The 144179-nt window shown below is 39.4% G+C and overlaps 1 protein-coding gene across 1 annotated transcript; it reads right to left on the bottom strand.

Annotated features, from left to right (window-relative positions):
- Positions 1-56007: 56007 nt before the first annotated feature.
- SLC36A4 (solute carrier family 36 member 4) lies at positions 56008-141223 on the bottom strand. The gene is made up of 11 exons (XM_084201353.1): positions 141165-141223; positions 132693-132816; positions 132087-132177; positions 130987-131075; positions 129641-129736; positions 128354-128438; positions 119599-119826; positions 118811-118909; positions 104664-104833; positions 98600-98769; positions 56008-56754 (listed from the first exon to the last, which is right to left on the bottom strand). Exons 1-11 carry the CDS (start codon positions 141190-141192, stop codon positions 56447-56449), a joined length of 1488 nt encoding a protein of 495 aa, XP_084057479.1. The 5' UTR covers positions 141193-141223; the 3' UTR covers positions 56008-56446.
- Positions 141224-144179: the final 2956 nt, after the last annotated feature.

Raw genomic sequence — 144179 nt, 5'->3', positions numbered from 1 at the left:
GTAGTGTAGCCAACCCTTCAGTGACTAATTCCCAATTTCCTGCAGAATTTTGTTTAGTTGATTAGTCTCCGCAGCCTGTTGTAATTCCTCAGGGAATTGTCTGGCTCACTGACTCAGAGATAGGTATACAGGTGGTGATATTACTCAAATTGCACATTTTGCCAAACCCTTGAACTAAATCTAGTATGAGGTTCTCAGTTTCTCCAGAAAAGCTATATCCCTTTCAGCTACTATTCTACAAAGTATAGAAATGTGATCTTCATTAACTGTTTCATTTCAGACAAACACTATCATGCACTCTACAACCATCAAAAAATTAACTTGCTCACAAGTACAATTTATTAAATATTTCATTTCAATCTTATCTGTAAAGGATTTGCTGTCTGGTGAACAGCCCAGTGAAGTGTTTCCTAGTTTGGGGCTGGCTTTGCCCAGGTGTAGTTAGTGAATGCAGGAGTCTCAGCCAACAGTTTTCACAGCCATGTGGGTAGCCAGGAGAACTTGGAATGGTGCTTTCCACTTTTCCTTAAGTGTTTCATCATTCCACGTGTGGACATATACCTAATCCCTGGGCTGATGAGGATGTGCCTAAATGTCTAAGGTTGTTGAGGAAGCTAAACAACAAACCTATGTGAAACTGAGAGCTCTTGTCTCAAAGATAACACAGACTCTTTTAAATTACTATTTCCTATTACATGGCTTTCTTCTGAGATAGCTAGTTTGATACAGCATGCCTTAAAAAATTTCATAAGGACTTAATCTTTCTTTAAATCTAGGCTGTTTTCTAATTCTTAATAAGGCTAAAGAAAAAGCGTGAGGCTATCTTAGTGAAGGTTTCTGACAAATCTTATATATTTGCCATTTCAAATTTCGATTCATTCTTTCTACTTTTTCATTGGACTGAGGTCTTTAGGGAGTGTGGAGATTCCATGTAACTCCCAAGCACTTTGCATAAATTTTGAACTGTTTCAGCCACAGAATGAAATTCTCTGTCTGAAGACAGACCCGGTGGTACCCGAAATCTGGGTATAATTTCCTTTAACAAAATTTCTGTTACTTCTAGAGTTTTGTTGGTGAGACAGACAAAGGCTTCTGGCCATCCAGAAAAGCTATCCATCAAGAACAGTACCAATAGCCATCTTCACAGGGTAGTTCTAAAAAATATGTCTTGGTTTAAGACAGCTTAAAGAGGTGAACTTTCTAAAATGAGTTACCTCCCCTTAGTCCCTTTCCACAAATAAGGAACAAACACAAGCAGACATAAGAGAATAGATAACAATTTATTGACAAGTGAAACAGCAACAGGCAAAAAACAACAGTAAGTAATCACTAGATAGTGACCACTAGATACAAAATTGCTAAATTTCACAAATTTCATGGGAACAGAGAGACACCCAAAAGGGTGGAAACACCTGCAGGGTGACCCGGCCCCAGGGATTGGCTCACTTTGCACACTTCACTCCAAAACAGTTTTTGATAGCGTGGGGAAAATCACAGTGCCAAAGACTGGTGTCCACAGAAGAGTCCTGCAAAAATCAACTTTATTTGAATAAAAGGAGAGTCTAGTGGACCATATCCTTGTGGGGTCTCTTGAGTTTTTGGAGGATCCAGCCTTCTTTTATCCTAAACTCCCAACCACATTTTGCCCTCCTCCTTTCCCCATTGGCTGAGGCACTAAGAATGTACAAATTTCCCAAACCACCTACTACATGTCTTCCTTCCAACATGTACCCCACCACACACATTCTTCTAGAATATGATTGGGTCTTTCAGGTTATCTAGTTAAATGATCTAGATATATATAGATCTAGATATATATATATCTAGATCTCTCCTAGACTCCTTCTAGGAAAACCTGAAAATTTTAAAATTTTCCCACATGAACATGGAACTAGGCTCTACAGGTCAAGAACAGGGAAGGCTCTGAGTAGCTTACTGAGGTAAGAGATTGCTGGATTGTCTCAAAGACTTCAATAATCTTGGCTTGTTGCTGGATTGTGGCTTCCAGCCTTACTGTTTGCATTTGAAGCCTGAAAAAAAGTACAGGCCTTATCACAGAAGTCCACAAGAGAACAAATCCCAAAAGAACAGCATTAAAGAACCTCATCTAAAACAAAAGCATGTTTGAAAATCATGTATTAGTATCTCACTGGGATGCAAGACGACAGCCCTGTTGTTTTCACAGAATCACACAAAGTGAAGCCTTGCTCCGCTGTCTTACCATTGAATGCGTTCTTCCAGCTGGGGGATAGCTGCAGCTGAAGAATCAAAAGAAGCAACCAGGATGTCTTGCATGTTCTTCAAAATTGTTATTACCTTCTCCTTTTGGGAATTCTTCCCTGAGTCAGCATAATATTCATTCCTGTTAAGAGGTTCTTTCGGGTCCTTGAGCTGTCAAACCACAAGAATAACCTCCAGTAGAAAGCTTTTATATATTAGAAAATAGTAGAGTGCTTTGATGTCTTAACTCTGATGCTAACTTTCAAAACCTCTGTTACTCCTTCATCTTTATAGTAGGCCATCTCCTACACTGATTTCCTGGAGTGTTTCCTAAAGACTGGCACAACACTTCTCCTCTCCTCTCTCAAGGACCCTAAACACACTTTGTAACCGTTTCTGGTGTCACGGTTTAGGAATGGTATTCCCCAAATTCGTGCTCCCACTGAGACTCTCCAAACCACACTGCTGTTCCCTTGCTCCCTCCTTCTCTTCCCCCTCACCCTGCACCAGGGAGGAGAGGAGAACTGGGAACACAAAAGTGAAGGTCATGGGTTCAGTTAAGAACAATTTACTGGAAACAGCAATGACATACGAAAACAGTAAGAGCAACAATATTCATAAGAAAAGTGTTTAAGAGAGAAGTAAGAGATTCACATACAAAATGCTCAGAACCAGTGTTACCCAACCACTCCCTCTGCCACACTTATTCAACCACAAGGGAATAGACTCCCTTTCCTTTTCCCTTCCCCATGCACCACATTCTCTCCTGCTCCCCCCACCCTGCCCTGCTTCCTCCATCCCCTGTCCTCAGCAATGACCTGAGGTGGTACAGAATAACCTCAGGGCCCTTGCCCTTTCCTGGCTACTGTGATTAGAAACTTCTCCTCTTCCTAAAGTGACTTTACAACTCCATAACAATGGTGATGGGGGGGGAGAAATACTACAAAACATCAGTGCAATCCTCCAACAGGCCTATTCTTCCTCTGCCAACACACAGTCTGCTTTGCAAAACCACGGAGGAGAAGCAAATACTGTGTGCTCCATGAAGCGTGGGAAGCAGCTTTTTGAAAGGAATACACATCCTTCTCCCCTTAAGGACAAGATGGCATCACAACTAGTGATTTTTTAAATTGTAGTTACCAGGCTTATAAAATCAGTCGGGTCAGTTATGTGTCACTCAACTTACTCCTGTTGCAAAGTTGTGTAGTCTACTAAGATCACCTCAGTGCAGCCCTTCACTGTTAATTCAAGTGGTGCCAACAGGCAAACATCAAAGGCAGCAGTGCTGTTCCTTCCCCTGAACAACCCCATGTTACACAAAAGCCTTAGGGAATGATCAGTTCTCTGCTCTGTTTACTACAAATAAGGCTTGAGACTCTGCCAAGAAATAGGCATTTCCCACACCCTAGTTTTGCACCTCTCCAGTTTCTCCAACAGCAGGTTCTGTTCCTTCCTGCTGTTGATCTTCACGGTTCTAAGAGGAGCTCCTTCCAGGGAGTCCTTTTTGAGAATTTTGTCAAGCTTCTGCCTGGCCAAAGGCTAAGGAAATGGTGTTTCATAAGCATGGCAAAATCAGTATGAACATGACAACAAAAGCGATGCTTTTACTGATGAAATTACATCATTGGATTGGTTGGGGGAGAGGTTGGCCAGCAGGTTGAGGGAGGCAATTCTCCCTTTTTACTCTGCTCTTGTGAGACCGCACCTCAAGTACTGTGTCACCCTCTGAGGCCCCCAGCACAAGGCAGACATGGACCTGATGAAAAGAGGCCAGAGGAGGGCCACAAAGACATTCATGGGCCTGGAACACCTCTCTCATGGAAAAAGGGTGAGGAACCTGGGATTTTCCAGTTTGGAGAAAAGCAGGCTCTGGGCAGATATTATTGCAGCCTTTTAACAATGCAGATATTATTGCAGCCTTTGAAAAGAAGGAGAGATATTTTTACCAAGGATTGTAGTGACAGGTCAAGGGGCAATGGTTTAAAATGAAAAGACAGTAGATCTGGATTAGATGTAAGGAAGAAAATTTTCCAAGTGTTGTGATGGAACACTGAACCAAGCTGTCCAGACGAGTTGTGCTCATCCCTGCATGTGTTCAAAATGAAGATGAATGGAACCTCAAGCAGCCTCTTTTTGCAGCCCTTCTGCTTCAAATACATATGAAATTAGGTCCAAAATACATCTCAGGTCCAGATTAATTACTTCCTCTCAGCACTATTCCAAAATACACTCACTAGCAAGAATACATGTGCTTACACTGATAGGTTCTATTTGGGAATATTTGCATCCATCTCTAAGAGTCACCTGTTTGTCCTGCTCAGAATTTGTTTGAGTTGAAGAATCAACCTTTAGCTGAAGACCTTCTCCCTGTAATGTAGGAAGCTAAGCAAACAAGAAAAAAGAGAAATAGCTGGGAAATGAATCCTCGGCAGTACTGCAGCATCACAGTGCCTGCAAGCAGAGAGCACGAAGAAACGTGACTTCTGCCAAGGGTAGTGCAAGAGCTCAGGAAGTACCTTATTCTCAGAAGAGGACATAAAATGTTCCTTCTGTTCTGCTCTTGCAGCTGATAATTGAGATGAAAAATAAGGTAAGAGTGTTGCTGCTGTGAGTGCTTCTTTCACTTTGCTTTTCCAGAACTGATCCACCCCAGGGAGGCCTACAAAGGTAGCCATGCAGACCCTCTGAAATTACCTTTTCCACGCTTCGCTGCAGCAGAGCGCACACCCACTCTGTTTTGGTCTGCAGCAGGAAGCTGCACATTGGCTGACGCTTTCCTTCGACCTTCAGAATCAGTCTGCATATTTTAAAAGAAACAAATGAGAACTGCCACAGGTTGCTTCCACACCCTCTTCCACCCTCAAAGCTTCTGCTTCAGCCAAGAGACCTAATGAGAGAGGGATCAAGTGATGGAAATAACAATAAGGGCAAACACAGTCAGAACATCACAACACAGTTTGGCATCTCTCTCTTGAGTAGATCTTTCAAAACAGGACAAAGTCCTCCCGCCCAGGCTTGAGAGAACCTAGAGAGAAGAAATAGGTCTCTAAATTGTGGGTCATCCACAACAATTTGACATTGGCTGGATGCACAGAAGAGATCTGTGAGGTGGGAAAAAAAGATTCTTACAATGCCAGCCTTCTAGGACTTCAGAGGACTGTAACCAGAAGAAAGTTTTACTTATTTGCCCTAGAAATCCTGCATGGACATCAGCTGTAAGGAGGCCCAGGACATTAGCTGGACCCCACTTTGTCCCAGTCTCATCTGAACAGCTTGTCTGAAGCAGCAGCATGTCAAGGTCCAAGTTATGAACGTGTGGCAGAAGCAGCAGCAAAGGGAAATGAGCCCTGAAGCAGGTCAGTCCAGAGGGACTCCCACTGTAAGGTACCTCAGAATCCCAGGGAAAATCATTATATTCCTGTTTAGCTTTCCCCCCTGCTGGCTGCAAGACTCTGTCTTCCTTTCTCACTTCTCTCCATGCTTGTTTTGAGACTCCTAAGAAAAGATAAGCACACAACAGCTATGAGTGTTTATTTTACTCTGCTTTTCTGCATCTGATTCACTCCAGAGAGTCTTAGAAAGGTAACCATTTAGTTCCTCTGAAACTACCTTTGCCAGGTTCCACTGCAGCAGAGCGCACACACGACCTGTTGCTGTTGGCAGCGGGAAGCTGGACAGCAGCCGACGCCTTCCCCTCACCTTGAGACTCAGTCTGCGAAATTTAAAAGACACACCTTTAAAAAGAGAACTGGCACACGCTGCTTCTACACCCATTTCCACACTCAAAGGCTGTGCTTCAGCCAAGAGGCCTAACAAGAGGGCTCAGGTGACAGAAAGAACAAAAAGAGCAAACACAGCAAGCGCATTCAGCCTCTCTATTGAGCATTGTTTTCAAAATGCGACCAAGTCCACCTCCCCATGCCACAGAGAATGTAGGCAAAGAAAATTGACTGTAGGTCATGTGGGAACCCAGTTGATGTTAACTGCATGTGCAGAAGAGAGATGTTTGATGGGAAAATGAATCCTCACAATGCCAGCCTTGCACAGTTTTCACAGGACTGTAACAAACATGGAGCTTTACTAAATTATCCTTACTGGAAATCTACATTGGACATCAGCCGCAAGGATGCCCAGGACATTAGCTTGACCTCACTTTGTCCTAGTCCTATCTGAACAGTGTGTCTGCAGCAGCAGAATGTCATCAAAGTCTAAGTTAGAGTAATACCACATGGACATCAGCTGTAGGAGGCCCAGGACATTAGCTGGACCCCATTTTGTCCCAGTCCCATCTGAACAGCTTGTCTGAAGCAGCAGCATGTCAAGGTCCAAGTTATGAACGTGTGGCAGAAGCAGCATCAAAGGAAATGAGCCCAGAAGCCAGTTATGTAGAGGGACCTCACTGTCACTCTCAGAAAAGGTACCTCAGAATCCCAAGAATTGTCATCGTTTCTGGATCTTCCTGCTGGTTGTAAGACCCCTGAGAACAGAGAAGAGACTTGTCACATCTCTGAGTGCTTGTGTCACTCTCCTTTTCCAAATCTGATTCTCTTCACTGAGGCTTACAAAGGTAACCAAGTAGTCCTTTTAAAATTACCTCTGCTGCACTCCGCCGGAGCAGAGCGCGCACCCACTCCTCTACGGCCTGCAGCAGGACGCTGCCCGCCGGCAAACACTTCTTCTACAATTGCAGAAAAAGGCTGTGTGATTTAAAAAACACACATGAGAAGTGGCACAGGTGGCTTCTGCCCCCACTTCCACGCTCGAGTCTTCCGATTCAGCCAACACGACTAAGGAGAAGGATAAGGTGAACAGGTGAAAGGAACAAAAAGGGCAAACACAGCCAGTGTTGAGCCTTCAGGGTTGTTGAGCAGGATTTTTAAAATGAGACAAAGTCCCCCTGCCCAAGCTAGAGAGGACCCAGGCAGAAGAAATAAATTGTGGGCCATACACAACCATTTGACATTGACAATTCACAGAAGAGATTTGCGAGGAGGGAAAAAGCAATTCTCACAATGCCGGTCTTCTAGGACTTCAGAGGACTATAAGCAGAAGGAAGAGTTACTTCTTTGTCCTAGAAATCCAGCTTGGCAATCAGCCAAAAGGAGGCCTCAGACTTCAGCTGGACCTCACTTTGTCCCAGTCCTAATGGAAAGGTTATCTGAAGGTTAAGGTCCAAGTACGGAGGGTGTGGCAGAAGCAGCATCGCAGTAGAAGGAGCTCAGAAGCAGGTGAGCCAGAGGAACCCCACTGCCTGCCTCAGAGAAAGTACCTCTGGACCCCAGGAGGAATCACCGCCTTCCTTTTCAGCTTCTACTGATGCTGCGCCTGGCAAGACCCCTAAGGAAAGATAAGTGTGTGTCATTTCTGTGGGTGCTTTTCTCCACCCGCTTGACTCCAGAGAGGCTTACAAAGGTCACCCTTTGGTCCCTCTGGAATTACCTTTGCCACGCTCCCCTGCAGCAGAGCGCACACGCGACCTGGTGCTGGCTGCAGCAGGAAGCCGCGCACGGCCCCGCGCCTTCCTTCGACCTTTAGGGTCAGTCTGGGTAATTGAAAAGACACACGTGAGAACTGGCACAGGCTGCTTCTACACCCACTTCCCTGCTCAAAGCCTCTCCTCCAGCCAGCCGGCCTAAGGAGAGGGATCAGGTGATGGAAAGGACAGAAAGGGCTAGCACAGCCAGTGTGTTTGAATCCCTGCTGAGCAGTGTCTTCAAAACAGGATCAAGTCCACCTGCTCAGTCTGGAGAGAACCTAGGCAGAAGAAATGAATCTCCAGACTGTAGATCATGTGGGAACCAGCTGATACTTCATGTATCTAGGGAAGCGAGCTGTGTAATGGAAAAACAGCAATCCTCACAATGCAAGCCTTTCAGTTTTCAGAGGACTGTAACCAGCAGGGAGCTGCACTGCTCTGTGCTATACTAGAAATCCCGCTTGAAGGACAGCTGCCAAGAGGCTCAGGGCATTAGCTGGACCCCACTTTTTCTCAGTCCCTACTGAACAGCTTGTTTGAAGCAGCAGCATGTCAAGGTCCAAGTTATGAATGAGTGACAGATGTAGCAAACAAAAAAAAAAACCACCCAGAATCCAGGTAGTGAGAGAAACCCCAGCAACTCCCTCAGAGAAGGTACCTCAGGATTGCAGAGGGCGCGTTTGTCTTCCTTTTTCTCTGCTCCTTCTCCTTTGTAGTCACCTAGCAAAAGACAAGAAGTGTGTCATTTCTGTGAGAGCTTATTTCACTCTGCTTTTCTCCACCTGCTTCACTCCAGGGAAGGCTTGCAAAGTTAACCATCTAGTCCCTCTGAAATTACCTCTGTAGGGCTGCACTCTAACAGAGCCCACAGACACTTTATTTTGGTCTACAGCTGGACCATTGTCTTTCTTTTCTGCTGCTTCTTCTTTTGGCACACCACCTAAGAAATAAGATAAGAAGCACGTTGTTGCCTTGAGTGTTTATTTTCCAGTCCTTTGGCCCATCCCTCTAGACTGGCTTCCCATTGATTTGGTATCATTCTGCTACAGGCCACAGGGATTTTCCTCATCAGCTCTTTGAATGCAAAGTATCTTACATGACTCTGCCAATGCAGGTGTTCCCAAGGGAATGACAGGAATTGTCCCATGGCAGGAGCTCCCAATTTTTTCATTAGCAATGCTAGATATAGAAAGGAAAAAGATGCATTAGGTAAAATCCCCCCAGATTTCCATGCACTCTGCAGGAAGAGCAAAAGCCATGCATGCTCCATTCTACCCATATTCATAGACAACTGCTAAAGGGTCACACACAGAGAGAACTTACTGCAGTCCCAGAGAAATGGAGACTGAAATCCTCATTACAGGCATGCTGACAGTACATGTGCCTAGTCTTTTCTGTGGAGTAACCTACCCCTGCTACAGTCTGGCTACAGTCTCATCTGATAAATCCCCTCTCCATTTCAAGAGCCAATGAATTTAGCCAGGCTCCTGGCAGACTGCCATCACCAAAGCCTCTACTTCATCTAGCTGTTATGCTAATGGTGCAGCTACTCTCCACATCGAGATGGTTTAAAATCTTTTAAGTCCTGGTCCTCACTTTGAAGGGCTTCAGAAATTCCCATGGTTATCCTGAGGACCTCGGAGTTTAGAGAGCTCTCAAGTGGGTTATCAAGAGACCCACAAATATTGTACTTGCATTCTAAGACCTGCGTTGTCTTCTAACAACCCTGAGTTGACTGGGGCTTGGGTTTGTTTAATAAGCAGAAAAACAACAACAACAAAAAAATCAAACAAGAAAAGAAATTAAACATCTTCTCCAGATAAGGTTGCTGTGCAGAATGGTGCATTATCACGACATTTATACAGGGCCAGAAGCCTAGAGGCAAGGAATGAGCACCACATATTGTAAAAGCAATCTTCAAACATGCTTTATTCCTCAAGGGGTTTTTACAGCACAGTTTACACAAGCTCCCTTCTCTCCTGCTTCCAATCAATACAGGTTGCCAGAAGGGGCGGAGGTAGAAGAAACGAAGTCAAGATCCAGAGTCATGAGTTCATGGGCAATAGTTGATAGCTAGAAAAGGCATGCTTATAGGAATAATGCACTACATTCACCCATCCCTTGGCTACCATCACTGTGAAAGAGGGCTTTTTTCCTCAGTCTAGTAAAGCACACAGGGGATATCAGTTAGATCCCCTCTGAAACAAAAGGCAAGTAGTTGCTGCCAACGCAATGTAACTTGGAAGCACACAGGTGAATTCTCAGAGACAGCTGGGGGAAAGGGACAAAGTTTTCCTCAACTTCTAAATCTACTCATAACATGGAAAGAGATACATCAGAAGACACCACTGAGCTTAGCTTCTACAAAGCTCTCAGTACCTCATTAAACCCTACTGCTGTTGCCAAAAAGTGAAGTACATCAGCACAGATATTAGGAGAGGAGAATGTAGTTGTTCTAACAATGATGTAAAACACTTACACATCATCTTGAACCATGTTGGTGAAAGGTTGGCATGGCTTGAGTTCCTTGTCTGACTCAGAAAAATCAGCACCATGTTGAAGAAGAAGCTGTATTATTTTCTCATTCCCAGAAAAAGTAGCAATTTGAAGAGGGGTCCTAGGGCATCCAAGAGATTAGAGTAAATACATCACCTTCTGCAAACATTGCCTAGCCAATACTTTAATTCCTCCTTGCTCCTTAAACAATTAATTTCCCTTCTCCTACAGGCAGAGTGAAGGCACAGCCAAATGCCTACAGATGTTGGAGAATTCAGGCATGTGGGACCTCAGGAGGTCTCCTGGACAACCACCTGCCCAGAGCAGACTCAGGGCCTGTGTGCCTGCATGTGCATGCACATGTGGGTGTTTTGTATGGCTAACAGTGCTTTCTTGCAGTCCTCAGTGTGGAAATCACCCCCTGAAGAAAGCAACACCTGAGCCCAGGCCTGCTTTCACAAGTCACGTGGGAGATCCTTCTGGGTGACTCCTGGTCCTTTTTCATTCTTATGTCTCCCACCAATCCAATTCAAACAGTGCTAAGGAGCCCCACATGCACTTTTGGCAAACCCATTACCTAAAAACTTTATCCTGAGCATTCACGTCAGCTCCTTTTTGAAGAAGAAACTTGACCATTTCTTCACGGTTTTCAGTGACTGCAAGAGTAAGCGGAGTGCATCCCCACTAAAAGGAGAAATCATCTCTCTTAGAATAACAGAGAGAAGTCGAGCAAGTTGACATGGGAAGAGCAGCTTTACCCAAAGTTCAAGCTTACTTTATTCTTAGCATCAATATCTGCACCATGCTCAAGTAACAGCTCCGCTAGAGACTTGCTAGAAACCATGACAGCCAAGTGAAGGGCGGTGTTACCATTTATACTTCTGTGGTCCTGGTTGGCACCGTGTTCCAGCAGAACAGCAGCACAGTCCCTGTGCTGGTGCTCTACTGCCTGGAATCAAGACACAAAGGAGGAATAACTTCCAACATCTCACTGTCAGAACTCCTGCACCTTCCCAACACTGGAAAGTAGGAGCGCCATCAAAGATTAGAGAACATATGCCCCTTCTGCATACCTTCATTAGTGGTGATTTATCCAATTTGTCACAAGGGTTTAGCTTGCACTTCTTTTCTACCAGAAACTGAACAACATCTGCATGGCCATTTACGCAAGCAAGATGCAGAGGAGTCCTAGAAATTAAACATACACAGTTGTCCTGGTTTAAGTCCAGATGGCAAATAAACACCATGCAGCCACTTGCTCACAGCCTCTCCCTCCCCACCCCAGTTGAACAGGGAGGACAATCAAAATTAAAACTTTAAATAACAATTAAATTATAACAGATTGATAAATAGAAAAAAGGAAATAAAATAAATATTATAATATTAATAGCAAATAAAAAATCCCAAGAAAAAACTGTGATGTACAATATAGTTGCCCACAACTCACTGACTGATGCCAAATCCTATTTCAGAATGTTGACCTTACTAAGCTCCCTCCAGCTTTTTTGTGTACTTTCTCACTGTCAGAGCATGAGACATTGAAAATGTCCTTGACTTAGGGTAAACACTGCTTAGCAATGGAGGCTGTGTAAATCTACAGAGAGTGCAGAAACAGTGCGTGAGCCCCTGAGAACCCCCCCTCCCCCTATCAGTCCTGCATCAGTTTTGTCCCAGAGACTGATGGGCAGCACTAGGTAGGAAGGCTGTGCTGGCTTTCTGCAAATCCATGCCCTGCTAAACCAAGCTGCTCAGTCTGGCACCTGGAAAGGAGCTGTCTCTGCTTGAATGAAGGACTGATGAGCTGCACGGAATCATCAAATCTTAATATGGTTTGGGTTGGAAGGGACCTTAAAGACAATCTAATTCCAATCCTTGCCATGAGCAGGGATACCTTCCACTGGACCAAGTTGGTCAGAGCCCCATCCAGCCTTGATCACTTGGATAAACAGGGATGGGACAAAAAGAAGATCAAGTACAGAGCCCAGGCTCCAGAGCAGGGCAGGGCAAGCCAGAGTGGAGTGGAGCTTTCACTGTCTCCTATTACAGCTCAGGCAGGGCTCCTGTAAGGCTGGTGCTCTGGGGCTGGCCCTGCTGCCAGGCACAATTCTGGGCTTTGCTGGCTCTTCCAGACAGGGTGGGTGTGTTCTCTGCAAAATTGGGTTTGTTACCTGGTGAGCAGCAAGCCAATAATTACACACTTGAGAGACACACTCATTATGTATTTCAGGGTTACACGTGCCTGGGTGCACAATGGTATTTAATAGATAAAACACAGCCCACCAGACTTTCCATGGTATTATTTATACATCCAAGCTCAGAATTAATAGCTTCCCAAGTACAGCCCCTCTACTATGACTGGTTAATAGTTTCCATACAAGTTATGTAACCACAGCTAACTTCTATGCATGCTTAGGGGAGGGGTCTTCATCCAGGCAGGGGTCTTTTTAACCTGTAGGTGTGATTTTCAGTGTTATAATGAAGAAAATACAGCTAGAGTATACATGGACCTTGAGTCTTTTGCCAAACTGGCAATGTATACACATAGGATACGTCAATATCTTGATTTATAACAACCTTTACAGATGTCCTTCACTAAGGGATGCTTCTGCTGTCTGTTCTACTGACACAACAATATCTTGATTTACTACATCCTTAATGCTTGGAAGTTCCAGGATGTCCTTGGCTAAGGGATGCTAGCTGCTGCTCTTCCACTGATTGTCTCCTTTCCTGCAGCTTAGGCTTGAAAGCAGGCAAAATACATCCATAAAAAAACCCACCCCGACTCAGATAACTTTAACAAATTCCGCATTTTGAACAGGCGGAGGGCCTGCCGTTCGTCCTTACTGCTTGTCCCGGTTGTAGCCATTGATGCGGCGCTTGTTCAGCCACCAGTGCTGCCGCAGCCGGGCCAGGTCGGCGCTGGCGGCCGCGCTGTGCAAGTCCACCAGCACCATACTCGGGGCTCGGCGCCCCGGGGCTGGGCTCAGCACACACAGCAGGGGCACGGCGGCCTCTGCCGAGCCCCGGGCCGGCAGGGGAGGCGGCCGTGGGCACGGGAATCGCGGATCCGAGAGGCGAGATCCGAGCGGCGGCTCGCAGCCCCGGCGCTGCCCATGCCGCCGGCACGGAGCCGGCACTGGGGGCTGGACCGAGCCCGGCGGGGACAGCGAGCCTGGGAGCCGGCACTGGGGGCAGGACAGAGCCCGGCGGGGACAGCGAGCCTGGGAGCCGGCACTGGGGGCAGGGCAGAGCCCGGCGGGGACAGCGAGCCTGGGAGCCGGCACTGGGGGCTGGACAGAGCCCGGCGGGGACAGCGACCGTGGAACGCGCCCCGGCGTCACACACGGGACACACCCGCGCCAGGCACGGCCGGCCCCGGCGGGAAGGCGGGGGCTGGGATAACACGGCCTGTAGCAGCAAAATCACAGCGTTTCAGTCAGCCTGAGACCTCCTCTTATCGAGAAGTGCTCATATATACTCATTATAGATCATGAAGAAGTATGAGCTATAATAATGAAGGATGTTAGCCCAGATGAAAAAAAAAAAAAAAATAACAGAACTGACATAGTGCTGGTTCCCAGGAGACTGTGTTCTCCCCTGGGCAGACAGCCTTCTGGAAATTATCTGTTCAAGCTCCCTCTAAGCCAAGGGCAGGCTTTTGAATAGGAGGCGGGCTGGAAGCCTCCCGTGGTTTACCATCTCCTAATCCCAGCGACCAATAGTTAATTGTATTTCTATCCTCTTCAATCCATTGATCATTTTATGTTAAAACATTAGCTAATTAATGACTACCTTTGAACACCAGAGTTAGACTCATTAAGTTCATTTGGAATAAATCAATAACTGAGACAAAATTCCTGGTGGTTTGGGCAGCCTTTAAAAGGGGTAATTTAGAAAATGAGTTTTCAATTACTCCATTCTAGCAGTTGGCAAGAGCTCAAAAAATAAGCTGAGTCTCAACTGAGGCCATAAACACTTTTATAGAAACACTAAAGTCAGATTTTCAAGGGAATTCAGCACCCCAAATTCCCAGCCTTTTTTAAAATTTGCCTACTCTCCTGGCTTTAAAATGCCTCACTTCAGAGGCAAAAACTCTGAGCCCTCTATCATGAACAGGATGGGGGCTGTTCACTACATATGCACAGACAAAGAGAAAACAAATTATTTCCTGAAAAAAAAGACATTTTAAGAAATGATTTTGCATTTCCTTTTCCATCTTTTAGGAAAAACGGTGGATGGCAGGTGGAAGAAAATTGCAAGGACAGAAAATAACTCTAGGGAAATGCTAATACCCAACACATACACTGATTCATTTTCTTCCTTTTTTTTTTTTTAACCTCAAAAGTCATTGTAAAGATTATAATAATATAAATGAAAGATTTAAGTCTTGATCGCTTTAATACCTAAGTGCTAAATCCTGCTAATAGGGAAAACATGTCTGACTGCTTTTTCTAATCCTTTTCATGCCTGATTTTCAAATTGTATGGTAAAAATTTACCAGAGCCAAATGCAAGGGCCCCACTGAGGGATGGGAATGAGTTAGGCCACTGGTTGTTCATAAAATTATTCCCAAGTAACTTACCATCAAGGAACAATTTGCATTCACAAAAAATCAGGAGCCAGATTTTGACTAGCTAGATAGAAGTCAGAGCCCTTAACTGTGAAGTATTCTTCTGAGCCTCAAAAGAAGGCACGGACTTTGGATGCTACCTTCTCAAAAGCTTGAAGAGGCAAGACCACAGGGTCTTTTGCTTGCATGGATTAATCCTTGCATGGTGTAAGCAGTTACACCAGCAGAAGTTGTTCTGGTGGATGCGATGGAATCACTCTCGGTGATTATACCAGCAAGCACTAGAGAGAAGTACCCCCCACTGCAAAGGCTGTTATTCTGTGTCCCCTAGAGATACCCTGCAGGAGCCAAAGTGTCACCCAAATATAACCTTGTTTCACTGAATGCCATAAACAGTGCTGCAGTAATTATCCAGACTGGAGGCAATTCCATTAATTCAGGCAGCCTTTGCAAATGTTGCACGTCTTTGCAAATGCTGTGTTTGGTGCTATCCCAGCACACTGTCCACCCAGCGTTCAGAACTAAGCAGGCTAACTGAAATAACAAGTGAAAACCCCAATTAATTCATAATGCCTCCTCATGATTTCTGTGAGTCACATGGCGGTTCTCTGCTGCAAGTAACTGGTTTCTTGCAGGGAAATAGACACCTGAAGTGGCACAGGCCATTCCACCTGACTGCTGGCACACTGGTCATTACCATGACTCAAAAAGCATTTAGATGTGCAAGTAACAGGATACTGCTATCAAACATCCACCATAGTCACTGGGTATTGTGAAAGAACATAGGAGCTTTCATATGTAGCACGTGGCAAAAAAAAACCTGCTCTAACAAACCTGCTGTATGTAAGGTTCCCTGATTGTAACAGTGCATCCCATCATCAGTGTTTGCCAGCCACCATTCGCTGGTGTAGCTCAAAAAAAGTAGCAGGATTTTTTCCCAGTCATCACCTGAATCTCTTAGTGATTGTTAGATTTCATCCTGCTTGATGAACAGATTAGTTCTGTGCATTGGAATTACTCTACCCTTTTGTTCAGAGAATTTACTTATTATTCTCAGAGCATCAGAAGAAATCAGTTCTATGATTTTTTGCCCTTTTATCCCTTATAATGCTTTTTCATCTCATTACAGAAATGCATTTTCTTCTGAAATTGGCACCCTAGGTTCTACTGGGACCATCCACAGAGTACCAAGTTTGTAAAGACAGCACAATATCAGCTGTGATATTTTTCTTCATTGTAGACAAAACTAAGATGACTGTTTAGTATTTTTCATCACTTACATACCAATAGAGTGTCTGTTCTTGTGTATTAGCCCTTTGGTGGTTTTTTTTATCTGCCCTCTTTATTCACATTTCTTCCCAGGCTTTTGAATTATGTGATCATAATAGCTGTGCAGGCTGGGATCCCTCTATTCCAGGCCTCCCTGAGGTGCACAGCCATTGGGAGATGCCTGCTCTCAGGACACAGCCTGTTGCACACTCCTTTAGGCAACTCCTTAGCTGCTAACTCCATCTTGTCTCCTCCAACAACTTCTGTTTATGAAGGAACTTCCACCATGGGCTTACCTCCATGGTTTGAAGCTTAAAGAACATCAGCACCCTAACGTTGCTGGTGAGATAAATACTGCAATTGCCTTTCAGCCAGAAACAGTCCCAAGAAGAAAAGCTCACAGAAGCTGGCAGAGAGGGAGATTACAAACCTCCTCTGGGCCAGGTCACAGTCTCATAGCACTTTCCTTCCACCTGTGTACAAGAAAAAGACATTTTGGAGAGGAAGTGTCACTACTACAAGACGCTTTCCTGATTTGGATCCCTTTCTTCCTATAGACAACCCTGTGCTTTTTTTTTAAACCATCTTTAAGAAAACACTCAGGAAAAGTTAGGACACGAGTTATTTAGGTAAAACTGGCAGTATGGAGCTGTTGCACAACACCAGAGGAATGGCTGGCTGGCTCCCAACATCCAGGTGGGGAAGAGTGGTGGGAGAACAGGGGCAGCTCTGAGTGTGTGTGTGTGTGTCTGTGTCTGTGTGTCTGTGTGTGTCTGTGTGTCTGTGTGTGTCTGTGTGTGTGTGTGCACAGCCAGCCCCAGAGCCCACCCTGCCAGGAACAGCCCAGCTCTGCTGGTAGGGCAGGAGCAAGATTCCAGGGCTGGAATTGGCATAGGCTTGCCTGACAGAGGACCATGGGCATAGTGAAATAATAAACTCAGGATAATTTTACAGTTAAACTTGACAATATTTTTTTCCGAATTAAACTATTCCATGAGAGACATTCTGCAATAAAGTTATGTTTATGAGGGTTTATCACATAAACCTGCTCAGTACTCACAGGCCTTTTGTGAGCTGTGCTCCCTTTCATCTGCATTTTGTCTTTCCTCTTCTTTGGGTGGGTGGTTGAGATGAAGTGACTCACCACTGGACACCTTGAAATACCTTCAACAGACAGAAAGAAAGCTAATTTAATTTAAAATGACAGGAACAGTAGGTTTACCTGTCTAATCTGATTTATTAGTGTTCCCCTGCCAGCTAGTTTGGATAAGGTTCCAACCACATGAGCACCTTCATTTGCTTGGTCTCCTACAGACACTTAAGAAGATTGTCCTTTCTATGGATTTTGTCATATGTGACAAACACAGTGAATTCCCTTTCTTCCTTTTTTTCCAGTTGGTCCTTAAGAGACAGAGCAGACAGTTAATTTGGGACAATTAAAGAACAAAGATAAAGACTGGTTTAAGTCCACTTTCTCTGAAAGACTTTTTTTCTTCCCTGGAATTATGTCTGATACAAAGGTTTCTTACAAAGGAATTCACAACAGAGCCGCAGGGGGACACTAAAAGGGTGGGCAGGATGTGCCTCCAAACATCCCTGATTCAACAACTGAATGCTGCACAAGGGAAATGGACTGCAGAAAATGGGCAGGTTATTACCATGCAAACCTGTAATACAGTATTGCCATTGCCACTAAGAAAGCAAAAGCTTTGTACTGAGCTCTTCAAGACTCAGAGGAAGGGCTTGCCCTAGACAAGCTTTCCCTGACCTGTACAACCTGCACAAGATAAACCAGCAGAAGCCAGCCAAACCTGGCTTTAGGGGTAATGGAGAGAACAAAGAGTGAGTACTTCTACACATGCAAAATGCATCATATAATGTATATTCACATGCAATGTGGAGCTGCAGAACAATCAAAAAAGAGAAAGGTGCAAATATATGTTAGCAAATACATAAATGTGGCCCCATGTGTGTCTTGAAATGGGGGAGAGGGAAACACCACCATGAAAATCCTGCACTTCCAGATGCTGGTAGTGGGCTAAAGCTCCCCCTTTCACCATCAACCAAAATAAAACCATCAACCTTAGGACTCAGAGTGGGGAAAGAGTGAGGCAGAAGGGGCCTAGAAACTAAACAGGGTGAGACTAATAATTGTAAATGTATAGTTATCATTATTATATTATTATTGAAGTTTTTCTGCACTGAAGCGTTTTTCTTTCTTCTGTAATTATTTGGTCTGAGCTATTATTTGCTTCTTGTATTAGACTGTTAATATTTCAATCACACCAGCAATAAATTCTTGTTTTATATAAATTTCTTCTGAAATTTCCTCTGTCCTACGCACTCCCTGTCCCTTCTTTATCCTTTGCTCCTCCCATTGCACCATCCAGAGTGGTGGCCACACAGAAAATGAACCAATGTGAAAGACAGTTTTTTTCCAGTGATTTGTTCTGGGAGGGTTGATCAACTTTGCAAGCACCATCAGAGTGAAGGGAAGATTACTACCTGCTTTAAAAAAGCTGGAGCTCTACACAGTTTTACTATCGGAGTGTCATTATAATTTCAAAACTATCTCATTCCAACAGCATGTAAAATGCAATAATAACTACCTGTGAAATTTCTATGGCTATGTCCTGACAGCAGTACAGCAGCAGCAGTTTTTCCCTACTCTTATTTATTCCTTCTTATTATATATATGCATTTTCCTGATTATTTTAACTATAAAACCAGCCACATTCCAGGAAACAAGAATTTTAAAGCCGATTATATCTGGAGCAGGACAGTGATTGAAATGAAAATTGTATTTTCAGTGTAGACTTTCTTAAAAATTACCATTCTTTGAGTTTTCATACCTCAATGCTTAGGGCAGGATGGAGAGTAAATACCACATATACAGAAACATAGAATTAATTCTTAAATATTTTTTCCCTTATCTAAAGCATATTTCTGCAGCATATCATACAAATTAATTCTAGCCCAAATATTCAGATATTCAGTACTATTTTTCTTGATGCATGTTCCCAGAAAGGAAAGCTGAAGGGTGTAGGAAATCTACCAAGATAAACTAATGTATGAGATGATTTGCAATAGATTAGTCATTTAAGCAGAAAGTTTAAGAGACATCTGAAATTCCTCTGCAGGGTAATTTTTAAAGACATCCACCTCACAATAAGTAAAGAATTAACGGTATGCAGGCAACAGCTGCCCACTCCTCTGGGAAGAGATAATATTTTTGTTCTTTGCTTATTCAGCAATTAAAGGGGTCTTAATCAATTAGTCTTCTTATAACCACAGTCACCACAGGATAAGCAGATATTTCATAGTTCTTTATGCTCTAAATCAGTCTTATCCTGAGCTTTTGGTTTATTCTGGACTAAAGAAGGCTGCAGCCCTGCACATGATGCCAGCAGTTATCCCAAAGCATATGGTCATGCTGAAGCTTCACATCTCTGTAGTGTTCCAGTTCCAGTTGAGGCTACAGAAACCTGGATCCAATGCAGATGAATGCTACACACAAGCCAAGATATTTATGTCCAGATTTCCTACAGTTTAAGGCATTAATTTCTTCCTTCTGTAATATTTAGAACATTTTCGTCCCCAGCCTGGGATTACATTTTCTGGAAAAAATACAATCCTAAACCTGCAACCCCAATTTTGGCTGCCCTTTCCTTTTTAATAACTTCTATATTGGCAAAGTGTAGGAATTGGGCCTTTAAGGCATCTTTTAAGGGTAGGTGTTGGATTTTCAGGACCAGAGCAAGTGATCATTTGTCAAAGTCATATGTTTTTATAAATATGTTTTGTTTCTGGCTCTCAGTGCTGTATTTTCTATGGCTCACCAGTACTTTATGCTCCTGAGCATACCCAAGAACTGCTCAAGACAGATGGAGTGCTGGGTTAGTGCAAATTCTTCATCTGACCCCAGTTCAGTCTCAGCAAAATTAGACATGGCCCTAGAGAAACAGAAAATCCAAACTGCTCTTCATATGTATGCTTTAAAAACAGCATCCTGGACATCCTGGGAATACCTGAGCCCATCAGGGCAATTCATCTCCCCTCATCACTATGTCTCCTGTTTTTTTCACCGTGATCTGCCAAAGGTGAGTTATTCTGACAATTTTTCTAGAGCATCCACCCCAGGAGCAGATAAGGATGCAGGCACAGAGCAGGCAAGGGATTAAACTCATCTTGTGGTCAGGAGCAGCTGTACAGAGAAGACAACACACCCTAAAGCTGTCAGGACTGTGGAACACATCCAAGATCACCTGAGAAGCCCTGGACATGAGGGTTTTCTGTGACAAGGAGACATGGTTTGACATATCACTCCTTTACACAAAGTTCCTAGGCTTAGTCTGGGCTTTGTCTCTTTGTTTTAGGAACAAGTATATTCTTATATAGGACCTGCTTCTGACAGTGTGGTGAAGGCCATAACAGAGAAGTCTTTATAAAATCACCTTCTCCAAACAAGAAGAGAAATAATTCCTTTAAACTGTTAAGTCAGGAACTGAATAAGTGTTTGTCATCTAATTTCAGCTCTCCCACACATCCTTACAGTGAAGTCAGTGAAAGTTTAGGCATCTAAAAGTTATTTTGGATTGACTTCAGTCTTCTAACCTGTCAAGAAGGACAAAATTCTGTACTTCTCCAGTAAGAAGTGATCTCATTGTAATCACTTATTTCTGCAATTACCTATAGCTCATTAGGAGGGAGTTATTTCACCTAATTTTTATCTCTTACCCAGAAAACCCCACTAGGCAGCCAGAGGCAAGAATCAGCGAAGAGACAGGCAAAATAAACTCCTGCTATAATAAATAATTTGCAGCTTGCTGAGTTTTAAGTTTGTTATTAATTTTCAGACTTTCTATTGGCAAGACACCACCTAAACTTGTAATTTCATCCATTTAAGCAAGCAGTAAAGTTTTTGGCAGTGTTGACAGTACAGAACTTGTTGATCTACTCTTTGGGACTTACTTTCAGCTTACTACTAACAAAACTACACTAATTCAACACTGCTTTCTAATTCTTGACCCACACCTGCTTGTCCTGCCAATGATAAGGCATTGTGAAAGATGACATTGTGAAACTACTGTTTAATCAATTCACAACAACCCTCCTCTGCAAACTATGAAGTCAGGAAGAATTGTGTCCAAGTGCTATGAGAAATTGCCCTCAAATGGATTTTGTCATATCCAAAGGATGTTTTTACTACTCATGGCATGAAATGATGTGATGACTTCTTTACACAGGAGTAAGAATGTTTAAAATACTACCAAAATATTAGTTATTAACTAACCCAAGGAAAAGCCCATCCACTTCTTCCATGAGGTTGTGCATGACTTGATACTGTAAAATTTCTCAGCTCCCCTAATCCAGAACAGGTCACTATTTTAGCCTCTGACAACTCAAAGCCTGCATGGGTATTACGGAAAGTTCATCTCAGACTTGCTGCCTGCAGCCTCCTGAATCCAGAAACTGACCTCTTTCAGCCCTGCATCCATGAGACCAAGCTCCAGTCAAGATGTTATCTCCACTGCTTTGTCCCCTCCATCCTCAAAAATGTTTCCAGGAAAATTCATTTTCCTTGTGACATACATGTGGAAAACCGCTATTATCTCAGTTTCATCTCTGCTTATCCCCTTTGTGCTCCTTTGTGCTGAATGAAGCACTGATCCATGAAACCCTCTGGCTGCTCAGCACTGCTGCAGTCCTCACTCCCTCCCTCCTCTCCTTGGGCTTTGAACATTTGGCACTGCAGTAATCTTATTGCCAACTCACCTGAAAAACATGAATCACCTCTCTTTCTCCCAAATCACTGTTAAAGAAAAAAAAGGGGTGTTGCAATTACAATAAACAAATGCTGGGGGATTTTTTTGGTTTTTAGTTTTTCATTTCACTTTTCCTCTCTGTGCCTGAAATGAACTTCTAACAAGCTGTCATCTAGAAGGACCCTCCGTTTTTTATTATGCAATATTATTTGTCCATTTAGTTTTTGTCCAACAACAAACACAGATGGCGATTATTTCTTTTCAGAAAAGGATGGGATTTTAAAAAATGCGTGAACAGAAAGAATACTTTGGGTATCACTGACAGATGGCCACAGCAAGAACGGTGAGTATTCAAAAGTGTTTGTGAGAGCAGGATAGGTCCCCACGCTTTCAGTGCTGAAAGCCAAGTGTCTGTCCCCTGCGATGTGTACAGTCAGCATCTGTCACAGAGAGGAGCAAAACACACAAAGATCTGAACGGTTTACGGAAATTCTGTCATTTTCACACGTGGTTTATAAAAACAAGACAAAGTTACCCTCTCTTTTTTTGTCAGTTTTTTTTGTCTGTGTGTTTGTGTGTGAGAGTGTTGGGGTTTTTTTGTTTCTCACTGAATGCATTTGGAAATGTTGACTTTTTATTTTGAGGCGCATCATCAAAATAAAAAATTATGAAATTCACAGTATTGGCACGTACTATTTGTTTGTTTCATAGGGCACAGGTAAATCATTGCTAGAATGATTGTTAGGAGTCTTTCCAATTTTAATAACACTGTTCTTTCAGCTATTGCAATGCATAAGCAGTTCATCTGTCTTCATTGCCTTGCCTGACCATATTCTCTGGACTACTGTCAAAACATCCCCAGTGTCCTTGAAAAACCTCATAGACAGACAATAATCAACACATTATCTGTGAGTCTCCAGGGACCCATATCCAGAAGCAAACAAAACAGAACCCTGGTAACAGAGATCCCCAGAGGAAATGTGCTACAGAGAAATGCACTCCATTGTCTGTGATTCAAAAGTCATGGCTTCAGAAAACAATACTACTGTTTTTAGCCATTAGAAGGACATTTTAGCTAAAAGCAATCTGAAAAGAAATTTATTTTTATTTCCTTTTGAAAAAAAATATTAAAAAAATTTTATTACAAATTTAAGGCAAAAAAAAATCTTATGGTGATCTGAATCTCTTGACTATTTATATCAGAGGACATGGATAACAAGGGGACAATTCTGATTGTATCCTGTGGAAGGCAGCAAGATATGTTCTAGCAAATCCTTTATGATGAAAATTTTCTGAGCACAAATGGCTGTAACACTTTCTTGCCCATCCCTGTACTTCTCAGAAGTCAAATGATTTCCAGAAGGAGAGAAGAAAAAAAAATAAAGTTCAGGATAAGACTGTGACATCTTAAACTTCAAAATATGCTCTCATTGAGACTGAGTTTAGAAAATAAACTTTTCCCCCCAAGCTGCACTATCCATTGCAATTTTATGCTTTAAAAAACACAGCAGCAAAATACTAACTGCAATGCTTTTGGCTGCGTACTCCTTCCCTCATTCATACATCATTTAGCTTCCTTTTAGGAGGTGAAAACATCAGCTAATCTGAGGAAGGAGACGACTGCTTTGAAGCAATTGTTCCATGTAATACTCTTTTTTTTGTATTCTCTCTTGTGCCATGATGGTACATCAATAATTTATAGAGCATTTAATTACTCAGTAAAGCACAAGTGGGCATATTTTCCATAGCTATTCCAAGCACATCAACAAGGCCTTTTTCCCCTTAAGGCCTTGAAGCGTGTTTGGTAATGGACTTATAAAACCTTCCCTAGAGTACCTTACTGCTCTTGCTTTATGTTCTTTTAATTTATTTTGGGGATGTTTTCTTTGTTTTGGTTTGGTTTTTATGAAAGGGGAATTTTTGGGCCAACCTAGACAATACTCGTACTGCTTTGACTTCATCCTTTCATAGGGTGAGTACATTAATAAATAATATAGAGCTGACCTGCACTGAATGGTTTTTTTTAAAAATCTCGCTCAGGCTTCACAGGAAACAGAACATGGGCTTTTCAGGGAAAAAGAATCAGATGGCATTAGGCTGCTTCCTTGCTGATTTGGGCGAGACACCCGTGGACAGTCCATTCTTGGTATGGTCCATTCTTCCTTTCAGCAGGACCCTTGGAATGTGACCCACTGTCACACTCATGCTCTGAATCACTCAAAATCTCAGGTTTTCCTTCCTGCAATGGTAGGTAGGACATTAGGTAAGGGTCAGAGCAACACCATTTCCATTTCTGCCTTCTGATTTGAAGGCTCTTGGAGTGGCAGGTTAACCCTCTGCGTTTCACTGTATTTTGTAAAATAAGCATGAAAAAAGCTTGCACCAACTACACAGAAGAGTGCCATGAGACTAATTATCAGTGTTTCTGAAGAACTGTTATGTCCTCAGGCCAAATGTCTTATTGGCAATGTTTCTTACTCTGTTAAGTGCCAATCTGAGCAGTAAGCACCAAATTCTTTCTTTCCTTAAGGCCACTGAAGGCAGCAGACCAAGTTCTGCTCTCCCACTTTTAACCCAAATCTCTTCAGGACTACTATTAAAAGCGAGACCTCTTTTACACCTGCAAAATCTTTAAGAAAAAGCAAAAGAAGCCTACCAGTGGCAAAAGTTGAGGTCCATTTGCCTAGCACAATGCTTGGCCTAGTTTCAAGTAATATCATACCCTACACCTGTGACACATTTTTTGTGTCTAAAAGTGACACAGTTAGAGATAATGGAGGAAAATGTACTTTATATATATACATTTATATATCTATATAAAATTTATATTCTGCAGAATGAAAGCTACCTGAAGCTGGAAGCAGAATGCCATAAATATGTGGAATAAGCACAGTGACAAAGAGAGACAGACAGCAAAATCACCACAGAAAAGATAGGTGTGTGCACCAGGGTTTTGGAGTGCTTGTCAGGGAGGGAAGATGGTTGCAAGAAGATTTTTGGCTTTATGAGTGACCAAGTTTTAAAAGAATAGGAAGACTCAGACATATTCAGGAAGGCATCCAAGTTTGGCCCATCATTCAGTGTACCAAGCTATGAGCCCAGCCTTATCTATGAGAGAAATTAGTGCAGAAGAATTCTGTATTTTCCATGTGCTTAGCAATCTAATGTTATGGAATTTTCATGCAGATTTTCCACAGCTGAGATTTCCAGAAAATAAAAAATCTGAACTTGTTTGGAAACAATGAGTTGTTTCCTAAGCTCTAAGTGTGATGGGCTGGTTAGCAAATGGAATCCCTGCTCTGCTCACACCTGTATGCGTGCCAATCTTCTTGCTACTTCTGTCTTCTCTCCAGTATTGTTTAATTACAAAAAAAAAAAAAAAAAATTGACACAATAGCACATTTTGGGTGGACAAAAAATAAATCCCCAAACCACCAAATCCTGCAGAGGGAGCTCCATAGATTTTGGAGTAAAGTTTACGATTTTTTAAATTTTCTGCAAGAAATTTCCCATATTATCGCTGTATACAGGATACATCCCAAGCAGATGACATTTGCAACACTTGTCAACATTTTAAGACTCTTATTCAGGGAAGTAAATTGGAAACTGCATTTTGTTTTCTATTGAAATACTCAGTAGGAAGCCTTTCCAAATTACCTTTGGAAGATGCAGGTCCCTGTAAACACAGAGCTTTCTTTGGGACCACTGTGTTCTAAGATGATTACTTGGCTTGTTCATCTTGTTCCTGTATTTGGCCAAACAATTAGCTTGGCAACGTGCCATAGCTAAACTTTTCCTTGGGAAACTTACTGTTGTCTAATTGAATGTGCAATGAAAATATGTGAAATTTTAAACTGTAGCAAGAAAGAAAGGAGGTTAATGATTTCCTATGTAGCATTTTAAAAAAGCCTCTCCTTGGCCTTGGTGTACAATGATATGCATTAATTGACTAAGTTGCTAAGTGAGCAAGATTTGAAAATGAAAAATGTAAATATAACCCCTGATGGTGATTGCAATGCAGGGGACAATTTAGAGAGGAGAAGCATCCATTAGGTTCACCATCCTCACATGAAGAGACATTGCAGGACATATACATTTTCAGCAATGTTATTAATAATAGTGAAGTAAATGTAAGTGTCTTCAGAAAATGCAATTGAAAGTTAAATTGACTTGCTTATCTATTTTTCACTTTCATGGCAACACTTATGGCTGCCTGGTAACTGTAGTGGAATCAAATGATTAATGCCCAATTTTCAGGGGTGTCCTCTTCACTGCAGATATGGAGATGACATTTAGATCTTAAAACATCCCTTGGGAATCCTCAGTACAGAACTATTAAATCTCATTGCAGTTCACTTTTCTGACCACCGAATCATCTTCCCTATCTCCTTTTTAAACACATGCCAGGCATTTGTCACCATGCTAAGCAGACACACAGGTTTTGTAATATACATCCTTTGCCTCCTCTGTGAAAACACAGTTTTTGAACCCAGTTTTCTAGAAATAAATGTTCAGTGAATTAGCCACTAATTTTTTCTCTTCTGAAATGATACACACACTTTCTGTATGTATTATGGGGAGTCATGATTATATTTAGCATGGTTGAAAACATCATTGATAAGTAATCATGTCTAAGGTGACAGCTTGGGTATAGATATCTGCACTGCCCATAAGGGAAAATAAGTGTCATACATTGCACCCTTCTGTGTGGTTGGGGATTTTAGTTTGTTTGTTTGCCCTGAAAACCCCTTTAAAATATTTTTCCTATTTAATAGTTCAGGTTTACGTGGCAAATTGATTTGATAAGGTGTAAATAAATCATTATGTATATCATCATGTATAATTACGTGCATGTTATGAAAGGCAACAAGAATTTACTGGAGACTCTTGAGCTTTCATGAGCTTGAGTGTCTCTTGATAGCTTCTGCAGTGGTAGCTGAATTGGAGCCCTGCTGCAAAAAAAAGGGACAGAGCAAAAAAGGAAGCAGCAAAGTGGAGAAAACGCACAGCGAAGGCAGGATGCTGGTGAAAGAACAGAGTAGTCAGCACTGCCTGCACTGGCACAAACAGCACAGCAGTGTGTCCCACCCACTGAAACCAGAGGGTTTCAGCACCTCCAGATGCCAGGGCATGCTGGAGTGGCAGCTGCAGCCCATGGGCAAAACCTACGGTGTCAGGTATCCTACAGAAAGGACCTCGGGGCTCAAAGAGTGGGGAGAAACTCACACAACCCCTACTTGCAACTCCCAATTCACAGCACAGAACAATGTCTCACCTCCACTTGTGTTTGTCCTCCACAAGTGAGCTTGGTCCCTCCCCCAGTGACAGCCTGAGGATGCCCAAGATGGGGCAGATCTCCGGGACACCACCTCAAAAAATCACAGTGGAAACACAAAGGTGCAGCTCATTTGAACAGACTTCCATACTTCAAGACAGTACTTGAATCTCCCCTCTGGCAATTGCTCCAGTTAATTACTTCAAAAGAGAAAAATCTCTGAGAATGCACAAATCAGATCTGAGATGTTCCAAAAAAAGACTGAAGATGATATCATGACCAATGAGATATAAAACCAATAGAGTTAAATGGATAGCTGCTGGTTGTTTAAAAATTATTATTACTCCTTTTTATTATATCCTTGTTTTCAATTTTGGGTGCAGTTAAATTAATTCTTATTGCGCATTAATTTATTTGAAATTTAAGAATAATTTATCGCAGGAATATTTATTGGACCTAACATAAGATTATCATAACAGCATAAGATTTCCTGTCCAATGATAACTAAAAATACTGTAATTATCACTTTGCAATGAGTACAGTACCATTTAATTTGAAAGCTGGAATTACCTAGGAGAAATGACTGCTACTTGAAGACATCAATAAACTCCCAGAAATAAAACATAAGATACCAGAGGTCCATGAAATAATGATGTTCAAACTTTTCCTATTACTGACTGGGATGATGATGATGATGATGAAGGCCATTGTGCTGACCATTGCAGAATGCCTACATCAGGAAGAAAGTTGTCCACAAGGACAGCTTAAATTTTATGGACCATGAGTTTAAATTAGCACACTCAGTTCACTCAATCCCACCAATCTACATCATTTAAAAATCCCAGTTCAGGTTTACCTGGTGTCTTCAGACAAAATCATAACAAATTTTGGCAGCAGTGGTAATTTGAGGCAGAATAAAAGAAGGGTGAGGTCAAAGGTGCAGAGAGGTTATTTTGGAGTATGTGCAATGCCTAACCTGGGATGGGAGGGTGTACAACATTTTATTTTAAGGCAATGGGAGGTTGGACAAGACTTGCAAAGTCTTGACTGCAAGCATTGGATGATAAGAATATTCCCCATATTAGAAAATGATGTTTTAAGAGTTTATTTAAAACTATCAAGAAACTGTTTTGCCCAGCCTGTGCTCAGCACATTTCCAAAATGTTAGATACTTTTGGGGAAGGAAGGTGAAGGTTCTTTCTTGTCTTCCTGCCTTTCCTTTAAGGAATAGTTCTTTTTCTTTCTAATCTTCATGACAAAGATGTCCTATATTTGTTTTTTATTGAGCTTTCCTCTTTGTCATGTTCTTCTCTCAGCAAAATATAACATTTTGAAGTTTTCTGGGCTGGAGAAGTGAAACTGCTTCTTGCCAGTGATTCTTTATCTAAAGAAATTTCTCAGCTTTTTGATAAACAACAAAACTATTGTGCACTATCCAGGACAAACCACATTCCCCAACAGAGGTAAGCCAAAGCTGTAAGATTAAATAATTTGGTATCTTGCTTTTGTTGAGCATGTCACCTGTATGCTTTCTGTGACTTCCTGACAGATGCACAGAAGCACAGGCAAGGAGGCAGAAAACAGCTTTAAAGTTCATATTGTGTTAATATGAATGGGGGTGGTTCACCAGAGCAGGGCTCTCATTGTGAGGGATTGTGCGCTCTAAGGCACAGGATGACTTCCAAGAAAGATTTTCTTTCCTATCTTGTATACATTTGTGATGTATTGTGTGAGATGTAGGGAAAAATTGAGAATGGAAACTTTTCCATTGAAGATAATAGGAATTTTGACTGGGACTTAGATTCTGGCCAGAGGATTTATAGGTCAGTATTTATCTAGGAGTCAGAAAATCTGGATTCAGCTCCTCAGTGGACTATTGATTTCTGGATAGATGTTAGTATGTCACTTAAAACCTAATTTTTAAGGCAGTTGGTTCTCAATAGGTTTAAATAGCCCTGCCACTTCCTTCAGGTCCTAAAGAGAGAATTTACAATCTTGGAAAATTTAGCCATTAATCTCTGCCCTCTGCTGCTGTATCTTTCTCAACTCTTCTGATTCCCACACTTTAAGTGGCCCATCTCTTCAAATTATAGTTTGGTGGTTTTTGGTGTTGGACCTTATTGGGATGCAAGAACAGTATTAAACATTTTTCCAGAACCTGACTCTATCAGGCCCAGGCTTTGTGCTATTAGGCCTAAAAGCAACACAAATAGAAAATAATGACATAGTTTGTATGGAGTTTTATTGAGGCCACTGAACACAGCAGCTGTCACATACTTCCAGAAAGTGTAGAAGTGAGCGAGTATAACTACTAAAAATGAAGATGCAATACCCAAAAGAGTCCTGCAGCAAAATCAGAGGTGAGAACAAAGACAGTCCAAGGAACTTTCCCAGACACTAATCAATGCACATATCTGTGTCTGTGTGGGCATACTGGGTTTGCATGGCAAGCTTTTGGTAGCAGAGGGTCTACAGAGGTGGCTTCTGTGAGAATCTGCCAGAAGCTTCCCCCATGTCCGACAGAGCCAATGCCAGCTGGCTCCAAGAGAGACCTGCCACTGAGCAAGCTGAGCAATGGTGGGGATAAAATGCCAGAGAAAAATTAATAAAAGCTGAACAGCAGCCAGAGGAGAGGAGTGAGAATATGGGCCAGGAACAGCCCCACAGACACCAAGGGCAGGGCAGAAGGAGGGGCAGGAGGTGCTGGATCCCCCTGCAGCCCCTGGTGCAGCCCATGGTGAGGCAGCTGTGCCCCTGCAGCCCATGGAGGTCTGCAATGGAACAGAGATCCACCTGCAGCCCATGGAGGTCTGCAATGGAACAGAGATCCACCTGCAGCCCATGGAGGTGTACAATGGAACAGAGATCCACCTGCAGCCCATGGAGGATCCCATGCCTGAGCAGGGGGATGCCTGAAGGAGGAGGTGACTCCATGGGAAGTTCATACTGAAGCAGGGACCCAGGCTGGAGCAGTTCATGAAGAACTGTGTCCCATGGGAAAGATTTAAGTTGGAGAAGTTTGTGGAGGACTTCCACCCATGAGAGGGACCCCACACTGGAGCAGGGGAAGGACTGAGGAATCCTGTGCCTGAAGAGAGAGGAGTGGCAGAGACAGGATGATGAAGAAGAGTGTGATGAACTGGCTAAAGCCCCCATTTCCCATCTCCCCGTGCCACTTTGGGGGAGGAGGTAAAGAAATCAGGAGTGGGGTTGAAGTGAAGTCTCCCTGGGATGAAGGGAGAGATAAGGTTTTTAAAGTTCTTTTTTCTCATTATCCTTCTCTTTTACTAACTAAATAAAACTAATTTTCCCACGTCCCAGTCTATTTTGGATGTGATGCTAATTGAGGAGTCATCTTCCTGGCCATATCATTACAGTGATTCTATGAATGGACAGGATTTTAGAAGATGGGATCCAATCATAGGACAGGGATTGTAACCAGTAATAACCAGCCAAGTACTTAACCAGCTACTGAGGCTGCCACTGCTTTGGGAGTGCTGATGCTTTTTTTCACAATTTACACCGATGTTCTGATCATGGGAAGGTCAAGGTGGGGTATGATCAGATAGTTCAGCTGATACTGATACTGTCCTTCCTACTCCATGTACACCCCTCTGCACTCTGCTATCAGCCCCTGTCAGCCCCTCAGCTCTTCACATACCCACAAGGCTGGTGTAAGGTGCCCTTTCCTTTGACTACATCCTTTAAATGCTATTGCTGTATAAATGCCACCACTTCCAGTGCTACCCACAATACTACCCACTGCAGAGCCTCATGCTGCTTTTTTACTCTGTGGCTCTTTTCCTTTTTTCTGCTCTCCTTCTGGCTCTGGACCAATTCCTTCTTTAAAATTCCTTTTGAAAGGTTCAGCTTGAGAACACTTCATTTAAGTACTGACAGTAAGTTCATACTTTCAGAAGGACTGCTGCAGAGCACAGGAACTCAACAACTTCCCTTGATGAAATGTCTCATAGGGGTTTTTTTAATGACTCAAGAAAAAAAACTGTCTTGGCTCCTTTCCTCTCTCCTCAATGATGATTCAGCCGCACGAACACGTAGCAAGATGTGTGAAAAGCCATTCTGTAAACAAAATTATTTAAGCAAAATGAATCCTATTGCTTTGGTTTTGTACAAGTCCTGTGTCAATCCTATGGGATAAGTTGAATTTAACCCTGGCTTAAGTTTGCATAAATGAAGACAACTCTTTGCTATCTGAGATGTTGCCACAAATTCTTCTTCCAGTACATGAACTTCCATCCTTCCAGAATGCTACCCCTGAATTTGCAACGTGGTCTGGCACACAGCATGTATCACCAACAGAAAATCTTTCAGAGAAAGATGGACAGGAGCTGGAGGGAGGCAAGCATCTGTTCAAACTATTCAAGGATTAAATTGATTGCCTCTAAATTAATTGGGCCAGAGAAAGGAGATAACAGGTTGGCAACTGAACACTGCTCAGAGGGATGTAAATTTCATAAAAAGGTTGGAGTAGAGTGCAAGATAATTTATAACAGCGAGGCGCCCTATTCCACTGGGCTACAGAACTGAAAAAGCTGAAGAACAAAGTCTGCAAACCTAATGCAGGGAATTCTTGGTAGCTCAGAAAGGTTGATAATAAAATAAAGGATCCAGCACCTCTTTCTGGTAAAGAAATCTTGGAAACACCTTTCCCCCATCTCTTCCTCCTTCCCAGGCTTAACTTTAGCCCCTATTCTCTGCCTCCTCCCTGGCAGCAGTGCAGGGGGCTGGAAATGGGGGTTCTGGTCAGTTCAGCACACCTGGTTTCTGCCACTGCTTCCTCCTCATGGGGAGAAGTCCTTCCCTTGCTCCAGCGTGGGTCCCTCCCATTGGCAACAGTCCCCCACAAACCTCCCCAACAGGAGTCCTGCCCACTGGCCGCAGTTCTTCACAAACTGCCCCTGTAGATCCCCTGCTACCAAAAGCTTGCCAAGCAAACCCACTACAGGGGGCTAACGAGAGAAAACGGATTTGGAATAATTTAAAGGTTCAGGAATGGTGACAGTGGCTGTTTCTGGAGGTTGTTCCTCTCTCAAAAGGCAGGTAAGAGCACCAGAATATTGGCATGAGTCAATGGCCTCTACACTGGATGGCTGGAGAAGCTTGCGCTGCTGACTGTTCATTAACAGTAAAGGAGGGCCCTTTCATCAGTGATTGCAGATTTTTTGCTAGAGGGAGAAGCAATTAGAGTTCTTTAAAATTGCCTGTTCCTGAAGTATTTCTCATTATAAAGGACTGCAGAGGGAATTACGAATCTGTTATTTTTTCACCATGCGAGCACAAAATGAAACAGTTCCTTAATGCATTAATGTGATACTTGCAAAGAAATGTGAGATAAGTTTTGGGACAAAACCAATGTTGTTTGAAAATCTGTGACACTCTAATGAGCAGATTAATAAAAAACCAGTAATTTGGTTCAAATACCAGAGATAGGCAAACACGATTTTCATTCCTATTTCTTTTTACTTCTTCCACCCTCCAGGGAATAGTTTATCCATTATAAAATGGGGGTTTGCCAGGACCAGGTGTTATTAAGTAAAAATTCCTCATGTCTGGTTATGTTTTACTCACTAAGATATTACATAAAAGGTTGGTAGTGCAAATACTGCCATCACCTTCCTGAAAGGGAGGAGATGGTGTACTATCCATAATTAAAAGGTTGGTAGTTTCTTAGATCTAGAGACATTACAGGATACATTCAGTCTCCCTGAAATACACTGATACATACAAGAAACCTGATGTTCAGGGTGTAAGTGGGATTGCAAGCACATTTTTCTTCTCTGCACCGTCTGTCCCTCAGCTCTGTAAATTCACCCCAGAGCCAGAGATGCTCAGTGGTTGGGAAACACTGCAGATCAGTCTCTGAAACTCTGAGAGAGGTTTCAAAGATCCTTTTCTACCAGGGTAGGGAGCTATTCAATGTAAGAGAGCATGGGCTAAACTTCTTTCATTTTAGGGTAGTATAGACTGATTTTGCTTTAAATCTTCTCTGTTCTGTTGGTAAGAACACTGCTTCCCACCTGTGCTTGGGCACAGCCTGGCTCTCAGAATGATCCAGGTTCATCAGTTCCTGTTACATTTAGCAATGGCCACTGGGGCACAATTATGGCATCAGCCACATTTTAAATTCAGTCTTAGGAGGAAACTGCAAATAGCAGCAGCATGCCTTCAGCTGGCTATTCAAAAATCAGTGACCATTAACAGTACTGAGTGCATGAGAAGGCATTTTTAAAAGTTTTGCTAATCACCCCCTGTTCCTGAAACTTGGATCACTGTAGGTCCCCTCACTGATGCCACTTTGCCCGCAGCCAGCAGCTGCTGACAGACATGAGCTGCTGAAGACAAGCTGAAAATACCTCTTTGAAAATACCTTTTTCACAGTACAGGACTCCTTACCCAGAGATTTTTATTTAAGTCTTCAACAGTCTTCACTGCCTGTCTGTGTTTTATTTGTTTGAAGTCAGGTAATAAATTATGAATGTAACTTCAGATGCAAAATGCAGTGCCCACCCAACAGGGTTTGACAGAAACTCTGGACACAGTTTGATGGCTGCCTCAAGTTATGCCTAAGGGTTTTGTCCAGCCTCTGAAAAGCAAAGTAATAGGGATAGCTAACCTGGGAAAGTTGCAAGTCAGCAGGCACACAGGGCCATGAAAACACAGAGCAAAGCAGAGTTAGCCCTGTGCTGCGCTGGAGTTAGCAACCCCTTGTTCTCATCCACACATCAGTTTATCATCCTCATAAGTCGGTTTTAGTAACGTGGGCTTGCCAACAATACCAGCTCCATAGTCAGCATGGACCAACTGGGGGAGTCTGCTTGCAGCCTCTGGCTTGCAGACATTCTTTGGAAGTGGCCAAGGAGCTTCTGAACCTACTGCTGTCAGAGGTCCATCTGCCTCCAGCAGATCTATCTCCAGATTTACAAGAAAGAACAAAGAAAAGAAGCCAACAACTTGATCGCACTAAAGAATTACAGAAAAGAAGAAATGGAAGAAAAAAACTCCCTCTTCCTCAGTATTTGCCAATGTGGACTGTGTCTCTCCTCAATGTTACCCAAAGTCTCCTAAGAAGTGCCAGTGGTCCTCTTAAGACAAGTCAGTGAAACAGAGCTTTGCACTTAATGGGAAAGCCATTTTGACTGAACAGGTGCATTTCCATTAGAAAAAAAATCTATTACAGAAATTGATTGCAATGCTCATACTGGGGCTTATGAGAAAAGAGACAGAGAATGTAAGCCATTCATCATTTCTTTACAGATGCCTGCTCCCCAAAGGCTTAATTGTGGTTTGATTATATGCAGTAGTAGCTCGTTTACACTAGCCCTGGCAGAAGGCAGTGGTGACTAACAATGCTTTCACAAAATGTCACACACAGCCTTTCCTTCAAACCATGCCAGGGCCTGCTGAAGTCAGGGTGATGAAGTTCACCCTTCCTATATCTAGATTTCCAGCCAGATGCCTTTGATATTATGACTCCTTGAGCCTGTTTTGGTCATCTGCTCTAGTTTGAGATGCATGTCTCCAACAGGCAGGACCCGTTCCTGTCGGTGGCATCCAGAGCCACCGTCCTGTGGCCAGACAGATGTGGTCAAATGTGTTCCACTCTTAGTCTCTGCATTGGCTCAGTGGGTTCTGGCTGAGAGGTCAGCAAGGAATTCTGGTGAAGTTAAACAGTTTTGGAGACTTCAGTCCTGAAATTACACATTGCATCACAGTATGTCATCTTTGAAATAAGCCATGTCCTGTAGTCAAGCCACAAGCCATTCTGCTGGAAGACATTTCCTCCTTGTTGTACTCCCTGCAATAGTATGAAGTACACTGCTAGTTTCTACATGTTATATTTTTCCTGAACTTTCACTTTTCTTTTTTTTTTTTCTCATTTCACTTCACCCTCTCATCATCTTTCTGTTTTCCCCTACATTTTTCAGTCTTATCTTCCTTGCCATCCTGTATTCTGTTTATCCTTTTTACCGCTTTTATACAATGCCATAATTTATTGTTTTTTATCAACAAATCATCTCTTCAATACAATTCTTACATTTATACTTTCCAAAAACTTTAGAAGAGAAAATAAATTCCATTCTGCTGCTTCTGCAAAACATCTGTTTAATGCGTTAATACACGTTGTATTTCTAAATAATGTAATACATGAAAGTAAAAACAAAAGAAAAAATTTACGTTCAGACTATTTTCACGTAAATGTAAAATCTTTCTGAAGACTACACACATTTATGGGATAATAAATTATTACCCTGTATCACTTCTCTCACTTAACTTTTGTTTCCTTAGTCATGTTCACACTTTCCTCAATTATTTTTGTGATACAGCTCAGCTCAGTCACTCAAAGCTCTTAGAAATCACACCCACCTTGTTTAGTCTCTATCCTGCATAAGGAATAGTTTCTATCCTGCATAAGGAACAGGAATTCAACTGAAGAAGCAGCCTCAAAAATTGCTTTTCAATCTTCAGAACCATCATATCAGCCCTAAATACAACCAGTACAAATCCATCTGGCATGTTAATTGTTGCTTACCTCTTATCTATGCTTGCAAACCAGCTGCAAGACCGTAACATTTGGAAATGTGTTTCATCTCCAGTGGGTTAAAAGCAATGCTTAGGTTTCTGTATGCAGTATAGAATGCAGGACAAGATTGCTCCTGGCTAATTAAAGCTAGGGACTGGGACATTAGGATGCTGGGGCGCTCTCCACATCCTACACTGCAGAAAACCCCTGAGAAAATTTCAGGAAGGTGTGTGAACAAGTCAGCAGAACACTTCTGCTTCTGGGAGAAATGCATACACTGGGTTTTTCCATGAAGATACAGGAGCTCACTCGTGCCAGCTCAGCTCTCTCTAACCAGCCCTTTAGCTCTTTCCTTTGCACTGTTGTGAAGACAGGCTGAGAGAGCTGGAGCTGTTCAGCCTGGAGATGAGAAAGCTCTGGGGAGGCATTCTAGGAGCCTTCCAGCCAGTACCTAAAGGGTCTTACAACAAAGCTGGAGAGGGACTTTTTACAAGGGTGTGTAGTGATGGTACAAGGGTGAATGGCTTTTAACTGAAAGAGGGCAGGATTAGATTAGATTAGATTAGATTAGATTAGATTAGATTAGATTAGATTAGATTAGATTAAGTTAGATGTGAGGAAGAAATTCTTTATCAGGAGGGCAGTGAGGCACAGGAGCAGGTTACCCAGAGAAGCCGTGAATGCTCCATCTCTGGAATTGTTCAAGGCCAAGACAGTGTTTGGAGCAACCTGTGGAAGGTGTCTCTGTCCATGGCAGGGGGTTGTACCTAGATGATCTTTAAGGTCTCTTCCAACCCTAACAATGCTATGGTTTTATATGTAGCAGAAGTAGCATTGTGGCACAGCAGTGATTTCATACATCCCTTATTCAGTCTGGCAGCCACAACCTGACTTCTTCTGAAAACTTTCCAGAGCAATAAATAAAAGAGTTTTTGCTTTCAATCCCTGCTGCTGTACGTTGGAAGGAGTATCTGGAACTTCCAGCAGCAGATGGCCCTTCCACATCTTCAGAGTTACTTGGTGGACCTTTGATCTTTCTGCAGTTGCTTCAATAAGACAGCTGAGTCTGAATCAGAAAAAAATCTAAGGCTCATGAAGAAGTTTAATCCCCCCTAACAACCCAATCTTATGACATTTACAATCCTCCTGTTGTTTTTATATCCAATAACAAGGTAGAAATCTTCTGCAACTTCATAATTGCTTGCAAGGCATTTCTGGGAGCATCAGAGCCATTTTCCAAGTGCTGCAAAGGACATGAATTAGAAGCATGCAGGAGCTACTCTTCTCTCCCATGCCTGCAATGTGTGCTCTTGAGTGCTGGTGTGACTGGTGTGGCTCCACAAAGCCATTGCTGACTTTTCTCAAAGACTGCTGCCTCCCACTGCACTAGTCTCCTATTCCAGAGAGGAAACATTGAGCTGTTTTTGAAGATAGTCATCTTCAAGTCAGTGAAAACAGCCTAAAACATGCATGCAGCACCTGTTTACCTGCCTTGCTTGCCAAATAAACAAGTGGTGGAAGACTTCTGGATGGTATGCAGGAATAGCTTAGTACAAGGCCACGGCAATAACAGGGAATGGAAACTCTTGACTTGCTCTTCTGATTTGACTGCCCTTCCACATTGTTATCTCAGTACAAAGGTCTTGGAATCACAAATTTAAATGCACTCTTAATTATTAATTTTTACATAGACCAATTAAATGTTCCTTTCCAACTCATCGTGAAGGCCTTCAGTCCATCTGTACATCTGTGTACATCTGGATCACTCAAAGCATTTGGCTGTTGCATAAAAAGCTTTGCACTGTGAGCTGCATATACTTCCCAGCTTTCGCTGTCTCCCATCAGTATTGGTTAAAAGGGAAAATTTAGGGGGATAGTGCTCTCCTCAGAGCTGCTGAAGCACACAAATTCATCCAGTTAGTGGAGCAAAGGTAGAGTGTTTACATAAACTATTCTCTGTCAGGACTGTGGGTCTAGAAATTCCCACAGATGTTTCTCACTTTAGTCCAGTGCAAAGCGAAATTCCTTTTGTCTACCTTTGTGCATATTCCCACAGCTGTCCACCCTGAAGGGAGATAGGTGGTCACCTCCACAGATGGTCTTACCCATTATTTGCTTTGACAACATTGACAACAAAGGGAGACCACTGGTTTATTTTTCTATGTCTGACATTGTATGAAGTGAAAATAGCCCATGAGTGGCTTCCATTTCCTTTGCCACAGTAACCACATGGCCAGCCTTCGTTGAACACACCTCAAATGTCTTTTCCTTGTGATCATCCCAGTCTTCTGCACCTCCTTGTTCCATGGAACATCCCTTTCATGTCCTGAGCTGTGGAGGAAGCTGACAATATACGTGCTGTGTCAGCTGGTAGGTTTCCTCACACTGCTTCTGCTACATGGGCAATATCACTTAAGAGGAGGAATGATGTTTACCTTGAAAGGGTGAGCACTTGCAATCTACTTTTACTAATGATGGACTAAAGGAAAGCACATACCTGAGATCCTGCTCAAGTATTAATGTCTGATCTGTATCTTTTTCCATTTTTTTACAAATTGAGCGTTACATTTCACAAGGGAAAAATCAGGATGCGTTGATCAGAGAACTGTTAACACCAGAGACTTATTAATAGTAACTACAGTACAAAAGCAGCTGTTTCCAGCTTTTATACAGCATTACATTTGCTTGATAAAGAGAAATTACTCATGAGGCAATGGAAAGAAAGGTGTAGGAGGGTGAATCATGTTGGAAGAATAGGAAAAAATGAAAGTGGGGGCAAAAATTTTTAAGCATGCTGTGTCATCCCCAGTAAAAAGTAATTTGCTATATCAGTGGAATGCTATTAACTCCTGCTTGGTTGGGCATAATGCATGGTGGAGGAGGGAATATTTCAGTCAAATTGAATGACAGTAATTTTGGGGGAAAGAGAATGACTCTCATTACTTTTTTTTTTTTTTTTCTAGAAGGAAACTCATTGGCATCTTCACATCTAATTCTGATTTGCAGGCAATTAGTGCACAGTTGCACAACTGGAGCCAAACTGTTGCTATTAGCAGGGCACAGCACAATTGTCTAAGGCTGAAAATAAGTGAACACAAAAAGACTGCAGATCTTCTTGAGAACAGGATGACAAACATTTAGTGAAAACATGGTTTATCTGTTAAAATTGCAGTTAATTTTAGTTACATTTCTTCTTTTGTTCCAATGTCCACCATCATAATTATCGAGATTGCTCTTTGAAACAGGACTAAGGAATGCACTGGAGCAATCTCTACTTCAGGGATAATAGGCTATGTCAAATTAGAACTAGCTAATCACTATAATCTGCATATTACACAGGATTGACTGTCACACTGGATTTTTATGCAAGTTTATAACAAGAAATACTGCATGTGTCACTCTGACTGCTTTTTTCAGGATGACATCTTCCATTGCCTCTGCCTAGAGAGACCTTTTATTCCATAAGCAGAGATTGGAAAACAAAGATACTCATGTCAAAGTCAGACAAAAAATACATTTAATATTGTGCCACAGAAGCCAAAATTAAGGGCTTAACCCAGACACAAAAAGTGACGTGACTTACAGGCACACTCTAGTTTTCATCTGCAGTTTGTTTCCCCTTTGTGCTGCCAAGATCTCTGCCACTTCTGGTGTCCAAAGAGCTGTTCCCAGCAGAGAGGGCAGTGATCTGGGCTCTCAGGGCTCCTTCATATTAACTCCTCCACCATTCCTTACGGAAACCTTTTCTAGCAGCCAGTCTGAGTCCATACACAAAATGAGGAGGCAAGTCGCAAAATTTATAATCATCCCATGAAACCCTTTGCTATTTCTTTTCCATTTATGGGGCACAGAAGAGTCATGTGGTGTATCTAAGGGAGAAAAACAATCCCCAAATTGTCCTGTTTTCTCAGTGTTCTGCAGCTTTGGGGTACATCACCCATGCCTATGTTGCAATTCAGGTATGTAAAACAGGCAGGGACCCCAGGCCCATTTCCCTTGGCACCAGGCTGGATCTCCAAGAGCAGAGCTGAGGGAAGCCCCAGCCTAGGTGCCTCCATCACAAGGCCAGAACTACGTTCCCACATCTTGTTTCCCCTCCTGAATTCCCCTCCTGAAATAGTGCCCAGCGCAGTAGTTCCGCAGCAGATCACTGCAGCAGTCCAAAGGAGATCCAAATCCTTTGCACAAATACTGGGAGGAGTTTGTTGGGGAGAATATTACTCACAAACCCTTTACACTCTCCAGCTGATAACGTGTGCCCTTCATTCCTTTCACTTACACTACAGAGGTCAGTATGGCCAGGTCACTCCAAGTCCCTGATCTGCTGCCTAGTGATCTATTTCTTTGAGTTTTTCTCTGCTCTTACTCTTCTCCCACTGCCTCTAGGGTTGTCTCAAAGTGCCACATCCCAGGCTGTGCTTTGGGACACAGATGGAATCTTTGCTCTGTCAGGAACACGTGCTGCCTGTGAGGAAGCTGTTCTCAATTTAGGCTCAGGATTGTGACTCCGAAGATTCTGCCGCTGACTGCCCCTTGAAAGCACCACATGTCCCACTGTACTTCTCCACGCCTTCTGATGGGTCTGGAGAGATGTGCTGAGGTGTTAATACCAAGTATGCAGTATTTCCTGCAGGATAACACTGAAGATATTTTATGCACAAACACCTTTGCAATGACAAGAAGGTTGCAGTGAGGAGAAAGGTGTAGGCAGTACTGGAAGGAGTGGGTCTGATCAGCTTCTCATTTCTCCCTGCTGCAGTGAATATCATCACACTTGAGAGTGAGACCAAAAGACTCCAGCTAGAAGGGATCTAAAGAGGAGGGACAGGAAATGATTAATTATTTTAGTTAAAAGAAACAATATTACTTGGCCACAAGCCCCCAGGTAATAAAGAATTACTTTTTCTTAGCTAATGAGAAATTGCACCTCTACAACATCTGAACAAGAATGCAGTCCAGAAAGTAATTCTTCAAGAAAGGATGTCAGAAAAGACCAAGAAAATGCACAAAACATTTGCACAACACTGCAAAAGGGCAGTTTAGCAGTGAAACCATTAGAACTGGATTTAGAGTAGTCCAAACTCATCCCAGAAATGGTCATGGAAGGTGCTCTGTATATCTCATGTAGCTTTTTCAGTGGCAAGACAGGGCTTTATTATTGCTTTTTAAAATTTGTTGTTGTTGTTGTTTGTTTTGCTTGGTTTTGTTTTTAATAACTAGCTATTATTCCAAGATCTATCTATAGCTACATTTATTAAAGGGCTGTATTTATGCCCAGTAGGATGGGAGGATCCAAATCTCTGTTATTTTTGAAAGACTTTGAGGGGCATTTCACTACATAAAGGCAGTGTAACCAGTTTCCCACCTGCATCAGAAAGTGGTATAAGAATCAGGTCCACACGAAACAAGCAAATTAGGAGCCCTTTCTCTAAACAATTGTCCTTTTCTTGAAGAACTGGATGGTGTCTTGAAACTATGAGAGAAAATTCTGACAGTGTTAAACTTCAAATTTTAAGGGTCTAGAAAAACAAGAAGGGGGAAAAAGGAAGAAATAAGAAAAAAATGAGGAAAAAGAAAGAGGGAATGCTTATAACAGCCTTTGTGGGTTTTTAGGAGAACCCTGTTCTTTTGCAAAATGGTAGAGGGCAGACTGGGGAACTTGTGCATGTACTTGCAGGGACTGGCACATGTCATGGCACCCTGTTTCTTTTTTCCTGTATTCAGATCACAGATCACTGACAGATTCAGAGATGACAGGTCAGAATTCATGCAGATAAGAGCTCATATTTAAAATACTTAAAATTCCCTTATGTAAGCATTAATTTTATTAAGATCTATCAAAAAAAACCCCTCCCAAACACTGAGAGCAAATGGGAATGATTCACAATTTACTAGATACTTCCGTTATAATTTGATTTGAGACTTAATTCTTTTTTAAAATGGTCCCACTATAAAATTATCTGTGGGTTATGAAGACCATTTTTAAAGTTTTACACCATATCATTACACATCTTCACTGGAGTTCTCTTTTTGAGATACCTCCTGTTAATACCTGGATTTTTACTGGATACTTCTCACCTGTAAATTCCAGAGAATTTCATTCCAGTATTCCTAAATTCTTATTTTCCCAATGGATTTTCCCAAAACACCAAAACTTGCTACTTTATGCCTCAAGGATAACCAAGAACTTCTCCAGACCGGCAGATGACCTCTGTAAGCTAGCAAATGTAAGCCAAATATTTGCTCTTTTAGTCTCTCTAGTTCCATTTTTTACGTTTCTTTATATTTTAGCAGTTAGATTTGGATGTCAGGGACCCAAACAACCTCACACTGGATTTTTAACGTTGAGTAGTTTTTATTTCCAGGGTTACTTTTCCTCCCTTTCCTCCTCCTCCACAATATGTCCCTAGTTTTCCTTCTGCTCTACTCCCACCCCCAACATCTCTGTCTTTGCCTGACTCCTCTCAGTGTAGGGCATTCAACTGCATTAACACACAATCTTTTTCTTCTGCGTCATTACTGAAGAAACTACTTGACAACAGTAATTACAAAGATCCCTGGTTTGCCACCTCACTCTGCCAAAAATATTACCCTTAGTGCTAACCTTATATGTTCTTAATTTCATTTTCAGTCCCAGGAGAGCTTGTATTCAGGCTCATCTGAATTCTTTCTGAGTGTGAGTTTTTCAACCACCGCAGTTCCTGCTCACTGCTTTAGGAAATGATGTCTTCTAATCCAAAAGCATAATAAACTAGATCAACTGCTTTGCTTTCAATGACTGTCTTAGCTATTCTATGAAAAAACATCTGGCAAGATTTATTTTATATAGACATAGTCATTTCTTTTCCTCATGCTTCTGAGGACCAAATCCTTTTCACCAGTAGGCTCGTTATCTATCTCTCTGCTAAGCTGGAAAACGTCCATAAAATTAAATAACATTATGCCACCTTCACACTAGGAATTTTATCAGAGTTTATTTCTCTTCTTTAAAGGCAAGGAGTTCTGAATATTGAGCTTAACAAAAATTTTCAAAAAGATCATGTAGACTTTTTCTTGGTTTGGAGCTGCCTGCTCATTTTGAGGCATCTTGGATCTCATTTGAAATCACACAGACACCTTTGTCTGTTAGACACCCAGAAGTATAAGCAAATTTAAAACCACTAACATTTCTCCATTACCACTGTCCATTAAATGCAAATACAGTTTCTCTATCTTGCAGGCATATTATGAGGAAAAATATGTCACTGTAACTTAAGACCTCAGATACTGTGAGCAAATAAGGAAAACAGCAAATAATGAAGCAAATAAAGGTAAACAGCTCCATAGGCATGAACTAATTTTTTCTTCCTTCTCCTTACATTATTGAAAAGTTCTACACTTCAGCTGTGGTTATATTACTTGTGCTGACACATAAAATAGCATTTTTTATCTTTCTGTACCTTGTCCTTCACAGACTCAGGATGAGTTGTTGTCCCAGGGGAAATCACTGAATTGAGGAACATGAGCAAGATCAAGTTTCTGCAATACAAACCTGACCCAAAATATGATCTACACTTTGGTGCCACGTAGGTCATGTAGAAGGGCCAAATGTACCCAGTAATAGCTGTGATTGTTAGCTTATACTCAATGGGATCAGAAGTTGAGATCATATCTAGTACTTTTTCTTCCATTTTAACCAGCCATCACAGGTCTTCTGAATCCTCCTCCTCAATTGCGAATGGCTTTTAGACTTCAAAACTACAAAGTCTTCCAAACTCAAATCAAATAAAATACAGTGTCCCCTGTGTAAACAAGTTCCTCCTTGAAGAATAAATCACACAGATCTCTGTTTAATGATGCTTACAGCCTCTTTTTTCCTTCTGTAGCAAAACTCCCCATCCATCTCCTAGGAAGTGAAGGACCAAAAGCTGATGCAATCTGTGGTTGCTCACAAGGGTTGCTGGAGCAGCAGCTCCGTGAGTAAATGTGATAATCAGAGGAGCTGACAGCTCCACAGGGTTCATTTCAATGCATTTCCCCAAGTCATAGTTTTGAGAAAACTTTAAAGAGTATCTTTGACAACATTTTCAAGGTGATATCTACGCCCTCTGCCAGACTGGTGAATAGCCCTGAATGGGTCAAGGTCATTAAAAGGTGATATGACAGGCAAAGATCCTAATATGCAACTACATAATTCACTGCCTTGGCATATCAGGCTAAAAATCTCAAATTTCCCAGAACAAAATGTCACCAAGGAGAAAACAGTGAGATCCATATGCAATCTGCTTTGCAGGGAGAGAACAGGAACTTGACATGTTTTTCTACCAAAGAGAAATGAAGTGATAATTCAGGTGTAATCGTATCACATCTCCTTGGGGAGTGGTTGAAAAGGATTCCCTCTGTAATAGATAAATGCCATAAAAAGGCACAAAGATTGTAGACTAAATCTAGGTCTATAAGGCTGGAAACAAAATGCAGCTTTTAAGAAGCCAGAAACAACTTAAAACCAGCAACTGATGCAGCAATCAGAGTAGATGAGGTGCTAAGAAAGTGAAGTCCCTATAAAAGCTCTGAAGCAGTAGTAAGTACTGTTACAAAGCTATTTTTCTGGTAGCAGTATTTCCAAATAACACTGCCACAGGCTGTCTCCCACCAGCATCCTCACATGCACGCCAAAAATCTCCTTGGCCTGGGCCTTCAGAGCTCACTGCCTTGTCAGCTTGAAAATGTTTTAGCTGTTGGAGCTGAGACCAATGAGATAAATGCAAGACCTGACACTGTTTAACATTTTCATCAATGAACTAGGAGTAAATATAAAATCACTGCAGATAAGTTTTGTAGAGCTGATGATGTAAAAAAGAGTGGAGAGAAAAATAGTACCAGAGACAGAACATTATTAAGAGCTGGCTGGTGTTGGGGAAATTATTTCATTGAAATAAGGGAAAATTCATATTCCTGGGGAAAAGAAATCTAATATTTATGCATCAAGGGATTTTATCAACAGTAAAATAAGGGTTATCTTGGGCAGTGAAAACTGTCAGAAAAGACTAGAAAAAGATGGCGAAAGATTATTTTTCAGTGAGAGAATTGAGTTGAATTCGTTTTCAAAGATAATCAACCATGTCATTCAAATGCTGGAATACTTTTAAGGGAGAAAACACAGTGTCCTATGTCTTGAATAGGGCTCTAATCTGGTGGGGAATAAAACCAAAAAATTTAACAAGATGTCTCGAAGCAAAAAGGAAATCTAAATTAGAAACTACAAACAAAATTCTAGCAACGAGAGAGACTAAACTCCTGAGCAAAACACCAGAGAAATGTTGGATTTTCAGCCTCTTGATGTTGCATAATGACCTGATGACTTTTTGTGTCAGGGTTGAGATTCTGGATGCAAAGTAACTGTCTGTAATGCATTTGACTCAGGTTTGGTGATCTCCTGATGCTCCTTTTCATTTGTAAGATCTAGGAATATACGTAAATATTGTCTTTATACTTCCACAGCTGTTCCTTTTTTTGTTTCAGTTTCTAGCCAAATTGAGAAGGAATATAAAATCTTTTGCCTAGCCTAACTAGAATCAGTCCATATTTTATTAATACATATCCAGTTCTGTTCCAACAGCTGGAAGAGGAGAGGAAGCTGAAGAAGGCCTTAGTCCCAGACTTATACTCCTGGGCTATATATGTTTTCATATTTTTTTTCCAAATGTCAGTTAAGCACTGTGAAGTATGAAATGAAACCAGCAATGCAGAAGTATTTTTTTGTGTATTTATACAGCATTTTGCAAAATATATTCTGCTAGTTTCTTCTTCTGTTGCCTGCGAGGCTTTTCAGCAGCATATCATTATCCCAAACTGCATGATTTCTTGTAGATATTTATTTTGTCTCTATGTATAGTATAGGTCAAATAAAAATCGATTTAATAGGAAAAAAAAATTGAATTCTCAGATTTGTGAGCTATAGACAATGCAGTTATTACAGGAAAGTTGGAACTCATTTACCTTTATCAGGGTCCAATTAAAAGTACCATTTAAAAGGCACGTGATAACTGCAGCGTTCAGTGAAGCTGCAGGAGATTCACAAGAATGTGAAGGGACAAAGAAAGTTCAGCTCAAAAGAGAAACACATTCCCAATGAACAATTAACCACCCTTAATCAGGATCTGCTGACAGAAAGAGGTATTGGACTGGGAAACAGCTTCCAAGCCTGGAGAAGAGAAGGCTCCAGGGAGACCTCATAGCACCTTCCAGTACCTAAAGGGGACTGATAGGATGGGGACAAACTCTTTTCAGCAGGGTGTCAAGTGATAGAACAAGGGGGGATGGCTTTAAACAGAAACAGGGCATTGTTCTCCATGAGGGTGGTGAGGCACTGGTAGCACAGGCTGCCCAGTGAGGCTGTGGATCCAGTATCTCAGGAGCAGAGCTGTGCAGATTTGTTGGAGGCACTGGATGATGTAGGGAAAAATGTAAAGGTGTTTGTGGCTTGCCAGGAGCAACCTCATGGAAAGCCAGACTCTGAGAACCTGGTGAGTGCATTTACACTGGTATTAATCATAGATAACTGCAAAATAAATGAAAATTAAACTCACCCCAAGGTAATAAATTTACCTTTCTCAAAATTAATAGCCAAGAATACCATAAATATTTATGAGAAAGGAGGAAGAAAATAGAAAAAAAGTCAGGTCGAAGTCATAATTTGTTCCTTTGTGTGTTGAATGTACACTACAACTGACTGTGAAATTTAGTCTTTTCTATCACTAGATCTCACCTTTCAGTTTCAGAGTCTTCTCCCCATGTCTCTTCAGAACAGAAAGGCAAAGAAATGAGACATTACAAAGTCTACATTTTAAAGTGTTTCAGCATTTGGCCAGTATATTAGGGTCTAGAGTGTCCTGAAATCTGCAAAAGGAGAAATTCTTTAAAATGTTTTGAAGCTTGTGTCATATAAAGTTGGTACCTACTTATTCACCTGCCCATAGCTAGAAACAAATAGATACCTTCTTCTATTATCTCCATTCAGTGCAATAAAACAAGAATGAAAATTCTGAGACTCATAGCTGGGTTATAAAAAGCAACAGAGCCATTGGAAGGGGATGTTTGAGACAAGCAAGCATGAGGTGATGGCTCCTCGAGATGCTCAGGCAGAAATATTGGTTTCCTAATGTGTATATGTGTGCCTGCCATGTTATTTTGGCAAGGAACAAAGAGGAAATGACAGGACAAGAGCTGTAGGTGTTTGTCCAACAGAGTTGAGGGCTGTGCATGGAGCCCTTTTTGTTGCATGGCACTGGTTTTGCTGCACAAATTGAAGCGTTCTTAGAAATCTCAAATCAGTTAATCCCAGAGCTCCTCACATGGCTGCAGGGAGTAGGGATTATTCATGAATTAAGCATAGGAAGAGTGAAACTAAACAGGTAGATGATAAAGACAGAGAGACATAGAGGTTTGAGATGCACACTGTTCTTTGCTAGTTATAAATCCTCCAGACTCCTAATGGCAGAGTGACCCCATAGCAGTAACAGAGTTCAGGAAAAAATTAGGATAGTCTTTCCAAAAGTTTCTATGATGTAATTTTCTATTAAAAGAGCCAAGCCAAAATAAACAAACAAACCAAAACAACAACAAAACAAAATTCAAACCAAAATAAACAAGCACACCCCCCCCCAAACAACTAAAGAGGAAGATAAAAATAAATGCTAGGGGGAGGTGTTTCATAATGCAGAGAAATGCTCATTACATTTGCTCATTACATGGATCAATCAAAAAGAAAATCCTGTTTTGTGCCAAACTTTGATGGAGCTAATTGAACATGAGATGACAATACCCTCCTAACTTCTTATATACTATTCTCTAGGGGAGCATGTGTTGCATGGGTAAGGCAGCAGCTAATAAATACCTGCAACTTTCAGCAAAAAAAGTGAGCCACCCATATCCACATCTATGTGTTAGAGCACTGAACATCTGCCATAACTCCCTGATGGATGGTGCCTTCCTAGGTATGGATTATATAAGCCAAGATTCTCTGAAGTAGCTATCAGACATGGGAATCTCACCTGCATGCCTGACTTGAGATATTGCAAAAAAATAACTTGTTTTGCAGTCAGTTCTGGGTAACTGCCCCTCCAGTTTTGATCTTTTGCTAGGAATACATTGTATCATTGTTCTTGAAGTGTCATCCTTCAGCAGCAAAGAAGAAGGGAAAGAAGAAAGCAAACAGGAAAACAGGTATCAGTTATTCTCACCTGCTTAATTACTATGGTGAGCTAAACCCTTGCTGATGCTGATACAAATCTGACTGGTTTCCTCAAAGCACTGCACCCTGGAGATTATTTTACACAGATGCTTCTGAGGCAATTCACAGTGAGCTAGAGCTGTCTGTAAGTGAGAACACTGCAGACTTCATGGCAGGTACATTCTTGAGGGAAATAGATTTATTTGCTATGTTTGCTTGTCAAGCCCAGCGCCCTGTCTTCAGTGCTAGTAAGAACTTTATTTTCTGTTTGATTTCAGAATACTGTGATGCTTTATGCATTTCTCTTTCGATTCATACTTTTTTTGTTGAACATCATTACTGCTATTGCCATATCACTTCAGCTAACTCTAAAATAACATGGGAAAGGAGAGATAAACCATACAGTCCCAACAAAAAATTTGAAACCCCCCAATTTCTCTCACAAATACAGAGATGTGAGAGTAAGGGCTGAAATATGGCAGCCAACAACCACTGCAAAGCCAGAAGTTATACAGTTTAAAGTAAAGTCTCCAGGCAAGCCAGAATTACTTGCTGCTGCAGGGTAGCTGAATTCAGTGCAGGACAAACTGCACACTTCTTCCCCTAAGCCCCAAAAAAAACAAACTACAGTGGGAAAATATTGCAGCAAATTTTGCTGGCATTGCAGTGTCTGTAAGGGATCATTTGTCATCGAACTGAACAACATGACTGTTGTAGGAGAATTGTGATGGCAGCCTGGCCTCTGGCAGTCACAAGATCCATAGCCCTGTTCTATATAGAAAGAGAGCATTATAATTTAGGACATTGAGAAGGGTCACTCTGCTCCATTTTAATTAAGAAATGTAGCACTTATGATTTAACAAAGGAAAAATGTTCTGTTATAAAATGTTTGACAAGCTTCTTACAAACTATAGCTTTGCCTCCAGAAGAAGATGCCAACATTTACAGGACAAAACCATAGAAAATGTGATAAATAACTGGCACTGCATGTGACAGTGCCAGGCAAGGCATGTTACTGAAATAAAATGTAACATGGCAGAAATGCCATTGCAAAGAGGAGAGATGATCAGCTGAGCTAAATGAATCTGATAGAAACAGAAACTGTCTGCTGAATAGAGGGGGAAGGAAATATCTGAAAGAACAAAGCTTGACTGGTGTGGATTTTTGTGAACAAAGCACACCTTCAGTGTGTACTCTGAGGCTGTAGAAGATGAGCAGGACCTATGGTGAGTCCCAGAGTAGCCTATAAAGGCCTGAGGAAAGAGCTGAGGCCATGGCTTGCTGCTGGTGGTTTTCTCCACAGTGGATCAGGTCTTGCTAGCTACGATCTCCCTGGGGTGTCCCTATGCACATGGACTATATCCAGAAGGGTGCCCCAGCTGCCAGCCTGGATCATCATCTCAGCTTTTTCAGCTGCATTTCTGCTCAGACATGGTCCACACCAGTGCTGCTCTCATCCCACCACCCCAGCCCAGAGGGTGTGTTTTCCAGAAGAGAGACAAGCCCCCCCTGGCCAGGTCTTTGAACTGAGTGACTGGAGACTGGAGACCACCTCCAGATATTTAATACAGCCCGAGTGCCCTCGTGAACAACCTCTGGAGCTTACCTGAGGGTCTGTGCTGCAGTCACAAGACCATGGCTATTTTAAGAAAATTTTATCAAGGCCAGACCTGAGAGGCTTCTTTCATGGAGCTGAATTGAATTGAATATACCGCATTTTGTTTCTTGGATAACTCCACTGGACACAGACACATTTGGTTATTAAAATCATTGTCAACTGAATCCTTGAACTTCTCCATATTCTCACCTTTTAAAATCAGCTGTGACATCTGGGTTCAATAAAACAAGCAGAAATTTGAGATTCACAATAAATATAATTCAGATATGCATTTATGATATACAGGTGTTTTGAATGAACAAGGCACAGCATAAACAACAGCTCACAGCACGATGATGAGTAGCATGACTTTGTCTAAAATTGAGAGCCAGGGACAGAGCTAGCCTTGCATTCTGAGCCAGGAAAGATCACTGGATGCAAGGCATAGCAGTGACATCCATGAAAATAGCTTAGGTAGGAAGAGAATGGGTAATTTTAATAAACATGTATATGAAATGTATTTATTTTTATACATAAAAAGATCATTTCAACCAAGCTGACATGAGTTCAGCAATTGACATCAAAATACAGAACTTTAAATGGAAGAGAATTCCCTAAAATAGAAAAGTAAGGAATCCCCCAGAGATAGATAGGGTGAAACATCAGGTTGGGAAGACACAAAATTATCCATGGACTGATCAGACTCAGGAGACAGAGCACTCAGATGCAATAACCCTGCAGAGGTAGCATATGCACCTGGGTTCTAACAGAAACTTGAAACAACAGAGTTGACAAATGAGGGGAAAGCAAGGAGATGAATGTGATCCAACTATCCATGCAAATAGTCTCAGCAAAGTTTTGGAGATTAAAGTAAAGTAGGACTTGTGTTGTAAAAGCTGCGCAGTCTTTGAAGGGTAGCTTGTAAGGCTGACCAGGTGAAAGTGTTAATTTCCCATTTACAGACTTATTCCTGTAGATAGTTGGGTCATATTTAGTAATAATAAGTTTGCTGAGCCTTAGGCTGACACCCTCTGGAGCCTACCCAGCAGTAGGAACAAATGGATTCTCAATCTTGTGGGCAAGAATTGCTCCAATAATTTATTATTCAATATGAATCCATTAACAGTAACAATGTCATAGGCTTTGGAGGAGATGCTGCAGCACAAATTATGCTGAAAGACTAACAAATCCTCACAATGATTTTATTAACCTTGGGGAAGTATGAAAAAAGAGCACTGGGCTTGGTTTCCCAGGACTTTGATCTCTGGGCTGGCAACTGAAACCAAGGAAAAAAAAAATGTTGTGTTCTACAAAGAGGTTATATTAGATATGAAGATGGTCCAAAAAAATCAATACACTCTGAAACTTCCAATGGCATTTATATGTCAACATTTAGAGGGCTGGATACATTAAAGGTTATTTAAATTTTGGAAAGTTGCTGAAAACAAAAATATAGACCAATCAATTCTCCCTAAGTATCTAAGATACAAATGGGAATGCTCCCAAAATGAAACTTTGTTTCTGAGTGCATATGTAAGAACAAAACTGAAAGGACTTCATTGGCTTCAGTAGTTTGAGCTCACACTAAATCAAATAAATCCATCAGGTCAAGAGACTGTACAGCATAAACTATCCAGACACATCACGAAAAACACCTCACAAAATGCCACATCCACAAATTCTAAGAAACAATTGAGCTGTTTAAAACCCACTAAAGAAACTATTACCTAAGGAAAAGGAGTGCTGGGGGGGCACAGGTACCTTTCACCTGCAAGATGACAGAAAGCCCAAAGCTCAGCAGTGCAGGCAATGGTGCTGAGCCCCAGAGGAACCAGTTTTCTCAGGAAATATGGGGGGGGAGGGGGGGTCTGTCAGGAGCTGCCAAAGCTGGTAGCTGGAAGGAAGCGAGGTTGTCACGGCTCCATGTCCAGCACACAGTGAGGCTGAGCACATATTCCTGATCAGCACATGACCATGTGTATAGACACCCAAGCAGGGTTTGAGCCAGGTAAGGGAAGAGGCCAATAAGAAGTGGATCCTGCAAGGTGGGATGATGCTTTTTATCATGCCAATGTTCTCCCTTACACAACTGGCTCAGGTGTGGAAACTCCCCTCCAGGGAGGGGATGGGGACATTGTCATAGGTGGAAGCAGAAGCTTCAGAAAAAGTTTACTAAAGAAGCCCTACCATTGAGTCACAAGGTGCAGAAAGGACTCCATTGCTTTCCAAACTCCTTCTCAGAGAGAGGAGCCCAGGCACAGCTGGATTCAGTCCTAGTTTAGTGAGAAGGCAAGAGAGACTGCACTGGTCAGGCACAGAGCATGGACAGACTGACACCTGTATTGACCACTCCCGCTCTCATGGGATTGACTGGACCCTTTTATCTCTACATTCACAGAATCATAAAATGCCTTTTTTCCCAATACACTGATTTACCACTTCTCCCACTTTTGGATGCTACTCCAAATTTCCATTACAAGTCCTGTACCTGCCCAAAATACACTTCCCATACGTCCTACAGGGTGTTCCCTTGCCCCTTTAAGCAGTAATGCTCTCAGTTTATAGAGTTATCCTGAGAGATGCTCCCCAGTCAACCCTCTTTGGTGATTTTCTCACCTGGACCATGGACTGATTGCTGTGCCGTGAAAACCCTAGAAGAAGCCAGGTTATGGCTCCATTTCCCTGATGAGGATATTTTGGTTCCCCCATTTCTGTGCATTGACAGAGATTGGTTTTTAGCCACACCAGCGGCCCCTCTTCCCTTTCTTTGCCATGCTACAAGACAGGCTCCTAATCATTTGGTGCAACCTGTGAAACTTCCTCCTTTGAAATTAACCCTTATTGTGTAAGAACAGAAAATAAGGTGAATTTATTTGAAGTGGGGTTTATACACTCACAGTTGAGCTTCTGTACTCCTTTGTGTCTGTGGAGATGAGTGCTTTGCTGCACAACCTCCCAGATTCTTTTTCTGTAATTTGAGAGGCAACTCCTATTGCATCCAGAGAAACTTTTGCTGAACTCAAACTGAAGGTCTACTTAGATGCAGCTTTCTACACCCCAGCTGCTGCCTGCTTGAAGTGAGTCTATGGAACTGTAAATTGAGATCAATTCTAAATTGTTAATAAAAACATTTTAGGAAAAAAAATTAAACTAAGAAGAAAAAAAATTACTGTTATCAGATGCTACTCATCCAAGCATTCTAGAACTTGGAGCTCTAGAACTGAGCTACTGAGTACAAACTAATATTTAGACCAGTCTCAGTATGTATGTCCAGGCATCCAGTCAGCTCACAGACCTACACTACACTAATCAGAACTATGTGGGAGTCTGGAGGATAACTCAGCTAACTGTGGGTAAGATTCAGACTTCTCATGTCATGTTAAGAAGGTCCAGGATGACCAAAACATCCATAGATAACACACAAAACCATGGAGAAGGTTCCCCTCTCTTCCTGAAACCCCACCAAGATGTTGCAGTCGTTTTTCCCATGGACAGCATGTGAAAAATGAACTTCAACTGCTGTTGGAGCTGTACTGCTTGTTTTCTGCTAGAGAACACTTTGTCACTTGAGAAATCAGAATTATTAAGTTAAGAAATCAGCAGCAGAAATTCTGATTAATACACACAGAACCAAATAAATTAAAGCAGAAGAATGGGAGGTCTGACAAGGCTCATAATACATTCCAGCAATTATAGAATGGTAGTGAGTGATGTATACAGCTTCTCTAGTCCTTCATCAGGAAACATTTTGATATAGAATTAATAAAATAATCACTTTTCTATTATGTCCCTCTTGCCTTTTACTGCTCCTGAGATGAACTGAGTGGAATCTCATAGGCTGTCCATCAACTAATCTCATTGCTCACTTCTAGTCAAAAGTTTTCCAAGTTAGCACTTTCCTTTCTCTGTCAACATATGTTGAGACAGCACTCTCAACAGGACTCCATCCTTAGAGATCAGGCCAAGTCCACAGCAAATGTATATAGGCATGTCCAATTTTAAAATGTCTGGATTTTTCTTTGCGGTTTTCTAAATAGGAACTGGAATTTCAGTAGAAACACCTGCATCTCTTTTTACATTTCTAAATTAACTTATTTACTACAGCACCTCTAAAAAGATGCTGAAGCCTAAATTTAAGTGTGCCCTCATGAAAATCCTTGGAGAGAGGGTGGGATTCTTCAGGACTGCCAATGTGACTTTAAAATGAGATTTGTTATCAATGAAAAATCAGCTCTAGAGCTTGCACGTGAGTCTCACATCAGTCACCATTCCTTGGACAACTTCAAAGGTAAATTCTGCATTGGGACAGCTCTTCTAGCAATGCAGTAGTGGAGATAGGCTGGATAACACTGAGTTTGCAGGGTAATTTGTAGTTTTATTGATACAGAAAATTAAAGTTTTACAGAACATCAGGCAAACCCATCCTCTTATTTGCCCAATACTTGAGAATGAACAGTTACAGACAAGAAAATTATCCAGTTACCTGTAGTGCAGCTAATGATTAAATTACATTAAAACTGTTAACAATATTATATTGTAAAATATAAGTTCATATACAGTATATAAATACAAAGGCTTTCTGCTCCTTGTCAGGAACATAAGCTAATTACACATTTTGCAGTTTAATTTAGCTTGTGCTAAAGTTCATTTCCATCTTAAATATATACCTTAATGTAAACCATACCTATGAAATCTCTCAGTTTCATTCCCTGCCTCTTAACTTGCAACGAGTATTACAGCACTTTAAAAGCTGAATGAACACTCTTATTCAGAAGAGGTTTCTGTCAGAATTTCCTCTCTCTTAAATCTTTGGCAATGCTTTACAGGACACTCTCATTTGTCAGACTTAGTTTTTTACCACATGACATTTTAATCTTATCCAAAGCAGGACACTCTGATTCCTGTCTCTTTCTGTCTGAAAGAGCAGGCCACGCAAATGTATGAGTGTTAAAATTATAAAAATCCTACACTGTAGGAGAAAATTGACATTGTGCAAAATACATTAAATAAACATTTTAAAGATTCAAAAGATACAACATTGTTAGACTTGGCTACACTGGCCAACTGCATAAAAACACTACTTCATATCTGGTCAGTCGGTGGCCATTCACTGCTCTGGAAACCTCTGCCTTGACAGGTTGCACTGCAGTCAGAGCAGGAAGATGTGCACGGCTTTGTACTTGGGCCAGCCTTTCCAAGGTCTGATGGCTAAGATTAGAACCCTCAAACCTATCAAGCTTCTGAACAAGTTATCTGAGTTTCACAAGGATATGTTACATTCACTGGGTACCAGGGCCACCTCTGTAGGCTGTAGGTTTCCAGCTCAGCAAATATTCATTGATAGAACTGCGGCAGTATTCACTTGCACCTGACAAAATCACCACCAAACTCTGAACTGGACCAGTCCTTCTGCACCCTGGTAGAAGCACCTTCTCAGACCTGCTCACCAGGACACAACTGAAGCAGAACAGATATGAATGGACTTCAAAGCCCTTTATTCTCCCAATACACAAGTAGAAAGATGAAAAACCAAGAGGAAAAGTAACTTGCATTTAAATCCTCTAAGTCCTACTAAAGATGTTTCTTGCAGAAGTATTTCATGTCAAGTAACATATGCTGCACAGAAATAGACTCCATAGGTGTGTAGTGTATGGGTTAGGTAAGTAACAGATTCACTATGAAACAGATGGAAACACTGAGATTTAATGCCTTTCAAAACAGCTTAAAGACTAAAAAACCCTCAAGATGAAAAGCTGAAGTTACCTTTATCTTCTCTACTAACTACCCGTGTTTGCTCCACTGTGGCACTTCCATAAGAAAGGTTGATCTGTGGTATCACACAGGCAGACTCATCCCTTCCAAGTGCCTACCAAGTATTTAACTTTGTCCATGCTAAAATCAAAATTAGAGCATTACTCAGAACTATTGCTTGAACAAATACGTGCAGTTTAGACTACATGCTGTAACAAATCCCTATCAGAAATGCCCTCATCCACATGGAGATAAAAGTGCACATTACAGTCACCAGATGGTAGATGACAGTGGAAATATTGAGAAGAGAAAATATAAATATAGATATATTTAGCAGTATCTTACTCTAGCACTGTGATGCCAAATGGTAGATTACCAAATGGTAAATTTCTGAGGAATATACTGAAGGCAGGCAAAATATTACATATATTTCTATCTTAATTTGTATGACTACAGTGGAAAGGTTTTGGCATAACGTATTTCTTGGGGGGAATGTTATGATTAAAAAGATTCTATAGAAGAATTTGTTTCTTCGTAACAGGAATGAGTATGATAAATAGTTATGTTATTGCACAAACGATAGGGTTTTTAGAAAACAAGACCAAAAATAGTGCTTCAACATTTGGAGTGAAAGTCATCTATGAAGTGTGAGACAGAAAGTCAAATATGAACCCTGAAAATCAGGATTGAACATAGGGACTCAGCATGCAGGCTTGCTTAACAAAACAAATTTCTACCCAGATACCAACTTATGAACTTACTATTTTTTTCTTCCAAAAAAGACAAAAGAAGCAAAAATACGTGAAGACGATATTAGGTACTACTTAAGGCAGAACATAAGAATGCAAAAATAATTACTATATGTTCCAATAGAAATATAGCTATGTAGTCTAAAGACTTCAAGCCACAGGCAATAAAAAATACAGCATTTCATACGTTTGTATAGTTGAAATCAAGGTTAAAGAAATTCTGTAAAAAATGGGTCAGGGTAAAAGTTTCTAAAATGTACAAAAATAAACTGCTTATCATGTGCGGTGTTGAATGTTTTTGCATGAAAGTAATATTGCTTTGATAACCAAAAAAAAAAAACTTGCAACTTTTCATTCAAAGTCCAGAAGAGATATATAATTACTTTCTAAAAAAATAATGTATTTTCACATGTATATCCTACATCTTACAAACTGTACCTCTTTACACAGTACCAGTAGTTGAAAGCAGGTCGTGAGTCAAGAATTTCTTGTTAAGGAACAAAATAGTTCACAGTGCCTGGTTAATTACTTTAACCCAACCACCAAGTCTGTAGCATTTACATCTGCAGGAAAGCTCCCTGTTGCATTAGCAAGAACTGTGGACGCAGGATAAATGATTTCTTCAACCGTCACGTATGTCCCTGTTAAGAATCCAACAAATCCAACAACAGCTATAAAACCATCTTTAAATATTGTCCATAAACTTAGGTTTTCCTTGTAGAAAGTGAGGATTTCAACCAGAGGTGGCAGAATCAGTCCCAGAGTGCTGCTGCTGACGGCTCCGACGAAAGAAATCACCAGGTCTAGGCGAGGGATCAGAACTGCTACAGCACCTAAAGCACAAAAGGAAAAATGGTGGATTCAGATTCAATGCCCTCAGGAGAAACAAAACTGCAACAAACACATAATCGAGTGATTCAGGCTTTTTAGAAAGCTCCATCATTCAGTATTTTTCCAGCTCCATGTGGTGTGCACTATACAGATGAATGCACATATTTGTCAGTAACCCACATCTTCGTGCTCATCTGAGAGACCCAGCTTCAATTCTGAATTTCTGCATGAGCTGGCAGAGAATCAAGTTAAAGTATTCTTGTACTTACAGGGTAAAGAGATTTGGCTTACAAATCATAAAGAAATGAATGATATGAAATTGCAAGGAAATGTTTTACTTTTTTTGGTTGTCGGTAGATTTTTAGGATGAAAGAATAAAAGCTTAGGAAGAGTAGAAGGGGCTGTTGCATACTGCTCAGGAGATGGGGCAAAAATATATTATTGTCTATTAATTTGTATAACTAATAATCTAAGAATCATATAAAATTATTCAAAATGAACAAACCTGTTGATGAACAAACCTGGGTGGCTTGGCAGTCAAATAGTCATTTAAATGACTTTTACCTACACACTTGAACAATCTTGGTTTGTGCAACTGCATTCAGTCTGTAAAATGTCGCTGTAATAGTTGCCTAGTTAACTAAATGAGAACTTGGCCCTGCCAAGAAGAGTCTGAACACAAGGCCCAGTAAGCTTTTTAAGCTTGGCCAGTGTCACCTCCTGAAACTACAACAGTTACAGAAACAGAATCCGTCATGTTGGACCAGAAACACTTCTGGTTTTAACTGCTTTGGCTGGCCACATCCCCTAGCATTAACTCAGATACACCAGTTGTGTCATGTTTTCAGTCCTGGATTAGAAAACAGCTTTCAAAAGCCTCCATATGACCCCTGTATGTGGTAGATATGTCTTTTTTCCCTTCCATGAATACACTGCCTTTTAACTATCAGACATTAGTGTAAACATCCACAGCATCAGCCTGTTTGCACCCTTCCACCACATCTCATCAAGACAAAGAAGCAATCATAAATAAAGGGGAAGGGGAAAGGAGGTGTAAATGCCACCAGCACACACAAAAATACCATGTAATATGTTTTGGTTTTTCCCTAACTCCCTTCTTCTCCCTGAGGCCAAAATAAAAACATGTTTGGCTTTAGAGCAATTTCACTGACCATATGTTATTTAGTGTTTATGGTAATGAACAAATGGAACAAGCAGGAAAGAGATCTCCACAAAATAGGTGAGGATGAAAACCAAAAGGTGTGTATCAGCTTTATAATGCATAAACATGAAGTTGTGCTTTCCATTTGTAGAGTGTCTTTGCCGTGGGCTGAATGGCACCAGCTGCACCAAATTCTGACACACTGTGACTATGAAAGGCAGCATACTCAAATGATGTTTCTGTTGATGTCCTCCATTGAGAATACCTTTGGGAAAACTGCACTGGAAAATACACTCAAAATTCACTTAACACAACAGTTGTCCACTGCTACCTGGCAACTCTTTGCTACACATCTTAATGAAACTTGTAACTATAGAGTTCTCACATATAAAGGAGTTAAGACTAAAAGGTATAAACCTGCAGAGGGAGAGTGGACTCAATAGCACAACCTATTTTAAAAGAACATATCATGCACAGATCTGCCAGAAAAAAAATCAATTAACTTGTTCCTGTTTGAGATTACTATAGTTTATCAACACTTTGGGATTCTACAGAGATATGAGAGGCACTGTTTAGTCAAAGAAAAACTGGGCAGAGACAGAAGTGGAAACCTTATAAACACCCTGGCACTCAAAAATAGGTAAGACAGGCTTTTTTTTATCCCTGTTAGAATGAACCTACTCAATGCCAAACAGTTCCTTCTGTTATATGATGTGACATTTGAAGACTGGAAATGTCACAGGTTTATGCATTATCCAGGACAAAGCTGAATGGAGTGCAAAAGGAATTATGCCAAAGTTAATAAAAGTCACTAAATACTCACCACTGTAACTTTTGCAGCCATAAATGTTCAAGCCACAAGAGAAGGCACCATTAATGTACAAACAATACAAGAGGGGCACTCAGAGCAGATTGCTAAGTGTGATACTTACACAGCCATACAGAGTCCAAAAGTAATTGAAAAGCGCAGCTGAAGTGTATTGCAGTGTCTGGTAAAACTCCCAGCTAATGACTATGTTGAATGTGTTGTTCTAAAGTAAAAGAGAGGGCTGCACACTTATTATCTTGCCAATTCAATAGATGCAGTGGGTGTATTCATTAAATATAGATTTTCAACTTCTGTAATAGACCTCTTTCAGTTCCACATGTGTCCAGAGTTTAGAAGGCACTCATTAATTTATAGTTCATAGTTTTGATTCCAACACTTATTAAAATAATGAGACTATGTTTCATATTTTTTAATTGGAAAAAATCCAACTCTAGTTTGTAATTGCTTCAAGTTACAGAAAAACAAAATGCAGTGTGTTGATTTGAATCTCATCAAACGTTTGTCTGACTCATACAAATTTGTATGAATCTGGATATTGCTGTGGGAGGAGGTTTGGAAAAGTGTTTCAAGGTTTTAATTAGTGTCTTATTTATTCCCTAACAAGCCAAGAGAAATACAATGCATGTTTATTACCTACCAAAGAATGTATTCAAAAGTTAAGAAAGGGCTCCTTTTTCCAGAAGCAAATAAGGGGCATTCCTACAGGTAGGAAGCCTGATTTTCCCAGCCATTTGTAGGTTTCAAAAATACAATGTAAAGAAGAAATTCTGATCCTTTATCAGCAATCATGAAACTGTCTGTTTTGGAAACTTAGTTGAAGAACTAAGTTCTGTATTAGTAATAAGACATTTTTTTGGTCAACAGTTAAATTGTCTTTAGGCTTGAATAAAAGAGTGTGGGCCATATGAACAAAGCATTCTGAAGAGATAACAAGAGGTATAATCATATTGTTTCTACCTTAAACTCTGCAGTCTAATCTCAAAAACTACAACTCATAGTTTCTCCAGCCTCTCTCAGCTATGTAGTTCCTCATTTGGGTCAGCTAAGACTTTTTGAGGGGAGGAATGCTGTAGTACAATGTTTAGGTTTTCTTAAGGGACATAACACCCCAGTGGGAAGATACTCTAATTTTATTTTCTTTATTTTGTAGCACAGCTTCTTTTACAACTTTTTCTCTTTGTTACAGAATCAGCATTTAACTCGCTAGACTTGCTTGTTGGGAGGCAATTCCAGTGAGATTGCTGGGAGAAACAAAGTTTTCCCATTTCCACCAAAGAATGCATTATACCTGCTGATGAACTCAAATAGGGGATTACCATATCCTAATACTTCCTCCAGTAATCAAATATTGAGCGACCTTATTTCTATCAGAAACCAATGCATATGCCATGCTAAATCCTTGAGCAGGATGGGCACAGCTGTAATTAGGATCTATGGATCTAAGTAAAGATATTGACTATAACTTTGGATCTACCCATAGATAGTTCAGAAGCAAAGCATATTATGACTTCATCAGGACACTTTAATCACAGATCTCACTTAAAAAGCCTTTATCTCCATATTTCTAGTAGGACTTAATTAATTTATAAGCATCTTTAGGAATCCAGAATCCAATTTTGAAATTTAAAATGCTAATATTGACAATTTATGTTATATTTTCCTTTTGCTCAATAATAAAGCTGTTTAATATTTCTTTACTACACTCATTAAAAGAAATTATTTTTCTGATAATACTAGATTTTAGATTTTATCTAGTTATTCAAAGATAATTCTGACAAAAAAAAAAACAAACAGGTCAGTGGTATTCAAACATTGCATCTGAAGAAAAGTAGTAGTACATACATTACCAGATCAGTAATATGGCCCAAGCAAACTGTCCTAACAGCAGGTTTTATAAACAGACATAGTCAAAAAGATTGGGGGCTTCTTAAGTACAAAAAATGTTGGATATTACTAGGGAGTGGTAACTTCACACAATTGAAAAGTAAAGTAATTGTCTCAAGTGACATACAACCAGTTCTCTTCAAAGAGAAGTGACAGTGCTGAGGAGGCCTCTGTCCTGCAGAAAGCCAGCATACACCAAACTTTCTATTTGTACCACTTTTCCAGGACCAGAGAGCAGACTACGACATTGATGTGTTAAAGATGGGTGTCTGACATCCATATGACCTTCCAAAAACACAAACCAAAACTGTATTCTTAGCACACAGACGTCTATGATATGGTAAGGAAAGAGTCCCTTCCAGGAATTAAAATTGCCAAGAATTCTGCCTGTAGGTGAAATAGCAATTCAAAACATCAGCCTGAATGCTCTTTCCTAATCTAATATCCCAGGCTGCCCTCTCTGTGCATCTTTCTTTACCGCAGTAGTGCTCAGCCACTCATCCTTTTCTTCCCTTCCCTCCTACTGCAGTGTTTCTTGGATCCCCTTCCTTAATGCAGCACCTGCATATTTTCTTCCAACTCCCTCCTCCTTTTCTGCAACACTTCCCTCCACATTGCCCAAGGTTTTTTCCTTTACCTCTTGTGAGAATGGAAAAACATTTCTCTGATACAGACTGCCCCAGAAGGCTCAGCCAGTTTGGCCGCCAGGAGCATACACGTGCAGGCTGGACAACCGGCAAGTCAAGGTAACATCATCTTCTCAAGCTCTACATCACAATTAAAACTATTCACCTTTTAAAAATAAATGTCAAAATCTAACAAAATCTAATGTTTCCATGAAAAGTTGCTCATGTAAATTAACAAAAAAGAATGCCTTCCATGAGAGAATGCCTACCACAGGGGACACCAAACTATTTTGATACATATGTACAAAGGAATACCAGATCAAACAGAAACTGTTACCTATCTGCAGATAAACCAATGCAAATAATAACTTAAGAACACTTGTGAATAATTTAGATGTTGATACCTGCAGTTTAAAGAAAGGATTTTTTGCTAAAAATTATAACTAACATAGGGTTAGGTGGTGTTTGTCTCAGCTGTTGAAACATTAAGATTATAAGATACATATAGAAGATAATTTTTTAAAATCTACTTAGATTGTCTTCATGAAAAGTAATTTTCTTAATCTAATTTTCTAAAAAGCATCCTTTTAAATTTGCTCAATCTCAAAACCAAAACTAAATGGGAAAAGGAACACAGCAGAAGACAGGTTGCAGTCATACTACGAGGTGACAAACTCTACTGACACATTGGAGAGAAAGAGGGACAGCTTGCACACAGGACAACCACACACATCATCTATTTTGGCTTTGTTCCCTTTGGAATGAAAAACTCCTTCATCATTATCTTCCTGCAACACACAGTATGAGAGACAGAAACATAAAGTACTTCACATCACTTGCCCTCACACTTCATCACCACATTTTTGATTGCTTTGTCCTGTGCTAGTAGGGAAGACCAGGCTCACACAGGAGAAGATGGTTTCAATATCCTAATCATTCTCAAGGAGAGGTGACACAGGACACTGCCCTGACACACAGCAGGGAATGGGCAGATCCATCCCTTCCTCAGAGCCCCCCTCTTTTCTCAAACACATAAATAAATTCAGTTTTTACAGCACTTTGCATCCAAGTTTTCAAAACTGTTATCAAAAGGGTTTTTATTATTTTTATTCTTTAAGTAGTAAGACACATGAAGAGTGACACCAGACCAAAGAGCAATTTACCAGCAGCACTGAGTCCAGTCTTCTTACCAGGCTACTTAAAACACCTACAGCCAAGGCAGAGGACTGGCACATACCACTGCTATGAGACACCTGTTTCAAGGCAGCATTCCCTCCTTGCTCCACTAATAAAATCACTCTCTGCAAGCTGTGTTATATATAACCCCAAAATTCAGTGTAGTTAGATCCGATTTCAGCTTCCACAACCTGCACCCATTTTAAGCAAAATCCACTGTCACAACAATCCAGTGCAGGAGGTGGCTGTGTGAGCAGGTGAGGCTTCACAGGGACAGGGATGAAGCAGCAGTGACACAGCTACGATGCAACTGTTCCCCCTACTTTCCTCCTTGGGAACATCCAGACCGCCTTCTTTCTCTGGGCCAAATGTCCAAGAGGTAGTTAATGGTAGCTTGGCCTCCTCATCCTGTTCTGCCTGTCCCCATCAGATCTTCAGAATTAATGTATTTTTACTAAGCAACCCCTTTGGATGGCGACACACCAAGAAAACCAGGCTGTGAGAGGCCAAGGAACATCCTCACGCTGCAGTTAGTCCAGAGCTGCAGTACCAAGTGATCTTCACAAAACCAGCAAGCACATGTGCTTGGCACAGCACACACCAGATTAGGTGTAAATGCATTTGACCATTTAGTTAACTACAATCCATGGGGTCAGAAATGGCACCTGTTTCAGGCTGTCAGATCTGAAGCATTTTATTTATTAATCTGTCTCTGCAATAAATTTATTCAAGCTTTGCTGCTGGTACTTTATCATAAAAAATCTTTTTAGACTTTCTCCAGTGAAATAATGCAGCCAGCTGTTAACATACATTTCTGGATTCAAGAAATGGATACAAAGCATACAGCAAAACTCAGTAATACTGAGCTCCAAATGGATGATCCTAGACCATAAAAGTACTGACACTTCCCACTGGCAGTCTCCTCATTCTACAGGCTCACCAGAAATGAGTCCACAATTGAACTTTTGTCCTCTTTGTCTCACTCTCTCAAAATAATTTCTGGCTCTGAGACAGCTGAAAGGTTTTGAACCACGCAAGCAAAAATTAATGTTTCCTTATCCAAGGACAAGACTGTTTTTGCTACAGAGAGCAGAGGTGAAGAAAAGAGTCAGGAGGAGTAGTTAAGCCTTGAAGAGCCAGCCATACTGTTTCCAATGATACTAAAGAATGGTATTTTCCAATATTCACCACCACCACTCCATACTCCCCAATCTTTCTCTTGGATGCACTGTATATATCAAGCTATCCCACATGAAAGTAAGCAGGGATACATGGTTGCTACTTTGTTGTTTCATAACAAAAGCAATAATAAATTCAAATAATTTTGTATTAAAATTTTTATATTAAAAAGTTTGTCTTGCCATTACCCTTGAAAATAAAATTTTCATTATATGCCTTTTGATTACTACATAAAGCAAGAAATAATGCGGTGAAGATGAAATTGAATATACTTAGCTTTAATCTCAAGCTAATATACTTTCCTCCATAAACACATAAATATGAAGGAGAAACATCACCAAAGACACCTTTAGGAATAGTAAAAATTACTTATCTTTATCCTTCAGGCTTCTTTTCCTGTTTCATAATAAAATTTTACATTTCTTTAATAAAGATAATTGAAGAAACAGATGATTAAGATGACAAGAAGCATCTGTTATTTTGGAATCCTTTTGTAGTAATAGAATCCATCAGGGTGCCATAAATTGTAACAATCATGCCAGGTAAATTATCTCCTCTAATCACCATCTAAGGACTAAACAATATATTAAGTAATAGAGTAAATTAGCCCTCTCTCCTCTCACCAAGTATTAAAAAAACCAACATAACAAGGAGATTATACTCTAAATAGCCTTTAAGAACTTCTGAGTCTCTAACCCATGTTTTTGGGGAGCAGGGATTGTTTATATGTGCTACAGCTTCCACCAGCAGGAACACATTAATTTGCAGAATTAAGGAAGTGTACCAGACCAGTTTGCTTAATAAGAGAATTCTTCACAGAGCTCTGTACTAAGAAAAAACACAAAGAAGAGATTTAAGCGAGGACATACCATAAAAGAGAAATTGGAAAAGTCTGGATGTTCAGGAAATTCTACTAAACAGACACATTTCAGGGATGCTACAGGCAGTAAGAAAAGCTTTTACAACCACACTGACAACAAAAGGCTGGAAGGAGGAAAGTGAGCCTGCTCCTGCATGGATTGTGGGATTTAGGGACAGCACACCCAGCAAAGGCTGAGGTATCCAGTGCTGCCTTGGTCTCAGTCAGCCTCCCAGTCCCTTGTGTCAGTGAAAGACCTTAACAAGAATTTCCTTTAGGAGATGAAGATTGAATCATGCTTGAGACAACTCAAACCATAAGGTTATAAAGAACATGAAGAGTTGCATTCAAGAGTGTGGAAGAGAAGTGGCCAATGTCCTTCTAACACCACTCTGTATTGTCTTTTACAAGTCATGGAATTTGGGGGAAATCCCTGGTGACAAGGGGAATTAAATGTTGTCAAGAAAGGCCAAAAGAATAATAGAAGGAAATACAGGCAAGTCATATTTACTTTGGTCCTTGGAAAAATCATGGAGCAAAGTCATCTTGGAGCATATTTCAGGGCACGTGAAGGAGAAAAGGTTATCTGGGAACAGAAAATTAATGGATTTATGTAGGAGAAATCATGTCTGACCATCCTGATAGCCTTCTTTGATACAATGTCTGGATTCATGGATGAGAGGAGAGCAGTAGATGTCATTTACTTCAATTTTAGGAAGGTCTTTGACACTGTCTGCCACAATATTCTGGTGTCTGAACAGAGGGAAAACAGGTAAGTAAAAAACCTCAATGGACCAAACAACAGTTGTTAATGGGTTGTGTTCTACCTGGAGGCTGGTAAAAATCCTGCAGCTAGTGGGGAAAGTAAAAGCCTCCTGTAACTGATAAAAACACGAAATAATCACTTAAGATGACATGAATTATGTTCTTTAAACCTAGAAAATGATAATGCACTCACCACAAAACTAATATCTAAATATGTCCCTCTATCACAAAGTACCAGTGTTGAAAGAGAGCTGACATCACATTTAAGTAAACACTAATTTACATCATTAATTTTTAATCCTGATTCAAAACTGGATTAAATTTGATATTTTAACAGTGATACTTCACAGTACCTTTATGCAAAATGGCCTAAAAATATATTAATTCCTGCTTATTGATAACTTCAGATTACACATCATGTTATTTAAATAACAGCAGTACTTTACAAGACAAAATGCTCTATTCCACAGAGAAATTTTAGCTGTTTTCAAATGGGAAGCCACACTCTGATTTCACACAATGTTAAAAGTTTTTCATAAAAAGCAAGTACATGGATTCTCATGCTGTTTTCAAGTATCTGAATTGGCCTACTAATTTTGGGCTGTGAAAAGCAGAGGTATTGGGTATGATTAGCAGCTACAGCATATGGCATGTACTCTATTATTACTGACATAGTAATAAATAACTTGCGAGCCTGCTGCAACGTATCAAAAGTAAATTAAAAAATAATGCCCTTAAAAAGATAACAATCACTAACAACCAGACTGCAGTGGGATAACCAGTGCATTTCCAAAACAATGCTTTGCAACAGCTGGTGTCAGAGGCACTGGCTAGTTAAAGCCTGCTGTGGTGATTGATGATATAGAAACAAGAAGCTGCCAAGAGCCTTGGCTTCCTGGGGAGGATCATGTGGTTGAGGTTCAGCTCCCAGTGTTGACAGTACTGAATTATGGCCTGCAGTCCAAATCCATCAAAAAATGCAGTCATCTGCAGGTGTTTTCAGTCTTAATTTGTTGGTATTTCACCTCACAAAATGAAGTTCAAAGAGAGCAGCTTGCTTCATCACATGGGTGAACTCGCCTCCAGCTCAGCACAGGGAAATTCAGGCACAGCTCCTGCCCTCTCCCAGCATCCCATCAGCCGAGCAGGGATCACACTTTGCCACGTGTCTGGGAACACTCACTGCATGCTAGGCACACCCAAGGGGAAGGACCACTCTCCTAGGCATTCTTTCTTCGTTTTTTATGACCCAAGTAAATCAGTACCCCACAAAAATACATGATTGCATATCATAAGCCTGTCCCATCACATATTATCCTTATCTGTAATTTTCAAAGAGCTCACCATCATCTTTTCACCTTGATGGGAAATGAGAAAAAATGACCTAGTGCTTACAGCAGTTACACAGCAATAGGGGAACTCAGGTTGGACATGCTCCTCAAAGGACTGAGGTTTAAGTCCCAAATACTGGGTTTTCACCAACAAAATTACCATTCAATAATTTTTTTTTAAATAAGGAACTGGCCTTCTGTAGTGTGAGCAGAAACTTTTTCTGGCTACCCTCAAATGCTTTGCATTCTGTTTTAACGGTGGTTTTTTTTTCCCCATACCAACTCTATCTTTTAAGTGGACAGCGAAATTATTATATGTAAATATAATTTATAAAGCAGTATCAACTCCTTCAGAATAAAAGGCAATACTAAATTATTGAGCATAAGATATTACTTTGTAATAATGTAATTTTTAAACTAGCAGATATTACAGCCACCATATCAACTAATAAAGCCGACCCCCCAAAAAAAAAATCACAGTATATAATACTACCTCCATACTTTGATACAAATACTGGCCTTAATTAAAATTTATTAGAACATTCTTGTGGAAACTATTATGTATATTTGCGGTCTGTAGTCCTCATATTACTAAAAAACGATTGGCAATTAGTTGTAAACCAGTTTAAAAAAATTACTTGTAAACTAGCAAAGAAAAAAGGTAAATTCCAGTATGTTTGAAATTCATCAAACCCCTAACTTTTTACTGTCAAAAAAATTCCTGCAATGATTTCATTGTTAGCTCTGGACCACACTATTATTTATAATGTAATATTCAATCTAGAGTAATTTTGTAAAATAAAATTCACCTTGAGGGGTAAGTATAGGCAAGATCTTATATTACTTTGGTGTTCCCAAAATGCTGATCTGAATGTTGGAGCAATATTTTACTCTCAACCTAAACAGACCTAAACCTAAACCACTTTCTTATAAGAGCTTTGTAAATATTGATTTAAGGATGTGATTATAACCATGGAGTTAGAATATTGATCTACCCATTTTCAGCGTAAGAATCAATTTAGAAAACAAGTGAAACACAAAATTGACACAAGTTTTTTCAATTAGAAGAGATAATACTGCTGTTTATAAATCAGATGAACAAGAATTTAATTAGTTTCCCTCTGGAAAAAAGTGATGAAAGAAACAAGAAAAGGGAACAATGAAAATACTCACAAGAGAACGGTATCATCAAATGGTATCAGAATGGACTGGGAGGATTTCCAACATAAATAAAAGGACAAAAACTACAGTAGATCTGCATTTAAGTAAAAGGGGGCTTATGATAAGGTAGATCAGTATTGACTGTTGGTTTCTGGGCATAAACAAGAACTGATGGCTGATCATCTTGAATGTAAATATAAGTCACAGAAAGAAAGCCAATTTTATAGGTTAGGCACAGCTGAACACCATGGAGAATTTGAAGAACTGTGTGTTAATATGGTCAGACAACACAGTAGGTCAAAACTTCGCTGTCAGTGTTATGAACAAATATCCATACCTCGGTGGTAACGCTCTATATTTGCTTTAATGCAAATTTAGTGTTTTACCCCATGGATGGAAATATCAGTACATTTACTGGGTAATTATACTTAATTAGAAAAATAATGTTTGATAGTTTAATTTTATATAATGTGGCTATGTAATTTGCATGCATTATATAATATTGATTACAGTTCATTATAAAAAATAATACTTCAGATACTGTATGAAAAACCAAAAGGTAAAAGGAGAAATTCTGTATTTAACAGCACCAAATATTGACAGATTAGGAACAGGTCTATGAGATACCTTTCCAAAGACCTTGAAGGATCTATTACAAATGAAATGAAGAACAGTTTTTGTGCTATGGAACATTCTGATTTTATCCCTTGCTTTTGTTATCACACGGTATTTCATACACTGTTGAAAACACGGATTCTTTTTGGTGACACAGATCACTCAATAATTACAGTGTAAAAAAAAAAGTCCTTCAACAAGAAGAAAGAGAAAATGACAAGGTTTTATCCATCCCTCCTCTCATGGCACGAGTTTACAAGTATATCCACACAAGCAGGTCATACAGCCATTTCTAAGCATCCTCCTCTTTGGAGTGAGTTGCAGTACTTCAGTAAGCCAGGGGAAGGAAAAACACATAAAAAACCAAAATAAAGCAATAATGCCAAAACCATAACACTACAAGGATTTAATTAATTTAAATATGCTATAAATTTTTCCTTATTTTTGCTCTAACACTTTAAAGCTGCCTTTATTATGACAAGCAATCTTTGAAGTACTAGCTCTGCAGTCTGGTGCAGTCATTATAATCAATCCACAGAGGACTTAAATCTCATATAGTTCCATTGGTTTCTCAAGACTAAGAGTTTGCTACTTATTACACAGGGTAAGGGTAGATGAAACAAAACAAAGATTAAAAAATTGCTAATTTTGACCAAATGCAATTCAGAAACCACAAGCTGCTACCACTCAGAAACCTCTCTCCAATCCTTTAAAAACAAGGCAGAAATTTGAAAACCTTTGTGAGATCAGCTTATCAAGCCACAAATCATGAGTAACACTCAGGCATCATTAATATTCTAGCTTTTATGCTTATTTGAAGCACTCGCAAAGAAAATGCCTGGAGTGACTAATTCCAGCTATGAAGTAATTTTTAAGAGACAACCGAAAGCAAAGCAATGTTTCACCCTTATTGAAAAGAAAAAGAGGCACTAGGATGCAGGTATACAAACCAGCACAAAAGTTATACTTTGATGGCCCAGAGTATTTGATTTATTTCTGTTTTCAATATGCAGTGAAAACATCTCAAACATTTTCAAGGAATACTTTTGCTACTTTACAATTTTCAAAATGCTTACTTGCAACCTGCTTATCATTTGTGGTATCTTGAAAAACTCTGTACATTTGGCTCTCTGCACAGTAATATACCTATGCTGGAGGAAAAATGCATTCCTCATCAATAAATTAGGAAAGTATTTCGAAAATAAGTTGCAACCCAACCTTGCAGCAGTGTTCTGCTGGATCTCATTTTAAGAGACTGACAATCAATTTTTGATTTTCACTCAGTGAACATTAAATATGGTATTTAGCTATTCAAATTTCAAATGCTCTCTCATTCTAACCTAGAAATGTAAATGGGTAAGATCAGTTTTCTCATTTTTCACATGAGCTCATACCTTCTGTGTGATGTTGACTACACTTTCCCTGCCTCCCCTGAGAAAGCAGAGGTTGCTCTTCAACAAGTGCTGCTACAGAAACGTAACCAGACTTCCTGTCACTCTTCAGAGACAGGGTTTTCTTTTCATCTTGTTTCCTAATTTGAGTTAGAAAGGGAGAAATGGCTTCTGTGTCTAAGTTGCAAAGACTGGTAACAACCTGACTGGTAACAACATCTCAGCATTTTGCTCCATATTTCACATATGTTCCTGAAGAGAATTTGACAATAACTTTCATCTTCCTTTTCTCATAGAATTACCTAGCTCCCCAGTCATATTCACTCCCTTGCTCAGTAGAATGTCTGATAGGTCTTAATTATAGCATGTATCTGAAAATGGCTTGGAATTGTATCTAAATGACTTTCAAAATGCTCTAAGTAAGATTTTAAGTCTCCCCATTAAGTACTCAGACTTCACTGTCAGTCAGTCATAGGAATATCATTGAGCAAATAGTACTTAGCTTGTTTTGCTCAACGTTTTTGTATCTATTTTTCCTCAAAGCTGCACCACTCCCTAACTAAAATATTTATTGAGCTGGCTCCTCTGGAGAGGACAGTGTTCAGCATCTCCCAACTTACTAATTAGCCTGTTTATCTTTACTGGCAACATAAATATCCTGTGTGCAAAGAGCAAAATCGATAAAGGGATTAACTGACTATCCCATTCTTCTTTTAAGCCACAGCCACAGGGAAGACACTGGGCTGATTGATGCCACTGAAGATACAGATAGAACTTTAAAAGAAAGGGAAAACAATTTTTGCTAAACAATAAAATTAGGCAGCTGCATGAAAATTTGCCTATATATAATGCCTTTCTTTAACCCATACTTGTAAGAAATAAAGGTCAATTCAGCAACACAAGCATGGGACAGAGTAAAGATTACAAGATACAACAGCCTGAGACAGAGTTTAATGCCTAAAATTCCCAAGATTGTATTGAGTAAATTCTTCAGACTTCCTTTTCTGCTATGCAGAGAAATATAAAGAAATAAATATAGACTTGAGAAATACATGTTTTCTTTAATGAGATGGCTCACATAAGTAAGCTTATTTTATTCAGTGCTGCAAACCAGAGAAGTCATCCCCTGGGTAATGGACCCGTTTGTTCTTTGCTGTAAAGTGGCTTCCACAAAAAAGACAGGCACATTCTGTGAAAATCTGTTTTGAGTTACAGAATCACAAAATATGTCAAGTTGGAAAGGATCCATATGGATCACTAAGTCCCAACTTCCTACTCTTCACAGAAGCCATCTAATCTGGTTTTCAAATGTTAGGGAGACTTCATTTCCCTGGGCCATCAGACACTGTCTGCACAACACTTTCAGAAGTTTGTTTTCTCTTTGCTGACTCACCCCTGCCCTGAAAGTAGTTCAGCTTCATTTTTATGTTACTAATTCACTGATGATTAGAGTTTATCCTGGGCTGTGTAGGCTCGGATTAAGCTAGAAAAGCAAGAGATCAGGAAGAGTAAATGATTTTTAAAGAATTTCTGAAGTGCAAGCTGCAACCTACCACTGAAAGGACAATGGAATACCAATACACTGAGAATTAGTAACAATGCAAACCCAAACCCAACCTACAGGAGGGTTTTGGCCATAATAAAAGCAATCATTTCAGCGGTTGCTCCACTAAGAGACCACTAAGAGTAAAAGACCCCTATGCAAATTATACTGCAACTATGATAGCTTTATCTTTAGATAAGAATTCTTTTATGTTTTTATTAGTTTTACCTCTGCTGTCATGGTCATTTTATACTTAATTCTAGTTCAAACATGTTAGTTCAATTTACATCAAACCCTCTCCATCAGAAAACTGAAGTTTTTTCATCTTTAACTTCCATATCAAAATCAGTTCAGCACTACTTATTCTTGAGCAATGTGCTTTAACTCTGCTAAACATGACAAAAAAGTTCTTGTCCCAGAATAGCTTTAATCTTTGCTATGTTTAAGATGTTTTCTTTAATTGATGACAACATTGACAAAGGGACTGAACACATGCTTAGGAAGTCTACAGATGACACCAAGCTGAGTGGTACAGCTGACACTCCTGAGGACAGGATGCCATTAGAGGGACCCAGAAAAGCTCAAGAAATGGGCCCATGGGAACCTCAGGAGGTCTTGTTAAGGATGCTGCATCTGGGTTGGGGCAGTCTCTGGTACCAACACAGGCTGGGGGATGAACAGATCAGAGCAGCCCTGCCCAGAAGGACTGGGGGATGTTGGTGGGTGAGAGGCTGGACGTGACCCAGCCACGGGCACTCACAGCCCAGAAAGCCACACATGTCCTGGGCTGCATCCAAAGCAGCGTGGGCAGCAGGGCCAGGGAGGGGATTCTGTCCCTCTGCTCTGCTCTGGAGAGACCTCACCTGCAGGGCTGCATCAGCTCTGGATCCCCCAACACAAGAAGGATGTGGGACTATTTGAACAAGTCGAAGAAAAGGCCACAGAGATGATAAGAAGGATGTAACACCTCTCCTACAAGGAAAAGCCAAGACACTGACGAGAGAGTTGGGGTTGTTCAGCCTGGAGAAAAGAAGGCTCTGAGGAGACCTTCTAGCACCTTCCAATACCTAAAAGGGGCTTACAAAGGAGCTGGAGAGGGACTTTTCACAATGGCATGTAGTGAACAAGGACAAGAACAAGGAGCAATGGCTTTAAATGGAATGAGCGTGGGCTTACTTTAGATACTAAGAAAAAATTCTTTAATGTGCGGGTGGTGAGACTGGCACAGGTTCCACCCCTGGAAGTGTTCAAGGCCAGGCCAGATGGAGCTCTGAGCAACCTGTTCTAGTGGAAAGCGTCCCTGCCCATGGCAGGGGATTGGAACTAGATGGTCTTTAAGGTTCCTTCCAACCCAAACCATTCAAGTGTGTGTACCCAGATGGAGGCCATCAAGAGCACTGGATCATGTAGTCCTACTGCAGTTTAAATAGCTTCCTGAGAGAAACATAGCTCACTTTTTGATCTCCACAGACACTTTTATTACTGGCAGGTTTGTCACTTTCAATTCAATGAGTGTCAAACACTTACGAAGCTGCATCAGGATGAGTAGTTGAAAACAGCACATCATCTGATTTGGTCGTTGCCATACGAATGCTCTTCTGAAAACCCTGAATTAGCTACACTAAAAGAAATGGGGATGGAAAGAGGTGAAACAAAAGCAAAAGTAATGATTCCCAAGGAAGGAAAATGCCAGAGTGATGATAAATGTAATAAGGTGAGATACTGTGATGATAAATATTTGGACATCTATAATATAGCTGTGGAAAGAGTTCACTGTGATAAACGCAAAAAAACCACTTTCAATTTTATTTCACCCAGGTATAGTTCCCTATAGAAAATTTCTCATGTCTTCAGTGAAAAAAAAAAAATCTCATTTTTGACTTCAGACAATTTTGTTGTAAATAGGTATCAAGAGAGAAACATGGAAATACCATGAGGAGGACATTATTTTATTTTTAATTCTACCATATAAGAAAATGGATGCAGAATTGTGTTGTTTTGCATGGGTTCCTTTATATCCAAAAGTCTCTGTCATGCAAAACTTATAATCAAATAAAAAGCTACAAATAAGAGGCAGTAGTTGCACATCAGGAAAAAAATGGCTGCCTACTACAACATGATCTGTTTTTATAGTACAAGTCTAACAAAATATAGTGTCAGAAATAAAAAGACAGCCTACTCTACATTACTGTTCAACTGCCTGTAAAATTGTACACTAAAAATGAAGCCTTTCAGAAATGATATAGAAAAGGATCCAAAATTATTTCACTTCTCCATTCAAGAAAATAAAGTACAATTTAAAGAAAGGCTTTTCCTGTATAATAATACAGTTTAAAATTGCATAAAATAGAAACTTCTGAAATCTAGTGGTGTTCCTGGAAGCCCATACTTTTAGAAAACACCTACTTCAATAAGTACAGAGGAGCAGCCTGCAATGCTTGACAAGCTGCAATCAACTTTGTAGCACTGCTTAGTTGAGGCTTGACTATGCAATGTGTGATGTAGCAGCTGCAGAATGCTCATGGTCAAACACTCTCCAAATAAACACACTTCTTACATCCTAAGTGTTGACACAGTAACTCTTTATAAAACTAGTGGAATAGAACTTGGAAGTTCTGGTCATCTTTTACCGTGTTAAAGACAGAAAAAAAGGTAAAGCTCAATGAGCTTGTTCAATTTTCTTCCAAAATCCAATTCAATATTTAGTTATCAGCTTGAGAATTACTTCAGGGATGAGACTGATCCTGCATTTTCTGTTCCTTCATAGATCACACTAAATTTCAACTCAAGTAACTATCTAGTCTGTACCTTAAAAGAAGTCTGCCTAAGCACAACAGCCAATACCCCTAATGCTCTCACACGCATCCAACAGAAAAATCTTTCTGCATATTAAGAGACACAATTTTTTTGTTTTCTCAACAGGTTCATACTCAAAAGTTATAAAAGCTTTGTAGCTGTTTTTATCAAAGACTTTCACCTATTTAAAATAAACAAATAAAAATAATTCAAATAAACTTAGAGGCCATGGCCCTTCATAATCATGTATATTCATTATGCTCTCTTGATGTTCTGTAATTAACCAAATACTTTATGGTACTGGATATTTAATAGTCTAGTTTACCTAGTTTCATTTTACCACATTATCGTGCAGATTGGACTATTTATGGTTGACCTTACTCAGTTTTGCTAACAAAAAACCCCAAAGTGTGGGACAAAATCAAAAGTATTATAGCATGACCTTAGAACACAGCAGTTTGCACTGATGATTGTTTTAACGGATCATTTAAATAAAAATGCTAGGAACTTTCAAAGAAATAGGATTAAAGCTACTTCACAGTTGGCCCAGATGTATACTCAACTGCAGAAAGACTGAAATCAGTGCAACACAATTTTATCCAACCAATTTGCTGTGGCCAAATTTTTCCAACACAGGTCTTCAAAAATAGTCAGTATTAAAACTCTCCAGTATTGTATCTGTGTCTTATGGCATCTAAATAATCTGACTTCTTTCCTCACAGCCTGACCACCTGCAGTTGTATAGAACAAACTAATGAGATAAACCTCGCTGACATGCTGCACCAAAGGATCAGGCTGTGTAAATCTGAACATCCCTATGTTTTCATACAGTGAAAGCTAAATACTCCTTAGGCACCTCATCAAGCCCTAAATTGATTCCTATGGATAAACTGAAATTAAAGATGACTTACATGTATCAGTACAAGGATAATTCACGACAAGTGTCTGAATGATAGCATTTAACATAAGTGTCAGACACAGAGCAGCATGACTTGAAGAACAAAAATAAATCCTTCAAGATCTGCAATATCCAAGGATAGCAAGAAAAAAAGCACTAGGAAAAAAACCTGTCTCATACACATCTAAACTTTCTCGATTGTATGTTTAATATTTGAAATTTTTGTATTTGCCTACTTATGAGATCAAATTCAAAGGTATATTTTCCCCATTCTAGAGAGTTGAATGAAGTAACTGGAGCACTTCACTCAGCAGTAATGAAGTCAAAACTTGAAATGCTGAAGTAGAGATAGTGAACATTTAAACAACTGAGTTAATTAACATGCAGATCAGACAGGTGATGAGAACATTATGAAAAGTGATTAGTCTGCACTGGGAGAGAAGAAAATGTAGAAATACAGTAAGATTTTCTGGAGGATGATGTTTCAAAAATTCAATGACTAAAAACCTGACAGAATTGGGCAGGAAATGAAAAATAAAGCTTGATAAGCCTATTTATTTTGGCTCATAAGCATTTGCTTAAAATGAAAGAATATTGCTTCCTACTCCAATAGATTTTTGTGATTTTGACTGGGGTTAAGGTATTAGTCCCATTCCATGAAAGGTATTTTAATAAATGTGCAATACTTTTATAGGAAGACAAACCCCCCCCCCCCCCCCCCATGTTAGCTGTACCAGGAACAGATGAAAGGACTCCAAACTGCAGAAGTTCAAAATAAAGCAAGGTATGCATTCTGCATCCTTATTGTATAGATGAATGCTAAAAGGCCTGGTCTTGAAATCATAATATGGACAAATTCATGCCACTCACTGCCTTAGTGGTCTATTTGTGAGAGTGGGAACTCTCATATTCAGTCCTTAATGTAAGTGCTTTTCACAAATCTTTGACAACCAGAAGAGTATGTAGGCAATGTATATATTTCTATATATAGAATATAATTTGCTCTTTTGATAACAGGAAGGATCAAGACTGTACAGACAACCTTAATTTCATGATTTCATAATGACAAAGCTTCATAGCAAAACTACAGGATACAAAACAGCACAATTTGAGACCAGACTTGAATACAAAACTACATGCTGCACTTTGAATGTGCTTGACTGTTTTCAAATAATACCAAATTTTCCAGGTCAAAATCCATGCAATTTTTCAGCATTCACACTAGCATATTGATAAAAATGTATTTAATCAAACAGGAAAAAAGGGCTGGAAGAAACACTAAGAAAAATCATGATTCCTAAGCTTTATTTGAGAGTGATTTGGTAAATGCTCATTTTCTAGCTGCAGGATTTGATTAAAATGTAAAACACTGAAGTGTAGCATATTTATAATTTTCCTTCCCCTTTTCTTCAATTAAAAAAACCCTAAAATCTCATGCCCCATTTCCAACTTGAGTAAGCATCTCAACTGACAGCTCCCATCATCACACTACTCACACTAGCTTTAAATAACTTCCTTATCAACCTTAGAAAGTTTAGTCCTCCACAGGTATTTGCACTAAGTTCTGCCTTCCATAGGTACCTTGAAAAGCCAGTGCTAAGGGCAATCAAGGATTTCCTTGATATCTGAATTAAGAAGAATGAAGTTTCCACCACATTTTCCAATTTAAATCAATGCAGTGATAATTAATATGCTAATGATACACACCTGTTCCCTCAGGATGCCACAGTTCTGGGGTTTTCTCTCAACAGGAATGTGACGGACACAAAGCATACTAAATCTATTTCTGTTTATTATTTTTTTACAAAAGCAACTCGAGAAATGTCTCTGCTTTTAGAAGCTTTATAGTTAGTAAGGACAGGGTAGATACGTATCACTTGTTTCTCTCTCATCCTTTTATTTGCTCATTTCATCTACCAAGGCACAGAACTTCCCAGAATCAGTTTTTTAGCTCCCCTGGAATAGGATAACGTAGGAAAATGATTTTGTTTTGATTATATTTTATTTCTTTTTGTGCAGGAAAGATCTGTCCATGATTATTTCAATGTCCAAGGTATGCTTTATCAGCTAAAGTAGATATGCTTAGAAATCATGATTGATTATGAGTAAGAAATCCCTGGAAAGATTTTTAGTTTCATTTATTGGTTTAAGAAGCCTGAATTTAAAAATGCAGCAATGATGCTATAGATCTTAGTACATAATATGTTTCTTGCAGCATAGTAATTCCTATCTTGAGTGCAATTAAAGATCGCACACATAATCTCTAATAAATGTCTCTTCTAACTTGTGTATGGTGTAAGTTATGCCAAAGAAGACTTTCACGACATTAAAAAAAAATCACACTATGAAATACTACAAAACTATCTGGAGAACAAGGGTTTGAAATGAACAGTTTCACAGAATTGCTGAAAATCTCTCCCCAGAGAACTTCTATTGATAATTCATTCTGCTCCTAAAACTCACAATACAGCTCTGCTTCAGCACACTATGGGACACCTCACTTCTGTGGTTTCTTCTCTTTGTGTTCCTACAAATTGAGCAATCAGATGTAAATCATCACCATACTTAGATTTTTGCATCAAGTTTTGTTCTCCTAACTACTAAACAATGTACTGTAAATTATTTTGGGTTAAAGAAACTTGTTGCTGCTATTTTCTGAGAGCAGACTAATTTGCAAACCCATCAGTATTTTACAAATTTTTTATCTATTATAAACGTGATGTTTACCTAACTCGTGTTTGCAAGGTGCTCTACAATCATGACGCGTGTGAAGCACCAGCATCAATTTTCTGCACTGGAACTACCTTTGGAAAATTGCAATTGTAATGTAATTTCATCACAGTATTGCAAAAGTGGAGACAACTCAGTAATCTGTGACTGAGGCACTCCAACTCTCACCATTTTAAGAAGACCAACTATCCTCTTGTTGTTTGTCATGACCATCTGACAATACCCAGTAACTGTGAAAAGAATTAAAATCCAGACACTATACCAGAAAAGCAAATATAGCAGTATTGACTCTTCATGCAATGAAAAGCAGACCACATTAAGTTCCAGTTACATCACTAGAAAATGAAAGGAGTTTTCATATGTCTGAGAGTACATTCCTGTACCAAGTTTAAGTGGGCTGAATTTGGAAGACTGATTCACTCACAAGAAGCACCTCTACATACCATTTGCGTCATCATCATCAGATATTTCATGAAATATGCTTATGTAAACAAAACAACCTTGAGAATGTTTTAGGTGTATTTTTAAAATGAAATGTTTGTGTATTTTTCTATCTGCAGTCATGTATTTCACTTTGGTACTTATTATCTTTTTTCTCCAACTTTCTGCTGTAACCACTGCTTTGCCTCTGTGAGAGGTCACATCCCTCAAAGCACATTTGAAACTGCGTTAGTCCCCTCCAAAGGATGCTGATGGCAGAGATGCTCCTAATTTAAGCATAACAGGGAAGTATCTAATGTTGAACTGAATGAGTCTGGTCTTGTGATTTAAGCTAGATAGGGTAGATCTGTGTGACTCAGAAAAAATTAAGCTAAAATGCTGTGGAGTTCTAACATATACCGAAACAGCAAATTTTAAAAGTTTTTACGTATGCAATTTTGAGTCTTTTCTGAGAGATAACAAGCAACTCATCAGGAAGCTGTAACATTTTCTGGTAGCAAAATATTCCTAGTTCACTCTTGTAACAGCATCTCTACTGCCTACATAAATAGCAACTAATGGATTCAGCTCCAGAACTCATTTTTGCCTATGGAGGTCTCAAGGCAACAGGAACCAGCAGTTAAAGGAAAAACATAATACAGAAAGGGGAAAGATTACCTTCTTTAAGAGGCTGGGAGAAAGAGACAGAGCAGCCTAGAGCAGACCAGTGCTATTCAGCTCCAGATCTAATGGCACAGGAACACACAAACAGTGTGCACCCACTCTTCACTAGCAGGAACTACTCAGAAACTGCAAGCACTTGTAAAGCATGATAGACATGAGTCCAACACCTGCAAGCACTCTGTGAGAGCTAGATCCTTTTATTATCTCTGCTGTTCAGTGCATGTATTGATTTTGAAAACATTTCCAAATAACTGCAAAGCTGAAGGATGAAATCTATCTGGTTAGCTATGGCTGGATGCTTCGAATTTGCTGAATAACCTCACACTAGTAATGTTCCTCACTGACAGGTATCAGGAACTAAACTGTGAAAACAATATTCAAACATCTACTGGATGTCAGAAATGTCAATCACCACCCAATCACCAGTTTTCTTCAGTTACATTTGTTGTGTGGCTCAGCACTTCAGAAAATGAGATAAATGTCTAGATCTAGGCTATATTAATTGCAGGCTTTCATTCTTTAAAATGCTGTCATCTTACAAACCTGGGCAATAAAAAAGGAGAATTTATCATTTAGTCACATTCTACCATATATACCTTACTATTTGACTGGCCATAAATATAAAACCTTTTATGTTTATATGAGGAGTTTTAAGGAACTGGCTATCTTGTGTCATCTTTCACTAATAAAGATGTCTTAAGGGCTTCTATGTTGCTCTATCTAGCAAATGTTCCACTCAGTTGTGACTCATAATCTTATACAGGAAATACTGGGATTTTAAAATGCACTGCTTTTTCAACCAAATCTTGTATTTACTCTTCTGAATGTATCTTCTTCTTTATTTCAAATGTCTCCAAGAGTTAGGCTGAATTTTCAAAGTATTGCATTAGCTTTAAGAACAAGGAGAACTGAAATCTAAAGAAAGTTTGCTAGAAATGTTTAAATGCATTTTACAATTCTGTTTTTAGACTCAAAGGATGTACACCTGCATAGCTCACAAACACACTGGTAGGTGCATGTTTGAGTAAGAGCCTCAAAGATGACTCAAGGATTGAGTATTATTCATGAGAGAGCTGAGAGAGCAGGGACTGTTCAGCCTGGAGAAGAGATGTCTCAGGAAGACCTTGTCTTTATGTACACTTACCTCATGGGAGTAAGCAAAGAATACAGAGTCAGAATCTTCACAGCGCTGCCCAGTCAGAGGACAAGAGGCAGCAGGCACAAACTGAAATACAAGAATTTCTTCCTGAACATGAGAAACGACATCACTGTGACAGTGGTGAACACCAGAGCTAGTCACCCAGAGGGGCTGTGTAGTCTCCATCCTTGAAGGTACTCAAAAACCACCTGAGCAGGACAACAGGGCTAACAAGCTCCTCTGGGGTGCCTTCCTTCCTACCTCCACTGTCCTATGACTCTACATTTGCTTTCATGTCTTCATGAAAAGACTGTTTTGTTGTTTATTTGAATAATGGAACTCTTTATACACTGGTGCTATTTGTCTCATTTTTTCAGTTGTTTTTTTTTTCTTTTTTTGTTGTTATTGGAAGTAATGCCTGGAAAGGTGAATAAAGTAACACGCATATTGTATACACAAATAGATATATGAACAATTCAAAAGTTCAGTATTTTTCAAAAGTAAAAGAAACCCATATCAGCTTCAAATAAAAACATATATATGTTTTTATTTGAAGCTGATAAACTGTATAAATAAATAAAATTTGACCACATAAAGGACATAGAGTTGCATAGACAGATTAGAAGAACATGACTAATTTAAATGGCAATACTGACCATAAAGTAAGAGAGAATAAAAGTTGACTTCATAAAGTCTAAACTGACTAAGTACTTGCATGAACTTGGTAATAAAAGCATTTACCTTTCTCAGTATGACATTATAGTTAATGAAGGTTTAAGGGACTGCATATTTTCACTAATCTGATTTTTGTATACTTATAAAATAAACAGAGTGAAACAATTTAATCCATTAATGTAATAGATTTTACACCACACAAGAAGAACTAGAAGGTTTTCCAAGATTGTATGACTGTAAATTATGTTCAATTCTCAAAGACAGGCACCGTGAATACCTGTGCCTTTTTAACAGCATTTTTAACAACACAGAAGTCTGTATTTTATACTGTCCTGGATACCCTGTGTCTAATTATCTCAATACTGAGATGCTTTGTAAATGACCAAAGAATGTTTCTTTTTCTCTAGAGCCTGAACCTTCAAAGGTCATTAACTGCATTGTGAGCACCCCACACAAAACCAAAGTATTTGCAATGAGTCACATACTTGCTAAATGGCACCAGTTCTCCAGAACTCCAAAGTACCTAATGATTAGGACGTCTCTTGAGGGCACTTGGACAAGCAAGTAGGTGGCAAGACTATAAGATGGTAACAAAGGAACATCTAATTATCCTAGTATGTATATGCATCACAAGCTCAGTGGCCATCCTCTACAGAGAAGATAAGGCACAGTGCAGACAGTATAAGTACCATGTTTTACAGCTCCACAAGACAAAAACATACACACTAGCATTGCTATTTCAGATAGAAAAGCTGCTGTTGATGTAGATCAAGGAAAACAGAAATAACTCTTTCTCCACACTAAAAAAAAAAAGAAAATGAGATTTAACATTGATGAAGCCCCAAATTTAACACCTGGGTTCTAACAGCAGAATGTAATATTCAGTTCTTCCATGAGTACATCATATCCCAAGAGCACATGGTAATATGAGGACATGGGAGAACATTTTACAAGTTGGGAACTGACAGAATGAAGGTTTCTCATCCAAGCGAAGGGAAGATTCTGTTGCTACAAAAAGTTGGTACAGAATTGTGTTGTAAATAGAGTATGTAGTCTTTAAAATATCTGATATACTTCAAGTAAATTTTTCCAACAGTTTTGCATGCAATACTCTTCAGCATCCATAGCAATATTTTAAAATGCAACTTAATTAAACATGTAAGCCATTAAATATTATTTTGTTGCAATCAGAAAAAGTCCACAGGCTTTGTACACTCCCAGAGAGCAGGGTCTCTGGATTTGTCTGGACCTGCATTAGCCTGAGCTGATTTTAGCTTCTTTTAACTGTGAGAACAACTCTTTAGCCATCAAACAGCCAAAGTGACTTTCGCCTAGCTTAGTTCTGAGATTAGGTACATCTTAACAATCTATTAAGTTCATGTACCCACTGAGCAACCTTCTCTTTTGTAAAGCAAATTCACATTGCATATGGCTTTTCTCATAATTAACTTGGGCTATGAGTGCTAGTGTCATTGTAACTGGACTGCTAACAACTGCATTGTACTTGAATTAAACTCATATAATATTAGGCTTTATAATTAAAACCTTGCATCTGTGAAATATGTTCTGTCTTAGCCCATAGCAAAATTCTGTGTAAAAAACCACCAAACAACAAACTTAGGAAAAAGCTCTGTTCTTGTATCACAATAAAGAAGATGCTGATCATAGAACTTCAGTCTCAATACACTGTTTATACTTAATACACTGTTTCTTTAACAAAGTTATGATACTGCTGATTTCAGAAGGAACCATAAGATTATTTGATACTCATCCACAGCATTTTGTCATTTGTACTAACCACTTCCACACCCTTTCTTGTAGCTGTTAAACATTTTTCTTCCTCACATACCATCTCACATACACTATGTCTCTTCTCTCTTCATAACCATGAATGTCTTTCACTTCTCTAAAACAAGGATTCATCTTTTCCCATTCATTTTCCGGAAACTTCAGATCCCAGATTTGTTCACAAATCTTATCCTTCAGGATCTATAAAAATCACACATTTGAAGGCTCAGTCCTAAACACTTTACTCAGTTCACTGGCTGGGATTGGGTCAATGGCTAGGAAGATTATTCTTTTTTTTTTTAACTAAACATCTAATTAAAATCTTCAGTTATTTAAGGGTTTTTTTACTACATATTGATGGATAAGCATCAGCATTTATAGAACACAAAAATCCCCACAATTACATTATAGTTTTCAGCTTTCTCACATGAAGGTCACTGGAATAAAATGGAAATGGATAAATAATTGCAATTTGCTCCATAAGACATAATTACTACCTGATTATATAGCAGGGTAATTAAACTAGACTTAATTGAGATGCTGCAGCATGTCTGCTACTCCCAGCAATGTGCAGTGTTAGCCTAGTCTTGAGTAGGGTCTCTGTCTTCTTTCTGTGCTGTGAAGGCACCATTTATAACAGAACTCTGAATTTTATATTGAAATACACTTTTTGCCAAAAAAATTATCTCCTTACCATTTAAAAAAATATTGTCCCATGTTCTAGATTGTAGGAGTACCCCACTACTTACAGACACGATTCAGGAGAGAGCAAATCCCCCACTAGAGAGATGGAGATGCAAACAATACTATGGAGGACCATAACGGTGGGGAGTCATTATCTAGAAGTACATGGAGTGTCCTTAGTACAACACTACAACAGTGTTTGACATTTCAAAATCCAGGTTGAAAACCACCATACATACCCCAATAAAATCCTGGAATGGACGGGACTTGATGGCTCTGACAGCAAAAAGCCTCTGATTTAAATGCTTTGGAAAGGAAATCCAATCACATTCCCAACATGAACAATTGAAAAATCAATTCAAATGCCTGTTAAAGGGAAAAGTTTTTCTTGGTTTTGAATTCTCTGCTGCCTCTTAGAAGGATGAGAAGCTATTGCCTGTATCTGTCAAACAAGTTATTGGAAAAGATCACAGAAGTTTACCCATCATTTACACTGCTGTAGAATATTTGTTTCCTACTTATGGAAATCTCAGATCCTGACCACTACACTTCTAAATGAGATATACAGTTGAAAATTAAAGGTCCGAATACATTTGTTCCCAAAAGCATAAGTACAACATTGAAACAGATTGTGCAATTTGTCTCTTAATTTCCAAATAAACATAGGAGACAATGCAATTAAAAATTGGAATGTAGAAGCACACACAAAAATCAATTTTTGTTCAGAACAACAAAAGATTTGAACCTGTAAACAAAGAAACTAAATCCATCTGAGATAATCAGTGCATGCATTGACCAGCTTAGCACATAAACTACTAACAGCTATATCAAACTGCTTTAGTCTCTTCCTCTGTGTGGATGTTGTTGATTGGAACTTCTTGGGATCAGAAAGAAACACTTCCAGCACCATCAGCACTCTCTCATTCCCAGAGGCAATGGGTCTTCAGGAAAAAATGATGGTATCACCTTTCTCCTGCCATTCAGCTGTTTGGCCCTACTTTGTGTAACCTTTCCCTGCAAAACATGCCTTTCCTGCATGAGGTCTTGGACCTCCCATACCCCCGGTGGATTGTTTTAAGCTTTGCCATCATCCCTCCTCACTGAGTCAGAGGTCAGGTGGACACATCACCATCTCTGCAGTTCTCTGCAGTGGTGCTGCAGCCAACACCAGCACCCAGCACTGGAGAGCAAATAATATCTAACTCCTTTGCCTCATAGTTTGCACCATTACAGTTCCACACTGATTAAAAAAGCTGTGATGAAAACCAAATTGCAACCTTCTGAAAAGGCTATGGAATTATGAAATTAAGGGAACTAGAATTATATACTCAATTACCCAATACCATTATTTTAAAAAGCTGCCGTTTAAGAAACTCAATTCTAAATCATGAGCTGTAGTAAATTACTTCATTGTACATACTCATTGTACATAGATCAATTTAAGGTCAAAGTAAATTACATTTTAAATAACTCACTGGTCTTTGAACAAGCCTCAAGATTCTAGTGCAACTTTGGAGTTCAAAAAGTAACTAACTAGATAATGAAATTATCAACTTCACAAATTTAATATTCATCTATAAATAAAAGCTTAAACACTCTAATAAATTCCTTTGCTCCAAAACTTAAACAGTACACTATGCTCAAAAGTACTCCAATTCAGGAGTAAATCAGCACAGAAGAACTTCTATCAAAATGGAGAAATGCAAAAAATAGTTAAGTTTTGTTTTATAAACCTACTGGTACTAAGGTTGGAAGAACTGTTCAGCTATAAAAGCTGAAAATTATGTCTGGTTTTATAAATTCTTATGCTCTCAAAATGTATTATTATTCCCAATAATTCAGTTAATATTTCTGCAAGTGAAATCCTTATAAATATTAAAAGTCTTTCTCCTTCAAAATTACTTTTTCCTATGCTTTATTTTAACAGTATTTATGACAGAGTATTTTCAAAAACATTGATTTTTTTATATTAGGAAACTGAAATTTTACCTTAGGAAACTATTTCATTTCTGTGAAAGTCCAATTTTCCATGGTTCTATGCACATGAGAGAAATTAAATATTTAATACTGCTGCACAGTGTACAGTTTCCAAACAAATGAACTTTGTGATGAGAAAATGGCAAAAGAAACTGGGAAATTAGTAACAAAAAGGGACCTTGAAAGGACATACAAGCACAATCTCTCTCAGGCCCTCTCAACACATACAAGTAGCCAGCTGAAATTTTAAACAGCCCAGGCAACACTGAAGATCACAGCATGAGCTCCAAACAGAGGACAACAGAAATATAAAAGCTTTTTAAAAGAGCAGGTGTTTTCATGCAGAAGAAGAACAGCAATAGATAATTCTTATCTTTTCATTTCTTGTAGTCCAGTGAATTGCATCAAAACCCAGGTAATACCTTCCTAATGTTCAGTATCCCATGCAGGATTTATGCTTACACAAACAAAGAAGAGTGAAGTGATTCTTGAAGCAATTACTGACACCGTGTGCATTATCCAACTCTCCAAAATATGCATATCCCTCTTTGGTAATACCATCAACCACTGGCTTCTATAAAGTTTCTTCAAGGTCCTCTGATTTCATAGTTACCTGAAGTGCCATTAGTGAGAAACACAGTATCATGACTTTCCTGATTCAGCCAAGGAATTGACACCAGCAAGAGATGTATTTTATGGACTCTCTCCATAAACGTACGTATCTGTTACTTGCAGATTTTTTAAAGTCAATTTTAGAATTTCACTTTATATACCACCGTTGCAGAAGCTCTGTCACTAGCCACTGGCTTGCAGCAGAGCTGCACTCTGGATTCTGAAGACTAAAGAAGCAGAACATAAACCTCTCAGCCAATTTTGCTCAAAATATTTTCTGCATCATCTACATGCCCAATAGCTTGGAATTTCTCAATGAACTGACTAAGCTATAACCCCCTCAGTTAAAACACAGTATAAACTTATTTGTGCCAGTTTTTTACTATTTATGATTTTTTCTTTGACTTATACTATCCAGTCCAGTACCCACTGCCCAATATCCATTCATGCTGTACCATTTTCAAGTACAAGAAATTTGTGGAAGGAGAGAGGTATGCTAAATGGCCTTTGGTTTAAAAAAAGAAAACCTATGGGTCACTCCTTCAGATGACAGTGACAAAATTGAAATTACATGGGGTTTTGTTCATAACTTCAAATATGTTTGATGTCTTTACTCCCTATTATCTAACTTCAATTTTTTTCTCTTTTATACATACATAATATTAGTACATGCACCATCCAAATTCTCCAGTGTCAGATAAAAATATTGTTAGAGGCATCTAGCAAGTGCTTTTCTTGAAATTCATTGATATAAATACAACAGATATTAAACTTGTCATAGGAAAGTGGTCTGCTGGTAGGAGAAATACATTTACTGGAAGAGAAATGCAGAAAGTGCCTTGGTGCTTTAGCGCCTGAAAAGCTGCTGTGCCGACTCGCCCCCACCAAGGGAAAAAGGCTACCTAGGATTTTAGCTATTATGCATGTTTTTTGATCCCAGCTATTATTTTGGTCATTTCTAGTCTTAGTCCACACATTACAGCCTACAGTATAAGGAATGCTCACCTACTCTCTACTGCTGTGAGAGACTCAATGAACCTGACTTTATACCAGAATGGTCAGGGTCTGCCTCATAAATTTTCTCTGTAATGTTTTGTGGTCTGCACAAGAAAAACACAGGCATATATCTGAATATACAGAATAGTCCATTTTGTTGCATAATGCATTTTGCAATGTTTTTTCTGTGATATTATTAGAGAAAATTATTTTGATTCTCAACCTGTGGGATAATTTTATAGCTGTACATAAACCAGCAGGCAGCTTTATGAAAATGCTAAGCCTTTCCGAAACACAGAACAGCAAATATTAATGATATTCTACATCAAAACTCCTTCTCCAGTCTTCTCTAAATCTTCAAAGGAGGTTCAGAATGACTAGTGTTTGCAAACACAGTACACAGAAAATCAGCTTTAGATGAACTATTCTGAAAGTAACCACACCAGTTTTTCTAGGATCTTCATGTGCAAAGCTCTTCCAAGTGACAGAGCTGAATAAATCAGTTACAAAAAAAGTTAAGACATAACTTCTCTTTGTTCCCTTCTATCTAAGAAAGAACCTTCAATAACAAGTAGAAATGAAACCTTGACTGCCTAAGGACTTCTTATTATGTCCCATGTGCTGGCAAGTGAGAGGGGCAATATTCAGCACTGAGAATTGATTTTGAACTTGCTTCATGAACTTGCTCTGTTTGTGGCTTTTAGATTTAAGCTGGAAAATCAAGAACCACAGGCCCAAGTTCCTTCTGAGAAAACTTCTCATGGTTTTTACTATACACAGTCCTTTGTTGCAAACTAGTTGAAGACTGATTATCTCTGGTGAATTTAAAATGTTACCCTGCACTTTGGTAACCGAATCAGTAATACTGTATTCTTGCCTTATATTTTGCTATCAAGCACTTTTTCTGTATTTAATCATAGTCATTATTTCTATTGTGCTTATCCCCTGTAATTTTATGTTATACAGAATGACAGTTATTTGAGCTAAAACAATTGCTCACAATAATATGTGTGTTTATTTTTATTGTGATTATTGTCATTCCAGCTCCCTCACGGCAAGAGCAGAGCGCTCTATGTTATGCATACGCACCATTTAGTAACTAAGCTGTTCTTTTCCTTGGGGTTCAACCAACTACTGATGAAAAAACAAAACACAACAACTATGCACAGAATGAAAAAGTAAATGAAAATAATAAGTTATCTTCTTACTCCTCTGATAATTGCCAATGAAAATTGTAAGAGTAACATGGGTAAATCGCTACTGTATGATTTATTTTTGCATTGAACTATGTAATTTTTTCTTCTTTTGGCAAAGAATGGCTTTTAAAGACATATATATTTACCAGCATGTGTTAATAAGAAACTGACTCCCCCAGAGCTGAATGTGGGCTGAAGTCAAAGAACACTTCTTTTTCTCCACATACTCTCTCTCACCCCAGGACATGCTTGTCAAAATAGAGTCCAGAACTGCACTGACACTTAAACCACAGAAAGCCAAGATTTACATGGCAGCTAAACGATGCTGTTTGTCTTGCTTTCTGACAATTTCACTGTCCTTTTGGTTGCCAGTGAATACTGAGTTCATGGCTTCAGAAATCTCTGGACAATGACTCCAAGATACCTTCCCAAATTTTAATGTGTACTTCTAAGCCCAGCACTATTGCAAGCACAATTTCCACTACTTTCATCTTGATGGATAAGAGAAGAGAGACATAGCACCTTCCAGTAACTAAAAGGGGCTTACAAGAAAGCTGGACAGGGACTTTGATCAAGTGTCTGGAGTGACAAGTGGCAATGGTTTTCAACTAAAACAAGGTAGATTTAGATTAGATATTAGGAAGAAATTCTTTCAGAGTGTAGTGAAGCACTAGAAAAAGTTGCCCAGCGAAGTTGTGAATGCCCCATCTCTGGAAGTGCTCAAGGACATGGCTTTGAGAAACCTGGTCTAGTGTAAGGTATCCCTGCTCGTTGCAGAGAGGTTGGAACTGAATGATCTTTAAGGTCCCTTCCAACCTAAACAGATGTGAAAGAGATTGTATGAATGCTAACATTCTTTTATATCAGGTATAAAAAAATTACCTAAAACATGAAGTATTGGGAAATGCCTCCTAACATCAGTCTTTCTAGTTTATGAAAGAGTAGACCAACTGCAAGTTATTATGGCCTCCTTGTACCAACAGATGGAATAAAATGTGTGTAGGAAAGGATCCTTAAAACTAGCAGACAAAAGAATGGCACCTAAAAGCTCCAGCTTGATAAATGCAACACAGAAAAAAGCAAATTTTAAACACACAGATAAAACAGCAAGGATAGTAACTTACTGGATTCATCTTTACAATCAAGATGGATATGCCCAACACTTCAGGTACTCTTCTCTGCTTTGAAGTAGACACCATCAGAGCTACATGGGACAGTAGTTCCTTTCAGCAATTAAAAAAAGTTATAAAGTCGTTTCTAAAACAGTGACTCATGGAAATGTACCTGGGATAACCCAAAACATAAAGGATTCTGGTTACTTTTCTTCTACTGAATAAATGTTAACACTGCCAAATAATTCATAGTTTCTCCTAATTCCATAGCAGACTCTCATATCTTCAAAACACAGGTTAATTTATTACTACTCCACAGTTTATTTGGCACAAAGATGAATAAGAATTATATCTTAGATATCCAGCTCGACAGAGCCACAAAAATGAATAATTTTAGTTTTCATTCATGATACTTTAATCTTTCCTTAACCCCAGCTAGCTGTCTTGCAATTTCTTTCTATCTCATTAAACATTATTTTGACTTGAATTTGTTTAAAATTAGCTAACTGAACAGACAGGACTTTAATTAACGCAGTGAAGTCCAAAATTACTACCTCTTTTTTCTAAAAGTAATAAACCTAGAATCTGTGCTTCTGTAATCAAAAGTTATTCATGCCTCTGAGCTGCATCCTAATTCTACTGGACACTTCCATAAAGTAAGTAACTTCTATGTGGCCACCTTGAAACAGGATCAAAATGTTAAATCACACTCCACATACACTTAGAATGTACATTGAACTCAACAGTAAATTACTCTAGCCTAGTCTATACGCTTAAGTACCAGGTCTTAAAATTAAACTCCTGCCATATTCTCAGTGGTGCACTTTGCAGCAAGCATTTGCAATAATTTTCCCTTCCAGCAACAAATATAGCGTGTAGCTATGAAATAGGGATAATTAAAGTAAACATAAACTAGATAATTGCATAAACCACATAAAAGCTTCCTTCACCACTTAGACTTTACATCTGGAATACATCGTGTCAAGTTGATTACTTGTCACAAATAGTAATGGCTCATTTGATGAATTTATACTAATAATCCTCTGGCTTCTTATCTGATATCACAGATGAATTATGTCCAACAATTAAAACATAAAATAAAGGGAAAGGCATAGAAATAAAAATGGAAAAACAAATGCAGCAAAGTTACAAAATATAAAGTTTATGGTTATTAAATAAGTAGTGGATAAACACAGAACACAAGAGTGAGAGGCTTTACAAAAAGAGCAGAAATGGGAGGTTGAAATCTGAAAAGTCACAGAAGATGCAACCAACAAGATCGTGGTGAGGTACCAGTGAGGGGAATAAGAACAAAAATATGGCATCTGATCTTATTCCAGCAAAGACAAAGCCACTTGTGGGGGGAAATGTTGATGGAATAATTGTATATACATAATTCTTTTGGAGATCTGACTTTAAACGAAGGAGTATTCAGTAAGGAGGTTCACACCAGTTTAGTAGGACGGCAAAATGATTCAAGGTATCTTTTACTGAAGGAAGAACTATAGCTGAGATAACCTTACCACAACACCACGTGTTCAATAAGAACATCATTCAACCTCAAAGAACAAGACATAGAAATTTTGACATCAAAACAACATTATTGTGACAACAGAAGACTTTTATTAGTGAGCATTACTGCAAGTCAAAACACAGTATGTTCCATTGCTTGCTGAAGGAAAAAATACACAGAACAGTTAAACAGAGAACGGGGGGGTGTGCTGATCAGTGAAGCCAATCTGCTCTTTTCTGACTGAATGTTAGAGCTAGCATGATGAAGAATATGGAATTATGTGCTGTGGTGGGATAAAGAAAACCAAAGACAAAAGAGAAGATATTCTACATTTGTAAGTAGTAAGATGCTAATTTGATTCACATATCATAAAAACATATTATAAAATATTACTCTTTCTCTCCCCATCCCCTAAACTCTAGAAAACAGCTTTTCTGTTTGTGCCTGACATTGCAAGCCAGCTCTAGGAAAACTTCCAGGTTTAAAGAAAAACCAAGACAGAATAATTTTTGTAGGATACAACAGGAAAGAACAAACTACTGAATCTTTGAACATGATGTTGAAAGCAAAAGGATTAAAAAGTGACTGGGATGTCATTTGTGCTACAGGTTCCTTAGACTTTCTGCATCAGCAAATTAATGTTGCTCATAATCCCAACATCTACACTGAGGGACCTATCAAATGAAAATGTATAGATTAATATTCAACACCACTCAACTCAGATTAACCAACTAAGCAAAGCACGACATGCTACTACTTTTGCTATGTCCACGAACTCAACATACTTTTCAATTCTGTGTTGGAAGGAAAGCGTATGCCAATGTCCTGGGAAAAAATGGGGAGATTTTTAAAATGCCAAGCACTGTTATCTATTTCCTCTTAACTGTGCACTAAGAAACTGATGTTTTTCCATCTGCTGAATCCTTTACTTTCCCCTTAGGAAACTCTGGATCTTAAAGGAAATTTCAAGTCTATGAAGCACTGAATAGATGTAAAATGCATAAGGGGTACATACAAAAATAGCTGCTCCACTCACTAAGCATGACAGAAAATCACTGGCTCGTGTATGACATTTAAGAAGAAACCTGATAAATGACCTTCTCTTCTAAGTCAGTTCATGCATAGAAATATAATGGACTAAAATAATGGAGAAACACAAATTCATGAATTATTGAAATATTACAAATGAAGTTCACTTTCTATGAGCTAGAGAAAATATATATTTTTGCTATTTGGACAAAGAACTTTTACATCACCACTTCAGTATATTTGTAAGCACAGATGGAAAACAGAGAGTGGAACTAAAAAATAAAAGCAGGCTTGATTAGTTTTAAAACTATTATTAGAAAGGGAAAATGGAATTTAACTGCAGGCAACTGAGCCTGATATTCAGCATCACTTCTCACTCCTCCTGAGAAGAATTCATCATATCAAATGCTGCATATATTTTATATTTCTCACCTATATTCCTTCAAACATGCCAAAGAAGGGCTGTGGTCCAGTTCAACTTGTCCAGAAGCAAATTTGTAAACCAGATGAGACAAAGTGTGCCATTCCAAGCACCTGCTCCTCTCTCTTGCTTCCGAGGAGTCTAGCCTTGCTAACCTCTGCAGCTGTAGAGGTGCAGACAACAGAGTTCTACATGCAGACAAGTGTTAACACATGGAGCACTTAGCAATTTATGCCAAGCGTGACCTCAAATCTCCAGAGCAGCCACTCACAGGTCGGTTTACACTGTAAATAGTATTAGCAATCTTCTACTTGCACTTCACCATAAGTGAATACAATTTACAAAGGAGTCTTCAAAAAGGAATCATAAACTGTTTTTTAAAAAATTACTAATTAAAAATTAATGCAAATAATTTAGGAATTAAAATAATTACTGCTCCAGAATATGATCAACTGCTTCAAAATACATGAATGAACTGCTAAACTATCTGTTCTTCATTTCCAAATTATGGAACAAATGTTGCAGAACAAAAATCAAGCAAACTTCATGACAAACCCTAAATTACTTTTTAATTTTCTTATTACAAATCTTTCAAAATTTTGAAGTCCATTTTTCACCTCAATCACAAACTCACATGAGTAAGGTTGGAAAGGACCACAGTAGGTCATCTGGTCCAACCTCCCTGCTCAAGGAGGGCCACCCCAGAGCACATGGCACAGGATTATGTCCAGACAGTTCTTGAATATATCAATCGCCCATTATTCAAGCTCATACTTTTCTTTCTATCCCATAATTTTTTTTTAAAGAAATGTACTCCAAAATCTGAAGTACAAAATCAAAATTCATTCCGAAACCTAACTAACACCCGAACAGAAGAAATACTACATACACCAAAGTAATTAAAAAAACCCCCAAACAGATAAAGCAGGACTTGTTTTAGCTTTTCAGGAATTTACTTTACAACCTGAACTTTCTATATACAGCTTTTAAAATATAAAATTTTGCAATGATGAATACTAGCATTAGACCATTCTACTAGTCCCTACGGCTTTATTTGGAAAATGTATTCACACATTAATGTCTCTAGAACAATGAGCAGTAAGAAACACTTCTGTGGCTGATTCAAATAAACCATAATATGTAAGCATTAATCATAAACCACAGATATCTGGTATCCATATATTAAAGGTGGGTAAAAAAAAATAATTTAATGTTTGCACTGTTAAAAAGAACATAAGTTCCTATATGTCAATAAATTGATGCCTACACCAATGGCAACTCATAAGACAATTGCTAACAGCACATAAATAGAAAGGACTCATAATCAGGATATATTAACCCTGAATATATATTAACCCTGAAATTAAGAGCTTCATTCTTCTTGCAAAGTTACTCAAAAGGGTTGAAAAAAAATCTGATTTCACATATCTATTTCTTATGCCCAAGCATATGGCAAAAAAACCACCCAATGATCATCTCTCAACTTAAAACCACAGTACAGGATCTTCTACTTGGAAGCAAGAATTATGCTCACAGCTCCCCATATCCAAAAAAGCCTCAGATAAAACCCCAATACACAGTGGGGAAAATTAACTGAATTAATAAAATATTTTATTTTATTCCTTTGGCAATTCATAAACAATTATTTTGTGTTAAAGCCCACTTTGATGGACCTGTTAGCAGTCCACACAAATATTTTATAACCCATCTGTAATCTTCCTAAATCACTAATTTAACTGTTCCCCTTTTCTGTCATAAATATTACTCTCTGAAATTACCAACTCTTATTAAAAAAATCTGTGTCTAATAACTGATACATAAGCCTCTTCTATATAAATGATTATTAGTTTATCCTAAGCATATGCATTATTAGACCTTAAAACTCCTTCATGTTACCTCTCCTGCAGCTACTCTAAGCAAGTATTTTTTTTGGCACAACGTCAATAAACAGTGTAAGACATCTAGTAAACATAATTTTATCTTGTGTCTAATTGTTCAGCATGAAGAACTGTTCTTTTCTAAAACCAGGTACAGTTCAAATAGGGAAATATTTAGAAAACATAACTGATAAGCTCAACTGAGTAATACATTTATTCTCCTCTTGGTAAAATTACACACTAAGCTCAGACTTAATGGCAAGCAGCTCAGTAACAGCTCTGTTCATGCTCAGCTGGATCAGCCCTTCAATTAAATTTCTTTCATTTCAAGGTAATAATCAAAACAGCTGACAATTCAAGTGATATCTCCACATCCACATGCAAATGCAGTATTTCCTAATTTACCTTTTAACAGGAAAACCATGGCTGAAGGAACACAGCCCTAAATTAAGCTATTAAAAGAATAATATTCTAAACTTCTTGTGTAGATGAAAGATACTATTAATGCTCAACTCCAGTTTTCTCCATTATACTTGCTGATATTCTTCAGCAGCTTTTACCAATTCACCAAAAAAAAATTCTTTCCTTACTATCTTTAATAAATCAAATACAACTTATTCTTTAAAAATGAAAGTAATGCTAGAATTGTTCCCTTCTGTTTTATTCCTTTACTTCATGTACTTGCTGCCACCTTTTCAGATGAAATATTTTCTCAATACTACTTTTTTTTTCCCCATACTTCTTCCAACACATCCAGCAAGATTTAATTTCAGCGTCCTTCAGTCAGAAGATATGAGGAGGCCTTTCCTAGACAGTGAGATATTTACATTTTCATTCTAGAGGAAACTTATATTCTTGCCTCATCCTAAATTTTTTACCACAATTCCTACTGTGAGGCATCAGAAGTGAATATGTCTGATGCCATTTAGCATCAACACTGACTAAAGCTTAGCAGATCATCTCTCAATCTCCAAGTTCTCAGCATATTTTGAAGCTTTTAATACAGGAGGAATTAATTGCTTAAGCTGAACAAAACCTCTCCAAATTTTCCCCTCCCAGAATCACCATGATCTCAGTACAAGTGAGCAAGAACACTCATGATGAAACAGCAGTTTATTTCAAGCAATGGGCATAACAGAACTGATTTGCAGAAAAAGGTTTTTTTTATTGCTCTCTGAGACAAGCGGACCTCTGGAAAGATAAAACTTACAGCTTTCTACATAAAAATATTAAATGGTCTTTTAAAAATTCATCCAGGATGGTCCAGTTCCTTCAGAAGCAAAGAAAGCTTCACACTTTAACAGTTAATCCCAATGTGCTGGACATACAATCCCATCATGTAACAGGCTTGGCTAAGAGCTGAACCTTGGGCATGATGCCCAACCTTCACCCAGGTAGATGCCGCAAACACAGATCCTAACTATATTTGTGACATGGGTTTTAAATATGCAAAATCAGGGTAAATACTTTCAACATTATAAAAATTTCACCCTGGCAAATATTTCAAAGCACTGAGGTTATCTGACATTCAAATACCTCAAATACCAAGGCGGCACCCACACAAAATTGCACCTGCGTATTTCCAAATCCCGTGGGGACTCTTGTCCTATTCCTTCTATTTTCCTGTGCTCCTAATTTCTAACTTAGCCCACCACAGTGATGCTTAGTCCAACTTTCAATCCTATTTCTGCCTAGCTAGCTAGATATCCAGCTCCCACCTGCTTTCAGCATCCACCAGATCCAGGCTCCAGCTCTAGGCTGGACTTTTAGCACAAGCTTAGCTCACCCCTCCACTCAGTGCACCAGGCGCTCACCTAGTTTGTAAAACAATGGGTTATGTTAGGATTTAGGACGTATGGTGGGATCTTCCAACTTGCTACACCATCTATAGTGAAATCCAAGCAAAGAGATGTTTGTCTCTTGCAAACAAAACAGAAAAAAGCTGAAGAAGAAGAACAGGGAAATCCAAAAATGCAGAAGATTCTTGTGATCATTCTCCTGCAATGCTAAGTGTTCAAAAGTGAGCAAGTAAGTAATGAAAAACCCTAAGTAACACAGATGGCTCTTCGGTGTGTGTTACCTCCCCAGTCAGTTGCCAAATCCTTACTTAAAACAAACCTTATCACACCAGAAAAAAATGACATAATAGACTCCTGGTCGGCTTCTTCCAAAAAATGTTTCTCATATACTCCAACAATAACACAATGACGTAATGTTTGAGTAATGCAAAAGTCCCAAGAATTAGTAATAAGTGATTTTTCATGTCTTCTCTCTAAAAAAGCTAATGTGCTACTAGGACCACAGCTAAAGTTCCTCTTCTCAAAGAACTATTTTCAAGCAAGCAGATTCCCTTTAATCAGTGTACGACCTCTGAATGGTCCAGACATTACAACATACTCCGTCACTGATATCAAAACCATTTAATTTCTAAAATTCAATTTAAAAGGTTTTGGATTTTTACTTTCTATTAAAGAAACACTTTCTGAATCATTTTAGGAACTGTGTTCTGCAGTTAGACAAAGTGCAGCTGAGTGAAAAGTGATGCTGTTTGAATTAATTTTGTTTAAAACCAGTGCTTCAATGAAAAATGAAGATGAATGTAAGCATGGGAGCTTACACAATTGTTGGTGAAAAAGTATTACAGGTACTGCATGCATACAAGTTGTAGAAACCACTTGGGAAAAACCTGAAATGTCATTAGGTTAACACAACACATCACACAACAGTTTCGCAAATATCAAACCTTTAAGAGCAAACTTTTAATGTTACTTTTTTGTGCCTTGCAGCAAACAATATCCTCAAATATCCCAGTAATACCTGTAACACTTCAGCAGCTCCACTTCAGAGATTCATGTCACAGATAAGCTGCAATGCCAAACACTAGGTACAATTTTAGTATACGTATTTTTTTCAAAGACATAAAGGCAAAGCATTCTAATGCTACATCTTTCTATATATAGCTATATCTTTTGTATATATGTATCTTTACATATATATAGCTAATTTCCTTTCTTTTTCTACTTTCTCCTTTTGGACATTGTTTCTCAGTTTTCTCTTTTCCAACTACCCAGAAACTACAAAGGTTAATATAAAATTAAGGAAAAAACCTATTATGAAGTAATTTCTATTATGAGGTCATTTGTAATTTTCCCAAGTCAATCTGGAAATCTGCCTTTAAGCCTGTTCACCACTGGCTCTTCTCATCAGACACATATATGGAACTATCTTTCACCTATAAATCCTTGAAGCCTTTGGCTGTAAGCCACAGTTTAGATATACAACATTTTTAGCTTTTCAAATCTATTGTCATATCATTACCAGGGCAGGTGGTAAGGGGCACATAAAGGGAAACAAGATTGAGTAGAAGTCAAGGCCCTCATGACAGCAAGGCGTGGTTAGGACTTGAGATCTTACTGGTGAATCTAAGAAGTGTTTTGACCCTTGAAGCTTTTTGATCTAGATGTCTCCCAAGTATCACAAGAGCTACTCATCTAGCCTCAATCCTAAAATCTTAACACCTTCATCACCTGAAATAGATGAAATAAGCTATATGATGCTTCAGGAGATATGTACTTCCTCATTCAAGAAAAATTTGGGTTTTCTTTTTATTTTGTTCGTTTCACAAAGCAGATGTATTTTCAGAGCTGCAAGTTATTAGATTGATGGTGTTTCTCTTTGCTTACAGTAGTAATTAAATTGCACTGACATTAAGCTGTTTTTCTCTAAAAGCTTGACCTTAAGAAAGTCTCATGGACGTTAAAAGTTTTCTTTTACAACAATCCTTAGGTGTCATCCAGTACATTAGCTACTGCATTCATCAAGGGAATGGAGACAATAAACTTAATATCTTCTCTTTCATCAATACTTTCCCCTAAAACACAAGGTTTAGCTTTTTTTTTCTTATTTATCAGTTTTGATTGTTTTAATTTAAGATGTTAACAGCTCATTTCAATACAAATGATCAAGTCAAGAAGCCATCTTTGTACTAGAAACAATTTTTTAAATAATGTCTCTGAGAAAAGGTTGCTATGTTATTGAGCACTTTGGCTGGGAGCTGCAAAGGCAAAGCTGAACTTCCCCCACAGTTCATTATCTTCAGGAGTATTGATTCCTGGATGAGACCACACTCACCATTCAATGTCAGCTCTGCTGACTCCTACTAGCACATCTCAAGCAGCTGTGAGAAAGCAGGGACACAGCAGGAGGGAAGATTAGGGGACAAGCAAGAAAAACAACAGGAATAACAGGCAGTGAAGGTAGAGATGCAAAACTACTTTGGAGCATTATCCTAAAATAAGTAGCACTTCAGAAACTCTGTGACCAGGCATCCATGTTTGCCAATGCTACTTTATGGATACAGACCCAGCACACCTTTAGGCATAATCCTCAGATCAACAAAACAGAAACAATTTCCCCACAACAAGCATGTACTGAAGATCAAATAGATAAATGCTGGCAAATCTCAGCAATGTGAATCTCACTTAAAAAGTTTTATTTGAGAAAGGTTTATTTTCCAGTTGGCAGCTTTAGGGTATTACCAGCAAAATATATTGTTGTCAAATAATTGGTCACACCACAACTACTAAAACAAATGTGGTTAAAATACAAATACAACATTAGTTTCATTTGTTCATAAAAGTCAAAATGTAGTGAAGTACTGAAACAAAGTTTCAGATTTGCTAGCCTCCGGAAAAATAAACAACAAAACATATATTTAAATAAGCGGGTCCCAACAAAATGTAACAGCAACTTTTTTAATGAATGTTCTGCACATACTTACAGGTTGAGCAGACTAACAGTGCTCTTGCCACAAGCTCACTGAGTAACTTCCACTTCTGCCTCACTCTGGAGGTGACAACTGGAATGAGAATCTCTGCAGGGACGTAGAACTGAATCGAGTATGTCACAAAAATCCCAAAGGAGTACAGAATCTTTACAGACTGATACAACCTGTTGAAAACATTTACAGTTATGTAAGTTGCAAATTCTTCATAAAAAATTTGCTTGATAATGGCCCTAAGGAGATACACACACACACACACACACACACACATATATATATATATGAAATTTTTTTTTCTCCAGAAAACATGAATATATTTTAACTGCCTAAGAAATTGCAGAACATAAGCCAACTAGAGTACATCTTCCAATAAAGGGCAGACATCCTTACCACTGTTACTTGTGGCTGAGTAAACAAATTACAAAGAGCTATCCATGCCTCCAACAGGTTTAAATTTAGATATATTTTTAATTTGTGCTGCATTAATTACAAGCATTTGTCATTAACTGAAGCAAACTGACAGAAATTGAGTCTCTTTGTATGATTTTCTTTCTATAGACACTATAAAATCTTGGGTGAGGGTTTGGTTCATTGCTTCAGTTCTTAAAAAGATGTTCAACTGAAGCAAAGCCAACATCTTTATTGATGACATGGATGAGGGGATTGAATCTTTCATTAGTAAATTTGCAGACAACACTAAGCTGGGAGCGTGTGTCGATCTGTTGGAAGGTAGGAGGGCTCTGCAGAAAGACCTGGAATGGCTGGATGGATGGGCAGAGCCCAATAGGATGAAGTTTAATAAATCCAAGAGCTGAGTCCTGCATTTTGGCCACAATAACCCCCTGCAACATTACAGGCTGGGGACGGTGTGGCTGGACAGTGCCCAGGCAGAAAGGGACCTGGGGGTGCTGACAGCCGGCTGAACATGAGCCAGCAGTGCCCTGGTGGCCAAGAGGGCCAAGGGGCATCCCAGCCTGTGTCAGGAACAGTGTGGCCAGCAGGAGCTGGGGGTGTTTAGCCTGGAGAAAAGGAGACTCAGGGTGACCTTATCACTCTCTACAACTCCCTGAAAGGAGGCTGCAGCCAGGTGGGGTTGGTCCTTTCTCCAGGCAGCAACTGACAGAACCAGTGGACACAGCCTCAAACTACATCAAGGGAAGTATAGGCTGGATATTAGGAAAAAAGTTTTTTATTGAAAGATTGATAAAGCATTGGAATTGTTTGCCTGGGGAGGTGGTGGAGTCACCATCTCTGGATGTGTTTAATAAAAAACTGGATGTGGCACTCGGTGCCATGGTTTAGTTGAGGTGTTAGGGCATAGGTTGGACTCAATGGTCTTGAAGGTCTCTTCCAACCTAGTGATTCTGTGATTCTGTGAATGCCTAAGTAAGAAAATAAAAAATACCAGCAAGAGTAGGAAAAGAAGAAATAGGACCTTAATCTCTGTATCTCTCAAAGCCTGGCAGGGGTCACTTAAAGCATTCTCTCTTTGAGTATCACAGTCTGTATCTGCATTAGTAAATAAAATCCAGCCAGGACTACTTTTGGCCCCTTATCCTGTGGCCAAATGGCACCGCATGGCAAAACTTTTATCTGTACACCTCAGCTCTTTTCCATCATACTTTCTATGATTTTAGGAAGAAAAGAAAAATAAGTTTCAACTAAAAAAATATATTTTGACCAATAGGTCTTAAATTATCTGTATCAAAAGTGTGGCCATCACTGTACACACCTCAGGAAATCTCCAAAGGCACATTGAAATGGACAGAAAAGCTATTACATCAATTTACATGCTGACATAATGGTCTAGCTAGTTTAGAAGCTGCTGCTTTTGTGACATACATCTTTTTGACTGCTGAGCAGCTTTTAGAAATTTAGAGGGAACAAGAGTTCTGCAAGACTGTCCTTATTCCAGAAGTTTAGATAGATTTTAGATGGTTAAATTTAAGCTGACCAGATACCCAGAATTCACCTCTACTCCTCAGGCTTCAGACTACCCCAAGCATTTACAAAAGTAATTTCTAAAATATATTCAATAACAGGATTAGTAAGCATCGCCATTACACAATTTTTCTAAAGCTCTATGAGGATTAAAACTTTCCAAATTAAAAAAATGATTTTTATATTACTGAGGTGATTTTACTAGCAATTTAATATTATACTCCAATCAGAAAAAGATGACTCCTTAGGCTACCTTTTGATAAAAATCTAAATCATTTATATGTGCTAAACCTCTTTTCAATTCTTCATTTTCTATTTCATTATACACATTTTAAGGGTAGAAACATTGGCAAGCAGTGCAACAAAACTTGTAGAACAACACAGCAAGACCAAAGAGAGCAATAATTATCACTTGAACTAGTCCCATGCGTAATCTTGTCAAACTTCAACACACCAGCGTCTGTATGGTCATTAACCTTTGGGATGCACAGTAAGGGAACTGTTGCACAAAGACTCATTAATACCTTAACAAAGAACAGGTCGTGGAAAGAACCTTCATATTCAGTCTCCAGAAAACAAGAACCCAAACGAGAACAAAGAAGAAATTTTTGACAATGAGGATAGTGAAGCTGCCAATGTCCCATCCCTGGAAGTGCTCACAGCCAGGCTGGAGGGAGTTTGAAGCAACCTGGTCTTATGAAAGATATCTCTGCTCATGGCACAGGGATCAGAACAGATGATCTTCAAAGTTCCTCTGAAACCATTTTATGAATCTATGAGACCCAAACCAAGGACACTAACGAGTACTACAGCAGATTTTCTATAACTGACATCTGCAAATACTGAAAACTACTCTTTAAAAAGTCAATTTTACACATATTCTAAGTAATATACTATGCTGAGTGACAATTTGTACTCCCAAATACCATCTAAAATAGAACAGCACCAAGTCATTTATCGTAAAGCACCAATCTAGCAGGATTTTTTTAATACAAGTAGTCCTCCATTTAAATTAAACTTAAGAACTTAACTAGTCTAGGGCCTGTGTATGCCTTCCAGTCAATTCATCTGTGAGAACATCAAATAAAACTCAGAAAGCGGCAAAATTTTAATTTAATTTTCTTTATCAGGAAAAGCTTATTTTTAAGACAGGGGTTGTCCAGCTGGAATTAACCACATAAGCCAAGTCCCACTGCTTAGATACATTCCACGTCTTTTGCCTGTCTGTCTTCTTATTAAAAAATTCCTCTGCTCCTTGCAATTTCTCTGGTTCAAACTGGCAACTTATTGGCTTTATATGTGAGGATCAAATAGCAAAATACTGTCCTACGGTTCACTGGAAATTTGTTTTGCTGGCCCAGTTAATTGCAACCATTTGTCCCTCAGTGCCCTATCAGGTAGACCCACAGTCCTGCACAGCAACAGCATCGTACATCACAATCCCTAAACGCACCCACCGAGCTGCTTCTCCTAATTTTGTTTGGTGCTCTGGGGCATTCTCTAGGGTAAGACAAAAACAGATGACTTTGTTAACTGCGGATATGTGCCCTGAGTAGCTTTGAGGTTATTACACTTACAATGCCAATTTCCAACCCTACAGAGCACCAGTTTCCATCTCTTTTATTATCTGTTTCCTTGCATTAGGCCTGCAAAGCCATCAGCACAAATATCATCATCATCATCACATCTGCAATGTAGCCAAGAGCTATTTGAAAACTCCTATGCGAACAGCTCTGTTAGACAGCAGGGATGCAGAATAAAGTTCATTCTGTTGCCTGCATGAGCACAATAAAAAACAACAGTGAGTAGCAACCTCAGCTTATTCCACATTCCTCTCACTCCCTGTTTTGTAATAACACCTCTCTTAAGGCACAAATAAACCCAAAGCTACCATTCATAACAAGCTTTTCACTAATCTTATAAACAAGGACTGCCATGTTATACTAGAAATGAAAGTATTTTTCCTTTCAGCTGCATCACACAGAATAGATACATTAAACATTTGCAGATTTCCGGTTTTTTGGTTTTTTTTTTTTCATGTCAGAGAATCACAGAATGGTTTGGGTTGAAAGGAACCTCAAAGATCATCCAGTTCCAACTCTCCTGCCATACGTAGTACTTTTCCCTAGATCAGGTTACTCAGAACCCCATTCAGCTTGGTCTTTAACACTTCCAGGGATGGGGAGTCCACAACTTCTCTGGGCAACCTGTTCCAGTGCCTCACCACCCTCACACTACAGAACTTTTTCCAAATTTGTAATCCAAACTGGCCTCCTTTAACTTAAGGGCATTACCTCTTGTCCTATCACTACATGCACTTGTGAAAAGTCCCTCTCCAGCTTTCTTGTAAGCTTCCTTTAGGTACTGGAAGGTGCTGTAAGGTCTTCCCAATGCCTCCTCTTCTCCAGGCTGAAAATCCCCTAGCTTTCTCAGCCTGTCATAGGAGAGGTGCTCCAGCCCTCTGACCATCTCAGGTTGTCCTCTGGACATGTTCCAACAGGTCAACATCTTTCTTGTGTTGGGGGTTCCAGAGCTGATGCAGCCCTGCAGGTGAGGTCTCAGCAGAGCAGAGCAGAGCAGAGGGGCAGAATCCCCTCCCTGCCCTGCTGCCCGCGCTGCTTTGGATGCAGCCCAGGACACGTGTGGCTTTCTGGCTGTGAGTGCCCGTGGCTGGGTCATGATGAGCTTTTCATCCACTCACACTCCAAAAGACTTTCATCCACTCACACTCCAAAAACTTCCTCCCCAGAGCTGCTCTCAATCCACTCTCTGCCCAGCCTGTAGCAGCAATTGGGATTGCCCTCCCTTGCTAAACTTCTTCTGTGTGTGAATGCACAGTGAAAGGATATAAATATATATGATGAGCACTATCCTCAAATATCAGCATGGTAGGGAAGAAAAGAAGGGAAATTCTGGGATGAGATGGAGGGAGGGAGGGATGGAGGAAGGTTCGGGAAGGTTCAGGAAGGGAAGGTTCGGGAAGGTTCGGGAAGGTTTGGGAAGGGACCCAAATCTCAGTTGTTACAACAGCAATATAAAAACAAAGCAAGCAAACAAGCAGTAAGACATAGATGAAAGTTCTAGCAATGAAAAATCATTAATCCTTCAAGACTCATTTTTTATACTCTCATGTATTAAACATTGGAATCAGTCTGGCAATTAAACAAAACTTCTTAAAAATATTAAAAATGCATAGTTCACATTGACTCCAAGGAATGAAAAGGAAGAAAAGAACGTGGAAAAGTAACGCTTAAAAATTGAGAACATTCTTTACATGTGTTCTCCTCTTTTTCAAAAAATAAAAAAGTCAGCAGTTGTTTTTTTGCCAGTAATTTGAGATTTCACTGCTTTAATAAACTACTACAAGAGACATTGAGGAAGTAGGTGCAAGCATATAACCTGCAAAACATGACTTGATCAGAATAAAAACATTGAAATACTTTTCAGTTTTAGCACTTTTGCACTGCTGATACACCTAATTTTAGGCCTATGAGACAAAAGTATTAAAAAATAAATTATATTAGAGAATAGTTAGAGTATATCCATCCACAGACAGATACAGAACTAACTATACAGCAGTTGAAATAATTTTCAGTGCATCTTCAGCATGTCACATGTGCAGCCCTCATAACCTTAAAAAAAACAGCTAAGTAAAAAATTGTAGTATCCTCGAGGTCAACATAAGCTTCATTCTCCTGATAGGAGCTCAGCATATACACTATCCATGGACTTGCGCTTGAACTACAAACCTATCCATCTTTGATATCTTCTGTTCCATTTGGCCACCTGCAAAACTCAGTGATTACACTAAAAATATTACCAGGATATCCAAGGTAAAATTTGCTCATTTCAAAACTGCATGACAGTTTCTTGCAAACTGCATATTCCTTCCTTCAACAGTTCTGGAACTACCTCCTTCTAGAGATGGAATGATTTATAACATCATTGATCACCCTCCCTATGCAAGTCCTTTTAATATGGAAGAAATGACTGGCTAGGACCACAGCTCTACTGTGGGTACATTAAAAGTCTGAGCACCCTGATGGCACCGAGGCATGGGACAACCTTTCCAACATTCCTGCCTTCTAGGATACTGCTTTTCAATCACAGAGGCACTTACCACTTATCCTGTGGCAGGTTTAAAGTTATGCTGCCTTTGACTTCATCCCCGAAGCGCATGTACCCTAGGGTGGCCAGCGAGATGTACAGCGCCATGACTATTGCCATCCCAACATTCAGCGCCTGGGGGAAACGTGTGCTGTCCTTCATTCTGTTCTCCAACGGCAGCACCTGCAAATACCGGGAGAATCAATCACATTTTATGTTCTCAGAGTGAAACTACTTATCTCCCCTCTTTCAATGCCAAAATCCAGGTTATTTCATAAAGAAGTAAGATTATTCTCCAATAATGCTTTACCGCCTGGATGGTCACAATGTTTCCTGTACCCAAGAGAAAGACTCAGTTATTGAAAAGCACATATTTTGGTTGGAAAAAAGCATCAGTTGGAATCATAAAGCAATATTTATAGGATAGAGAAACTGCCAAGAGAAACTTATGGTGTCAAGATGAAAATACATAAGCAATGAGAGCAACATGAATTTTTTTTTGGCAACAAAATTTTTCAGAATCCAAGGATATATCTCCTATTCCTGTCAGGTATGCCTGCACTGTCAGCCTCCATCACAGACAAACCTACTGACACACAGCACACAGCCTCAGCCCTCTCAGCAAGGAGTCCATGACTACCAGAATGCAGTCCCATGCTCTTTTTCATCTCTCTGACAGGGCAGGCACACCAAGCCCTGCTTTTCCTAAACACAGTGCTTTGAGCCTCACATAGTCAAGCCATCTCACCGGGCCTGTCACTTCAAAGTGAAGACACAGGCGTTGCAACCGTTACTGCATGAAGTTTGCCTGGAATTGCCTTTTATTTTTACTCTACAGCATTCAGAAAAATACTCTCAGTAAGTTCCAATTCAAGTTTTCAGACACCCACCCAAAATTTCCAGGCAAGACAGTAAAACCAAGTGACAAGCTCACATATTGCTCTACCCACTTTCAATTTCACCAGCAAAACAGATCATTAAAACATCAGCTGAAGGCACATGGATACTCCTAGACAAGCACACTTTCCCCACCTCTTTCAGGAGAACTGTACAGTCATCTCAAATACTGAATATGGGATATAGTCCAAGATTAAGACACATAATACTGTATGTCTACATCTAAGTGAAACATCCAAGCTTCTGTTGATGCCTTAGGATTTCAGCTTTTCTATTTTTCATATATTTGTAATCCTGCAATTCTTTAGTGTATAATTCTAAACTCCATACAGAGTGTTAGCTACTGTTTTCCCATTTTGGTCAGAAAAAACAATTCCTCTCTAGGCCTGGGAATCAAGGACACCTTACTGTCTCAGCCCCAAGAGATGTAAACAAAAGTGATTTGGGGGGCAGCAAACTTGGGGTAAAATCTCTTCATTACCTGAAGCTGTAATTGGAAGATTAATCCCCAATATGCAAACGGACCAAACTTATAAAAGTATGGAAACACATGACCTGTCATTTTTAGATGTAGCCCCTGTGGGGGGCTTCATCTGCCCTAAATATACCTGAAGGCCCTTTAATAAATATAACCACTTTTTCTTCACTTAATTTTTTCTGGCCTTTGTTTTTAGGTAGTCCCAAAAAGGCATCACTATGATGAAATTAGCTAATGAAGATCTGGGCAATACAGACAGTGGAATAAAGTTCACAGTTCAGCTTATCTTTTAGTAGACATGCAGGTTATATTTGATGATGGCAGAGTTAATTACAGAAGCTTGTCATCCCTGGTTAGCAGTTATGTCATATCTAATACAGACAAACAGTCCTGGTGCAATAAGGTTGCCCTGTAAAAGCTAGTGTTCATCATACAAAATTGCTTTTTAATTGACCAAATATATACTATTTAAGCAATATGAGTTATGAAAAAAGCAGATTTCATCCACTAATTAACTAACAAATTGATATATCTGAATTGCTGGCATATTATTTTCTATATGGTAATTACTTCTTTCCTCCTAGTCACCCACTGACATTTACTTCCTGACTTGTAGTAGCATAACACCACTGCCAGTCTATACCACATGGCGCTATTTCTCCTATATTTCAAATCCCAAAAAGTAATTTTACACTTGGGAACCGAGAGGTCCCTAAAAAGGTGCACATTTAGAGGCAATTTTAATTCCTATTCAATTAAAATGCATTATACATGTTAACTTCTTTACATATTTCAGAGCCTCCACTGCTGATGTAGTTCCTCCAGAAAAGAACCTGAACTTGGACTGTAACTTGATGCGGTGGGGAATGCAAAATTTAAACAAAGAAGAGTTTCAAAAATTAAATCAATTTTTAAATGAGTGTTGAGCAGCAGGAAGAAAACAAAAGAGACATGGTCTGTAACAGACTCTGACCAGGATATCTGCCTTTTAAATCTTTTTATATTTTAACAAAGTTATTTTCACAGGCAGACTTGAATATCATAGAATTGTCTACCTGAAAATTAGTTCATAAATGAAGTAAAGGACTAGCAGCACACACTATGCTCAATGTTCTTGAGTCCGAAGGAAGCTTTGAAATTTTCTTTTTAAATTTCTAACTATACGGATTTTTTTTTTAATCTTTAGCATTTAAACCCAACCAGTTTAGCATTTAAACCAGAAGATCCGTGTTTCTCCAAGGAAACAAAAACTTTAAAAAAATTAAAAGCAATAAAAGACCATTATAGGACAATGCTCTTAAGCATACACACTCTGCTTTTTAACTATCTACAAAACCAAGTTTACTCATTAAATGCAATGATATAATTTCCTCAATACTTATGAGTAAATCAGAATAAAACATATCTATTTAAACTCATGTTCTCATATCATCATCCCCTCTTTACATTACAACTTTCATTTTTGGTGAGTGTAAGGAAATGAGACACTAAAAGAAATACAGAATAATAAGACTGATGGTGAGAGACACATTAACATATGTAGACCTTGAAATTATATTTAAAAATGGTAATTCCTCCCAGCTTATCCTTGAGTTAGTATCAGGACTACATGTGCCTCCAGGCTGAACAGATGAGAATGCTAATGCAGCCTTTTGTGCACCACTCAGTCCAGGTCAGAGCGTCCCTGCCCAGCTCAGCACTCCCCAGGTTCAAGAACCCTCTCTGAGCAGCAGCAGCAATCTCAAGACATTCGTCACTGCAGGAGATGCTTCCCTCAGTAAAACTTATCCCCAAAGAAATCATGCAAATAACTTGAACCAGGTTTGACAGAGTATCCAGTAAAACCTACTCCAGAGAAACTAAAAATTTCTGTAACTCATGGGATTAGCATGACACTGAGTAACAACCAATTACATGTGTATTACCAAAATCACACGGCTCCCTAAGCTGTTGAAGCCCATCAGGATCCAAAAGATCAGTGGAGTGTCCACAAGGAGACAGAGGCTGCCAGGAGATATGATGTGAGCTGGTGCTTGTTCTGACACTGAGTCACTGGTGGACAGCTACTGGATAGATCTTCACTGTAAAATTTCTTTTCAGTCCCTGCACAGCTCCTCTTGCAATGACTTCAGAAAACCTAACATTTCATCTGAATGCAAGAGACAAGGTTCTTTTCACAAATGCTTTTTAGTTCTGTTTTTACTGCTGCCTTTCTGGAACCAGGAAGCAAGATGAGTTAAGATTCAGTTTCAAATATACATTTTTTAACCTTTTTATTTAATGACTCTCTTCTATGCTTCTGATTTCCGTGCTGTGCTTCCTTCAAGCTCTTCCCCCTTCACTTCACACTAGTCCCTGTCATAGCCCTGAACACCTATGAAATCAGATATTTTAGACTAAGCTTATTCTTTTCATAATTTCTCAATTTCCATCCTTTTTTTTCCTCCCCACTGAGTAAACAATCTATCATTTTTCTGTCAGCTGCTTCACAGAGTTTTTACTACAATTTTTGAGACATTTGCACATATCATTACTATTATACTCCTTGAAACTTAATACTACATTCTTTTAGTTACAATCAACCTTTGGCTTCTTAAAATTGCAAAAGTTTCATCCACCAAATAAATTCAAAACTACCCATAATTAACTGGCAAAGAATCATAACTGAATGTTTGAAATAACATGGCTAATCTGATATCACCATTTTGCAAAGTGCTTTCCCCTTCATTTCAAGCTAGGTATAAATATTCCCAGTAATACCATTGCCTCCTCATCCCTTGCCTTGAATATCCTGCTACACTCACAATCTTCCTGCAAATAAGCTGCAGGGGACTGCCTAATTTTAATCAGAAATCTCTACTGTACTTTTCATATAACTGCACCAAAAAAAAAAACACAAAAGCATTAGACCTGCAGACAATCAGATAAACTTTTATTTAATTTTCATAGCCACTGAAAGCTAATCTTGTAATGGATAGCTTAAGAGCAGACATGCTTAATGTTTAAATACATACAGTCACCTTTCCATTTCTCAGGAAATCCCACTAAAATGGCCATCCTTTATCCCCTGCACGTTTAAAGTAAGTATATCAGGTAGACAGCTATATAGAAGTTTTGACTGGCTTAAGCTAGAGACAACCCAAGAATTTTGGAAAATTAAAACCAATATTTTTATCAATTTACTCGGGGAAAAAAAAATAATCATGCCTTACAGAAGCAAAGTCAAAGCAAAAAAGCTGATATCAAAGGTATTCAAGATATGTAAATCTAAATTATACTACCTAACCTCCAAAGACAAAATATTAAAAAACCTCAGCAGACAAATGCAGTGCCAGCCTGGTCCATTCCTTCTTGTCTGCAGAAAGTACCAATGAATTCATCTGCTCACTGAAAGGTGGATTTACAACCACACAGCCTATGGGGGAACTGTCTGCAGAAAAAGTACAGTTACCTCAAGTAAAATAATAATAACAACATACATCATTATTATATTACCATGTTTGGTTGCATGTCCTAGTGCATCTCCTCTTGTACTGCACAGAAAAAGGCCATGCAATATTTTGAGCAACAGACTTCTATTCCTTCTCTTTTAGATACATTTTTAAAGCTCACTCTCTTTACTAAGCTACAGAACATCACTATTTAGAACACGTACAATAAACAACCCAATTTTCCTTAACAGATCCCTCATGACTGCAAACAAAGGGCAGCTACTATTACCCAAGGAAAAATGCCAAATGGTGACTGTACATCAATTTTTATAGTAAAAGTTTTATATGAAATAAATAAATCCAGAAGACAAGTTCTCACTACAGAACACACTACCTTCTGAAATCTGCTGAGCAATTCCAATCACTCCAAAAACCAATCTCCTCAGACCCCAGCAAAGTCCCTTTCCACTTGTTTCACCAGGAAAAAGAATTACTTGCCCACATAAAAAAACCAAACCCAATCTACCACCCTATTCTGATGGCCTTGATTTAACAATGCTTGAAGGAATTGTGTAAATCTTACCTAGCTTGCTGCCCAAACTTTGCACTCTCTGGGGGTTCTTTTTTTTCTTTTATTATGCTCAAGATTTTATTTATCACTTTATTATTACATTTATTTAATCTTTACCTTGCTCTGAAATTTAACAGAAGTTCTGCAAGTTTTTGTATGATCACATCCTATGTGATTTTGTGAACGAAATCCAAAAGATTTCTCTCCAATGAAAACTGAAAGTGATAAAACAGCATTTTTGTTCAGTCACCAATATTTTAAAATATTTTTAAATATCTGTCCTGTCAAAATCACTGAAGTGTTATATGCTTTGCTGGCCTTTACAATAGTATGTAGCTTTATGCAACAAAAGATAAATGCTAATAGAAAATTACGTTTCTAATTCATCAGATATTTCCAGCCCCCAGCCACTTGGACTGCAGCCTACAGACTATACAGTACTATGGTCTAACATGTTCTATCTATATAAGTTATGCTACTCTCAAAATTTCCAAAATTACCTTTCAAAAAAGGTAAGTGATAAAAGAAAAAACTTCTTAGAAATGCAAGTGTTGCTGTAGGGTCTATTTCAATCTACTGCATTATTACATTAAGATGTAGTATAGGATTGTGTATTTCTGGACTCTTTCCAGCTCAGAAGGTAAAAACAAAATTTTCCAGAGCAGCAACAGCGCTTAAATTTTTATGCCAGCCAATGATCAAACCCACATTGAATTTAAGTCCCCTCAAAATAAGTTATAATGATTACTAAGTTCTCACCTATGCCTACCTGCTTCTTTGTGGGCAAGAGAAAAAAAACCTAGAAACTTCAACCTGTTTCAATGCCAATGGTTTAAAATAAAATGTATTCCCAAAAGGTGTTTTATCTGAAATACTCCTCCACCCATACGTTGCTTTAGTTTCTAAGGGGACGCAGAACAAAGTATACACATATTGCAAGGTCCTGCATGGGGCTGGGCAAATTTCATTACTGCAGAAGTAAAAAAATAAATTACACTGGTTTCCACTGAGGATTAATGAGTATGACCGGAAAAAAATGGGATTAAGGACCTACAAAATTTTATAACTCTAAATACAGAAATTTCTCTGCCCTGGGATAAGGAGCCTTGAAAATACAGACATATACACTCCTGGATCAACAGTTAAAAAACAACAGGACCCCAAAACAGAAAGTGTTTTGCATGTCACATCTTATATTTTACAAGGCCATCATTGAAAGAAATAACCATCCAATTCTGAAAAGAAACCCCAATCAATCCAAGCAGAAGGAAGAGAAGACTGACGATTTTACTTTCCTTAGAACAGTTCCATACAATCCAGCTTGCCCTGAGAGCACACCACCTTGATAGCTGCACCACTCATCACCTTTCCCATGACACACAGAGCTCAAGAACAACACAAGGCAAAGAATACACCAAGTTAAGCTGAAGAACACACACCACATCACTTCCTGCTATAATCTTCTCACTCCAAATACCTTCACCATTATAACATTTTCCCTTTCCACCTCTCCCATTTCTTTTAGGATTCTTTCTTCTGCTGCTCATGAGAAATCAGTATAATTTTTCAACCACAGTGTTTATTAGGGAGCCATTACTGATGCCTGCAGAAGTGTTCAGCAGTACATTATTAGGGCCCTCACCTCTGGGAGAACATGTATTAATAAAAAATTTTAGGTTAAGTAAAGGTATTCTTCAGTGAACATTCAAAAACATTACTGAGTTAAAAATTCCTTTGACAAAATGATAGGTTTATTAATACCTAGTATTTGTAGCCATATAATAAAATAACTTTTTTTCCAGCACTGTCTCCATCATCTTTTATTCAATAAATGTAAATTATTCATGATTTACAACAGATTTAACTTAAAAAATAAACATGTTGGCAATATATTTAAGAGGCAAACTAGAGCTTAAACTTTATTTATTGTTACATATAGACACAAGCATGTGCACACACTGCAATGCTACTTTCACCAATGAAAAGCCTGCACAGAGCCTATTATAGATGGCAAAGTTAAGATGCTGCTGCTTAAATGACAGACATGAAAATCTAAAACCAAAGATGCAAGTATTTATTCTAGTTAGCTGCTCTATCCAGGGAAAGTTATTAACACTTCTGCATCTTCAGGGTTATATTCAAAACCTTTCTCACACAATGAAGACTTACATTTAAATACTACTTGGAGAATTCCATACACTGCCGCTAAGTGCTCACTCAGAACATAACAGAAAGGAAATCTTATCCAACCGCCACAACTAAGTTCAAAAAAGCTGCAGTTTAGAGGACTTACAGAATGATGGGCCAGGGGGAACAAAAAATCTGGCTCCAAAAAAGCAAAATAATTTGGATAAATATTCCTGCCTGAAATTATTTAACTATGCTTCTTAATTATACATAACATCAGCATAAGTAGTATGAGCATCACTCTGCCTCTACGGCATGTATAATTAAGGCAGACACGACTTCCATCTAAGACAGGGTCACATCTAAAAGGAAAATTAGCATCTGTACCTCACTGAAACTGTGTCTCAGACCCCAAAACACACCTGCCATAAGCTGGCAAGGCAGAGCACCACAATTTGGCACTCTGACACTTGCTCTTCGCCCCCTTCTTCAAAGTCACCAACCACATAATGATCAAGAAAAGTTTCAGGCAAGTAAGCAGTAAACTTAAAATGCCTTTTTTCTGCAATTGTGCAAATGTATGTGTATCTTAGGTTTCCTAAAGAAAAAGAAACATTTGAATGTTGCAAGCATATGTGTGGGATGCTGCCTGAAAGAATGCTATCCTGGGGCCTTCTGTTTGTGTTATTGAGAATTGCCATTAAAATAAGAAGTAATAAAAGCACAATATGTAAAAAACAATGGTTCTCCAGGGTGAAAGCAAGTTTCTCCATTCTCAGGAAGTGCAGATCACTGGTAAGGAATACTTAAATTGCTAAAGAGGTGATATCAAGTTGTCTGATACTTTATCAACATTCATCTGAATTGGGCAGATGTGTATTTTTAACAGTTTCTGATACATCTTTCTATCTGTTGTATCTAACAACACTCTCTGTTTTTAACACATTGTGTTTTGTTTCCTGATTTTGCACAGTAGCTACAACACACTTGCTGACACAACATCTGAAATGCACATTTACCATGTACGTTTAGTAGTAGGTCATGTCCACAGTCATCAAACCCAGTCCAAATACAAAAACATGCTTGTCCAAATACAAAAACACCCTCAGAGAATTCTCACCTTTCACGTTTTGAGGATGCAAGCCTTTGCATCATCAAAAAGAACACCAATGGAAGTGATATACCTTGGTCCAAAGAGCTGATGCTGCAAGTAGATGTAGATGATGTCAGGTTACCTGTTTAATGTCGGCTTCTGATAAATGCAGTCTGGTGTTAAGGACAAGGGAAGCAGGCCACTGGGTTTCTTGGGTTTCTTTTTTTTTTTTTTTAAGGACAATACTAATCTGTCGAAAGAGTTTTTGACAATGAGAGGCTTTTATCTCAAAGCCACAGGCCTAACAAGCTCATCTGCATTACTTTCCAAATCCAAATAATGACATTTTAAAATGATAATCCACTTAGTTTTCTCTTTTTAAATCTTCTGGAATTGGTTAGCTGCTGCCTAATGTGATTCCAGAGCCTGTCTTCTGGTATACAAATACCACCCTATCTTCGGCTGCAAAGCTGTGATATCCAAGTTCAAAAGCGGTTTGAATAGACATCTTCAAGTAATAGGCCAAAATATAAGAAGTCTTATTTTCCAAACCTGAAATTAATGTTGGAAAGTAATGTTTTTCTCTTCACTAAGCTAATCTGTCTGCAGCACTCAACAGGAGGGAAAAAAATCGTACTCAATTGTAAAAACTGCAGTTAATTTAGCATATTTATATGTAATGGAGAAGGAAAATTATATTTCTTGTTTAAATATTATGATTCTATTGCATCCTTCTTTCTCCTGAAGCCTATTATAAAATATCACTTCCACATTTGGATTTGTTTTTTTATATCTAGAACAAGAAACCCAAACAGACTTTTGATGCAAAATATTCATGAAGTGTAACCGCTATTACATAAACACGACATTATGCAAAGCTGTTACCTGCACATGGCAATGCTGCAGACAGAGCCAAGCCTGAAGGCGTTGGTTTACACCCTTCTAAAAAGGGCGTTCAAGACTCTTAATTTCATTTTGGACGAACTTAGTCTGAAGTTACTTTTAATTCACTAACAAAATCTCACATTAGTTTTAAAATCAGGCCTACTCACCTCTGGAATACGAAAGAGGGACTCTAACATGGTTCTTACAAAATAATGTTCCATATTCTGTGAAAGACAACACTACATCACCCACAGCTCCTGTATTCAAGGAGCAGCATTGGTACTCTCTTCTGTTCTATGGCCTGAACACCAGCCTCTTGATTTGCCAGGCAGCATCATCTGGCACAGGGAACCCACGGCCAGAGAGAACCAAACCACAGAAGGAAAGCAGCAGCTGCCAAATCTCCCAGCCTGTACACAGTCCTGTATTCAAAAGGTTCACTGAGGGCTGAAGATACATATTCTCCACTTTGAAATCAACATTCTGCCCCTGAACCAAAATGTTCACTTGAAGGCTTAAACAAAACCAAATATCTTATATGGTATTTGGTTGCATCTACTTAGGAGTACTGCATTTCTGTTGCCACTGCTGCTCCACAAACTGAACTGATGTCACCAGTCAGTAGGATTTTCACGAAGTCACCCCGACTACGTTAAAGTCTAAACTTACAAGTGATGAAATCCCAAAGCAACTCTCAACACTATGAATGGTAACTGCAAGACTGACAGTACTGAGCTCGCTGCTGTTCGCTACCCCGGGGTCACTGGGTGCCCTTGCTGCCAACTCCTCCCGTTCCCACACAGTCATGATCCCTACCCAGCTGTCAGGACAGCCACCATTTGCAGCAACAACCTTGGACCAGTCTGGAGTAACCCCATTTTTACAGACACCTCTAAGTGACAGCAACTAAATGAACAGCACAAGCAACTGACTGCAGCACTTCTTAATCCTGTTACAAGCATCACTCAGAGAGTAGCATGAATTACCATTAATCAGCTCTTCAATAGCACTAACCTTATTCCTGCTACAGCACTTGTAGCAACAAAAAAACAACTTGCCTAGACTTTAGCAAATTGCCAAAATTGCTCAAACCTGCCATCAAGTATGAGTCTAGATGGATCTCACAGGCAAATATGAACAGCTCAATTAATCACATTAATATCATCAATTCATCATATTAACTGTTTTTATTTTAATGAAATATATCTCAAAATAGCTTTATAATACTGGCTGATGAAATGTTTAAACTAGCCCTTAGTACCACCCAAGTGTTACTTTATAGGCACTACCTTGGTTTCTTTGAGATCCTATATTTCAGTTACTAATAGTCTACGTTTGAGTTTTTACAGACTCAAGTCAGTAAAACTGACGTTCTTCAAGTAAATTTATTTAGGGATCGACTATAGCCAAAGCAACAATATTCCAAAATCCATACTGCTCATTTTCTGACAATGATATGACAGCTAATCAGTCCCAAGCTAATGATAGATTTTAACCAAAACCCATGTTCATACACTCATCATCTGTGAGGCAAACATGGTCTCTCAAGATCAAGAGGAAAATTCTAGTAGGAATCTGCTGAATCATTGCAGCTATCTGAAACATGTTCCATTTAGTTAACAGGTCCTCTGTTTTATTAGTGTCACTAATTTTTATTAGTTACTAATGAACTATAGTCATATTTTAAGTAATGACAAGTGCTAAACCAAAAGGAAAAAAAAAAGGTAAGATATATATATATTTTTTGGAACAATGGGATTAAAAAAAACCCAAACAAATACACTGAGGGCATTTTTCCTCTCTTGTCAGGTTCTGCTTAAGATGACTGCACCAGCCCAAAACCTCAGAATTTCATTGTCCCTTTTCATAACACCCAGTAATGTGGCAGATCTCAAGATGAGAACTGGCATAAGACACATTCAGATTCAAGGAAAAAGAAAAATGAAATCTCATAATTGTTATGCCAACTTATTGCATAAAATTAAGCAATCAAAATCAACTTTTCTGAGAATTAAGACCTTAAGACTTCTGTTTATAATGCCATGTTCAGACAGCTTCACAGTAATATTAGATATTTGCAAGACATTCCAGAACAGAACCTAAAATCAAGTCTCTAAAAACAAGACCAAGACTACATAAATCCATTTGAAGTGCCTGCAGTCAGACAGAGTAGACTAAGGAGCCAATCTAATTAAATGGAGCTTTTTTTTTCCTTACCAAAACAACTCAAACACATGGATATAGGAATGACAGTAAGACAAGAGGTAACAAAGTTACCACACTCTAGCTACACAACAGGTTTATGATGGTAACTTCTTCAGCTGTAATAACTAGTTATCAATTAAATCATTCACCAAGAACTACATTAAATACTAATTATGTAAAGAGGAAATGTCTTGTCTTGCTTTGCTTCACTTAACATTTTTTTGTTTCATGCTTCGACAACTTTGCTTAGTTCTGATTATTCAAATATATGAAATAATTTTTTCTTCAGGTTCCTCTGTATAGTGCATGCAAATGCAGCATAAGCATGCACAGAAAACATTCTGCATGCCCAAAATATCCCTGAGTGGCAGAGACATCTTAATATCATTAGGCATATAAGGAACAGACATTAAGCTATAGATTTTCACTTTCATTTCAGTTTGTAAAGGTAGCCATGTTATATTAATGGTTTTGTGTAATGCAAGCACACACACAAACTGTACTAATCCATAATAAACATAAACTTTTAATTAGTTTGTAAACACTAGTAACAAGGTGAAAATTTAACCATGCTTTCCATCTGCTTTGGAGAGGGAGTAAATTATGACCAAGTAAAAAAAGAGAGAGCCTATGCAGAAATACATGCAATACATACATAACACGAATCTCTAATAATATAAAGTAGTACTTTTATATTTTAAAGGTACAAATAGAATAAAGCCTACATCATAAACCACTTGAATAAAAGAAAAAAATTTGGAGTTCTTAAAGATGTCCTTAGTAACAACCAGGGAGTCAAACAAGCAAATGCTCTGGGCAGTTCTTTAAGAGGTTTACATCAGAAGTCAATGCTGCTACTACTGATGAAAATTTAAGGAGCTGTCTAATTTGGGATCTAATGTGCCAGAAAATAAGTCCAATAAACCAATTCCCTACCTATAATTCAATAAACTACTGCTACCAAATGATAAGCCTCCACCACCTTCCTGAGGCTTACAGAGCCCTCACTTGGGATTCCCTGGCTACAAATACCTGTGTGCTATGCAGTACATGGGCAAACCTGATAAAACTGGGACAGGCACCAGATCTACTGTGCATGACACACACAGCAAGTGGAGTCTGTCCCAGGCAGACTATACAACCAAAAAGTTACAAGCTTAGTGTAGTCCAGTCTGACTCTCTGAGCCTGGGAAGGTTTTTTTTGCCCAAGACCTGCAGGCATCAAATAATCTCAGACAAACAGCTGATTTCCTATAATAAAAATTCCAGATGACAAAAGGAAAGAAGTTCAGATACACTCAGATATATGGTAGCTAAACCTCTGAATAAATCAGTTTATAAGTGAGAAACAGTGGAAAATAGTTTGAAAACACACTTCTGTAACAAAAGTTAAAGGGTTTTCCTATTCAGCTCTTCTGCCACTGATAACACAGCAGCAAGGCGAAATCATCTGGTTTAAGTCAGAGTTTACAAATCCAAAAAAGAAAACAGACTTGAAAGTCTTCTGTGTTATATGAGTGACAGACAATCATTTTAGATTAACTGCATGCTGCTTTGGAGTTGTTTTACTTTGGGTTTGTTCAGGGTTTTTTGGGGGGATGGGGCGGGGACAGAAGGAGAGGTTGGTTGGTTGTTTTTTCATTTTAAGCATACACTTTAAGCATAACACTCGCTTAAGTATGTAAATATATAACAAATAAAGTATATACAGTAATTTCCCCAATAATTTATGATCTACCATTCCTAGAAGCTTCTTTATCTACCTTTTAAAATATATCACATGGAACAAAAGTGGTTAACTAATAAGAGGAAAGCTAATGTCTTTGCAAATAATTTGATGGATGAAAGTATGGGTGTTAACATCTTTGAAATGGGTCTTAATGTCTCTACTAACATTGGACAGCAGGTTCATTAGAGCCCCGACAGCTTGGCTCCTGAAACAACCAAGTGGGCCTGCACAAGCCTGGACTTCTAAACTTTGGGGTAAAATAGTAGGTTCAACAGGGGAATATGTGGTGGGCAGATCAGGAAGGCTGTACCTTCCAAGAACCTCAGCAATGGGGAAAGGAAGAGGGCAACATGCAGCAGAGAGTTTGGGATAAAAGGAGCTGCACCCTCTGAAACCTCGAGAGAGAAAACCCCGCAGGTGTGTGCCCCAGAGGACTCTCTGCCTTTATTTAAATAAAGATGCAGGACTCTGTCTCCTTTTTGGACATAAACCTCAGGTGTTTGTGGATTTTCCTGACACTATTTGGGACTAAAGGCATTTTTGCAATTTGGGACAGGGTTAAGCATCCAAGCCACGGGGATGTGTCCACAACTTTCACCTGATTTGACCAGATAAATTAATCCTTTTCATATCAACACAGGAGATCAGTGTTTCACAAAACTAAAAAATTAACAACAGGAGTAAAACTGCCTGCATCCCCAGCACAAAACCAGTGATTTTGAAGAGTCAGTGAAAAGCACTTACCACACCAATTCCTTCAAAAGCAAATACTGCAGTCCCAAAAAATAGTGGGTATTTCTTCCAGCCAACCACAGGTGGCAGTTTCCGAGGATCTGCTAGATCCTGAAGAAAACAAAGCAAAACAGTGCATTAGCTCTTCCTACAATTTTGATTGATGCATTATGTTATACAAAAGAGAACTCAGTACACGTTGACAGTGTTGCTATCTACAATCCCTGGTTTTCTTCCCAAACCTAGTCCTCTATACACATTTAAAGCCACCTTCCCACACAGAAACTTGCAGATGTATTTTTTCTAGGTTCTATCACTGTCACTAGAAATTTTCACATTTGAAGTATCACACTGGTGTGTATAAGGGAGCATCAATTAAAACAGAAGGGAAAGTGCACATCTCAAGTCATCTGCGAACTTCTTAGTGTACTGCTCTTTCTGACCTGCTTTCATACTGCACAGATATTCTTCATAACCAAAAGGAACGCTACAAAAACATCTCTTTAATACAAGCCAAAGTTTTGCAGAATGATTAATTACTCTTAGCCATTTTTTTTCATAATTTCTCCTGCCTCCTCGTCCAGTCTATACCTCTCATTGCCTTTCACACCCCATGCTCCACTTCCCACTTATCAAAATACATATTTTCATTATCTTAAATTAAGATGCCTCAAATATGAGATAACACTGCCTTTCAGAAATTGTCAGTCAGTATATATCTCTCAGAAACCAACTGCCACATTCATCAAACATAACTTGCTACACTGAAAAGAACAGATAATAAACTTTTTCATACTCACTCTAACAATATACTGGTAAATAATCACCAGGCTGACAGCCATGGACAGATTGGCAAGCAATGAAAGCAAGGACAGGCTCTTAAGGTCACGAATGAAGACCAGGAGGACCAGGAATGGCAGGAAGCACAGCATGTATATTCGTAAATCAGTACTCCTTTTCTCAGAGGAGCTGCTAGTGGCACTAATGTTCATGGGAGCAATCCTACTTTCCAAGAATCCTTCATGGACCTTTATTAAAACAAACAAACAGAACCAACATATTAAACAGTGGTAGCAGTGAGTATATGGTCACATTGCTGTTCTCCTACAGGGAAGTTTGTCTCTCTGCTCCACCTGGTGAGTGACAGGAACTTTGAGATCCCTGTACATATGCTCAGTGCAGGGGGAAGACAAGACACTTCCAACAACTGTTTCATACTTAAGGCAAATAGTGAAATGAGGCCTTGAGAGCATCATTATCCCACACTGACTAAAGAGGAAATTCACACATGCAGTTTAGATCAGACTCCTTCCAGAAAGGGAGAGTTTGGTAAACTGGAAGCAAGCCAGACAGATCTGAGCCTAAATCTTAGGAGTTTGAATTTTCCTAGGGAGAGTAAGTGGGTTAGATAATAAAATGCTATTGCACCTGAGTTCATTGCCTAACAACCTTATGCCTTCACCATGCACATCACAGCAGCATACATACAAAATAATGTTAGAATATGAACATGCCTGTCTTTCCTTTAATTCAAATGAATTCTTTTCACTCTTCACTTTTTTATTAATGAACATTAACTCCACTTTAAAAACCATGAGCTTGGACAGAATTGAGAGTCCTGCATCTAATAAACGAATACAAATTAATGCCTATAAATTAAAAGTAGCACACAATGTGAAAGCCCATTAGGTTTTTTTTGTACATAACATTACAATAGCTGCATGTAGTGCAAATCAGAAGACTGAGTTTGGAACTGTTTATGACTCTCACTGCTTCTTTTGGGAAAAAGTCAGTGTGGCTGCAACTGCCAAAAATTTGTTTTGTGGAAATTTACACAGCCATCTGTGCTGTGCACACCACAATCAAAACATCCAGAGCTGCTGGTTATTCTGCTTGCTGCAAAACAAGAACAGTTCAATTTGTTTTAGATCTCATCAAGCTGTTCCCCTTAGGTATCCTTTTCTTCTCTGCCATTGCATTCACCATCTTACAAATTAGCCTATGACTGTACTTAATCTGCTCATACTGCATAAAGCCTTTGGCTTGATGGCTACAAAAACATACCTACAGTGGAAAAAAAAATCTTTATAGCACAAAGACAAACAAAAATGCTAAACTGATATATAACTGATATGACTTGCTTGATTTCCATTGTTTCAAGCAATCCACAAATTCAGAAAGAGAGAATTAACTTAAAACTATTCTTCCTGTAACCAAAAGCACTGTACTTTTTTTTTTTTCCCCCACAATTAAAAAAGGAAAGCTAAATGATACAATGCTGCAACTGCATGTTTGCCAGAAATCTCGCTTTATATGAAAACATCACTGGTCATTATGGAAACACTGATGGTTTCTACCTTGCAAGAATCTGAAGTGTCACTTGCAAGACATTTAGCATCTGGTAGTTTTCATTAAGATACCATTTTTAGAAAGCTACAAAGAAGTTCTAATTACATTTAGAATTGAATTCACACAGCTACAATTACTTGACTTTGCCAAGCAGTAAGTCAAACACTTAACCAAATTACTTCCCTAATGCCACATGAAGTAAAGCTCTCTGTGGAAGCTTCCTGCTTTCCCACCATACTTAAAACAGAACTGCAGAACAAGCACTTCCAGCCTTTCACTTTAACAGGTCTTGTGTGTTTACCTGCTTGCATGCACTTGCAGGTAGCCTGAGCTGCTCTGCATGCAAGGACATGTAAAAGAGCTTCTAAGAATCACAAAGTGATTTGAGCACATAAACTCTCTGCTCCTACAAATATTTAGCCCAGCATGTCTTCAATTCATACAAATATCTGTAGCCTGATGAGCTATTAGAAAAGAAATAAATAAAACATTAATTCCTTAAAAAACCCAAACCAAACAAAAAACTAGCAGGCAAGATACAGTTCAGGTTCTAAAATACATTTTTACACCACCACAGTATAAACCAGCTTCTACTCAAATAATTTCAAGCATTCAAACAGTTCAGTCTTCTCTTAAAGACAGAGGCATTCCCTTGGTACACATAAACCCCATTAGAAAGTGCCTGAAGTCAGAAATATTTTTTTCCCTATTACCACCACAAATTTCATTCAACTGGAGTTTACTGGCTAATATAGTTGGAAAATGCAGTATACAATACTCTATAAAATTATATTCAAATTTTGGCCTACTGTGATCGGCTGCCCTGATGATGGGTGTGATAAGATCACATCTCCACATTGTGTTAGGTAAGTGTGGTCATACAAAATAGCCTTTATAATTATCTGCCTTTTACTTTCACAAGAGTATGGAGGAAAGCACAGAGAAAGAACATACTACAGCTACACACAAACTCTCCACAACCTTCATCAGGAGAATGGATACTGATGCACAATCAGCAAAACACAGCTGACTAAAATTCTCAGACGGTGCCTCCCTGGCCCTACTTTCCCACCTCCCATTTGCATCTTTCAGAATTAGTTATATTCCTGCAATAAATCACAACACTATAACCTGCTTTACAATACTGTAAGCATAGTAACCCTTCTCCCTACATTGTTCTCTGCTCCAGAATTCTCTGGAGAAGGAAATGGAGGCCAAACAGCGTCTCAAAAACATAATGACTTGCAGGAGCCTGTAGCAGGTCCCGTTCCTTGAAATACAGTTTAAAGAAAGAAGCCAGGGCATCAAAGACATTCTAGCTGGAAGGGAAAAAAATAAAAAATATAATGATGAAATGATGAAATTCTTAACCTGCTCAGTACAGATTACTATTCTGCATTAACCAGATTTGCAGTCACAGCTGTCTTTAGGAGGAGATAAGAATGGCACCTTCTTGTACGGTTTTTTACAATTTTCTCTTGTCCTTTCATTTGACTTCACCAAGCACAGAACTTGACTTCATTTTCTAAACCCTTTGCAGTCCTGGCTGCTCCTAAGTCCTCCAAAAGCCACTTCTCCAAGCTGAAAAAGCCCAGTTTCTGCAGCCCTCACAGTGCCTCAGCTCCAATTATTTCAGCAGGCTCCCCTACACTCACTTCAGTCTGTCAATGGCATTCCAGTATTGAGGATATCAAAACTAAGCAGATATGGTCAAACAAATGGGTAGTAAAGGATGACAATCACTTCTCTCCATCTACCAGCAATTCTTCTGTTCATAGAACCCAGGATGCTGCTGCTTTCAGGGCACATTGCTGGCTCTTGATCACAACCACTCCCCCCTGAATCGGATGACACAAACAGCTTTATTCCCCCCCCACCACAGCTAGTTGTCTGTTCATCTATCTGACCATCCCATAACAACCTTTCTTGGATACAAGCATATTGTCAGAGACATTATGGAAAAACTTGATAAATTCAAAGTGGCATCTAGTGCTTTCTCATAATGTACAAATTCAGACTCATGGACACAGTTATACTGATAAAAATGCACAGGAGGACACAGTTTATTCCCTTTTGTGGCCATATATAACTTTAAATCAACTTTGTATCAAGAGAGCAGCTATAACACCACCAGTCAGAGCAGTACCACTTACAGGCTTAGGCACGACCAGAGAAAATATCCTGCAAAGGTGGATTTTGAGATGTGACAAAAATGGGATCCTATACATTAACTCAGAAGAGGCACACCAGATAAGATCCAGCAAGGGTTAATCCTGTGGGAGAACTAAACAAACAGGCATGAGTTACTGACAGGCAGAAGAAAGCTGAGTTGGAAAGTAAAATGCAAAAGTTATACAAAGTAAGGATCGCTACTCTCTCTCTTAAAATGAAACAATGGCCGCGGGACATCTGACAGCAGAGTAGCAAAGGAAAACTGTAATGCAGATGAGATTATACTGACTTTTTCAGGCATCATCATGACTTTGAAAATGTTTTGCTAAATTTTTCTTTGAAAAATTGATCAGACAACACTTAAAACTGCTCCAAAAGTACCAAAATACAAAACAGTGGGAAGAATTTTGGATTTTTAAACTTTTTCATGTGCTGTTTAGTTCCATGCAAATCTACTGATGATTGTGTTAAGATGGACCACGATGCACTTTCTATCTAACCTAGTCTCCTAAACATTAGGATTAATATTACCTCAGATTCCTATTCTGGACAATAATCACTTTCACTCCTCTGCTGCTCTCTGCTAGCGCATTACTGCATATGGCAGTCATGCTGAGCCAAGAACAACCACCACTCCATGTAATGGTCTTTGTCCTGAACAAAGCAACGTGATCTGGTGTCAAACATTTCCCCAAACCACATGAGGAAATATCATTATGGTTTTAGAAAGGAAGCACATAAACACTGAAGTCACTAAGCACAGTGATGTCCCCAGACAAAAGATTTCATCAGGAGTTACTTCAGTTACTCAAGCATTCATTTACCATGCTGGTGTGATGTCTGAAAAAGTTTTTTTCACTCATTTACACAACCCAAGCATGGCATTCAGCTGAATACATGAAGATCAAACCTTGTGCAAATCTAGATTTCAAGTTTCTTCTCCACTCAGAAAACTAATGCACAATTAGAGGCTGCAAAAAATTCAGTTCAACCAATGAAACACTTCCTTCTTACAGAAACTATCTCAGAAGCAAGAAATAATTCCATGTCCTTAGTCTCTTCAACTGAGACCACTGTTTCCTTGTCTGTATCCCAAACCACACTCTTTCTGTCATGCAATTTTAGGGACTTTTCAACATCTAGTGAACTCAAAACAGCAGTCCTTGAACTCACTGGTTCCTCCTAATTTCTTCCTTACTTAGCTCAGAGCAACAGCCAGTTCAACACACAAGGCCAGATCTGGGACAAAATCAGTATATTATCAGAGAGATAAAGACTATTTATAACCCTGTAATTTTGCATGAACAGGCCAAATAAATGTTTCACAGCTCATTTAGTTCTGGCACTTCCCTGAAACTTAATACTGTACTTTGCAGCATTTTTAACACATCCAGTTTTATGACTAAGCACAATTCCCAAAGTTTTGTGAGGTTTTTCCCTAAAAAATTGGGAAAAAAAATCAGAATTCCATTACATAGTATGCTACTGATGGGTCACCTTCAAGGTGCTAAAGATCTTTAAAAATGCTCACAAAGAGCTGAACTTCTCAGCTTTATCAGCAAACAATGAAAGAAGATACTCTTGCAGAGAACTCAGCAAATATTCATGAGAAAGCTGATAAAGTTTCCCTCACTAAAAAAAGGTGGTCAGGCATTGGGAGAAATTGCCCAGGAAAGTCTTGGAATCACCACCCTTTTAAGTGTTCAAGAAATGTGTGGATGTGGCAATTGGGAACATGGTTTATTGACGAACATGGCAGCATTGGTTGATCTTGATAAAAATCTTTGCAAAACCAACCTTCACAATTCCATGACTCTATGAAATGTCAGGACTCTTGACACAGGGTCTCCTGCTGTCCAAGCAGGAAATGCAAAGCAACTATGGAATGAAAGGAGACCATGTTTTTTTGAGCACAGGCTCTTTTTTCTATCCCTGTGTGTTCCTTCCCTAGCTTTGCTGCAGTCAGCCCTCAAGATTTTTGTTCCAGCTTCACTGTTCTTCTCCAGTCTGAAACACTTTCACCCATAAGCCTCTTATTACATCCTGACAGAGTTAACCAGAACTTTTGTCACCAGTCTAAGGTTCTTTGGTACTCCTGGAAAATATTCTTCCTTAGGAAAAGCTTGATTTGCTATTCAATATAACTGAAAATAGGATCTTGCATCATAGTGTCTGGGAAATGCTAATGCAATGCACAAATATCTCAGTATAAGTTCCCACCAGTTTCAATGGGCTTAATTTGCACACACCAACATGCAAATATGATCAGCGAAGTACAGATTATAATGCAGCTGTATTGGTCAAGGTGTGCTATCAGTAATATTTTTACAATGCTTTTCCTTTATCTCAGTTCTCCCCTTCCTGCCCCCCACTCCCTCGGTCCCCTTCCCCATCCTTTCACTATCCCAAATCAATAGAGATTTAGGCTGCACCAATTTTTGTTCTTTGGTGCCCTCTACGGGACTGATTTCTGCAATAGAAAGTTGCCAGGAAGAAACAAACCAGAGTTCTCCCTCACAGAAGATCAAGCACAGGGCAGTCCAAATCAAGTGCATTTGGAAGTGGAGCTTCTGAATTGCTAATGACTTTAATCCACCCATCCATTGGGTCCATGCAGTAAGTCTCTGCAGCTACTGCTTTTGCAGCAGTTGCCTTCCTGTAAGAGCTTTCAATGTTTCCTCAAGAAAGCAAAAAGTTTCCTGAAAAACATTTTAGGGTTTTTTTTCCCCCAATCTACAAAAGCCAAGGTCAGCAAATGTTCAGTGTCATCTTTTGCCAAAGGCCACAGCATATAAATAACCAGCTGATCAGGTAAGTATTTGATAAGAAAAGCTTTAATTTAAACTTGCATTACAAGGCATGCATTAAAGATCTCATTTCAGAAGGCCAGCAAAATGACATCAGATAGTATTTTTAGCTTTAGAGACAGATTCTGAAGGTAAGAATATAATTTTAAAGGCTGTTTTTTTTCCCTCACAACATACAAATTACAGAGTACCCAGCTTCCAAATACACAAATTTGCCTAATTCAGATAAATCTTCATCCACAGAACTTGGAACACTTCTTAAACACTATATAAATACTCATCCATAACAGGATGAAAAACCCAAACTACCTTCTATGTGCTAACTACCCAAGAGGACACCCTTCTTCCTAATTAAATTAGGGTAAGCTATCTAAAGACCCCTCTTGCCTACCTTATGGGTAGAGTAAGACTCCATATGGACAATTAATGCTCAGCAAACTATACACCTTATTCCTCACTTCATTACCCACGGGAGCATACACAGAATCAGAGAGGCACAGAAAATTTTGGCTTGGAAAAGACCCCCAAGATCACTGAGCCCAACCTTTGACCAATCATCACCTTATCAACTACGCCATGGCACTGTATGCCTCATCCAGTTGTTTCTTGAACACCTCCAGGACTTCACCACCTCCCCACATAGCCTGCTCCAATGCTTAAAATACCTTCCCATGAAGAAATTCTTCCTGATGTCCAACCTGAACCTTCCCTGGCATAACTTCATACTAAGTCCTTTCATCCTGTCACTGGCTGCCTGAGAGAAAACAACAACCCCCACCTGGCTACAGCCTCCTGTTAGGCAGTTGCAGTGAATGATGAGGTTATTCCTGAGCCTCCTTCTCTCCAGGTTTAACACCCCCAGCTCCCTCAGTCACTCCTCATATGACTTACTCTCTAGTCTCTGCCCCAGCTTCGCTGCCCTTGCCTGGACTCACTCCAGCATCTCAATGCCTTTCTTCAAGTGAGGGGCCCAGACCTGGACACAGAACTCGAGGTGCTGCCTCACAAGTGCTTGTATGGATAGAGACCCAGTGAGATTCAGACTCATTAAGCTTTGTGACAACTGACTAACCGTATTCCCCTGAGCAGAAAACACAGCAGAGCACATTGGTAGCATCCTGGAACTGTAAAGAGAGAGCACCACAAGCTCCACATGCCTGTGTTTGAGCATCCATCCTGTGCTGGCTGACCCTCCATGGACCACATAAGCAGACACACAAACTGCTGACTGCAACTGCCCAGTGTGCCCTGAGGAAGGACCAACACCCACCAGGACCCCATCAAGAGAATCCCCCATGAGAAAGAGCCTGGAAGGACTGGAGAGCAAGAGACAAAGAAGGTAAATGAAAGCAGAGGCAGTGTCACAAATGTGCCAGGCATGGTTTTGTTTGCTTTTGTCAGTGATGGATGGCAGTAGGGAAGAAAAGGGGTAGTTGGGTTTTATTGAAAGGTTTGGGGTTGGTTGCTTGTATGGTGTAAAGGTGTTTGTGGTTGTGGGCATCCATTTGCAATGTTTAGTTGACTTCAGGCATAAAACTTGAAAGAAAGAGATGTGACCAAATGCAAAGCATTCACAAAAGAGCAAAAACAATTTTAAGATTATATCATGTCTCCCCTCTATTAGATAGAGGGGAGACAGGATAAAAATATTCAAAAATATAAAAGGTGTCCACAAATAGAAAAGAATAAATTACTTATAGCTAGAACATGAAAAAAAGAACTTACAATATCAGTAAGAAATCTGAAGCTTCTATAAAGAAGCAGCTGTCTAACAGATAAAGAAAGCATTGGAACTGACTACTGAGGAAGCTGTAGAAATGTCAATGTCAGGCATTTTTTGGAACAAAAATCAGGATTCATTTAGATACAGTGGATTCTGTGAATAGAAGGGACTAAACAAGAACCGAAAAAAAATTTCCAGTTATCTGAAAAGGATAAAATATGCCCAGGAGTTTGGAACGAAAAAAAGGAAGTCAGCAGAAAGTCTAGCAAAAAAAAATATTCTGGGACAACTGCCTCCTACACCATTTTAGGCCTTATTTTCCATCATTTCCACAATTAATTTTTAAACTCAACAAACAAGTCAGAAGGAAATATACACTTTCACAAGAGCTGAATTTAGTTCACCTTGCCCACTGCCCCTTTCAACCAAAAGCTTTATAGGAAATAAAAGTGAGGGAAAATGAATCTAAACCCATAACTGCTTTCATAAGGCAGCATTACTCACTTGTTTCACATTTTCTGCCAAGAACACAACATAAACGCCACAAAATCCCAGCTGTGTTATCACTAGGAAAAAGTCCACAATATACCTGAGGAAGAAAAAACAAACACACATTATACTTAAGATCCAATCATTTATCCCATTGCTACCTAACATGCAATTACTTCTCCTTTTTAGAGTAGTCAAAATGCTAGACTCAAATGCCACATTAATCTCACAAGCAGTGCAGTGCAGGTTCCTCCTCTGTAAAACAGGGTGGTGATCATTGAAAGAACACTGTGGCTCAGACTGTTCTTGAAAAAAGTGATACACAATGGTGGCCTGAAGATAGACTGCAATGAAACTCTGCTAGAGTCAAGCACAGAGCAGAGACCTGCCCCAAAGAATTGATTTGCTGCAGCACAAGTCTCTGGAGACCCCATTGACCATTTGAGGCTTGTAACTCTTTGGTGCAACAGAAAATTATATATCAGAATATTAAAAAATCTATCAGAATTATATATCATTACAGATCAGAACAAACCAATTCTCCCTCTAATGAAGCTCTACTTCATACCTATGAAGTCATCACAACATATCTTAAAACACCAGCTCACTAGCAAGATGCTGCATCCTCGAAAGTAACGAGTGAGGTAAAAAACCATTTTAAATTAACACTGAACAACGTGTTTGTTTCAGATTCACAATTTCACTACTGTGCAGTCATACCAATAAGCTCTACACACAGCAACAGATGGCAAAGAAAAAATAATGTGTTTTTTTTGTAAAAGAGGGATAAAATATTTAACAGACACAACAAGCTATTTATATCTTCATGTCATTATTGCAAAACCAGTAAATATTTCTCCATTATTTGTAGTTGTATTTAAACAGGAACCAAAGAATTGTTTTGCTACTTCTCAGAATACATACATTAAAGTAATTAACATCTGCAGTGTCAACCTGCAATGCAGATAAATGTTGGGAAAAGAAATGGAAAACTTAAACTACTTTACTGCATTAGACAACACAGAATGCATTTCTGGTTATAACACAACTCTTCCTATATTACTAAACAGTATTCATTTTCTTCAGAGCTCTTGTGGAACTGAAAATTGATATACCTAATAAAGTCAGACATCCTCCCATCTCACCGTTAACAGTTGGCAGGAGGAACTAACAAATAACACTGCATAAGAGCATTTTTAAGGAAGGTAAAACTAAGTAAAATAGAAATCTCCTAATCATTCCAAGTGTAGCCATTAACTTCTAAAAATTATTTCACTCAATTAAGTTCTAGTTCAAACTTACCGGCCCCAAGAAGCTCGTTTCTGAAGAGCAGTCAGGGGCCCCACTTCCATTGCACAGCTGACTGTCTCACTATATCCCAGGGAGGACTTCTTCATCCTGAAATCAAAAAGTGAAATAAAAACAGAGTTACCAGAAACTATGATGACCCAGAAGCCTACTTTGAAAATACTGTTGGTCTTCCATGATTATACCAGGCTGTCACCTGTGGCAACACTGCTGCTGAATTTCAGAGGTATGTTTTGGCTTTCTTTACCCCAGGAAGGGCTACTTAGCACTCTGCAAGCATGTAAAACACAGTGCTGCTTCCCCCAGTTCAACAGTATTAAATGAGTTTCTTACAAAACACGGGGTTTTTTTGATAAACTACTCCAAAATCATATTCTTATTATATGACCTTAAGAAATTAATCTCAAATCTAAAAGTTACAAAGAACTTAAACAGAATTCAACTCTTGATGCACAAGCAGTTAATCACAATTGATTCAATTATATTATTTCAGTCATCAATTTTAAAGACCATTCAAAACTACACAGGAAAAATTCAGGAATGACAGGGACCATTCACAGTACAATATCATATTAATCTGGTAAAACAGATTTTCCAGCTACAGGAACATTAATAGCTTTGTGATTCTACTCAGTTCAAAAGTTCATTGCAGTCTGCAACATGAGACCCTCCCACTGCTTCTCTTTAACACTTGACAGTGCGATAAAAATGTTTAATGAAAATCACTATTTATCAAAATTCTCTGTCAGTCAAACCTGAGTAACTGCTTGCCCACAGTACTGCATGTGTCACTTGGAGGAATATTTATCTGCTCAATAGCACCATTTTAACACATTCCTTCAGCACTACAAATTTAAAGAATCAAGTTGCCAGAATTCAGAGACAGAGCTCACATATAATCATGGAAGACATTAACAGTATTTTTTAGTTTATCTTTTACTCCTATAAAGTACTTATAAACTGGGTATTCATGGATTATTTACATTTTTCAAAGCTATGAAGACTTAGAAGCTCTATGAATATAAAGAAGGACTTAAGCAATTAAAACTGCCAAGAGAAAAACCTGATTATTTGCCAGCAGGGAAGAAGGTCCTGGGAAAAACAAGTTAAACCTACCTCATTTTGCGTATGAGTAGAGAACAAATACATTTTTTCAATGTGTTGCACAAAGCATAACTATCATTACTAGGTGCACACTAAGAATTTGAGAAGATTCTAAACTGACAGGAGAAACTGCTAGAGCACCAGAGTACTTTGTAGACCAAAAATCACAAAAAGAAAAGAGGAATTGAAAAAAATTACTTTAAACTCAGCAACTGAATGAGTAGTTCCACATTTACCTCTGACATAGAGAGTGGCTGCAACGTACCAAGATGTGCATACAGTGAACAGATATAACTCCTATAAACACAAGGCTGATTGGTCCAACCTGGTATGGAAAAAAAAAAAAAAGGATGACACAGTAAATACAGGAATTTTCATGGAAGTATGCTGGGGAAAAAAATTTACATGAAAAAAATTCACATTGTAGCAAACAAAGTAATAATTAAAAAATTTTCACCCTCAGCAGGTTGCTGCTGTTGATGTTTCATGTCATCCCTTATTTTCAGTTCACTACTTAAGACAAGGCTATTCAGGTGATCAAGCCATAAGTACCAAATGAGTACTTCACTCCTCTAACTGTTTCACTTGCCAAAAAAGTTTTTCAAGAAAGAAGACTGCACAGACTCCACAATTCAGTAGTTTGAGCCACTTGAATGGCAATGACAGTAAAAGTTACAAGCTCCAGACAACTATGAAATTAAATCATTTGCTTCAGAATAGAAGCTTAACCACAAGTCTTCACAGAAGGAACTTGCCTTACACACATGTAACTTTCACTCTCAAACTGAACAACCTGTACTATGGAATTACAGGTTTATTTAGTCATAAGGTGAAAATTTCATTTGATTAATTTAACCCTGCCCTAGGAAATGCATTGTTTATTACCAGGTATAAACAACCTGGGCTATATCCTATTTCTGCAGACACACTTGATTGATTTAACAAGCTGACGCTTCAGCCTAAAACATGCAATCTGTCTCTAGAGAAGTCTGTACAAAGATAAGACATAGAAACAATTCCCATGGGACATCACAGGAGTCTGAGTAAATCAAAATATTTCTTTTTTTTCTGCCAAACTTTTTGTTTGGACCAGGAAAATACTTTGGCTAAGCAAAAGTGCAGCTCATGCAATGAAGTCTTCAGGGTGAAGTAGTAACTTTCTTTAAAACAATAAGATCTTAATCTTCATTATTAATTTCCCCAAATTAAAAAGAAAAAACTACACAACCCTATCAATATGGCAGTGATAAATAAGCACTGAGATTTTCGTTTTTCAGGACATATATCTGTAAATCTTTCTAGATGATTTTCTAGTCTATGAAAAAAGAATTCTTACCACAATGCCAGCGTTTTTTATTGCAAGCGGAAGACCGAGAAGCCCAGTTCCGATGTTTCCCTTGAGGAGGTGAGTCAGTGTTTGTATAAACCTGAGGATAAAATGTCCCATTAGAAGTACACATGGATGGGGTAGAAGACAAAAACAGAACCTCACCCTTTCTCTATAATAAAATTATGAATTTCAAGTTTCAACTTAAAATTTACAGTGGTCCAGCTATTTTAAAGGAGGTGCAACACATTCCAAAATGGTTTTATTCATCCTTACATGATGGGTGAGCACCCTCAAATAGAACACACAAGTCTGATCTTCAGTTCTTCACTCCAGCTTTTGAGACATTAATTTCTCAGCCATTTCATAGTTCTAATCACTTTACAAATAGGAACCTTGAAATATTTTACCGCCAGTACATTGTTAGCTTCAAAAGAAGTGAGAACCCACTCAAAATGGGCTGTTTTTTGGGAGAATTATGCAAAGTCCTTATGTATAACCACAAAACTATTCTGCAGGTCCAAGATGACTCTTTCAGAGTTTAGAAAACTGCTCATAAGAAACAAGACAGAGGCAAGAAATTGGAACAAGCTGATGCTTAAGATTAACACATACGTAATGCCTTCTTCATTATCAAGCTGGTAGTGCGCCTTAACTGGCAGGAAAGTATTTTCATGCTCTTCATCTGAGATGCCCTCTGAGTCTTCTTCATCAATTAGAGGCTTCATTACTTCCATGCCTGTACAACAGAGGCAACACTACATCAGCATTAGAAACAAGTTTACAGTTCAGAAGTAAGACATGATTCAAACTTTCCATACAATGAGGTTTTAACATATTCCTAAATACAAAGAAGATTGAAGCAGATATATATAGAGCACAAGTTTGCACAGGATAGACTCTCTCTTTAAAGTGGCATACCATCTCACTACTACTACTATTATTATTATTAGTAGTAGTAGTAGTAGTAGTACTATGGCCAAACACTATAGCTTTTCATTAAGAAAAGTAAATTTCTATCATGAAAATGTCACTGGTTTAAATCACTTTGCAAGCTAATGCAACATAAAGCATAACAGAAAAGTCATCCATCATTACAAAAGGGTGAGATTCATCTTAAACACTGCGAGCTACTTCAGAATTAAACACTAAGTCTGCCTTCAGACAGGCAAGACAGATACCACAGAAAGGATCTCCATTCATTGAAGAAAGAACCAAAATACAGGAATCAGGTTGCATGCTTTGAAAGCTGCAATTTCCTGAACCTTTTAAACTGGTATAAAATTCCAGCTAAGTAACAGCACTAAGTAACAGCAAGCAGTCAGTAGTGAACAAAATTGCCTTTCAGGCAAAACTAACATCTTATGCCAGTTTAATGTTGAGGAAATTATAAGCATTTTAAATTACTACAGTTAAGCAAAGCAAATCCTGCCAAGAGCAAAAAGATTATTTACCCTACACTTGCCTACCACAGTACCCATTCATAAAATATGTTGAATGTCTCAAGTTCCATAACTTTCACAAAAAAAAAAAAAAGAGAGAAATCCCTGTAATGTTAACATTTTGTACTAAAACAAGCAAACACACAAACAAACCACACTGCATTTACACTACAAAGCAGCCATTTTGTGTCAGGGTTTTGGTAGTAACAGGGCTACCAGGAGTAGCTTCAGTGAGAAGCTGCAGGAAGCATCCCCCAAGTTAACAGAGGCAATGCCAGCTGCTTCCAGGACAAATCGGCTGTGGGACAAGTCGAAGCCCATCAGCAATGGTGGCAGCACCTCTTCAATAACATAGTTGAGAAGAGGGAAAAAAACTGCCAAGCAGCTACAGCTGGAGAGTGGACTGAGAATATGTGAGAGGAGCATCCCTGCAGACACCAAGGTCAGCACAGAAGGAGGGGCAGGAGGTGCTCCAGGCGCTGGAGCTGAAATCCCCCTGCAGCCCCTGGTGCAGCCCATGGTGAGGCAGCTGAGCCCCTGCAGCCCAGGGAAGTCTACAATGGAACAGAGATCCACCTGCAGCTCCTGCAGGACCCCACAGTGGAGCAGATGGGTGTCCAAAGAAGGCTGTGACCTCAAAGGAAGCCCACACTGGAGCAGACTTCCTGGCAGAGGACCGGTGACCCCATGGAGAGAAGAGCCTAAGTTTGGAGCAGGTTCGCTGGCAGGTTTGCAACCCCATAGAAACCCACACTGGAGCAGTTTCCAAAAGACTTTCTCCCATGGGAGAGGAACATAGAAAGAGTGTGAGGAGTTCTCCCACTGAGGAGAAAGAAGCAGAAGAAACAATGTGGTGAACTGACCACAGTCCCCATGCCCCATCTCCCTGCACCACTGGAGGGGAGGAACTACAGAAATTGCGAGTGAAGTTGAACCTGGGAAGAATGGAGAGATGGGTAGAAGGTTTTTTAAGATTTATTTTTATTTCTCATTACCTTGCTCTTATTTGACTAATAAGAAATTCAACTAATTTATCCGAGTCTGTTTTGTCCATGACTGTAATTGGCGAGTGATCTCTCCCTGTCCTTTTCTCAATCCATACATAAGCATTTTGTTCTATTTTCTCCAGCTAAGGAGAGGAGTCGTAGAGTAGCTTTTGTGGAAACTCAGAATCCAGCCAGGGTCAGCCCACCACAGACATTAAACAAATCATTAAGGTGTTTTGAAGTCTTGGAGATGTTTAACCCACCAGCAGAGCACTGAAGTTAATGCTAAACAACTCCTAAAGAAAAGCTGTAGAACAACTGTAAAAATCCCACAAAGCAGAAAGCAGTTTATCCAAGTCCTTAACATTAAATCACATAGCTCAAACTCTTCTGAAAACACCAAAGGGTTGTCAAAATTTCATGTCTGAAAAGTTTAAAACCCGTAACAAAAGCACTTGACAGAAGCAAAGATGCCCAGTCAAGAGCAAAAATTAGAGGTCAGAGCCTCAACCAGAAAGTACACTGTAAAGCAAATTTATACTCAGTGATATGCTAATTATACAAGTCAGGGTGGATTTCATCACATTTCTGTACATGGCACATAGTCTAGGAATTGATCAAAAGAAGGATCACCCAAGTCCCCTCCCTCTGCTTCCACAGCATTGTGCTGACTAGTTCTCGAGGATGCCACAACCATCCTCCCCCTCAGCTCTGAGTCCCTGCTGGGCACATTTGATGCTCACAAAGACCTGCATACTTTAGTTCTGGAGTAAAAGTGCCTCCTCGGGGATCAGAGGGAGCAGGAAATTTCACCCAGCGAGCAATTGATTAGGCTGATTTTCATTCTTTAAGGTATTGATTCTTAACTAACAATCTGAAGGAACAAGCCAAACTAGAAGCATGCAAGTCTGTGATCACATGAAATTCGACAACATATAAAAGAAATAATGCTTAAATTAATTTCCCAGCTTTGTCTTCATCACATTTTGTAGGATACTCTTCATAATATTAAACAAAAATGACGACGACACACAGCAAGTAAGGCTCTTATTTAGCACTAGCAGAGGACCAGCATGACCCATGGGACCAACAGCTTTGGTGAGTATCAGCAACTGCTCAGTCAAGGCAGAAAAGTAAAATTTTCTTCTTTCACTGCAACCTGAGACTGGAACGTTTGGCATATACATACATCTACACTGTTTACCATGCAGCCAGATGACACACAGAAGACTCTGAACTTTATTTAGACATCCCATTTTACTTTGTCTCCCAACTTCCTGACCTATCTTCTGATCACAAAGGTAGTCCTTTAAGAATAGATTTAGATATACTCAAGCATTCCCCTCATCTTTCAAGTAATTAAATTTTTCCTAACACAAGCTATTTTTCTTCTGAAAAGTAATGTCCCCATGCTTAAAGCCATCTAGTCATCTTAGGGTTATTGTTATCACTGTCCCACTGCCCCATTTACCCACTTTTTCAGAAATGGTTTAAATTAGACCCAAGAGTAACCATTTTTAAATGCGCACTAAGGCTGGGAATTCGTTGCTCCTATTCTAATGTAACAATGCATTTGAGAATAAATTCCATTAGAAGTTTTAAAACACAGGCTACAGCAACATCATCAACTCACATTGCCATAACTATACAGGTTATGACTTACTACGGGTTCCTCTGAAATACTGCATTATATAAAACATTCCAAGAATGCTATTTGGTGTTTATCCTAGCCATATAAATGCCTTTGAATTGCTTCTTTTCCTCATCATTCCTCCTTCATCCCATGACTGCTGTACAGTTTTGGCCTAAAAATGTGAACCCATTAACAGTAATGGTACTGAGACACTAACAGGAGGTTTGGATCATGCGACTTTCTAAGCACGGGTTTTCATTTGATAATAGATCTCTACTGTTGGAATAGTGCAGCTGTGTCCCACAGTCCATACCCACAGTGACATCCATGCTTGTGTAACATCCACGTTTAATGGGTCCAAACTTTTAGTCTAAAGCACATGAGACAAAAAAGCTTGAGCTTTCCATACTTAGATCTAGCTTGAAATTAATTGTTCTGGATCATCCACAGTCATTGCCAGAAAACTGGCACTGAATACCCCCACATTTACTTTGATTCCTTCCTACAAAGGTCCAATATGTGCAATTTAAATACAATCTCAAACTGCAGCACAAGAACAGCATATGCATGTCATACCTGAATCGGAGATGAAGTTGTCTCGCTGCTGTCACAAAGCACGTGGTACAGAACACACCTCAGCCAACATTAGATCCATACTCCACCAAACTGTCCTGGCTGCACCCAAACACACTATGAATAATCCTACCCAGTGCTCAGCCATGAAACTCACTGAAAATTTTGCATTATCATAATTCAGCACAACTAAAAATAAGGAAATTCATTTCTGCACACCCTTTTGTTTTCACTTAGACAAAGTACCAGCCAATTTTCTACCCTGTCCTTCCATCACCCAATATGAATTTTTTTCCTTGTTCCACCACAAAAATCTTTTCAGATCAAATGCTGTCTTCTGATTGTCTTTAACAGTTAATTAAACTGACATTTTTTCTGCTTTCTTCTGTGAACACCCATGCAAGCAGGGTGCCAAAAAGCTCTGTACGTACTGCTACTATCAAGCAAGGCAACACAAAGTGCATTTCATCTTCTCCCAGCATCATCACTGCAATGTTGAAACTAATTCCTTAAGCCACTGGAGAGATAAATCTCTGATTCATTACAGCTACACATCACACTATAATCATGCATAAATGCCAATACCGTGTCCTCAAAGACCCAAATTTCAATCATTAATCAGCCCCCAGTAACACAGAGAGATTAAATCCATAGTGTTAATATTGTTACAACTACTATTCCCAATATTATGTCTTCACGTGTACTTTTCTATCCCCTAGGATTTGCCAGCATCTTGCCAACACTTATGGACATACTTCCAAGGAAACCTTTGGCTGTCACTAAATTTACTTAATTCTCAAGCTTTTCAAGCACACTGAAGAAATCCTCTAGTTCAAAAGTTCACCAAATAAATTAATTTTCACCAAGAACTGCAGTTAATTTTTCTACATTGCTCAGGCAATTAACACTTCCAAATCTAACTGAACCACTCAGCAGCACAGGAGATAAACCTGATCTCCATCATTTTCATTTTATGGAAGAAACGTGACAAAAGAATGAAGCAGCTTGCCAGGCAGGCATAGCAAGCTAAAGGAGATATTAAAAATAAAAGCCAAGTACTATCCTCTAATGTTCCTTTGGACAAGGTCACGCCCCAGACAAATTCATGTCTAAAACCCCTTTTCCAAATCCAATTTAGCAATATGGTCTGGTTTTCATTTGCTTGGATTTTTTTTCCCTTCAGGTTTTTGAAGTCAGTGTCAGCAAGTGGAATGAACTGGATTTGACAGACAAGCATATAAAGATTTGGGGGACAGGATATAGCACAACATTGTTTGCATCAGCTGGTTTTACTCATTTATGGGAGAGGAACACACAGGTCTTTCTGGAGCAACACTTCACACGTATATTAAGTGCTCAGCAAAAAGCAGTAGGCAGAGGAGGCCTTGCACATACTTCACTGCTCAGTCAGCTTCTACAGAAGAACATGCCCACAGGGCCAGAAACACTGCCCAAGATTCACAAACTGTGAACTGTGTTTAATAAACACAGGGTGACCTAGTGCCTCTGTAATTGGGATAAAGATTCAATTTAGTAAGCAGCTGTTTTGACTGGGCCAGCATGCTCCATAAAAGAGAAAATCAGCACCACATCATCTAAAATGCAGGTTTATGCTAATATTTTCCCACAGGCTATGAAAAGGCATATTCACGATCCTGGGGGCATACCCAGAGTTTCTGTCACCAACCAGGGCTGAGTGCTCTTATGAGACAAAGTTAGTGACTGAATTATGAACAAGCAGACACGTTCAAGGAGTCTTCACTGCAGTGTTAACACAGAAGAAACATTTATATCTGGCAGCAGTCACACCTGTGACAACAGGAGAGGCTCAGTGTTCCCAACAACTACATTCAGTTGCCAGATGATCCGTGTATTACCTCTCTTGCGGAGAGGCTTTTCAATTCAGCATTCACAAGCAGGGCGCTCAAGATAAGTTTAATTACAAAGAAAACATTGTGACTAACTATTTTCAAAGTAATGCTCAGTTACTCCCTCAACCACAGAAGGAAATAGCCGTTTAGGTATTTAGGTGCCTTAGCCTACAAATAACCCTCCCAGCCAGTCTCCAGAAGACATCTCGCTGTACAGTACAGCTTTGTCCACAAAGCACACATGATCGGCTAAGTCACATGCTTCCACCACCTCCAAAGAAATTACAGAGCAAGACAAAGTGACTATGAATGGTACTGCTAGGGGCATGCTGGTCCAAATGGATAAACCTTGGAAAATTCTCCTAGCTCGAGGGGGAAGTAACAGATAATCCCATTAAACCACAGACAAGCCAGCTCCCTTTTTATTTTCCACTACAGCTACTGCTGTTGAATATAAGAGGTATAAAAACAAACAAACAAAATGCTCAAAATAAAATATATTATTCCATTAGAAAATTGAAAAGGAAAATCTCATCTGGTTTAAAAATTACTATTAAATACTAATATTTACATTTTCCAAAATAGTAAAAGTGAGCATAAGCTTTTGTTGTGTTTGTCAAGAACTCCAAGCTATGCTTCGTGCAGTTATTTGCATCCCTTTTAATCTCTTTGGAAAATAAATCCCAGATCATTTATTTCTCTCCATTACAGACTGTAACTTAATAAAGTAGATTTATTCAGCTTTGTGGTAGACTGTATTAATGTTGAGAATGGTTATTTCTAAGCAAATGTTGAAAGTCAATAACGCCTCACAATAAGCAGGAGGAAGTGTTTGCTTTTGCGTCGTAACTGCCGGATCCAGAAGGCTCATAAAATGGGCACACTTGCAGTTATTAAACCAGAGTGCACACAGGTCTGCATAGCTATTGCACACTTACAGAGGAGCAATTTTACCCCAACCCACAATGGATCATTTATTTGGACAGACACTAGTCTCAAGTAATCCACTATCCTGTCTAGACCAAGCCACACATTTCTACAATTAACACGCTCTTAAGTGACAACGCATTGGCAAGACTTCAGTTTTATTAAGTATTCAATAGCACTGAACCATGCAAAAGATTTTGGAATTCTTATCAGGTGTGGAACTGCATTTATAAACAGTTAATACCATAGAAAATCCAGGGGGTTTCTAGGGGTTCTGGCAGGAAAAACTGTCCAATGAGTGAACTTCTAGGGGAAAAAAAGAAAAAAGCCCTAAAATTTCTTTCAGCAACCTTTCCTCCAAAGTGACAAATCTCTCAATGCAACATGGATCAGCCTTGGGGACAACAAAATTTGAAGGATGTCTTCCAGGTTCTATTATTGCCACTGGATTGGACAAAATCTGCAAACTACAGTGGTACTGTAATTCTCAGATTCCCAGAAAAGGGAACTAGGATGACTGGGGGACGGAAGCATCTCTCTTATGAAGAAAGGCTGAGAGGACTGGGCTTGTTCAGCCTCAAGAAGCAGCAGCTTAGAGGAGACCTCACCAATATATAGAAGTATTTAAAGAGGGGTGCCAGGAGGATGGAGCCAGGCTCTACTCAGTGCTGCCAACTACTAGGGCACGAGGCAATGGGCAGAAACTGATGCACAGGAAGATGCCTCTGAACAGGAGGAAGAACTTCTTTATAGCGTGGGAGACTGTGCACTGGAGCAGGTAACCCAGAGAGGCTGGGAATTGTTCCTCTCTGGAGATACTCAAAAACCATTTGGATGCAATCCTGGGCCATGAGCTGTAGAATAGCCCTGCCTGAGCAGGGAGGTCGGACCACATGAACCCAATGCGGTCCCTTCCAACCTGACCCATTCTGTGATTCTGAACACACAGCTCTGAAATGAGATTTTCCATGTGTCCAGCCCAGCCACAACTATACTTTATAACTAAAACTACTACGTGCTAACTTGTCCACCCTTGGGCAGAAAAACTAAGAGATGAACATCCAGGTGTCCTCCATCAATTAGATTTAAAGGTGATAAGACTAATATACTGTAAATGCAATAAATACAATACCGCTAACATATAAATACACATATGCCCCGGGAAACCGCAACCCAGCATCTTCCAGGGCAGATAAATGCATCACCGATGCAAAGAGAACGTATTTCCATGAACTTCTACGGAGGCCGTGACTTCCTCCACCAAGAAACCGAGCGCCAGTCAGGTGCGACTGACGCCCCGGGGGAGCGGCCCCTCACACCCCGCAGAGCCCCGGCTGCGCTGCCCTCAGCCCGCCCGGCCCCGGTGCCGCCGATCCGGCCCCGGCCACTCAGCCCCCGCCGCCGCCTCCGCGGCCCCGGCGAGGCGGAGACACCGCAGCGCAGCGCCCACCCCCACTCCAGGTGGTATGGTTCATCCCGCCCGCCTCGGTGCGCCAAGCGCCGCAGCGCATCCCCGGTGGGCCGAACCATCTCTCCCGAAGCGGAGGGGGGGTAGGGGCCGGCCGGCCGGTCCCGACGCTCAAGACCCCTCCTCCCCGCCCCGCAGCCAGCCGCCATCCCGCCGCCGCCGGGCAGCACGGCTCGGGTCGCCTCACCCAGCTCCTCCCTGCCCGCGCCGGCCATCGCCCCACCGGGCTCCGCTTGCCCTTCCGCCGATGTGGAGCCGGCCGGCGCGACGCATGCGCCCGGCGGGAGCGAACCATCGAGGGCGGCGGGCAGGCAGGCGGGCCCTGCGCGGGCTGAGGGAGGCGGTGCCGCTCCCGGTGCGAGGCCGCCGCCTTCCTCGGCCTCCTGCCCCGGCACCAGCCCCGCCGTGGCACCCGCGGAAGAATCGTGGAGTATCTCCGCTTGGAAGGGACCCATAAGGATCTTCAACGCCCTGCTCCATGAAGGAGCACCTCAAGCCAAACCGTGTGACGAAGCACTGTCCAGACACTCCCTAACCGGGACATCATGGCCATCCTTAGGGATGCTCTTCGGCTTTGCCGCGGCCCCAGCTGTGGTGGCCTCGTAAAGCGGTGCCCCTCGGCAGGGTTGGGGAGCCCAGCTTTGGATGGGGCACTGCAAGCTTTGAGCCATAATTAATCGGCAAAGACTGCCAACAGGGAGGAGTGTGAAGAGTTCAGTAGAGCTGGACTGCTGGAACTCGTGGAGATTAACCACTAACCTCCCCACCTTAACCTGTTAGGCTAGTTGCTTTCCAGTATTTCTTCTTTCCTGCCAGTATTTCTTCAGCAGAACTACCTATATTTATGGCTGATTTGACTTAAGTAATAAAGTTTCCAGCTGCTGCTTTCCTACAGCAACTTTTTTTTCATGGAGAATATAGGATAAAGTAATTTGATTTTTGTTTTCCTACACTAGAGAAATGCAGTCTTCTGAGACTTCTCATAAACTTCAGTCATCTTTAGACATACATCTTTAATTAATTTATCTACAATGAGGAATTTCCATTGGGGAAAGCATCCATTTTCAATTGTCAAATTTATGTGTATTCCAAATACTTCTCCAAACTTTCATTAAAAAAATGAGCCATGTGCGTGAGCTATTATCATCAAATTTTATAAAAGGGTTCCCAGTAGGCTATCCATGACTGCAGGTTATTGATTTAAGGAACTGAGTCACTAATTACAATATTTGTGTCAAGCATTTATGCAATATTCTACTTTGTTTCTAACAAACTTTGTTCAAGAAAATTATATAATTAACAGATCTTTAAAGTTGTATTGAGTTGAGTGTTCATTCCTTCTACCTTGTCATTGCATCTTAGGACTTGACTCACTAAATCCTGTGTAGACATTGAAGAGATGTTAAGGACATGATACATCTTTATTTCACATCCTACCCAGTGGAAAACTTCTTGTTTCTACTACTTGCTGCTACTTGCATCAAAATTCTTTCTTCTGGGAGCAGGTTTGATATGAGCTTAGAGAGATTTTTCTAATAGGCTCCAAAAGTTATATCTAGCATGTGAGTAACCAGTGGTGACCAATGAATATTCAAAAACACATGGGAGATACTATAATGTGATAGAAATTAGTGATTTTGTAATTTGCATTTTTTTTTCTCTTTGGTATAAATAGAAGGATTTGCTTTAATGCTTGCATCTGGTTAAATTCTAGACATCCATCCATCAAAGCAAAATTACTTTATGATGAGAGTATTGCAGACACCAAACACTTGTTTACCAGAGCCTTCATTTTCTGAATAGCATTTATAGCATCTCTCTTAGAAATAATGAATTCAACTCACATTGTTTCTGTTGGTTCAGAACAAGGCCAGATGGAGTACAATACCCAGTTTCTTCCATTTTTAATTTTTTTAATTAGAAGCTAACCCTGAGATCTTTAAGGGCCTTTTTCAGTTTTTTGTTTTTTTTTTTGGTCTGCTTCAATCCCCCTTGTTAGAATAGATGCTCTGCTCAGTCTATCTGAACACAAATTATACTCTTGCTAAATTTCCACACTTTTTTAGGGAAAAAAATACAAGAACCAATTAAATATACAGAAATACTGTTTCAATATACAATCCATCTACACAGATACCAGTTGGCTTTAGCTTTGGTGCTGCTGAAGTCTTGAGGGACTTCCATTTCTTCATGGAATCTTCTTTTTGTGATGCTATATATTTGGCTTCCAGACCCTCCATTGGCAGTGAGTCCCATAATTTACTCATGCATGGTAAAAAAAATGTGCCTTTTGAGCCTGCTATGTGATAATCTCTAGTCTTGCAGCATAAAATAATTACTGCATTTACCTTCTCTAAGTCATTCTTGACAGATCACTGCCATACTCTCTCTCCTGCCTCTTTTCCAGGCTGAAGAGTCCTAATTTATTTAAATCTCCCTTCACAGAGATGCCATTCCATGGCATCTTTTCTTAATTTCTGTTCCCTTCTTCTATGAGTTCTAGATCTCCCATGTTCAGCTGCAGTTGAGGACCCCAGAACTGCAGTCATACAAAGCTGCTAAAACCCTTCTGCCTACATCTGAGGGGTTTTAATTCCTGCTTTTTTGTAATAATTTGTATTTTAACTTTTACTCAGGTACTACCTTGCAAGGTGATTACTTTGCATGATGTTTTAATGAGCCATTGGTAGGCTTCAATTATGTTGCCATCCATCTGTCTGTAGACTATAATTCTACCTGATTGGCAAATGATTGACATTCCTCTAAGATTTATAGCACTGCTTTATATCTAAGAGCACATTTCGAAATCACCTTGAATATCAATATGGCGTTGACATTTCATGAGATCCTGGGTAGCAAATTGCTCACCTGTGTATCAAAAAGCAATACCTCCTGTTAATTTACACTGAACATCATGGGATCAAACTGAAAGGGGGATATTTAGGCTAGATATACAGAAGAAATTCTTTACTGGCAGGGTGATAAGGCACTGGAACAGACTGCCCAGAGAAACTGTGGATGCCCCATCCTTGGAAGTGTTCAGGGAGAGTTGGGATGGGGTTTTTGAGCAATCTGGTCTGATGAATGACTTCCTGCGCATGGCAGGGGGTTTCACAGAATCACAGAATAGTCTGTGATGGAAAGGGCTGGTCAGGATCATCAAGTCCAGCTCCTGGCTCTGCACAGGACACCCCAAGAGTCA

The sequence above is a fragment of the Fringilla coelebs genome (genome assembly GCF_963513975.1).
Source record: "Fringilla coelebs genome assembly, chromosome: 2".
NCBI lineage: Eukaryota > Metazoa > Chordata > Aves > Passeriformes > Fringillidae > Fringilla > Fringilla coelebs.
Note: the sequence above shows the minus strand (reverse complement) of the source record. Positions and strands in the feature narration are given on the sequence as shown.

Excerpts from the sequence above, each read along its gene's own strand:
- SLC36A4 (XM_084201353.1), bottom strand. The coding sequence starts at position 141,192 with ATGGCCGGCGCGGGCAGGGAGGAGCTGG. Across the intron at positions 132,178-132,692 it reads GATAATGAAGAAGGCATTAC|GTTTATACAAACACTGACTC; the intron begins GTATGTGTTAAT and ends TTTTATCCTCAG. Across the intron at positions 131,076-132,086 it reads TAAAAAACGCTGGCATTGTG|GTTGGACCAATCAGCCTTGT; the intron begins GTAAGAATTCTT and ends TTTCCATACCAG.